Source organism: Microcaecilia unicolor, chromosome 1 (assembly GCF_901765095.1).
Source record: "Microcaecilia unicolor chromosome 1, aMicUni1.1, whole genome shotgun sequence".
NCBI lineage: Eukaryota > Metazoa > Chordata > Amphibia > Gymnophiona > Siphonopidae > Microcaecilia > Microcaecilia unicolor.
In genome coordinates this window covers 181,058,819-181,202,997 of record NC_044031.1, presented here as the reverse complement: position 1 = coordinate 181,202,997, position 144,179 = coordinate 181,058,819, and the positions used below count along the sequence as shown (strand labels likewise).

The 144,179-nt window shown below is 43.1% G+C and overlaps 1 protein-coding gene across 1 annotated transcript; it reads left to right on the top strand.

The window, feature by feature from the left end:
* Positions 1–32,567: 32,567 nt before the first annotated feature.
* SHISA8 (shisa family member 8) lies at positions 32,568–112,607 on the top strand. The gene is made up of 4 exons (XM_030206279.1): positions 32,568–33,124; positions 81,936–82,063; positions 89,282–89,431; positions 112,246–112,607. The coding sequence occupies exons 1-4, from the start codon at positions 32,568–32,570 to the stop codon at positions 112,605–112,607; spliced, it is 1,197 nt and encodes a 398-aa protein (XP_030062139.1).
* Positions 112,608–144,179: the final 31,572 nt, after the last annotated feature.

The following is a 144,179-nucleotide window of genomic DNA, read 5'->3' as shown; positions in this document are numbered from 1 at the left end:
ATACCTACCTCAGCTACTTTTGAGTGGGTATAGATTCGGTTGGGTTGTTTGGAACAAAATGTCATAGATCCCTCTTAGTTGATAAAATGGGGATTTATTAGATATGCTGCATTATAGCACCCAGGCTATGCCAGAACCAACAGTAAGTAAGTGCTAAAAAAAAATGGATACACAACTCCAATCTTCAACAATTCATATGAAATGCATACAAATGCATCTCATGAAAAAAAAAAAAAAAATATATATATATATATATAAAGAACCAGACCTGCCTGCAGTACTGACTGGTAAACCTTTGTGCTATAGTAGGAAATGGTGTGGAAGAGCCAGATGTGTGGGAGCTCACAGCTCCTCTGGTGTCAGACTCTCTCAACAGGAAACTCTCGCAGGGTACATTTATTTTGGTATGTCAGCATTGAAGAGAAATATTAAGATTCACAGCTACTGTGCTTCAGCTTAACTGGGTCAAGTAAAAGCAGATAAATAAACAGCAGGAGGGCACCAAGCTTTGGGGATGCCAAAAGCTGCCAGGACTGCTCATACCTTCTGCACTGGCCTTTTGCTGAGGGAGTAGTAGAAGGGCAATCTGATCACAGGGCCTGGGCTGAAACCTTTTCTCTTCTGCTGCTGTGCCTCCAGGCCCATCTTAGTGATCAACAAAGCTCCAACCCTAAGGCCACTGAGCCTTCAAGTCTCTGTGCTTGCGAGGACCCACTGGTCCCGCCCCCTCTGATGTGCCATGTCAGAAGCTGAGGCGTAGCATGTTTTGAAATCAGGGAGAGCAGACTTTTGTAAATTAGGCACTGGTTGGTGTCGGAGAGGCGGTAGTGCCGGTATTGTCGCTCAGGTGCGTGACTGTGGCTTGACTCTGTTGCGTTCCACCTACAAGGAAACTGGAAGTTACATCAGGGGGTGGGAGATAGCAGAGGTCCCGGGACCAGCCAGAGCAGGCAGCCTGTCTTCTAACCTGCAAGAAATCCAGACTCTATAAGCTAGAACAAAATGTGCATTTTATAAAGCAGGCACATCTCAGTCCTTAAATTAAAAAAAAAAAATAGTATCTTCTACCTTTGTTGTCTGGGAATTTTATTTTTCTAATTAGAATGGTCCCAATCTCTTTTCCACTGTCCATGTGTAAGACTTCTCTCAAATGCTTTTCCAGGTTGGCCTTCGATTTCTTCTCTCTCATTTTTGTCTTCTTCCTTTCCTTCTCTACATCTGTCTGGCACTGTTCTCTCTTTTTTTTTCATTTTTAAAATTTTGTATTTGTTTCTCTTTCTTTTCTTTGTTTTGGAACCACTTTAGGGCAAAATTATGCTCCAAACAGATGAAACAAGCCACAAACTCTAACCAGAGTAATTATTAGCTTATTAGCTAATCACCTTATTAGCCCTACAGAGCAGTATATCAAAATCTAATAAACGTGGAAACTTGGAACTCAGATCGGTGGTGAGATCCTCTTGAGGGAAATTAACACCGTATGAAGCAAGATTTAATATGAGCAGCTCTACATATAATGGAAGCCTCTTTGGCTTCAAGTATTGATATAGTTTTGACCCAGTCAGGTCAGGTGTCCCAACATGTTAAAGCTGTTGAACCAAAATGTGCAGAATTGGAATCCAACGTGACTATATTGGAGAATCAGTCTGCTAAACTTAAGAATACTACTAATGCTATTATAAAAGATGTCTCTTAACTCCAAAGGAAACAAGAAACTTTTGAAAATTTTACTAAATGACTTAATTTGAGATTTCTAAATTTCCCTGAGTGATCTTGTGTCCTCTTTGGATATGTTGAGACGTTATTACAGAAAAGTCCTTAAGATTCCCTGAGAAACTATTCCACCAATAATTAGAGCTTTTACATACCATCTATAACTTTGGAGAAAAATAAAAGGGAACAGAGTTTAGAAATTGTATCTGAAGATAGCATAAATGTTACAGCTATGCTAGAAGATTCTCACATAGAAGCTTTATCTCATGGGACACTGTTGGTAACTTTTGCTTTAGAACCTAACAGGATTTGGACTCAAAAGTTTTTCTTTACATATAGGACTGTTTCTTTTTTTGATGCAACAATTTTTGTGTTTCCATATATTTCTAAAACCTCTCAAGAAAGACATAATGCCTTTCTTTCTATGAAGGAATTGGTGATTTCTATGGGCGCTACTTTCTTGTTGCACTTTCCTTGTTTTTGTGTAGTCATATATCAAAATCATAAATATTTAATTTATGACCCAATTCAATTGAAAGTTTTGGATAATAGAGCAGCCCAGATTGCTTCTTTACCTTGTTCCTTACCAAATACATCTTCTTAGTTGCTACAATAGAAGATGTATATAATTGTCAGCTGAAAAATGGACGCTTAAGAGTATATTCCAGTTTTTATCTGGCAGATATTACTTGTTTTTTGTTTGAAGTTTTCTAAAGTGTCCTTTTCTGTATTGGATCTCCTCCCCCACCCCCTTGGTGGCCTTATTAAGCCTTCTGTTGTTTTATTTCCTTAATATTTTTCTTTATATATATTATTTTTAATAGACTGATTTGGCTGTATTACTTAAAGCAAGTTTATTCTTGTATATGTAACTTTAAAATCCTATAAATAATTTTTTAAACCTACCCCTGCAACTACCACACCACCACCAACTGCCCCCTCCTAAAACTACCACCTGAAAATTGCCACACTCTACAAAACTATGTCCTCATTCCACAAATTGCCCCTACCATCCAAAACTCACCCCTCAACAACTGCCCCATCATCCTGTATGCTACCACACTCTCAATAAATATTCTTCTTACAACTGACACAACATACCACAGACTGTTCCCATCCCCAAAACCTACCCTTCTGCAATTGCCCTGGCTCACCACAAATTACCCCATATCCAAAACTAGTCCCCCACAACTATCCTTACATGCCATTTGCAGTGTTGCCAGATGGAAAAAAATTGTTCACGCCCCAAACCAGCCCCAAACCGCACAAAGTCAATTTGCATATGAATGACATCATTAATAAATATTAATGAATCAATTTGCATATGAATGACATCTTAATAAATATTAATGAGTCCATTTGCATACAAATGACATCATTAAGCCCGCCTCCACTGGCTGCGGCCGCGGGAAAACTGAGCCAACCCATGGCCGATGGCCGTGTGAAAAAACCGTGGCGAGCGAAAAAACCACCGGCGGGACAAGAAAAAGCCGCCCCAAATCCCACAACCCGCATGCGGTGTGAGAAAGCCACAGCGGGTTGAGGAAAGGAGCCCAATTGGGCGGGAAACCCGCAGCCCTGGCAACACTGGCCATTTGGCCTGATTAAGCCATTGGCAAACATTGCACATACATTTATGACCACTTGTTTAGGGGAGCCCTGTAAGATGTGCTCAGGGCTTAGGAGGTTACAGTTTCCAATTGTCTGGCTTTTTTCAGAAGTCAGCAGAATTTTATAATGGCCAGAACGTAGAAGGTTGACTAATATGTTTGGAAAGTTTCCTGAGTTTAAAACCTCTGTCTACAGTTCTATATTTCCTTTCTCCCCCTGTCAAGAGTGAGACTGCCCTGCCAGTTTCCATTGTTACTAGAAGTAGACTGTAGGCAGGATCCAGGCAATGGGAAGGCTGCTCTAGTCACAAGAAAGGAGGAGGTGATCTGGAGAAAGTTTATTATAGAAGTGAAGTTGTTGCATGTGTGTGTGTCTGTGTGTGTGGGGGGGGGGGGGGGGGGAGAGGGATGAAGAGAAATGAACTCCTTCCAAAAAATGCCCTGGGTGCAGGCACCAAAGGGGTGCGCTGAGCAGTCTCGCAGTTGTCAGCTTTGCTGGTTCCTTGCCCCCTCTGACATTAACTTCCCAAGTTGGTGCAGGGGACTGGCAGAGCCAACAGCTGCGTGACTGCTCAATGCACCCTCTTGCTTGGAGGAGGGGGAGGTGCTTCACCTCGGGTGGCAACCAAGGTAGGTACGCTACTGGTTAAAAGTACCTAAGCATCCACACCAGAGCATAATAAATCATACTTTCAGTAAATTAACAAACAATACGTTTGGCAAGAACCAGAAGATAAGTGTTGGCTTAGGTCTTTTTGCTTTTAGTCACACTGCTTCCAATTGCGTGAAAGGCAAATACCTGAACACAAGTGAATACTTAGGTTTATTCGCCTTCAACCATATTGCTTCCAATAGCACTTAAAATTAAAATATACATAAAAAAGTAAAAATAGAGATGAAATTGAGATATTAAGAAAATGTGAGTTTTTTTGCCTATGAAGAGTCAGTTCAGCGAGACTGCGAAGTGAAAATTATTCAGACCGCTGACGTACAGAGGAATTTTCTTGCACCTAGAAATCTCATCTCTTTGTAATCTCTCTTTTCTAGATGATGTCTGTATGAAGTGAAGATTCGCAAGACACAAGCTTTATCACATCTAGAAAGTGTTAGACAAGTAAGTTACATAGTACTTATATTACCACCTTGGATTTGGATGAAGTTTGAATATGAGCCAAATTGAATTGGGGGTTTCAGAAAAATAAGCCCTCCCCCCCAGTAAATGACCCCATGCATTTCTATGTGAGAAGGAGTTCCAAACTCACAGTATCATAAAAACCTATATACAGTGAAATATAGCAGTTAGGGAACTCCTCGTTTCAAACTGCATTAGCATCTTCCTGTTTTCTACTCTCCCAAACCTGGCCCAAACTTCCCCATCCACAAACACTATTCTCTGTCCAAAAACAGCCTCACTATCCTGCAAACTGACCTTGCCCCAAAAACTACCCCTCCTGGAGCTGCCTCACCACCCTGTAAACCACACCCACCACAACAATTACCCCCAGAGCTTCCCAGAGGTGAAAACTGTCCTCATAAAATTGTCCTACCACCCCACAAACTGTCTCACTTACAAAAACTATCCATCCCTCTTTACAGGGCACCTATGCAGGCAGCCCTAACACACGTGGATTTCAGATCATGTGGCCCCTGTTGAAAAAATCTTCAGTAACTCTGTGTTCAGTGTTACATTTTCCTGTAACTGGCCAGAACAGTGTGTATTTGATGCATGCATAAGTGTCTTGTATAAGTACTTGGGGATATGGAAGGATGCCCCTAGTGGTAGTCCCGCATGACTACCACTAAGGGTCACTGGCACTATTTTGGATGACGGCACAACTCAGGTGGCAGCAGAGGAGGATCGCTGCTGCCAGGGACTCACTGGACCAGCAATGCAGATCCCAGGAGGGTTGGAGGGTGGGGTTTTGGGGGAGGGTTTCTGTCAGGGCGGTGGGGTTTGACTCTCAGGGGCGTGATTTGACTATCAAGGGAGTGATGTACCTGGGGGGGGATTGGATTGGAGGGGTCTTTGAGGAGCTCTGAACTGCCATGGAGGGAATGCGAGAGGGAAATTAGACCTTGGGTGGGTTGGGAGAGGAGATCAAATATCGGGGGGGGGGGGGGGGGGAGATTTGATAGGGAAATTTGTTCAGTGGGTGGGGTATGTTGCTGCAGCTTTCAACTATTTATTTTTTAAATCATGGACTGGGCTCCCACTGCATTACCTGCAGTGGCAGATAATACGGGTGCTCTTGCACTTTCTGCCACTGCAGGTAACATGGTGCCTGGGCAGTAAGTGTCTGCCCTGTGTGGTAAATGCAGGGCAGATGCTGGCCATGCCCCCTGCATTTCCCGCACAGCCTTTGCACTTACCGCATGTATATTTTTGCTGTAGAGCCCTTAAGTTTCACATAATAACTCTTCCCATGGATTGTAAATATCAAGCCATGAATCTGACTCTATTTTGCTTGCATGCCAGGGCAAGTATCACTTGCATACCCATACTGTATCTAATGGTATAGCCATAGCTCTTGTACATGAAGTCTTTTGAGTGGCAGAAAGCCCCCTTTGTTTTTATGATTGTGAAGGAAAAAAACAGTAATCTTCAGCTGTCAAAAACAAAAGTCAATTAAGGATGAATAAACCCTGGGGTCCCCAAAAAGAAGGAAAGAAAATAGAGAGAAACGGAGGGCTGGAGGAGTTAGTTATCCATGGGAATCAGATAGGCAAAGGCTTTTGGGATGCAAAGCACTACTGACTAAGCAGAAGCTGGTGAGAGGCCAAGAAGCACTGAGGGAGATGCAGCGTGGTCCCGAAGTCTGTCACATTTAGCTGTGTAGCAAGGCAGAAAATGATAGAAAGGACTGAATGCACTAGTAAAAACACTGATCTGCGTGATAAGCTTAGAACTTTGTGGTTATAGCAGTATACAAATACCATTCTTAAGTTATATCTGTAACTTTCCTGGTGGGCCTGTTTCCCTATCTCATAGCTAGTGGTGCATATGTTGCCAGCAGTCCTGTAGGGTCAGCCAGATGGAGCTGCAAAGATTCTCTTAGCCCTTTCCTATGAGAAGCATCTCATGTGTTGTGAAAACAGTGCAAACAAAAGCCAAGTATAAAATGTAAAAAACAAAATTATTAGTGCTGGCACATCAAGGCAAATGCATCTTAATTCTTTTTCTAAGAACTTGCTAGAAGAAATAAACCGCATTACAATAACACAAAGGGGCCAATGAATTACAAGTGAGACATTAACGTTATCCCAATTCGATTATTGTAATGCTATATATGCTGGCTATAAGGAGTACCTGTTGAAAAAACTCCAAACAGCTCAAAACACTGCAGCCAGGTTTATATACAAAATCTCTCTTTTTGAAAGTGTCTCCCCTTTATTAATCAAATTACACTGGCTTCCCATCAAAAAGGCAGAATCACCTTCAAATTATGTACCTGTATCTTTCAAATCCTAAATGGCACAGCTCTAGACTATACGGTACCATTAATAAACTCACTTCAAAGAAACACTAAAAATGAGGCAAGAAACTATCTCAGACTACACCTCCCAAATTGCAAAAAAGTGATCTACAAAACTGTCCACTCAGAAGACTTCACTTACCTAGGAACCAAATGGTAGAACTCCTTACCACCCAAAATAAGAAATATACAGGAATTTACTAGATTCCGCAAAATCCTCAAATCGTTCCTATTCAAACAAACCCTCACAAAGAACAACCATATCTCAAACAATTAATTATTACCTGAATTAGTTATTACTACTACTACTTATCATTTCTATAGCGCTACTAGACGTACTCTATTTATCATTAACTTTCTCTTTGCTTCATGAACAATTTTTCATTCATAATAGATTGGGCTATGGGGAGGGGCATAATTGAACGGGGCGCCCAAGTTTTCCTGAGGACGTCCTCGCAGGATGTCCCTGCGAAGGGGCGTGGAAACCCGTATTATTGAAACAAGATGGGTGGCCATCTTTCGTTTCGATAATATGGTCGGGGACGCCCAAATCTCAACATTTAGGTCGACCTTAGAGATGGTTGTCCCTAGAGATGGCCGTCCCCAATTTTCGGCGATAATGGAAACCGAGGACGCCTATCTCAGAAATGACCAAATCCAAGCCATTTGGTCGTGGGAGGAGCCAGAATTCGTAGTGCACTGGTCCCCCTCACATGCCAGGACACCAACTGGGCACCCTAGGGGACACTGCAGTGGACTTCAGAAAAAGCTCCCAGGTACATAGCTCCCTTACCTTGTGTGCTGAGCCCCCCAAACCCCACTGCTCACAACTGTACACCACTACCATAGCCCTTAGGGATGAAGGGGGGCACCTAGATGTGGGTACAGTGGGTTTGTGGTGGGTTTTGGAGGGCTCACATTTACCACCACATGTATAATAGGTAGGGAGGATGGGCCTTGGTCCGCCTGCCTGAAGTGCACTGCAGTACCCACTAAAACTGCTCCAGGGACCTTCATATTGCTATCACGATACCCTTCTTTTTTCCATTATCGGCCGAGGACGCCCTTGTGTTAAGCACACCCCAGTCCCGCCTTTGCTATGCTTCCGACACGCCCTCGCGAACTTTGGTCGTCCCCGGGATGGAAAGCAGTTGAGGACGCCCTGGGAGAAGGACGCCCATCTCCTGATTTGTGTCAAAAGATGGGCGCCCTCCTCTTTCGAAAATAAGCCTGATAGACATCACAACAGACCAGTGAGGTACCCTAGGGGGTGCTGCAGTGGACTTCACATAAAAGGTCCCAGGTACGCATCTCACTGTTTCCCCCTTATTTTGTAAGGTGAGCCCTCCAAAACACACCAAAAACCTACTACAACCAACAGTACACCACTATAATAGCCCTTATGTCTGCAGGTGTCACTTATATGTAAGTATAGTAGGTTTTTGGTGAGTTTTGTAGAGCTCACACTTTCCACCACAAGTTGTACCAATTAGAATGGGATATGGGCTTGGGTCCCCTTCTCTACCCTGCATCAACCACTAGGATACTTCAGAGATCTGTTTGCTGTTTTAATAAGACTGACGCTGTCATAGAGACTGGCATCTTTAGGGGGTGGAAAGGGGTCAGTGATCAATGGAGGAGGAAGGGGGTTTATTCCTTAATCCCTTCAGTTGTCATTTGTTCATTTAGGGCATCTTTTGGTCACTTAGTTGTTAATGAAACAAGTCTAGCCCAAAACTCTCAGTTCTGGCCCTAATCATTTTCATTTTGGTCCAATTATTGCAGAAAAATGTCAATCTTTTGATGCTATCCATGTCTCGCCTAAAACACACCCCCAACATGCCCCCTTGAAATCTGGACAAACTGTGGAGACAAACGTATAGAATCAGTGTATCAAAAATTGCAACTGGGACATTTTTGAAAAAAAAACATCCTTCTGCTACTTTATGACATTTTTTTTACGTTATTTTGTTTTGAAAATGAGCCCCTAACCCTCTAAATCTATAAACGTTGCCAAAAATTGCGAGTGCAAATTTGAATTTGCATGTGCAATTTAATTACATAGTAGCTAATTAGTGCTAATTGGCTTTGTAACAAGCAATTATTGGTACTAATTAGATTTAATTGGAATTTATATATGTAAATTTAAGCATGGGATCCATGTCTAAATTTTACATGAGTAAAAAAAGGAGGTGAGAATTGGGAGGATCGTGGGTGGAACAGGGTCCTGGTTAGGATGGAGGTTTCTAGGCGAAAGACGGAAGGGAGTGAATTCCAGAGGGAAGGGCCCAGGAAATTGAAAGATGATTTGCGTGAGATCGACAAGATGAATGCAGGGAGAGAAGGTATAACAAGAAGATTGGTTCCTGAGGAACGGAGGGAGCGAGCAGGATTGTAGGGAAGAAGAACTGAATGAAGGTAGGAAGGAGCAGAAGGGAGACGTGACTTGAAGACAGGACAAAGAATCTTAAACTTCATACGTGAAGAGACAGGGAGCCAGTGTTCAGAGCACAGGAGTGGGGTAATGTGGTACAAACGGTGAGCAGAGTGAAGGAATTTGATGGCAGTGGATTGAATAAGTTGAAGACGCTTTGTAGAGTATAGAGGGAGACCTGTATACAGCGAGTTACAATAATCAAGGCGAGAGATAAAGATAGAAAGAAGAAGGGCGCATAAAAATCAGTGTCAAGATAGGGGTGAAGTGACTTGATATTATAAAGGGCAAAGAATGAGGAATGAAGAACAGAATTTATCTGATTTTTAAAAGAAAGCTTAGAGTAAAAAATGACCCTAAGAATTTTGACAGTGTCTGAATACAGGCGAGGATAATCGCCAGTACAGGGGTGGGGTGGGGCTGTGATGCCTGGGTTAGGAAAGGTTATAGCTTCACATTTGGAGATATTGAGAAAAGCTGATTATTTTTGAACCAAGACGAGACAGTGCTAAAACAGGAGTAGGTAGGCAGAACAATATCTGACCCTTGGACATTCTGGTCTCTTTCAGAAAGAGAAAGAAGCTAGGAAGGAAGTGATATAATCAGTGGGAGGGATCTGAGTTCAGAAGAACACTACCTTAACTAAAACCTTGATTTACTTTCTGAAATATTGTCTTTGGCTTTCCCCTAGCCTAAGCATTAAGGAAGAGCCCTTCAAGCCTAAGACTTAGCCATATAGAACAAGAAAATATACAGATTGTAGCTGTGCTACCTAAGCTGGTGTACTGAAGTCAATGAGCATATAAAGGTGACAGTAGCCACTTACACAGACGTAATAGAGCAGGATACTGAGGAGAAAGGAGAGACTGGTATATATGTGCATCTCTTCCTGCAAGGCAACCTGGATTTCATCCCATCCACTGGTGGTCCAGGAACATTTACAAAACTGAAGGAGAAACTTTACTATCTGAATCTACAGAGTTCCTGAGGAGCCAGGGTCCTTGAACCCATGTATGCTCTGAAAGCCCAGCTGTATCTTGCCCCCAATGCAAATAGGATGTCTTCAACAGAGGGGGCAGTTGGACTTTCAGAGCACACATGGGTTCGTCTGTGTCATGTTTCCTTTCTGTTTTATTGCCATTGTTCCTTCCGCAGGTCCTAGGGAGATGTGGCAGTGGGGCGATAGTGGTAATGGCATGGAAGAAATGTTGAAGATTCCAGAAGGGGAGTGGGGGAGAGGAGATGATGGACTGAGTTCCTTCTCCAGCTATCCTGTCTAGAGTCAAAGTGAAGTGGAGGCTACTATTGCAGGGGCTCTTTTTTTTGAGGGGGGGGGGGGAAGGACACTTTCTGATGTCCCTCCCCAAAGTTTGGCATTCTAGATGCCTCATTCACATAATAGTAGAATTGACCCAAAGGAGAAGGCATGTATGTATGTGTGAGAGAAAACTATATATTATATTTTTTGCATAAATAAATAATATGGGTGGGGACGGGAGAGACAGAGACAGACAGACAGACAGACAGAGACAGACACAGAGAGAGAGAGAGAACAAGTGGATGGGACGAGAAAAGTTCAGACTCAGGAGCCAGGTGGTGAGAGGAAGCAGTCAGAGGTATTTAGAGCAGAGGAAAGTGAAGGTGGGATGGGAGCTGGGAAATACAGTAAGACCAAAGAGACAGCTTCTGATCCAGCGGGTCTTTGAACACCACATCATGCTCTTTGGGTCCAAGATATCAGCAGTGACCAAGAGGATAATTTGAGACACCACCTCAAATGATGTCAGCAGCCTGACAGTGGGGACCAGAACTATCTACAAGCTGAAGCACCAATGGCTTGACACCCATCAGGTCATGGAGGAAAATCCAGATAAGATCAAAAGGTCCAAGCTCCAGACAGAAGAGAGTCTTCCATGCACCCTTGAACTGACACCACCGAAGGGAGTGACTAGGGCAATGTTTAGAAGCTGTTGGAGGCCTCCTTATAGGCACTAACATGGCTGAGGTGCCTGAAGTGGCAGAAGCTAGTGAGTGTGCGGCAACTATTGTAAAAGGGTTAATAGCATCATGGTGGACTGTGTCTCTGTGGGGGAAGTTTGGGGTAGAGAAGGATGGCATATTTTAGGGCAGTGTTCATCAAAGTTTAATGTTTAAGTTAGGGAAAATGTCATGAATTTTGGTTGGGTTATTAATTGCACTGATTGATATGCAATTGTTGTCTCTTTTTGCAGATGAGCAGCCTGGAAATGAGAACGCTCAATCAACTACAACAGGCAAGGCCAAAGTGATGTAGGCAGCATCTTCCACTGAAGTGTAGTTACAATGGAACCTGCTGTCCACCACAGTGAAAGTCAAGGGCTTCCCAGCTTTCTGACTGAAGAGACAGAGGCAGAAGGTCAGGTGGTTGGCCTCTCCTTTTTCTGGACTAACTCTACCATGGCTGACAATCCATGATGTAGCACCAATATCAGGAGCTAGTGCAACCACCAATGGGCTAGAGCCCAATGTGTCCTCTGTCAATGCACCACCATGTCTCAACACTGAGCCCATGGAAGAACAGATAGAGCTCCTGCCTGGCCAGCATGCCATGTCAACAGTGTGACAAAGGGATGGTGGGCCTCACAGACAGAAATAATACAAAGGAGAAGAGGCATGAGGTGATTTTTTATAAGCCCATCCGTCTATACAGGTATGCACTGCTGTTCTATATGCAATGAGAGATGCAATAACAGCATCTTCAGATGACCTCACTGGTGTCCTACATAAGTATATAAGTATTGCCATGCTGGGACAGACCGAAGGTCCATCACGCCCAGCATCCTGTTTCCAACAGTGGCCAATCCAGGTCACAAGTACCTGGCAAGATCCCAAAACAGTATAATACATTTTATGCTGCTTATCCTCTGCGACACTGACTCTTTCTTCCAGAATCTGACCAGGACTCTGAGCAGAGCAATCCTCCGAGCAAGCCTCCTTTAGTTTCCTTATACAGCAAGCTTGTCTTTCTGTAGCTCAGAAATAACAGAGAATAGCAGCCATTCCAGATATTCCTCCTATTCAGATCTCCATAGCCTCCATTTTCTGCTCAGAAGGGAAATACCCCCTGTGCTGAGCTCAAATTTCTAGGCAAGAACTTGTCTAAAGCTGCATTCTGGTGCTCACTTAACTTTGGGCAAGTGTCCTCCATGCAATAACAATGATGGCTTAAGCTGAACTGCCATCATGCAAGCGTAACCACCTAAACAGCAAATGCCATCATTACAATCTTCTCCTGGGGGAACAGTGTGTCTGAGAAGATGACAGGACAACAGAGAAGAACCCAATCCCTCTGTACTATTGGAATCACCTCTGTCATAGATCACCTGCTGTGATCATGGCAGACTCGAATAGAACTGGTACCTAAGGTGTATGGTTATAGATGAATGTAGTCTTCATATAGATACTCACCAACTGCACTGTCATTATACCACTGTTCTCCAGTCACTCCCTGCGACAGGGTATCCTGTGTCCCATGTTGCTTCAGGTAATAACAACACTGTGGGTTTTTTTGTTTTTGTTTTCTTAATTCTTTCAGGTTCTTCTATGGCTCCTGTTTCTGCAGAAGGAAATGGTCATTCTGCTCCTGCACATGCTGATGCTAATCTTGGGTAAGTAATTCTTTATCTAAATTTGTTTCCATGAATACCTTCTTGCAGGTTCCTGTGGAGGGGCATTTTCAAAAGGTCGTCCAAGTATGAATGAGGACGCCCTCGCGAAGTCGGCCAAAATCAGGTAGGTATAATCAAAAAAATAGTATGGACGTCCTTAGACATTCCATTATCGTAGTGCAAAACGCCCAAATCAGGGACAAAGGATGCCCATCTTCCAGAACCGCAAAAGGACGTCCCTAAAACATTCACTCAATGCCCTTCGCTGGTTCTACGAGAAAGATGTCCTTTTTACTATACTTTGGACTTCTCTGATGTACCTGGTTGTTCTGCAAGTACAGTGCATGTAGTTGCGGACATCCAGGTACGGGAAATATAAGGAAAATTCATAGTGATAAATACAGTAACAAGGACATGTTTGTCACAGAACTGCCAAAGGTTGTCCATCTTACTAGGTCCACCGAAGGACGGTGGGCCTGTAAGAGGGACGTCCTTCGGCAGTTCTGTGACAAACATGTTCTTGTTACTGTATTTATCATTATGAATTTTCCTTATATTTCCTGTACCAGGATGTCCGCAACTACATGCATTGTACTTGCAGAACATGGAGCTATGGGAAATATAAGGAACATACATATTTTATTGTGTATATATGAAGAGATTCCCACACTTGATAATGATCCATATAATGAAGGCTTCGCATGTGTGAACACATACTCATCCAAATAAGGTCCCACACATTGGACGATAGTCCATGCACATCATGGACATCCACATGCAGACCTGTCCATATATGGATCTGTGCATTGTAAACCCCCACAGGTCCTCTTGTGTGCAGGGAGCCTTCTGGTGGCTCCTGTCCAGCCTCACACACCCTCAACTGGTACTCACTAACACTGGGTGTCTGTGAAAGGCTCAAAGACCAGTCTCATCTAAGGCTGCTTACACATTCGGTCTCAATGTTTGGGGCTCCTCCTTCACTCAGGGTGACTGTTCCCTATTTATCACCGTCGTTGGGGGACCCCTCCCCTGTTATAGCATCTGGTACCTGGGCACCCTTCTGGGTCTCTGGTGGTGCCCCTTGATCCCTTCCTTGAGACTATCACTTGGGTTCCCCAGCTTCTGCAAATTAGACACAGCCAGTAGATGCAAATTCACTTCATTAGCACTCTGCTGCAGTCTTGTGGGAACAACTTCTTTCCAGTTATTATTCACTTACAAGTTCATTCACTGAGCCCATTTACTTTGGGAGACCTGGGTCTCAGTGTCAACAGCCTCCTCCCCTGGACAGGATGTTCTTCACTCTCTTTAACTATATGGTCCTGTCCTCCACCCCACGGCTGTCAGTTACTTTCAAACAATACCCAGTTCTATCAATTCCCTGTCCCCAGTCCAGTAAGTACCTTCTTTGCTTCTAGAGGGATCCTTCTCTCTCCGTTTCCAGGGCATCTTCTCCATTAGGCTTCTGGCTTCTTTGGATTTCAGGTAGCTGGTTTCAGGTCCCCAACTCATCTTCCTCTCTTTCTCTTCTCAGAGGGGCTCTTTATAGGGTGGCTAATAATCCTCTCCACCTCTTTAGGCCTCTCCCCCTGATTCCAGACAGGTCCATACCCATAACTATCTCCACCTGTCCCTCACCTACTCTGAGGGCTTCCCCTGGTGGGCTCTTCAGGGAAGGGCTGGTCCTATGCTATGAGCATCCCCTAGCTGTCCCTCCAGGTCATTATGGGAACGTACCCATCTTGGCTCCCTCTAGTGACCAGAGCGGGCATTTTTCCGACTTTCTGTAGGAGAGCGTCCTCTGGCGGCCTCCTTAGGGTAGGGCAGTCCTGTGATTATCACAGCATGTAAGGACATCCATCACACATGGTTGTCTATATAAGGTGCTGCACGTTTTCCAACTGTTATTCACTGAGAAATATGTCTCTGCACAGAGAGCCAAATTTCAGCCTTGCTGAAAACCTGATGCTCATCCAGCTGTGCCTCAGGCACCGTGGCTCCCTGTTTATGCACCACCACCACCTGCCCCTCAGGACTGCCTCTATTGAAGCCTGGACTGAAATAAGAGACAGATTGGAAAGGTAACTGTTGGTCCCCCCCCCCCCCCCCCCTCACACTGGTCCTGGGCTATCAGGTCCCTCTCATCTAGAAATCCCTCAGCAATGTTCTAGAAGAAAGACGTCCTTATTACTATACTTTGGACTTCTGTGATGTACTGTGCAAAGTACAGTAACAAGGATGTGTTTCTTGAAACACTATCGAAGGACGTGCATCTTAGAGGCCCGGCGGTCCTGTTAGATGGATGTTCTTCACTATGAATTTTCAGTTATAGGATATTTTATTGTGTATATGAAGAGATTCACACTATAAGGCCCCAAGCATGTGAAGATGGTCATGCACATGATGGACGTCCATGCAACATGTGCACGTGCTGGCGTCAGCATGTGGACATGTTGCATGAACGTCCATATAAGGAGATGCACGTTTTCCAACAGTTATTGACTGAGAAATAGGTCTCTGTGCCATGAGCCAAATTTCAGTATCACTGAAAACCTAGAGCCTGGACTCATATAGATCAGGTCCTCTTCCTGTAGCTACACATATAAGAGCTCCCTCAGCAATGTAAGCACTAACTGTAGTCTGCATTCAAGGGTAATCAGTATGTGCACACGCACATTCATTAATAGAATCAATGTACTAGAAAGGAAAACCATTCCCACATCCTTACAATTTAGCTGCCAAAGGAATGTGTGTTGTGAAGGCAAGAAGGACCATTCCCTGACCCCTGGTGTACAAAATTGTATCTTGCAGACGTTTTGGCATACACAGGGACCTTGAGTCCCTGTGAAGAAGGTACCGTCGGATACGGAGGGACATCTCTTGGCTCATCAGGAGCATGCGACGGCACCTCAGGGCTCAACGTAAGTATTATAAAATGGCACCTGCAAATTTCATGTTCAATTTCCATGTGGCTAATAGGCAAAAAGTAAATCATAACACCTCTGTCCAAGATCAAGGCCTGAGGTTGCAGCTACCCTCCCATGAGTGTGGCTGCAACTTCCAACTAACCTCCTCTGAGATGAATGAGATGACATGCCTCACTTCTGTATCCCCCTTTCTGGGGTGGATACTGTTTCATGATATTCATGCCTGAGGTCCTACTCTTAGTGGATGTCATTGCCTCATACTAAAGTTATGAGTTCCCCCCCCCCCCCCCCAAAAAAAAAAAAAAAAACTGGTCAGCCAACCATAGTCACAAATCATAATGCAAACATGTTGCTGACCAATGAGTGTGGTCTGCCAACATATCCTGTGTACTCTGTGTCAGACCAGCTTCCAGGGTTCCCTGTCATGTCATCTCATGCATCTCACACCTCATGGGTATAGCCCAGGGCTCACCACACCTTTCCCCATCCCCGCCTCAGACCAGCCAGCTCCTGCACTATGCAAACCATGTTGGATGTGCTGATCTCAAAGACAATCCTTTTACATACACAGGGCAGCAGCAGCAAGAGGAGGAGGTGGAGGAGGAGGCCACAGCACTAGTGGCACAGGAGGAGGAGGCCAAGGAGGAGGAAGAGGAGGAGGAGGAGGCAGAGGTGGACCAATGGGTAGATATGCCTCATCTGGAGGGGGAGGAGGAGGAACACCCACCAGCCCTACCAACACCACCGGCTCCACCAACACCACCAGCTCCATCAGCTCCACCAGCTCTAGACAACAGTGCCGCAGTACTGCAACTCCTGCAGTTAACCAGTTGCTGCAGGAGGTGGCAGCAGCACTGTGGCACTCTGTCGAGGACTGCTAGCAGACTCATAGCTGGCTCATGCTGCTGGTGATAGAGCTGCTGCCATGGCAAATGGAGGCATAGGAGAGGGGAGAATGATTTGGGGTGGGGGGGAATTGTAAATAGTTTGTTTTGTATATAGTTTAAATACAATTTTACACTTTTGGCACTGACCAGGGTCTGTGTGTGTACTTTGTGCACTTCATATGTGGTATTATCAAATGCTGGGGTTGATGTGAAAGGAGTCAGCAATCTGGGTTGCATGACAGGTGAACTGTGACAGAGAAACTTTGGTGCATATGTGTGATAAGTGTGGCCATACAGAAGGCCACCTGTTCCTTCAAAACTGCATGGCTGTATGGTAAGGGGCGAGAGGCTGGGTGGGCATTTCTGTTGAAGAACAGAAATGCCCATCCAGCCTCTCCCCCCCTTACCATAGAGCCCCACAGCACAGAGTTGTGTAAATAATAGGTATGTTGTCTAGCACTAGTGATCTGCCAAGTAGAAACTTGCAGATAACCATAGGTAGTGTTTATAGTGGAGTCAGTGGTTATATGCTCCCCTCTGATAACCTAGTCTCAGAGGAGGCTGTAATATGTGGGAATTCTTTCTCTGACCCTTCTACTTACCATAAGAAATATACCCATTGGACAAGTGGGGCAATAGGGTTTCTGCCTCCTTACACCCACCCCAAACTACAGTGGACCAGCCACCCCCAAGATATGGGGTGGCAGAGAAGACAGAAGCTATGTTTCTTCCAAGGAGAAAGTCTTTATTCCTTACCAATCCAGATAATAACAAAGCAATCAGGCAATAACAAATAGCAATTTGTTATGAGAGGGAGAGAGAGACCACCGCTGTAAAGATTTACTCACTGATAATCATCTCAGCCTCTGCCTAAATACAATAGAACAGTGACTTATATACTTTTCTGTACAATGGATTGGGCATCAATTCCCTCCCAAATCATACAGCCTTGCAACTTCAGCTAATTTCTGTCTTACTGCATTGTTTACATAGAATGGAACACACTGTCTGAATGTTATGGAACACAGCATCTTATAACGAGTCCAAGGTTTCTTTTACAGGAGATTGTAGCCGTCATTTTGTTACAGGAATTTCTCCAAGACTCAGGTCTTATCATTGTTTTGTCTAGAGTCAGTGGCACCAATTCTGTCAGGGAGGGGAAGAGCGCTCCTTGCTGGGTCAGCATGACCTCGAATTCACAGCTTTCAGCAGAAAATACAGAAAGATGCAGCTCAGGCATTTTAAGTTTTGAGCCTGTAGCTATGCAGTTCATGTGTCATAACTGACCTGTTGTTACAAGAAATTATTTATTTTGGGGGAAAGAGCTCTAGAGCACTCGCTATTGTTTATAATTTAAGAGCAGGCGCTGTATTTATAAGTTTTAGGATATCAATTTCTCCACCAATCACCAAAGGTGATAATTGCAATAAATTAAATAAATTAAGTATATATTTCTGAAATGCAGTATTCTATACTGCAAGATTTGAAAGCAAGTACTCAGAGCACAAAGAGACTATACTTTTAGCTTCAGGAAAGGTTTATTTTAAAATACAATTTCACACGAGAGGTAGGTTTTTAAAAGGATCTTAGAACAGAAAATTTGTGCATAAAATAGAACAAAGTAGCAGGTAGGTTAACTTACAAGTCCTTGTTACAAGCATGCTGTGGTCCAGCTGATTGATGAGCACATGTTCAGGAGCAAGGCATCATCGGACCCCAAAGAGAGCAGCAGGTCCCAAGAGGAGGCAGGTTCCAAGAGGAGGCAGGTTCCAAGAGAGCGAGCTGGGCTGTTTCCAGGCCTTTTATAATGTTAGCAGAGAAGCATGGTGTGTGCATGTCCTGGATATTTTGCAAGGCATTATGGTTAATGTAGTCTGTTCACATGACCACATTATAAGTCCTTCTTTCTGCAGATGTCCTGGCGTCCATTTGTCTGATAGATGATGGGAGGGGCAGGTATACCTCTGATGACAGGCAAATGTTCTGTTTATGCTTTTCCTCTGAGTTCTTTGTTTTCAATGGGGTATTCAGGTACCCATCTTAGTCAAGCTTTTGTTAGGTGGGAGGGCAGAGGAAGCTATATATCTCTCTTTTGTCTTTGTTAAGTGTTTGTAATTGACTAGCCCTGCCACCAGAAATTCCCAAGGAAAAGGGGAAAGAAGGCATTGAAATGCAGCTTCAATACATCTCCTAAAAGCTGCATTCTTATATTGATAATTCTGACAATTGGCTTACACCATAACACTGTCAGTGGTCAGAAAAGTGCAAATCAATTCAGTAGCGCATAGACGATGTTTGCTCTCTGATCACCAGACACCCTTACCCACAACAAACCACATTGGTGAGGGCCAGCAATGGTATATAGTGCTGAGGAGAAAAGGGAAAACAATGGTAAAAGCATTAGATAGATGTTTACTTCATCACAATTGCAATATAATACATCAGGTACAGAAGGGCACAGGCTAGGGGAATTATATAGGCACTGGGCTGTAGCCACCTGCAGGTAATTTAGAATAGGAACTGTAACCAGAACCCTTCTCCCTCACCATCACTTAAGGGCTCAAGGCCATGGTAGGCACGCACTTGTGGCTGCCTTGAAAATAGTTTGCAGGATAGAATTTAGAAATGTTGTTGTTCCATAATTATGGAGGATTGTAAGACTGTGTTGAATAATGTGGAAAAGACATTCAGTGCATATATGCTTCCCCCCCTCCCCACCCCCAGCAACCTTGAGAATGGGTGGGCACTTCATAAAAGGGGACTGGGGTTCACCACATAAAGAATGATGGAACCTAGCGGGGAGACACATGAGGTGCAAAGCGGGAGAGAAACTACCAGCTGTGGATACTCGTGAACCTGGTGAAAATAGAGGTAAGATTTGAATGCAGAGAACATACAGAGAATGGGGAGCCCTTGACCATGAGGGATGCACACATCCATTCTCAGGGCCCCCTCCCCCACCCCATGGGCAGCCACAACTGAGTGTGTCCAATAGAGAACAAGACATCTGTACAATGAATTGGGTAGAAACAATCATGGCTCTAAGAGTGCAGTGTATTACAGTCCACTGCTGTCTCTTGCAATCCTCTTGACCAGCTGTCCTGCAAGATGCAAGAAGTGTTTGTTTAGCACCGACATAGCAGAAAGAGAAGAGGTGGCTGAGAGGTATGAGCTTACCTTGAACTTGTGGTGCAAGAATCTGTTGGCTCCAAGGGACCAGAGGCTGCCTGCTTCAACAAAGGAGAGAGAGAATGGGGGGCAGTGAGGGAGCATATCACACACAGCAAGCAGCTCCTGGATGGTAGAGAATGGAGAGTATATGCTAAGCTACCAGCTAACACCCAGTCTGAAACTTTTGGAAAGGAAAGGTACAAAGCCCACACACCAGTTATCTTTCAAGAATTGGCAATCCCCCCCCCCAAACAAACAGGTGTACAAAAGCATACAGTGGCAAAAACAAGGTTGACTATAACTGAAGGTAAAACACTTTGAAATACCACCCCATAATCTAAAGAAAAACCTCTAAAGTGCAAGCACAGAGAAAGCCGTTTTAAAGAGGCGCCAATAAAGGGAATGCAAGCTTCCAAACGAGAATAGCAGCTGGGGACGTTTATCATTATCAGTCATAATCAAAATGAGGACGCCCAAAACACAAGAGCAGCTGGGGACGCCCATAGTTCCCCAGCCATAATCGAAATGAGGACGCCCAAATGGCCAGAGCAGCTGGGGACGTTTAGGGATTTTGTCAATAATCGAAATTAGGATGCCCATCTCAGGGACGCCCATCGCGTTCTTACATGGGCATCCCTGGGAGAGTATATAAGCGCCCTTCTCTGTATTTTCGATTTTTTACATCGCATTGGTACAATGGCACCAAAGCAACCACCCACCCGCAAGGGTAATTTCAGTGACCCTGAAATTGAGCTGCTGGTTCAGGAAATCCAGAGGAGGCACACACATCCCTTTGCTCCCATGGGCCAGAGGCTGGCTGCTACAACGAAGCAGAGAGAATGGGAGGCAGTAAGGGACCGGCTCAATGCGGTCTTCTACTGTGGCAGGGATGTGGAAGACTGCAAATGGAAGTGGCGCCGGCTGAGTCGTGACATCAGGAGGAAGGCTGGTGCCAACCCCCCAGCAGATGACACTGCTAACTTGACCCCCCATCGAGCGCATCATTCATGGGCTTTTGCCCCAGGAGGGGATCCATGGCATTGGGTCCCTTGACACATCAGCACAGCCTGAGGGCTCAGATAGGTTCACCATTAGGAAGCTGGGGTATCTGTTGTGCTGCACTACACTCTGTTTTACACAAGTGGGGGATAGTGTGGTGCTCCTCAGTAGGGGAAGGGGTGAGAATACCACATGCAATACAAATCACTATTCATTACAGACCATGACACAGGGAGTAGCTGGGGGAGGGGGGAGGGTTTCCAGCATAGTGTGTGTAGGTTACCACTGTTTCACAGCTTTGGGGGCCTTCCCCACTCCCTCCTCTTTTCCCCATCACCAAACTCTGCATATCTCCTTCCCACACCTCTGTGCTACAGCCACTGTGTCCTCTGCACTCCTTCCACAGTTCTATGTCTACCCACCTGCCTGTGTGGCTCTCATCCACATCAGTCTCTGTAGTACACTGCGCTCCTCGTCTCCAGCTCTCTACCATGTACAATGACATCTGTGGCTTGCCTGCCAATCCCATTCCTCACCATCTCTTTGCTGGGTCTTGGCTTGTGAGGCTATGTATATGAATGCTGAAAAAGAAAAGTGGGTTATTTTGACCAACACACTTCCTCCCCTTTTGCTATGCAGGTGATGACAGCCAGTCAGAGGAAGAAGCTGACCCCAGTGGCCACCAGCCCCAGCACACATAGTAACATAGTAGATGACGGCAGAAAAAGACCTGCACGGTCCCTCCAGTCTGCCCAACAAGATAAATTCATATGTGCTACTTTTTATTTGTACCTGTCCTCTTCAGGGCACAGACTGTATAAGTCTGGCCAACACTATCCCCGCCTCCCAATTACCAGTCCCACCTCCCACCACCAGCTCAGGCACAGACCGTATAAGTCTGCCCAGCGCTATCTCTGCCTCCCAATCACCAGCCCCACCTCCCACCACCGGCTCTGGCACAGACCGTATAAGTCAACAAACCAGTGGGCCTGCACAAGAAACCACACAGGACCATGGGGTGGAACCACAGGACCCAGCAGCAGCAGCAGCGCCTGCTCTCCCTCCACCACCCGCAGCAGAGGCTCTCCCTTCACCATCCGCAGCAGAGGCTCTCCCTCCACCACCTGCAGCCTTTGCCGATTGTGGCACTGAAGAAGAAGAAGATGCAGATGGGGGGGCACCTCCTCAGCAGAGGCCATCCAGCCAGAGGAGGCAGCTACCGCGCCTCACCACACAATTTTCTGGGCCAGAATGTACACATGGAAGACTACCGGCGACAGAAATTGGAGCTGCAACGGGAAGCGCTCCAGGTGCAATGGGAAGCGGTACAGGCCCAACGTGAAGTGGTACAGCAGCTCCAACGGCTGGAGCACAGCATCGAGGGCCTACGCCGTGACCTGAAAGCACCTAGTACAGCCCTGATGCAACAACAACTGGCGTCTACTTCCACCAATGCACATCAACCACCCGCTAAGAAGAGGAGCTTGAGATCCTCAGCCTCCCCAGCCACTGGTCCAGCAGCCACCACACCAGCTCCCCTTCTGGGTCCTGTGCCCAGGTTTCAGGGCAAGCCACAGAGCACAAGGTGGCCAGACTTCCACAGGGCAGCCGAGGCAGCAGGCTGCCTTGTGGACACAGAGGAGGAGAATGGGAGCTCATCAGAGGACCCTCAACAGAGTTCCCCTGCAGCACCAGCTGCAAAGGAACACAGTGGGAGGGGTAGGAGGGGACGGGACAGGGCCAGGGGAGGGGGCTGGGAAAGTGATGGGACATGCAGGGGGGTGGAGGGTGAGGGTTGGAGGGAGGGGAATATGCACAGAGCAGGTGATGGTGGTGGGAGGGGGTGGTGGTGGTGGTAAATACTATGTCATAGAAATAAATGTCAACTTACTCTCACACAAAACTTGTCTCGATCAGTTTTTGCCTGGCTCTGACCCCCAGCTGGTGTGCATTCTACTCTGCTCTATGGGCGGGAGGTGGAGGGGGCTCCTCATCCTGTTCATCTGGGGCCTGCTGCTGTGGTGGCTGTGGTTCTTCTGGGAGGGCCTGTCCTCTGAGCATTGTCAAATTATGTAGCATGCAGCAAGCCAGGAATATCTTTGCCACCTTTTGGGGGCTGTACAGGAGCTCCCCTCCAGAACGGTCCAGACATCGGAACCTGTTCTTAAGTTGTCCAAAGGTGCGTTCGATGATGCCACGGGTGGTCCGATGTCTACTGTTGTAGTTCTCCTTTGACCCTGTTTGTGGGTGCACTATGGGGGTCATGAGCCAACTCCTCTGTGGGTAGCCTTTGTCACCTTTGGGGAGAAGCAGGATGAGAAAGATGAGTGTGTATTTTTTGGAGTGGGTACCTTGTGGAGGGGGGGCGGGGGAATAGTGGGTTGTGGAGTGAGCTGGAGGGAGACAGTGCTGAGGGTTGCCCGGTGGAGGAGGTATAGTTTGGGCAGATCCATGCTGCACTTACCTAGGAGCCATCCGCCGGTGATGTCCCCTCGCTCAAACCTGCGGAAGATTCCTGAGTGCTGCAATATATAGGCATCATGGGTGGAACCTGGGTATCGGGCACACACATCTAGAATCTCCCCCTGGGCGTCACACACAACTTGCATATTTATTTTTATTTATTTGTTACATTTGTACCCCACATTTTCCCACCTATTTGCAGGCTCAATGTGGCTTACATAATACTGTAAAGGCATTCACCAGTCGGTAGATAACAAATATAGGTAGTATAGTGGTCGAATGAGGTAGGTGTGTGTCAGGCACCTTGAAGGTCAAAAGGGGATGAAAATTGTATATTGTCCATTACGATCATTGGTTGTGCTGTGTTGCTGGGTGTTGGGAGTTATGTTGGATTGGTGGGGTAAGCCTTTTTGAAGAGATTGGTTTTCAGTGATTTTCTGAACTTTTTTGATGGTCGTGGATTGTTTTTACAGCTTTTGGGAGTCCATTCCATACTTGTGCACGTATGCAGGAGAAGCTGGATGCATGAGTTGTTTTGTATTTGAGTCCTTTACAATTTGGGTAATGTAAGTTTAGGTATAAACGTGATGATCCGCTTCTATTTCTGGTTGGTAGATCTATGAGGTCTATCATGTATCCTGGGTGAGGCGCTGCTGATTTGAATGCAGGGGGCCCGGTGGCGGAGAGAGGGGGACTGTCAATGGAGCCGAGGGCAGGCAGGTGAGACTGGAGACTGTGGCGCCAGCAGCTTGGGAGCAGGGGAAGGAGAGAGACACAGGCGCCGGGCCCCCCCTTGGAGGCCCGGGCCTGGGGAATTTTGTCCCCCCTGTCCCCCCTCTCGGTGGCCCTGCCTCTAGCCACTCACTCTCCAAGCAGCAAATGACAGTCTTCACAAACAAGCTGCAGCAGTACACAGGACAAAGAAACAAACAGAGACTACAAACAGGTAAGGGAATGAATTATGAACTTGGGGACAGTGAATGGAGAGGGATAGGGAGAGGATATGGGGGAGACAGAGGAAGGGGTGTCTGGGTTTGGGGGCTAGAAGGGGTAGGGAAAGCTGAAAAGGTAAAACACAAATGAGACAGGTGAGGGTGAAAACGTTCTGACTACGGCACACAGACAAAGGTAACAGGTACTCAACAAACTCTCAGCTTTCTCTCCCAACAACGCTCTCACCACTCTCCAACTGCACAAAATCGCTAATGGGTCTAAAGACAACTTCCCCCTTACCTTGGTCGCTTTTATTTCAGGTCTAACTAAGGACGCCCATGTTCCGACCCATGCAAAACCATTTCGCTAGCCATTATATGCTGGGAGCGCCCATCTCGTAACACCGCCCATAAGACGCCCCTAACACGCCCCCTGTGGGGACGACCATAGATGGGCATCCCTTACGGCCCTATTTCGATTATTGGATTTGGGCGTCCTTCTTTCATGGGGACGCCCATGTACCTTTTGTGTTGCTTTTTGGACACCCTTTTCTTTCGAAAATGAGCCTTATGTGATTGCTGTACCTACTGTTTCCAGTAATCACAATTCTGGACTGTTTTCTCTCTATCTTTGCAGGTTCCTGTGTAGTAGTTGTTTCTGCTAGTTACAAAGTAGATGACAGCAGATAAAGACCTGCATGGTCCATCTAATCTGCTCAACAAGATAAACTCCTAGTATATGATATGATAACATACAGTGTATGCATACTTAATCTTGAACTGTCATTGCCATTTTCAGGGCACAAACCATAGACGTCTACCCAGCACAGGCTTAATTTTCAACTAGCCTAGTGGTTAGTGCAGTGGACTTTGATCCTGGGGAACTGAGTTTGATTCCCACTGCAGCTTCTTGTGACTCTGGGCAAGTCACGTAACCCTCCATTGCCCCTGGTACAAAATAAGTACCTGACTATATGTAAACCGCTTTGAATGTAGTTGCAAAAACCTCAGAAAGGCGGTATATCAAGTCCCCTTTCCCCTTTCTCATTCCCAGTAGCTACTGGAATTGCCATCTAAGCCTGCTCCAGCCCAACAAGATCTATCTAGTCATAATCGGAACACAGACCGTAGAAGTCTGCCCTATACTATCCTAACTTTCTAACTACTGGATTTGTTGCTTAAGCACAGCTAAATTGCTTTGATTCCATTCTCTTTGCATATAGGAATCCTTTGTGCTTATCCCACTCATTCTTGAATTCCGTTACTGTTTTCATCTCCAATACCTCCCACAGGAGTGCATTCCAGGCATCCACCACCCTCTTTGTGAGAAAATCCTTCCTAATATTACACCTAAATCAACCCCTCTGTAATCTCAATGCATGCCCTCTTGTTCTACCGCTTACCCTTTTCTGGAAAAGGTTTGTTTGCATATAAATACCTTTCAAATATTTAAATGTCGGTATCAGATCACCCCTATCCCTCCTCTCCTCTAGTCTAGGAAATACATATTCAGGTCAAGTCTCTTCTTTTCTCTGAACTGCTTCATGTCTATTTATGTCTTTAGCAAAGAATTGACCTCCAAAACTAAACACAATGCTCCAAGAGGGGCCTCTCCAACAACTTGAAGAGAGGCATCAATACCTTTTTTCTGCTGATGATTAAATCTCGCTTTATACAGCCTAGAATCCTGGCTACAGCCACTGCCTTGTCACATTGTTCGCCAGACTACTATCACTCCAATGTCTCTCCTGAGCCTGTGCTTATCAGTCTCTCACTTCCAATCTTGTACATGTCTTTTGGATTTCTGCAGTCTCTGAGATGGTCATGATATGGCTACTGCAGTTCCTTCTGGTGAAAATACTCCTCTTGTTCCTACTGGTGCCCTTATTATTTCAATTCAAATAATTTCAGTAACAGGTACTTTCTGTTTCTCATTTCTTCAACTTGACTCCTGTTTAAAGAATTTTCCATGCATAAGAACATTCACTCTGCTTTTAATAACTTCATCTGCAAATATTTTCCACTTCTAATAATACCTATTGTAAGAACTTTACATTTCTAGAAACTCCTATTATTTGAGCTTTTTGCTTCTGAGAACTTCTGTTTTAAGGGCATTCTGCTTATAAGTATATCTTGTCAAAGTCCTTTGTTTCTTCTTTAGTATTACATTTACAAAGCCTAGAGCAAAGATGACAAACCAGCTTGAACAGATCTGCATTTTCACCTGTTGGCCTCTCACAGAATTAAGCTCAGTTTATTTCTGATGTTCCTGGATGCTACAGTGGAGGTCAGTCCAGTACTATGATAGATTTCCCCAGTGCGTTTTTACTAGCATAAAAGGTACCGGTTCTCAAAAACTAGGCCACCCTTCATGGGTGAGGTGATCACTGATGGACCCATCCCACAATAGCCAGGCCCTTTGCAACCAGTCACAGAATCTATGACAAGGCAGAATTGGTGTGTAGAGCCTGAGCTCTTTTATTAAAACTTGGGGTCCATGGGTCAATTTTAGCAGACAATGGAAAAAGTGCCAGTACTCAGTACCCCCAAGTACCCCCTCAAAAAAGCCCTGGATTTCCCTATCTTTCATTGTGTAGTGCATGTGGAGCGGGCTAAAAGTGAAATCTGTCCCATTGTTCCCCCATGGTCCTAGGTGATGGGGAGGGAATATAGACTTTTGGCTAACCTGGATACTAACAAACATTCTATTGGGTGTCCTGGGGTTGTGTTTTGAGTATTGGACAAGTATGGCATAGAATACAATGGCTGCTTAACAAATTAGAAACCCTTATTTTACTTTTTCAAGACTTTTTCAAATGCTTCTCACCACCATTCACCACATCACTAATAATAATACATTTTAAATATTACAGTGCTCAGTCATGCATATTAACAATCACTCCACATGATTGAATATAATATGGGTTCCTCAAACATCATTGCACTGTGCCCCTACCTACCTCCCTTTATTGGAGGCTTAAAGTTGTGCTCGGTGCAATATAACCTGAGTGTGATGTTAAACTCAAAGTACTTATCTGTAGATGTTATGGGATCATTTGCCCTTGTGGTAAATAGTACATCGGGTACACTACCAGGAAGATCAAACAACGTATAGCCGAACACATCAGTAACTTAAGAGTTCAGAAAAGGGAGGCGCCCTTGGTTGATCACTGGATAGCTATGAATCACACTTTGGAAGATTTACAATATACTGTGCTTGCACAAATTAAAACACCTTTTGGAGGGGACAGCGCTAAATTACTTAAAAATAAAGAACAGAGAGTGATTTACCAGTGGGATACTGTTATACCGCGGGGATTGAATCAGGAAATTGAATGGATACAGGGATAATGAATGGGTGGAGCCAACTAGTATTGGGTACAAGTAAGACAGCGCTGGGAGGAGTCCAGTTCATAAGAACACCAGACCTGACCAAAGGGTACTGACAGGTGCCCCTCATGTCAGCTGCCAAGGAGATGACAGCCTTTTTGACACCCCAGGGTCTGTTCCAGTTTACTTTAGTGCCTTTTGGCCTTTATGGGGCTCCAGCAACATTTTAATGCCTTGTTGACTGCCTGATGAAGCCACATGGTGATTACATGGCTGCCTACTTGGATGACATTGTCATTTACAGCAAAGACTGGAGGACCCACCTGGATTGACCACTGTTAGGATGCTGGGCTTGATGGACCTGCAGTCTGTCCCAGTATGGCAACACTTATGTTCTTAAGTGGTACTGAATAGTTTCAGGACAGCTGGGTTGACAGCAAATCCAAAGAAATGCTTCCTAGGACCCAGATCTGTAAGGTGGAAGCATAGGCACCCGGTATAAGAGGCTTGGAGAGGCTAAGCCTCCCCTGCTGTGCTCTGAGGGGTTTAAATTGTTGATTTACCTCCATCCTTACAGCAGGAGCTGCAGTGAAAGCCCTCTAGCCTTGTGTAACCAGTTGTAGAAATTGGTTTATGGTTTAATTTGTTTACCTTACTGCTGGGAGAGCAGGGGGGGGGGGGGGGGGTTTGCCTGCAGGTGTCCTTGGTTGCCAGGGAGATATTTAACTAGGATGACTTCCTGACCTGCACTGAGGACCGATAGCAGCAGAACTGGATACTGGGCCAGCATGATCAGAAAAAGTCACCAGACAACAAAGGTAGAAAAGATCATTTTATTTTCATTATAGTGTTTGGAATATGTCCACTTTGAGAATCAGGTGCTCAACATTAAAAGTTTATATTTATTTACTTATTTATGGCATTTTATCCCACATTAAACATGAATTAGGGTGTTTTGTGGCTCTACATGAGAATTGTGATGATATGATCCCTTGTTTCATATTGTTGACGGTCTGCATTTTCCGTATGGGTGGTATATTGGTGTATTAGGTTCTGCCCAGTGTAATATTTATGGTACAGTAAGGTTCTGAATGTGTTTTTGCACAAAGTTGTGCATAGTGTTTTGCAGTTGAGCGATTGTGCTTAGAATATGCTTTGAGCAACCACTTTATTCTTTGACATATGATACATATCTAATATCTAAATTTAATAAAAGGTATTAATTGTGACTTTTATTTTTATTTATTTTTTCTGTGTGTTATCAGACAATTATGGATTTAAGCTCCACCCCTGGCCCCACCCCTAACCCCGCCCCCTTTAGCCTCCCCAAACAGTTGGGCCACCGACCGCCTATGGGTGGAAACAATCACACAAGTAGCCGGTACCCCAGTTCAAGGGTAATCACTGATGCAACTATCACAAATCTGCCTTCTGGCACTCCAGGTCAGCATCCTCTGAGAATCTCACTGACCTGGAGTGCCAGAAGGCACAACATTTGTGGTTGTTGCATCAGTGATTACCCTTGAACTGGGTTTATTGTGTTTGGTATTTGTCTGATCAAATGAACCCTGCTGTAGGCACTGTGTGCCAAAACACGGCCCGTGTCAGGTCCATGAATTAAAGATTTGTCCCTATTTTGAAGGCTCTTGATGCTTTTTGTTTATTTTGTGTGGTTTGTACTTTGACCCTCTCTGTGTTGCTGTTATGAATGCTGCTACCCCAGTAGCCCCTGATTCTTCCCACTAAAATTAGTGTTACAGGTTCCATAATACATCATGATGAGGTTGTCAGAAATCCAGGAGTGGTTCAGAATCTTTCTCCTAGAACTGGGTAACTTGTCTGCTCTGCCATGGAGCAGAGCCTAGTGCTCTCATCTGAATCATTAATAGCATCATTTAGCTGTAGAAATTGCCTTCTCTTAGGAAATACACTGTCTGCATGGCTTCACTGAGACCTCATGCCCAGGCATTTTTGTTTTCCCTTTAACCTGCAGTGCCAAACTCAGGCAGCTATAGTTGATCCTGGAAGAAGCTGGATTGGTGCAGGTTGTGAAACATTTTATTGACCCAGCATAAGAATTAGCCAGATGTGATGCTGCATCTGAGCCTTTCCAGTTGTTTTTTGATTATTGTTACCCTGACGTGGAGGGACATAATCGAATGAAAATGTCTATCTTCATGGGCGTTTATCTCTGAGAACGGGTGCGTGAAGGGGCGGACCGAACCGTATTTTCGAAAAAAATAGACGTCCATGTTTTATTCGACAATTTGTGAGCTGGGCGTTTTTGTTTTTCAGCGATAATGGGAAATGAAAGCGCCCAGTTCAAAAACGAATAAATCCAAGGCATTTGTTCGTGGGAGGGGCAAGGATTCGTAGTGCACTGGTCCCCCTCACATGCCAGGACACCAACCGGGCAACCTAGGGGGCACTTTTACAAAAACAAAAAAAAAGGTAAAAGAGCTCCCAGGTGCATAGCACCCTTCCCTTGTGTGTTGAGCCCCCCAAATCCCCCTCAAAACCCACTGCCCACAAGTCTACACCATTACTATAGCCCTAAGGGGTGAAGGGGGGCACCTACATGTGGGTACAGTGGGTTTGGGGGGGTTGGATGTCTAAGCATTAAGCAGCACAATTGTAACAGGTAGGGGGGGATGGGCCTGGGTCCACCTGCCTGAAGTCCACTGCACCCCCTAACAACTGCTCCAGGGACCTGCATACAGCTGCCAGGAAGGTGGATATGACATTTGAGGGTGAAAATAAAAAGTTGTGAAACATCATTTTTTGTGGTGGGAGGGTCTTAGTGACCACTGGGGGAGTCAGGGGAGGTCATCCCCGATTCCCTCTGGTGGTAATCTGGTCATTTAGGGCACTTTTTGGGGCCTTATTCGTGAAAAAACAGGGTCCAGGAAAAGTGCCCTAAATTCTAGCTACAAATGCATACTTTTTTTCCATTATCGGCGAAAGGCGCCCATCTCTGTTCGGGTGATAACCATGCCCCAGTCCCGCCTTCACCATGCCTCCGACATGCCCCCGTCAACTTTGTACGCTTCTGCGATGGAGTGCAGTTGAAAACGTCCAAGTTCGGCTTTCGATTATACCGCGTTATTCGTTTTTGTGAGATAAACGTCCATCTCCCGATTTAGGTCGGAACTTGGGTATTTTTCTCGTTCGATTATAAACAGGATAGTGGTTCTGAATTCAGTCCTCGGGACATACCTAGGCAGTCAGATATTAGGATACCCACAATGAATATGGATGAGATAGATTTGAATGTAATGGAGGCAGTATTCCTCTTTACCTCGTATGCATGCACCTTAATGCAGCGACTTTTGTATTCTGTGACCCGGAAATGGCAATCGCTATTACAGCAAATGTAAGCCACATTGAGCCTGCGAATTGGTGGGAAAATGTGGGATACAAATGCTAATAATAATAATAGTGCATGCAGCTTTATCTCATGCATATTCAATGTGGATATCCTGAAAACCAGATTGCCTAGCTGTGTCCTGAGGACTGGGTTGAGAACCCCTGCCCTGACCCAAGCCAAGGCAGGACAACTCACAGTTCCTTTTAACCTGGGGGTTCTCAACCCAGTCCTCAGGACACATCTAGCCAGTCAGGTTTTTAGGATACCCACAATGAATATACATGAGCTAGATTTGCATACAATGGTGCAAGGAGTGGCCTAGTGGTTAGGGTGGTGGACTTTGGTCCTGGGGAACTGAGTTTGATTCCCACTTCAGGCACAGGCAGCTCTTTGTGACTCTGGGCAAGTCACTTAACCCTCCATTGCCCCATGTAAGCCGCATTGAGCCTGCCATGAGTGGGAAAGCGCAGGGTACAAATGTAACAAAAAAAAAAAAGCAAACTTATCTCATGCATATTCATTGTAGGTATCCTGAAAACCTGACTGGCTAGGTGTGTCCCAAGGATTGTGTCGAGAACCCCTGCTTTAATTCAATTAACATTCTCTTAGATCTGGCTCCAAATTCCCCTGCCATGGACATTATACTGTATGCTGTACTTGTAGAAAAATTAGTTTAAGTCTGAGAATAAAACCCATATTCTCATTTCATTACTTCTCTCAGCTTGATAAATATGTGTGTTGCTATGCTCTTGTCTTTCCTATATGTATATCTCTATTTTTTTGCTTCTCTCTTTACTCTGTGTGCATACACCATGCCCCACGGCCACTGGCTATATCCAATAATATGCTGTGCTACTGTCCCCTTCTCTCTCAGTCCATCTGCCCCCAGTGACAGACTCTGGTTGGTATGCAGGATTCTGCAGAGGTTTTGGAGAGAGGGGAAGGGACCAGTGTAATACAGGACTTTTGCAAAAAGCTACCAATTCTGACTCTCGATCTTCACAGGAAGGGAGAAATCTCTCTCTCTCTCTCTCTCTCACACACACACACACACACACACACACACACACACACAAAAGCTTGCTCCCTCTCCCCATAGTGTGAAGTCATATGAAAGCTTAGTCTCTGAAGGACCAGGAAGAGAGAGCGCAGCTGCTTCAAAAAAACTCCAGCCCAAGGAGGAGAAGGTGTTGAAGGGCGTGAAGAGAACACCTGCCTAAGATAATAGAGGGTTGGAGAGTGCTAAAGAGCAGCAGTTTTTCAATTCTCTGCCATCTCCTGTAGGTTTTCGGGCTTGTGAGGAGGATATGGGAATTCTCACATCTATTTTCTTTTCTTACCATCCTTCTGTCCTGTTTATACCAAGTTCTTAGTACCCCTTTTCTTTGGGAAGTGATTTTTGGAGAATAAGGCTATTTTAAAGAGGAGAAGAGAGTGTGAGATTTCTTTTTGTGCTTTATCTCATTATTATTATTTTTTGGAGAAGGAAAAAGAACTCTGTTAACAGTGACAGAGTCCTCGGGTGATAGCTGTGATCACAGACAGAAGCAGTGGAACAACACGCAAGACTGTCCCAGCATACGTACTTTGTCCCTGTGAAACAAGCAATTTCTCATGGCTGGCAGAACTGTCTTTCCAACTGTGAGGATCTGTATTGTTGGGCTCTGCTTGTTGATGCTGTGGCATCCAGGACAGGTTTTGACCAAGGCCCCCACCACTAAACACCCTGGGCTGGAGGGACCACTGGAACCTAACCAGGGAAGCCAAAGATCTACCAGTGATGATTCTGCAGGCAGTTCACCCACAGAGGTCACACTGGTTGAGGACCGTTGCCGGGGCTACTATGATGTCATGGGCCAGTGGGACCCACCATTCAACTGCAATGCGAGCAGTTACCTGTACTGCTGCGGTACCTGTGGCTACCGCTTCTGCTGCCAATTCAAACACAAACGCCTGGATCAAAGCACCTGCTCCAACTATGACACCCCAAACTGGGCAAGCACGGGCAAGCCACCAGCTCGGATGGATGAGTCCCCTGAGGACCCCACCAAGGACAAGACGAACATGATTGTTTACATCATCTGTGGTGTGGTAGCAGTGATGGTCGTGGTGGGAATATTCACCAAACTGGTGCTGGAGAAGACACAGAGACCCCATACTGAGATGACCAGGTAGGGTTTGCATTTTGGGCTTATTCTGATTCATTCCTTTTTTTAATTTTAAAATTCATTATTCTGTCTTTCCAAAGCAGCAAGAGAACTGTGTCTCTAGGGTGAGAGTTGAAGGAGAAGCCTCTACCTGTTGATCTCTTCATTAATGCTTTGATACCATCACTTCCCTCTCCCCCCCCCCCCCCAACCACCCAATTATCTCCCTGCAGTTTGAACTTTTCACTTCTTCAGTGCCTCCTGATCCCAGCCAGCAGAAGCATGGCAATGGGTCTATTGAACACCTGCCAACAGGACTGGTGTCTGGTCCAAATATCAGGCAGAACCAGGCAGTTGTCTAGGGCATCAACTTCTGGGGGAAGGATAAGGGAGGCATTAAAGAACTGCTACAGTCTAAGCAAAATAGTAAGTCCTAACAACCACACAAACTCAAGGAAACAAAATCAGGAAAGGCAGTTTTCAAACACCCCATTTACCCAGATTATTTTGGGAAGGGTGGTGTTGGGTGATCATGAATGTTGGAGGGAACCAAATAGTCTAAAAGTTAATGAGTGTGAAGGTTTGTCTGGAGCATCTAATATCCTTGCACCAACCCTGTCTGCAAAACCATAAGGCTGGTGTTTACTGTTGTACAGTGGGAAGTACCAGGCTCTGACAGCCTCTCTACAGTACTCTGGTTGGATCAGCAGGTGGCAGTGAAGGGTTGATGACAGTGACACTGGTTGGAGCTACATGATGGCATGAACTAGACTGAAGGGTTTCAGCACTAACTACTGAGACACAGTGAATGTAACAGGACAGTCAGGGATGTGTTTTCGTCCACGCCACATAATAATCATCACAATTCTGCAGCTGTTCAGCCTTGTATATATAATTACAATCTAGAAGCATGACGGCAGAAAAAGGTCATATGACCCATCCAGTCTGTCCATCCTCTGTAACCCCTAATTCGTCCTGTTCCTAAGCGATCCCACGTGCTTATCCCATGCCTTTTTAAATTCTGGAACAGTCCTCGACTGCACAACCTCCACCAGGACCGAAGGCCATTCCATGCCTCCACCACCCTTTCTGTGAAATAGTACAACAGGTACTATTAAATGAACGTTTAGTGTTATGACAGTGTTTTAGTACTGAAATAATACCATACCAGTTTATACACAGCGCAAGCAGCTAATGTTTATTAAAAGCAGCCGTGGCAGGACTGGGAAAATGGAAATTCAAAATTGCTAACCTTTTTTTATGGTTATTATGCATTACTGCAAAACGTGATGATAAATGTCGGGAAGTGGAAGGGGTTGGGTTTTGGATTGGGTGGGAACCTATATGCTTGTCTACCCAGGATACTATAGAATCAAAAACCTCTCTGAATAAGAAATGATATCCTAGGAGTGCACTGGTTTCTCTGCCTGGCAACTGGCCTAGGATATATACTCAGCAGTGTAGCCTGGAAAATCGGGACAGATTGAATGTTCCAATTGTTTTATCTGCCCTCATCTACCGTGATGCTAAGGAGCCTATTAATAAAGCTAATGCAATCCTTAATGCAGGGTTTGACCTATCCCGGGTGCCAGGTTGCCAGGTCATCTAGGAATATTAGAATCACAATAGAAACTGTGGAATGTAATCAATATCATAACACAAAACTTTCCACTTAATTAGAAATGATCAACAATAGGACTCAAAATATATTCTCAGCAATAACAGCTGTATTCATTTCAAACAACAAGAAGGAAGGAAAAGCCTGGGACCCTTTTGCAAGCAAACGTCCTCACAGACCAATTGAGCACCCTCACAGGTACAATATTATAACCTCCCTCCCGTTGTTCAAATAATTTTTTTTTGCAAATCTTTAAATAAAGAGAAGTTCCAGAAAAATGTTTTAATAGATATAAACTCCTAAAGATTTTGTGTAAAAAAAAAGATGTTATACTTGTAAATCCTTTAGAAATCAAAACAGGCACGTCACAAAAAAAAAAAAGCCCCATAGAATTCATCAAAATTGTTTCACAAAACATGCCAGAAAAAAAGCAGATGTTCAAGACTTGCAACACTTATCTGAAAGCCCCATAGAATTCATCAAAATTGTTTCACAAAACATGCCAGAAAAAAAGCAGATGTTCAAGACTTGCAACACTTATCTGAAGTAAGAGAAGGGTAGTAAAGGACCCGCCGACAGTGGTCAGTGTTTCACTTATCAAAGCTGCTTTTAGTGTTGTTGGTCCCAAAAATCCCCAAAGCAGCTAAGCGAAATGGGTGAAGGCATTACTATTCTTTTACTTCAGATAAGTGTTGTAATTACCGAAGAGAGAGGAATGGATTTGAGACAAGAGGATGAGTAGGGGATTAAGGGCAAGTGGGTGGGAGGAATAGAGGAAAAGGGGCATGGATTTAATATAATGCGTTTCTGTGGTACAATCAAAACAGTTTGCATATTATATGCAGGTATTTTCTCTGTCCCTAATGAGCTCACAATCTAAAGGGGTCTTTTACTAAGGTGCGCTGGCATTTTTAGTGCGCGCTAAAAATAAGTGCACGCTAAACACTAAAGACGCCTGTGTATTCCTATGGGCGTCTTTAGCGTTTAGCGTGTGCCTATTTTTAACGTGCTCTAAAAATGCCAGCGTGCCCAAGTAAAAGACCCCCTAAGTTTTTGCATCTGTGGCAACGGAGGGTTAAGTGACATGCACGGGGTCACAAGGAGCTGCAGTGGGACATTAGGCTACTCCTCTAAGTAAGGGAGAAAAGAAGAATGAGGAAGGATGGGAGGAGTGAACGAAAGACAGAGAGTTGAGGAAGGGCAGGATGGTGAGCATAAAGTGAAAGAGAGGGAGATTGGTGGAGACCCTGCACAGCAGCTGATACTGAACCAAAGAGGTAAATAAGCTCTGGCACGGCTATTAGGGGGTGCTAGCATGTTGCGGACAGCATGTTGGAAGAGGGGGGCTGCTGGCTTCTCTTGGTGCTGTGCAGTGACATATTAATAGCCTGATTTACTAAGCTTTCTTTTTCCATGCAAACAGAATGGAAAAACATTCTTCATAAACAGACCCCAATAGCAGACCTCTGAGAGATTGCCCCTCCCTTCCTCACTCAAACTTTAGTTGGAACAGTGGCCTTGGGAGTGAGAAGTCTCATCCGCTGGTTTCTAGACTGAAAGAAAATTTGTAAAGACCTATGTTAATATATATTGCTTTCCTAGATTAAACATTCCAAAGACTTCATCGCAGTTGCATTAATGGTAACACTGCTTTTGTAGCCATTAACTTTGATGGCTGTGCTAAATATTTAAATGAGCTGATAAAATGCAAAATTACACTACTTAAATATAGTATGGTTTGTATTAAGCTTGTATGCTTGTCTTGTATGAACGCTTAAGCATACAAGATGACCTCTACCTGCTGACGGCATCTTTCCAGTTTTCCTCAAGTTTTTCTTGTTAGTCTTGCCTTGCTCCAGACTGGTCTATCCTTGCCCTGTCTTTTGTCTGGCCTTCTGTCCTTGTCTCTTGCCTTGTTCCTGTTGGCTTTGCTTGGCCATCTTTGCCTTGCTTCTGGCCTTTGATCTGTCTTACCCAGTTCCCTGTCTGGCTCCCCTGCATTGCCTTATTTTCTGCCGGTCTGGCTTCTCTCTTGCTGTGTCACAGTTCTGGTGTTGTTCTCTGTTTTGCCTTGTGTCCTTCTTGGTCTTGTGCCCAGTTGGGGTGACTGGTCTGTTGCAGTCGGTATCCTGCTGCAGCCCAAGGGGCTCACTTCCCTGAGTTAGTGACAGATTGCAAAGGCCATGAGCTCTGATGAGTCGCCCCACCCGTCCGGTGGTAGTTCCTTTAGCAGAGGCCTTGGACACTGAATGTATGTTCTTCTGTGGTGTGAGCAGATTCCTGTGTAACAAGTGGAGTCATGTCCTCCTAGTCTGGAGAACAGGAGGCTGCGGATCTGCCGTTGAGAGGTAGGCTTCTTCGGAGTCAAGCTTGCTCATTCTCATCCATGGTTGGCTACATGGCTAGGGATCCTTTGAATGGACTGTCCAGACATTCTGCCTTGTTCATGTTGTGCCTGAAGAACCAGATCATGGGTGTGTGATCTAGGACCCCTCCGATGCCAGGAAGGTCTATGTTGCCAAGGACTGCTCATGGAAGTCTGTTAGTCTTGTTTCATTGTTCTCAGGAAGATTTTTCTTTTTCCCCTGTGGACTTGTGCCCTGGACCGAGGAGCGGGGGCATTTGAGAGGGGGTACTGTCACAGCTATCACCACGATCCTTGCCCCTACTCCCCGACATACCTTTCCTCCTGGCCAAGCCCCATGGAGTTTCTGCGGACTGCAACCTGCCTCCCTCCTACAGTGGCGCTGGCTGACGCCGGCCTCCTAGAACACATGTGCACCAAAGAGACTTCTCTCATTTCTTACTGCAGGGAGTGTCACTTCCTACCCTGCAGTACTTAAAGAAAGACCTGACATTCTCCTGAAGTCTTCACAAAAGGTCTTCCTGTTCCAGCCTAGCCTGTCTTGTCTGCTGTTCCTGCCTTGCCTTGCTGCCTCCTGTCTCCAGCTCTGAATCCTGCCTTGTCTCCAGCTTTGAGTCCTGCCTTGTCTCCAGTTCAGAGTCCTGCCTTGCCCGTCTGCCATGTCTCTTATCTAGCCTTGTTAGTCTTGCCTTGCTCCTGACCGGTCTATCCTTGCCCTGCTCTTTCTCTGGCATTGTGTCTTGCCTTGTTCCTGTTGGCTCTGCATTGCCATTTTGTCCTGTCTTGGTTATGGTTTATTCAAACTTTCTAGACTACTCAAGCTGCCTTGGCAGAACAAAACAGTGTACAGGCTAATAAAATAGAAAACAGAAAAAGAATGCCATTAATGATAGGAAAGGTAGACACTCTCACAAAGAAAGAGAGAGAAACACAGAAAGGAAGCCAAGGAGAAACAAAATAGGATAAAGGAAAAGTAGAGGACCTTCAGTTGGTGAACTCCACTTAATTGTACTCTTCAAATGCCTGCCTAAACAGCTAAGCCTTCAGATCAGCCCATGACACACTACTTATCAAATCTGCCCATACACTACCCAACACTCCACAGCATATCCCAACTAACCCCTGTTCCTGCTAGATCAATGCTAGATCTGTCAATGCTAACTCAGTGGGTATCAAGATGCTCATTATCAAAGACCTGCTTGAACCCTTGACTTGGGCTTTCTATTCATATCAGAAACCTGGCTACCATAAATGGATAGCCCACTTCTACCTCATCTACTACCTTCTGGATACAACATCCTTCACTCCTCAAGACAGATCAAAAAAGGTGGTGGACTTGCACTCAGTCCCCAAATCAGAAATCATTTAAATTTATTTGGGACAAGAAGGTAAATATGGTACTAGACACAATAGCTCCAATCAAGATTTTAAAAAGTCAAGTCACTCAAAACTTCCTCCCATGGTACTCCAAAGAACTTGCCAAACTAAAAATGGAATGCCGCCATCTCGAAAAACAATGGAGAATAAGTCAGGCCCAGGGCCACTGAGAGACAAAGCTAGGCCTGGGGCAAACACCCCCGGGTCCCCACCACTGCCCCCCCCTATGCGAGCCTGCCAACACCACCCCCCAGGCCTGTTTACTTGCTTGTCCTGTGTACTAAACATTATCTCTGCTCTGCCGCACAGGTATTTCTTCCTGCCATGTCCCCTCCCATGTTTGTAGAAACAGGAAGTATTTTACACAGGAGGTGGAATGAGGCAGGAAGAAGGACCTGTGGCCAGCAGAGCAGAGTTAACATGATAACCCAGAACTGCAGCACACAGGAGAAGCAGGACTCAGGAGACCAATCTCAGACATGCTGGCACTGGTGTGCTCCCTTTGGAGGCTGGGCCCTGGGGAATCATGTCTCCCCTGCCCCTCTCCTCTTGGCAGCCCTGGTCAGGCCACCGCTGACAAGGCAAATTGGAAACGAGCCTTTGTCTTAGTAGGTCATGATATCCTTGACAGCAAAAAGCTGTTCACTTTAGTAAGAAATTTTAACAACCACTATACTGGCCAACAATCTATAGTAAGCAACACCGTTGGCACAAGAGCTAGTGGATTATTTTGTAATATCCAGGCCGTTAAGGCTGACCAAAGCTGGTCATCTTTTCAATTGCTACCACAAAATGCAGTAAAATCACTTCTGCTGAAATGGTCCAGCTCCCACTGCGTTCTCGATTACTACCCTTGAACCCTGCTATCGCAACAGAGGTAATTCAATGGCTGACGTCAGGATCACTTCCTCAAGATATTGGCAAAATTGTCTTTACCCCATTGCTGAAAGGAGTGAAACTAGATGCCACCCTAACAACAAACTAACACCTGGTGGCCAGCATTCCTTTCTTCACAAAACTGCTGGAAACCTATGACAGCAGACAATTCTGTACATACTTGGCATACTTTTCCATTCTACACAGATCAAAAATTTGGATTCAGAAGAGCACAAAGTACAGAATCCCTACTTCTTACCCTCCAGTTCAACATCTCAGCTGCTTTCGATGCAGTTGATCATTTACTGCTAATTGAATGGCTTGATCAAAACGGCATCTCTGGATCGGTCATTAAATAGTTCAGCAAATTCTTGGCAAACAGAAGCTATTTGGTCAAACACAATCAACATCTCTACCAGTTCTGGTCCCAGGATGTGGGGTCCCTTAAGGTTCCTCACTCTCCCCAATCATATTCAACTTCTATATGTCCTCCCTAGGTAAACTCTAACTAGGGCTGGGCGAACTCCTTTTGTCCTATGCTGATGACATCCTACTCCTCCTACTAGTACCTTCCAACCACGATCTAACCTAGATAGTAACAGCAGGGATGGATGCTATCTCTTAAGCACAAGGTAGGCCTCAAAGAGGACAGAATTTTTCCCAAAGAGATAAGAATTTGAGCCTGGAAAGTGGACCAAACAGAACTACTTAACTGAGAAGAGAGATGAGATGGAGTACTAGGACTAGAAAGCAAGGGCTGAAGTAGAGAAACAATTTTATGAGTGAAGAATAATGCAAGGGTCTCTGCTGTGGGTGCCAAATTGCCCACAGATTTTGATTGTAAGTTAACCAGCTGTCGGTAAATTTAGTAAAGGTCACAAGAAGGATTAGGTAAAGGTCATAAGAAGGTCTTGTCTCTTGCCTTGTTCCTGTTGGCTCTACATTGCCATCTTGCTCTGCCTTGTCTCTTGCTTTGTTCCTATTGGCCTTGCTTGGCCATCCTTGCCTTGCTTCTGGCCTCTGGTCTGCCTTGCCCAGTTCCCTGTCTGGCTCCTTGCCTTGCCTTGTTTTCCACCAGTCTGGCTTCTCTTTTGCCATGTCATAGTTCTGGTGTTGTTCCCTGTCTTGCCCTTGTCTTGTCTTTTGTCCAGTTTCCTGCTTGGTCTTGTGCCCAGTTGGGATGATTGGTCTGCTGCAGCCAGGATTCAGTTAAGGCCCATGGGGCTTACTTCCCTGAGTTTGTGACACCAACAATTGATCCAGTGCAGTCCCTGCTAGAACCTGCCCAGGCAGATGGTGACCAGGAACATTCTTTGGGGTGGGATGTGATCTCACCAAGCCCGGATCCAAGATCACCTCCTACTCAGCCGACAGCTACATGCTCTCCTATTCATAGGATAAAGTAATGTGATAGTTGTGTTAGTAAAGGTTAATAAATGCAAATAAAACACAAAATAGAAAATAAGGTGATACCTTCACTGATGTTAAAACATTTTTGATTAGCCTTCAGAGACCAGCACTTCCTTCCTCAGGTCAGGAGAGGTTTTGGCCTCTGAAAGGTAATTGAAAAGGGTATTAGGCTATTAAATAAAATATTTTCTGAAATGGCTATGGGATTGAGGTGTACCAGGGGGCAGAGCCATGTAGAGTGGGTGGAGCCAATGCAAAGTGGGGCAGGGCTGGGGTGTGTGTACTAAAATCTCCCTCTCAAAAATTTAGACCCCTTGGCAGCTCTGTTGGTGAGACCCACAACCCAAACTTTTAAGCAAAACGTACAGTTACCTAGATATCTGTGCATTCCTCAGTGCTCAGTTCCCATATTCAGGATTATCAAGATTTCAGGATTCATTTCAAAAGTAACTAAAAAGATATCACATCCTAGTGATACTTCCCTGTGTGTCTGTACTTTTTTCCCTCCCTCAATTCCAATTAGCTTGGGCAGCAAACAGACAAACATAAGAAGACTCATGACTCTAGTATGTAGGTTCTCAGACTGAGAGAGAGGGGAAGGATTGATTATTGTGGCTTATTTTAAAAGCTTTATTACACTGCTATGTATGATTTTTTTTTATAGGCCTGGGCCTAGGGTTGCAAACTGGGTTCAGATTTGCCCTTCTGGGTTTATCCCCTTTGCATATGGGGACCTGTAGTTCTGATTTCTCCATCGAGTTCCCTAACAAAAGCAAGACTACAAGTCCCTGCATACAATGGGGTAAACCCAGGACTGAATCAAACCTGTAGGGTGAATCTGGACCCACTTGACTACCTTAACCGGGCCTCGGAGAACTTGAGAACTCTGTCAGAAACCTGGACTTTTGAGTTCAAAACCCAAAGATACCAGGTCAAACCTAGCTAATTTCTAGGTGTGGTGATGCAATGAATTGTGTTGTCAGTACAGGATGTATTGTAATTGGTGTACTGTGCTCCTGATAAAGGATTGGGAAGGCCCTGTGATGTGCCACTGAGGATTGCCAGTGTGGCAGTGAAACATATTGTACTGTTTGAAATGCTGATGTGGGGGAGACAGCACCCAATCCTTGGGATACACACAGCTAGTCTAGTTTTCAGTATATCCTCAATGACTATGCATGAGATAGATGTACATGCTCTGCTTCTATTGTATCTAAATCTTTTTCATTCATATTAACTCTAGACAACCTGAAAACCTAAGGGGCTGTCTGTGTCCCAAGGACTGGATTGAGAACCACTATTCCTTGTTCTCCTTATACCTTATTGTCCTCAGAGGACACTTCATTCCTTGCAACAACATCTTGTGATGGTGAGACCGTGGTCCCAGGGCTTGGAGCCCTCTGTCCTCCATTGGAAATGGTATATGGGAGCTTTAAGAAGCTCAGAAAAGAAGAAGGAAAACATGGTCTGGAATCCTGGGAATGGAGGGAATTGTAGTGTCTCAGCAACAGGAAAGGTATCTCAATAGGAGGAAGGCTCTAGTTACTCCAAACCCTCTAGCTGCCACTCACAGTGGGAGGGACCCGGGGAGGGATTAGAGAACCCTCACAGCTAAGAAGCCCAACCCAGAGAGAGAGAGAGATGAGAGAAGGGGGCTCCCACCTAGCCTTGATAGATGCCCTCTGAGCAATGGTTCCCAAACCTGATCATGGAGGCACCCCAGTCAGTCAGGTTTTCAGGATATCCATAATGAATATTAATGAGAGAGATTTTCATGCAATGGAAGCAGTACATGCAAATATCTCTCATGAATATTCATTGTGGATATCCTGAAAACCTGATTGGCTGGGGGTGCCTCCAGGATCAGGATTGGGAACCACTGCCTCAGAGCAAGCCCTTGTCCAGGAAATGGATTATCTAGCCCAGGGCATGGAGGAACCCAAAGTAGATGCCTAACCAGGCAATGGTGGACAGAAAAGGCTTGCAGAAGGGTAAGCAGGTTATCTGGTCCGGGGCAAGTAGAACCCTGAAATAGATGCTTAGTCAAGGAGCGGTGGAACCAGATGGTGTAAGCCCCTGAAGGGAAGGGCAACTTGAGACTGGAGGTGGTGAGGAATAGCCCTGGGGCTGAAGAGGAGAATCAGCAGAGGAGAGAAGTTTTATTTGAGACTTTGAAAGCTTCTGTTGGCTAACGGACTGTGTTTTATTAATGAAAGCAGTCTGTGGAAGGGCCAGTGTGACAGGACTCAGCAAGGGAGGAGGCTGTCCCAGCCCTTATGGCTGGGAAGTAAAAGCCAGGGCTGTGTGTTTTGAGGTGTTTGTTTTGGAGAACTGTCTGTTAATTGTGAAGAACACTGAAGGGAACAAATTTGCCTCAAAACTGTAAATGAAAAAGTGGAAAAACAGAGTAATAGGGTGTGGGAGTGAGAGCAACAGTTTCAAAAGCCCAGTGGACATGAGCCTGGCCGGGGGGGGGGGGGGGGGGGGGGGGGAGATTGTAAGTTGGACCTGCAACTGAGCAATGGGAAACTGACATTATTTCCCTTTTGTGTTTCTTTTTCCCTATATTTTCCTCTTGTATATGATTGTATTCTTGCCTAGCCCTTCACTCTTTGCGTTATGTGGTTGGTTGTCTTGCTGTTGTTTTGTAGTTTTCCCCTCCTTCCCATTGTTGAACTATTCAAACCACTTAGCCTTTTTTAAGATATAGGCAGAATTTCAATTAAATCTGAATCTTGAATCTTATTTTGGAGGAGAAAGAAGGGATCACAAAATTGTCCTGCACCAGGATCTCCCACGCTCATATTTTACCATGTGGCCATTCAGATCCTGCCTGCTAGGACTGATACAAGTCAGTGAACAAGTCCGCAGTGACAAGCTAGAAATGTATAAATGCAGAAGAGGGAGAGCTAGGGAGATGGAGACAGGGGACAAATACAACAAATGAGACATCACATCTCTAATTTCCACTTTTCCCACATTAATTCTACAGGATTGCACAGTTTCCATCATCAGACAAGACAGCATGGCACGGCAGCATGTTTGCCCAAGGGCAATTCAACATCTGTTCACAAGTGTTGCTCTGACACACAATGCACTGATTGGAGCACCAGTCTCGCCCAGCCTTTTTGTTCAGACCATGGTCCTCTCCAAATAGCTATTGTTAAATATATATAGGTCAATACTCAGCTGAAGCAGTCGGTGTGTTTTTAAATGCTGTCCACTGTGGCTGAATTAAATTGGGATTTTCAGTGTTGCAACCAAGATAGTGGCTGGCACTGAATATCCAGCTAGGGTGCAGGGGTGATATTCATATTGCTATCAAGATAACTGTCCTAACTTTATTTATCAGGTTAATGGACTGAATATTGCTGCTAGCCAAATGACTCTGAGAACTGGCCTTACTCCACCCACAGAGTGCTCAGCACTATCTGGAGAACACTGGACTGGTCTGTAATCATTTTCAGTGGCATTAACTGGATCATGCCACTGAAAATCACTGACTGACCCCGCTCATCATCCTTACCCCGGGAGCCAGTAGTGTAGCTATAGGTGGACCTGGGTGAGCACAGGCCCACCCATTCTTGGCTCAGGCCCTCCCAGCGGCAGTGCCACACTGCTCTCTTCCCCACTCTCCTCCGTGGCATCCCGGCATCTGTGCTTCTGTCTCTGAACCCCTTCCCTCTCTGGTAACAGTACAGATGTCCTCGGCGCCTGCAGCAATTAATTCTCACTGCTTGTGTTGGCCCCGCAGGCTTCCATCTGCTGCATTCTGTCAGACAGTGGTGTTAGACCTGCTTGGCCCCAGGTCAGAAAATAAAGGAGGGCCCCTCTCCCCAATTCCCTCTCCTCTCTGCCTCCCCTCCGATTTCCTACCTGCCATTACTATCACACCAACAGACCCTCACCAAATAGAGAACAAGGGGTCACAAATTAGAAATAAAAATAGACATAAATTGAATGGGAAACCCAAGAAGTTAAACTTAGCATTACTGCAACAGGAAACAGGCAATGACATCAGCGAGGGTGGGACGCGGCAGATGGAAGCCTGCGGGGCCGGCGCAAGCAGCGAGAATGAATCACTGCACTGCAGGTGCCAAGGATGGCTATACAGTACACCGGGGAGGGACGGGGTTCAGAGACAGGAGCGCAGATGCCAGGACGCTGTGGAAGAGAGGGAGGAGATGTGGGGTAGGTAAAAAAAAATCTTTGTTCTTAAAAAATATCTCTGGGAACATATTTGTTGTGTGGTGTAGTGTGGGGGTGGCACGTGCATGTGGAAGGGCCCATCCAAATTACCTCTGGGCCCATCCAAAATACCGAGTCTGACTATACTTCTGCTGGGAGCAGGTGCTGCTACATGCATAAGTGCTTCTGAACATCACTGGGTGAATCAGAACAGAGGGTTATCTATTATTTTCACAGGCACCTATAGGAAAAAAAAAATCAAACTGATTAAAAAAAAAAAGCAAGCACTGAGATTGTTCCTTTCTTCTTCTTGGCTTGATATTCTAGGTCTTCTCTTTGCCTTCTTCTCCAGCGTTCTTGAAATACTCTCTGTAGTTCTCTGTTCCTCAACAAGGGAGAGAGGGGCAATGTTGAAAGGGGAGGGATGAGAGAGGGAGGTGAATGGAGTAGGGAGAGAGGAGGAAGATACTGGACAAGGAAAGAAGAGATGTTAGACACATGGGATAGAGAGAGGAGAGAGTGGGGGAAAAACTGGGGATAGAGACTCTGGAAAGAGAGAAAGCTAGGGAATGAGATGGAAATCTGTAGGTAGATGCAGTAAAATAGGGTTTTATACTACCTTCCAAAGGCTTATGGTCAAATCCAATTGGATCAGACTCTCTAAAAAGACCACCTACTGTTACTCTTTGATTTTTAGTTTCAAAGATTTTTATTGAGAATTTCACATTAATTACAACCTCATATAACGCAATAATGAAATCCAGTATACAGCAGTCATAACTAAGTGCCCGTATACAACCATTCTCAACTTTTTGCTCCCCCCTACCATCCCTATGAACTCACCCCCCCACCCCTCTTCCCAATTCCCTTTATCCCTATTACCACTCCCCTACCCATTCCCCCCTATCCTCCCCAACCCATCCCCGGATGATTCCCCCAACCCCCATCCCTCAACCAACTCCCCCCCCCCCCACCCAAGGATAGCTCCTATCGCACCAACGGGCGAATCTACACCTCACTCCACCATAGTATCACAATACGTTAAGTACCAGACTTTTGCCTCTAGCAGATAGTACCTGTATAGACTCCCCATACTTTCAGAAAATAGTTTTTGCATTTTTGGGAACTCCTAGACTCTCTCGCCTCCCACATCATCAACTTGTGCACAAGATTACGCCAATGCCAGAATTCTGGTGCAGCATCTGATGTCCAGTACTGCAATATGCATTTCCTGGCTAGCAAGCATAACTTGCAAAATAGCAATGTGTCCTCTTCCGAATTCCCCCTAAAAGAGCCAGGCATGTCCAATAGCAACTGAACCGGGGTTCCTGCTACCTCCTGGGTCAAAAAAAAGGACAAATAATTCCCAACTCTACCCCAGAAACCCTGCACCACTTCACAATTCTAGAACGCGTGACAAAATGTATTGTCTGCTCGTTTACAACGTTGACAGGCGTTTGTATCCCTCCGAACTTTGCTAATTGGACTTGAGTGAAGTAAGCTCTATGAATTACGCGGAACGCACATTCCCGGTAGTGGGCGCCACTAACCAACTTTGGTATACCCTTCAAGTGTTGAAGAACATCCCACGAGGACAATCGACACCCAATTCGCTCTCCCAACGGGTCTTAAGCTGCCTAAAATCCTTTGTCATCCCGATATCCCATAACGCCTTATATATGCTATATACAGATGAGTCAGTGTCTGAAATCTCCTCAAAAAATTTTTTTAACTTGGCACTCGGCTTCCGACACAACAGCTCTTCATCTAATGACTTAATAAAATGTTTCAATTGACAATGAGCAAAAGTATCTCCCCATTGAGTGCTACCCACACCCAGCAGCTGCTCCAGGGATCTTATCTTCCCATCCGTCCCTATCACTGCATCCAAACAATCTAATCCTCGCTTTGATTGGAATTTTTTTTTTTCTGGAGCAGGGGCCCAGAATGTTCTCTATGTAATTACAATGACTGAGCATTTTGGCAGCCTGTTAAAAAACATACACATGAATCCCAGGACACTAAATCAGTGTCACTTTTCCATAGGACGGTGAAAAAAATAATTCCACTTCAGGATTTGGATTCACTAGCCAGGAGATGGACAACTTATTTGGGGATAAGGATGACCTTTAAAGATATTGCTGATGCATTAAAGCAGACCCCCAATGTGGTACAAAGTGCAGTACTTAGGGAGTATCATTAGTGTACTATACAGAGCAGAGGGCTTATTTTTCCCAACTACAAATTCACAGGGTGGCATGTGATCCTAACCCACTTTGCAGTGGTGTATTTATTCCAGGTGCATGTGTTGTGTACGCACCCCTTGTCAGACTGTCCCCACCTGTGCCTTAAAATCATCTCCAGTTTTCACCAGGGCGGCGGCCTGCACCGGGACTTTCTTTGTGAACCGTCCCGGCCCTTCTGATGCAATTTCCTGTTTTGTGAAGGGCCGGGACGGTTCACAGAGAAAGCCCCGGTGCAGGCAGCCTATGAGTGCCGCTGCCACTTCCCAGGCGAAGACTAGAGCAGAGTGTGCTGATTTTAAGGTACAGGGGACCCAGTAGGCCCAGCAAGGAGGCACGCCCCGTTAAAAAAAATTTCTGCCTATGCCACTGCCGCTTTGCCTCACGAGTGTAACAGTTGAAGACTCCATTTCTCACAATCTCTGAATCTGTTGAATGATTTGATAATTTTGGAGAAGCATACATCAATATCTAGAAGATTTACTGCAGAGGCCTGTAGTGTTTTTTCACCATTTTGTTTTGGAAGGTTAGTAGCTTTTGGCCCAGTGAGTAAAGGAGGACGTATTTTGTTGAATAAGGCAGGTAGAGTGTGAAAGAAATGCCTTCTGCAGTGTTGGACACAAAGCATAGCCCCCATCATTTTGGCATTGGAGAAACACCTTGTACATTATTATGATGTTAGAAGCCCGAGACACCCAGCTGACCATGCACCAGAAAAATGTTTTGGGCCATCTGGGAACTATTTATCCAGAGCTTATCTTTTAAAGCAAGAAGTAAAGTGCTTAATGATTTAGATATTTAAATATGTGTAGTAGCTAATCCTTGATTGAAACCCCCTTGGAGATATAAGGAAATGGGGGGGAGGGGGGGGTAAAGGAGGATTAAAGGGAGGGAAGGGGTAGTGGTTATGGGAAGATGGGTAGGAAGAGGATAGTGGGAGGTTATAACAACAAAAGCCTCTCTTGCACAAACTCTCCGGAGCACTGATGGTGTTGGGGAGGGGAGAGGGGAAGGGTATACACTAAAATTAATATACTGTTGTATACTGTTGATTCTGGATGTTGCTGTTTGATTCGTTCAATAAAGAGATTTGACATAAAACATAAACATGAAACCCTGGAACAATAATCCTACATACAATGACCAGTAACCATGTGAAGAGAGAACATTATGCGCTCATATACCAACCAGGGAGGGGGAGATAGGTCCTAAAATACTAGCTGGAGATTATTATACCTGTACATCAGAAAAAATCTCGTCAGCACTATTATATAATAAGCAACATGTAGCCATATGCCACATTAGCATCCAGCTAGCACATATACTCATTACAAAAATAAATGGATAATTGTACACTTGCTCAAAATTGACCAGAGATCACGTGACACAATCCTAGATGAAAAATTATATATATCTACACCAACATAGCTGTGCTTTGCCCACCATGGGTTACGTCAAGCTAAAACGTAGTGATGTTCAGGGTAACCTTCAAAAGATGAGACAAACATCAAAAATTGTTACTATAATTCATAACAAAATGAATATTAACAACATAATTCAATAGGCAGCTCAACAGAATCACATACCCTAATACTGAAAGCATCATTACAACACAGGACCGAAGCCAGTACTATTCTCGAAAAATGGACATCCTCCAAATCTGTGTATTCAAATTTAAGCAAAATCTTGTGAGAAAGCTGAAAAACAATTCTATAAAAGACGTTACCTTCTTGCTTCCCCGCACAGTGCTCAAATATAGCCAAGTCCCTCCTTCCTACCAACGTTCAATAATGTCATAGTGAACCCAATCAATGATGGTATTAACCAATCAGCAGTTTTAAAAAGATTTTGCATTGTATCCTAGTGATCTGCACAAAAAACCCCAAACTGCCAATCAACCTCATGGTTCAAACGATGAGGTTCGATAGTGTTCCATTTATAAACAAATGGCTCCTTGCACAAAAGATGCTAGGAAGTATCCCACCTCTGGGTGACCGCACGCTTAGTAAAGTGGCATCAGAAAGGTTTTGCTTATAGTACACTAATGACTCCCAATGAGCCACCAGAGCCCAGTCCCTGCCAGTTCCTATGTTTTTGCCCTTTTCAATATGGGCTTTGTCTGTTAAGAATGTTATTAAGAAATATTGGCACAGCCTTAAAGTGTTTCAAACAGTGCCACAGTTTGCTTTTTGAAGGGGAAAGAATTTGAAAGAGCTTTTGGCACCATCTTTGCTACCCAAGGTGCCACCTCTTTGTGTTGGTCAGAAAGGACAGTATAGATGCAATCAGTGTATTATATGCCCTTATGTGTTGCTATGTCAGAGTAGGCGTATAAATGTTTTCATCTTAGGTCGTGCCGTGCGTGTGATCTGTGGTCAATTTTGAGCAAGCTAAGTACACAATTATACGTTATTTTTGTAATGCGTACACACATTATTTAGATGGTAATGCAGCACATGGCTAAATGTTGCTTATAATACAATAGTGTTGAAGAGTTTTTTTTTCTGATGTACATTGGATCTCCATGTGGAATTGTAGGACCTATTCCTTTCCCATTATAATATTCTCTCCCCCCCCCCCCCCCCCCAGTATATGAACACATCTTTTTATCTTTTCACATGGTTGTTAGTCCTTGTAGGATTATTGTTTCAGGTTTCTGTATTACTGAGATGATAGAATCTGAATATTTTTTTTGTATGGTGAATTCTGTGAGGAAATGTTCTAGTTCTGTTCTCTACCTGCTGTTGGGGGAGGAACTGGGGGTCTCTATGGATGCAGAATTTATCTTTACATTTAATACCACGATGGTACAATTTTGGAGTCAGTATTTTTAATATAAGAGTCTAAGGCATTAAAAAAATTATTATTATTTATATGGATTTTGCTCACACCTTTATCAGTAGTAGCTCAAGGTGAGTTACATTCAGGTACAGTGGGTATTTCTCTGTCTTTGGAGGGTCCACAATCTAATTTTGCACCTGAGGCAATGGAGGGCTAAGTGATTTGCCCAAGATCACAAGCAGCAGCAGTGGGATTTGAACAGGCCACCCCTGGATATCAAGACCTATGCTCTAACCACTAGGCCACTCCTCCACAGTAAGGGTAGGCAACAAAAATTGTAATCAAAGTTAATTGTGGTATTAAAATTTTAATCACATGATTAATCGCACCTCTGAGCTGAATAGTTTTGTACTAGTAAATTTCCACTGCATAGACTGTGTGGAAAATTTTTAAACCTGCTGAATATAAAGAAAAGTTGTATGCACACACTTCCCTCATACAGGTATCTACCTTTCTCCTCTCCTGCTGCATCCTTCACCTGTACATACACCCAAGTGTCTCCCCTTCTGTTGCTAAACCTGTTACCCCTGTTACTCTCCTCACAAGCTACTGATTGCCCCCCCCCCCAGCACACAGGTCTGGCATCTCCCCCCACCCCAGTTATCTTAACATTTATCTGGATCTTCATAGGTTCTCTGACAGCAATTCCCACATGCTACTTGCAACTGACGTTGATGTCTTCCTTCTGCTGTGTTGTGCCAAGGTGAAATAGGATAGGCAGCGAAGAGAAAGCAATGCTGGACAATGGAGGGGAGTTAAGAATTTTGGTCAGGATTAAAAATTTTTATCCAAGTTAAAATTGTAAAATATTTATTGAATTAATAGTGCACATAAATGCCCACCCTTAATTATTATATAGTTTTGAAAATTATTATTATTAAATCAATTCCTGTATACCACTAATATCCCCTTTCCAGGGTTCAGTGCGGTTTACATTCTAGGTGAGACAAAAGCCGATAGTGTTAGTGTGAGGTATGAGAACAATTAGAGACCATTGCCGTAATGCATGAGACCAAAAACATTATAGGAAAGGATAATAGATGATACTAGGAGGAAGAAGTCAATGGATTGTTATGAAGCAGTGTTTGGGAAGAGATAGGATTTTAGCCTCTTCCTGAAGTTAAGGTAAGCTCTTTTCTGTTCTGATGGCAATAGGTAGAGAGTTCCATATTTTAACTCCAAGTACAGGGAATAGAGAGCTGAAAATCTTCTGATTTTGAAATGTCTTTTGAAACGGTGTTGCTAGCATCAGCTGTTCTTTCAATCTGTTAGACTGGACCAAACGTAGCGAAGTGGTCTTAGCTGTTCAGAGGTGAAACCCTGTAAGATTTGAAAAATTAAACAAGCAGCTTTGAACCTGAGTCTTTCTGCTATGGGAAGCAGTGCTGATTTGAAACACTAATATATCTGTATGTTAGTCTAACAGCTGTATTCTGTTTGATTTGCAGTTTTTTTTAATATTTATTTTATCTGTACCCCACACTTTCCCACTCATGGCAGGCTCAATGCAGCAATGGAGGGTTAAGTGACTTGCCCAGAGTTACAAGGAGCTGCCTGTGCCTGAAGTGGGAACCAAACTCAGTTCTTCAGTTTCCCAGGACCAAAGTCCACCACCCTAACCACTAGGCCAGTAATCCAAGTGAGGTAGGACTAACATTTGGACTAGTAGTGCAAAGGCTTTTTGGTCAAAGAATGATCTGTCTAATTTTGAATAGTGTTTTAATCCATAGCTGGTTGATATGGGAAGAGAAGGTGAGTGAAGAATCAAGCAAGACCCCCTAGTATTCTGGTTTCAGACTCGACTGCAAAGCTTTGACCATTGGACAAAGATATTAATGATGGGACCTCAACTCCCTGATTTTGGAACCACAGGACCTTGTTTTTTTGTGCATTCAATTTCAATTTATTGGTCAGAGCCCAGGTGCTAACAGCAGTCATGACATTCACTACAGACTGAGTTGTATTGTTGTTTGATGCTGTCACTGGTAAGAGAAGTAGGATGTCATCCACATAGGATAATAGTAGTTCATTGACCCAGGTGTATTGAGGCAAGGGATGACATAAGAGATTGAATAGGATAGGTGAAAAGGGAGATCCCTGCGGTTAGGAAACCAGTAGTTGGAAAGTTGGTTGTTTTGCTTGACAGAATAACTTCGATTTGAAAGGAATTCACTTAACCATTTGATCACAGACTCTGTTATTCCTATCTGATCTAGGTGTTCAAGTAGCAATGTGTGGTCAACTGCATCAAATGCCACCGATATATCAAATTGGAGAAGAATTACTTGGTCGCCTTTTAAAGGGTGTTGTCAGACCTATGTGGTTAAAACTAGCAGCAATGATTCCGTACTATGTGATGATCTGAAGCCAAATTGTGACCAGTATAATACAGAACATTTTTCCAGATATGAAGAGTTGTTTATTGATGTAGGTTTCTAATACTTAAGTAAAAATGGGTATGCTTGCCACTGAATGGTAATTTTCAGGTGATGTTTACATCTAGCCCAGATCTCTTCAATAGCAGAGTGAGAACAATTTTGCCCATATCAGGAGGAAGAGAGCCAGTTTTATATAGCTGAGGAGTATAATTTACATTCTTCTTTCATGGAGCAATTGAGTGACTAGTGTTCTGAGTGAAGGGAAGCTCCTGCTCCCTGACTGAAGTTCTGAGATGCCCTCCCTCATCAGTTTGGCATTTCACAGTCTACCCTCCATAAGGCCTGAGACTCCTTAGGCTACATCTGGAAGGCAGAAAAGAAAAAAAAAGACAAATTTTCCTCTAAAACTTTGCACTTTATTAATTCAGTGGCATTATAGCTCCTCTGGAGGCATCTCCCAGATGGGACAGCTAACCAGAAAAGCCACTCCCCTTTAAATTGCATTTCCTATAGAAACAGAGGCAGTGGTCCCATTTACCCCCAGATTCTATATAGCGTGCCTATAGATCCACGCCAAAATCCAAGCGTATTCTATAATAACACACGTCATTTAATTGGCTTAACAAGCCAATCAGCACTTAACAAACAATAATGAGAACTAATTGGCAATAATTAGAATTTAGGAAAAGGGAAATGGGACTTGACATACTGCCTTTCTGCAACTACATTCAAAGCAGTTTACATACATTCAGGTACTTATTTTGTACCAGGGGGAATGGAGGGTTAAGTGACTTGCCAAGAGTCACAAGGAGCTGCAGTGGGAATCAAACTCAGTTCCTCAGGGTCAAAGCCCGCTGCACTAACAACTAGGCTACTCCTCCACATACACATACAACTCACTGAGCTTATTCTGTAATGCAGTGCACCTAACTTACTTCTAACACGCATGAGCAAAATGGGGCGTGATTATGGATGGGGAAATGGGTGTTTCATGGGAGTTCTAAAATGTACATGCTTAGTTATAGAATATGGCCCAGTGCACCTAAATCTACGTGCCAAGATCTATGCCATGTTTTCATTGGTGTAAATGGTCATGCGTAGTTTTAGGCACTGGGATATGAACTAAGCGTATTCTATATACCGTGCCTAAATCTAGGTGCTGCTTACAGAATACATTTAAGGTGGAAATGTTTTCCGCATGGATTTTTTTAGGCGCCATATATAAAATCCCCCCTTAATGGCCGGGCCACACTAATAATCCTTTAAGAAATCAAACAGATGTGAAGGCCCATTATACACAGATGTTAGGATTGGAACCGAGATGTATGGGTTGGGAAGTGCTCAATGCAGAGCCTTTTGTAAAATACTTATAAGGACACGCAGAAATGCGCTTGTGTTTGATAGCATGCATTACGAGAGCACCTATTTTACAAGTTTTCATGTAGAAACTGTGATTTCACAGCTTTCATGTATAAGTGGTACAATTTCCACCTGTAGCCGTTCCATTTTACAAAGTTATATGCATAAGTGCCACCCATTAAGTAGTGAGGACACAGTTTTTTTATTTATTTATTCATTTTTTCTGTTTAGTGGTGAACATAAACAATGGTGGGGGGGAAGGTTAAGGAGAATTAGGGGGGAAGTTCTGAAGCTACATTAGGGCTTTAAGACATGCTATTTGCCCTTTAACATGACTTGAAGGGCCCTAACGCAGCTTGATTTAATTTACCGCAGCAATATTTAAGTTGCCATGGGTTACATCGTAATGAGATGCAAAACAGCTCATTACTTTGTAAATACCAGAATATGACTTGCGGTTTGTGACAAGAGTGTTAGCCATTTATGAGGGGCAAAACTTTCTGCCAAGTCATTAGCTCAGAACCTTTGAACTTGCTTTTTTTTCCTCATTGCAGCTGGAATGGAAGCTGAAAGCCCTTCCTGGTTCTGATCCAGTAATTTTTCCTTCCAGATTACCTCTGTGAAAGCTTTGATAAAACTGTTATATAGCTCTCACGGGTCAACAGCACAATGGAATTAATATATAGCAGGCTTATTATAACACTGTGGGCTAAATTCATTAAGCTTATTCCCCAATGCCCCACCCACACCCTGCCATTTTTCCTGCCTCTCTCTCCCCTCCCAGCATCTTGCTCAAGTGCCTAGCTGTCCCCGATGCTCACTAATGAGCATGAAGGTAAATGAATACAATACCATCCACCATGACAGCTGTCCTCACCTACCTCGGGATATGATTTGTAATTTGTGTTTTGCACAATGCTCATCTCTTACTCTCCCTCTCTTTTAGCTCTCAGTTCTTCTTCTCCCTCACTCAGCCCATAATCCTTCTCTCTTCCCGTTGCCTCCTCTCTATCATCCTTCCCTGTCTTCTCCATTCTCTTCCTGTCTTCCCTCCCCATCTGCTCATCCCCATCCACCCTCTCCCCTTCCTCCACCTCCACTATCTTCTCTCCCTTCATCTCCCCTCTTGTCCTCTGCTCCCTCCATTTTGTTCTTTTTCCCTCCATCTCTCCCTCCTCCTTATGTTTATGGTTCCCTTACAGTTCCTTGTGTGTAGAGAGAGGCAAAGGCAGGCTAGGTTTTACTCCCGCTGCATTCAGGGACTTGTAGTACCTGTTCTTTATAAATAATAATAGTAATAAAAAATGCAATGACCACCAGCTTTAAAAATTGACCTGAAAATCAATTAGAAGAAGGAAGGAAGATCTAGAAAAAGACCAAAATGGGAAAAATTAGAGCCAATAAAAGAACATTTTTGTATTTTGAATAATCATAAGTACATATACATAAGTACACAAGTATTGCCATACTGGGAAAGACCAAAGGTACATCGAGCCCAGCATCCTGTTTCCAACAGGGCCAATCCAGATCACAAATACTTGGCAAGATCCCAAAAAAGTACAAAACATTTTATACTACTTATCCCAGAAATAGTGGATTTTCCCCAAGTCCACTTAATAACGGTCTATGGACTTTTCCTTTAGGAAGCCGTCCAAACCTTTTTTAAACTCCGCTAAGCTAACCGCCTTTACCACATTCTCTGGCAACAAATTCCAGAGTTTAATTACACGTTGAGTGAAGAAACATTTTCGCCGATTCATTTTAAATTTACTGCATTGTAGCTTCATCGCATGCCCCCTAGGCCTAGTATTTTTGGAAAGCACATATACCTGTTCAACTCCACTCATTATTTTATAGACCTCTATCATATCTCCCCTCAGCCGCCTTTTCTCCAAGCTGAAGAGCCCTAGCCGCTTTAGCCTTTCCTCATAGGGAAGTTGTCCCATCCCTTTTATCATTTTCGTCGCCCTTCTCTGCACCTTTTCTAATTCCACTATATCTTTTTTGAGATGCGGCGACCAGAATTGAACACAATATTTGAGGTGTGGTCACACCATGGAGCGATACAAAGGCATTATAACATCCTCTTTTTTTCCATTCCTTTCCTAATAATACCTAACATTCTATTTGCTTTCTTAGCCACAGCAGCACACTGAGCAGAAGGTTTCAACGTATCATCAGCGACGACACCTAGATCCCTTTCTTGGTCCGTGACTCCTAACGTGGAACCTTGCATGACGTAGCTATAATTCGGGTTCCTCTTTCCCACATGTATCACTTTGCACTTGCTCACATTAAATGTCATCTGCCATTTAGACGCCCAGTCTCCCAGTCTCGCAAGGTCATCTTGTCATTTTTCACAATCCTCCCGCGATTTAACGACTTTGAATAACTTTGTGTCATCAACAAATTTAATTACCTCACTAGTTACTCCCATCTCTAGGTCATTTATAAATATGTTAAAAAGCAGCGGTCCCAGCACAGACCCCTGGGGAACCCCACTAACTACCCTTCTCCATTGAGAAAACTGACCATTTAACCCTACTCTCTGTTTTCTATCTCTTAACCAGTTTTTAATCCACAATAGAACACTACCTCCTATCCGATGACTCTCCAATTTCTTCTGGCGTCTTTCATGAGGTACTTTGTCAAACGCCTTCTGAAAATCCAGATACACAATATCAACCGGCTCACCTTTATCCACATGATTGTTCACCCCTTCAAAGAAATGTAGTAGATTGGTGAGGCAAGATTTCCCTTCACTAAATCCATGTTGACTTTGTCTCATTAATCCATGCTTTTGAATATGCTCTGTAATTTTGTTCTTAATAATAGTCTCTACCATTTTGCCCGGCACTGACGTCAGACTCACCGGTCTATAATTTCCCGGATCTCCTCTGGAACCTTTTTTTAAAAATCAGCGTTACATTGGCCACCCTCCAATCTTCCAGTACCATGCTCGATTTTAAGGATAAATTACATATTTCTAACAATAGCTCCGCAAGCTCATTTTTCAGTTCTATCAGTACTCTGGGATGAATACCATCCGGTCCAGGAGATTTGCTACTCTTCAGTTTGTAGAACTGCCCCATTACATCCTCCAGGTTTACAGAGAATTCATTAAGTTTCTCTGACTCGTCAGCTTCGAATACCATTTCCGGCACCGGTATCCCACCCAAATCTTCCTCGGTGAAGACCGAAGTAAAGAATTCATTTAATCTCTCCGCTACAGCTTTGTCTTCCCTGACCACCCCTTTTACTCCTCAGTCATCTAGCGGTCCAACTGATTCTTTTGCCGGCTTCCTGCTTTTAATATACCTAAAAAAAATTTTTACTATGTGTTTTTGCCTCCAACGCAATCTTTTTTTTTTCGAAGTCCCTCTTAGCTTTCCTTATCCAAGTAGCATTGCTGCTATAAAGCAGTTCTTCTTTCTGCCATCCTGGCCTTCACCTTTCAAAGGGTAAGGGATGCCACAGTGAGGCATTTGTCATTCTCTATTTCGTTTTTCAAGATTTTTAACTGACTCACAATTAATGGCACTAGTTTTGTTTCTAATCTGTTGCTGGGGCTGAGGGGATCTGAGGTGTGACATATAATCACATCTGTGCATTATGGAAAATCTCATGCTAAGCTCCACTGCAAACTCCCCTATAGTGTTTATGAGGTGGTCACATTTCATGTATCAGTGCCCCAGCAGCAGATTGGAAGAAGCAAGCTGCCAGGAGATGTTGCCAGCTCTATAAGAACTTTTAAAATCAAACAACTCTTCAAACCAGAAAAAGACTAGTGCTCCCTTTACCCCTGCTTTGAAAAGAGAGGATTTCATGGAAGGGGAACAGGGTTCAGGGGTGGATTGAAGCAAAATTCTGCCCAGCCCATCACTTTCTCTTACCTCCCTTCCGGTGGCCCAAAGGATCCCTGTGGCCCAGCCTACATCATAAAGGTAAAAATTAAGCATGAGGCCTCTGAGCAGCTGCAGCTGCTGCATTCCCACCACCTTCTTTGTCATCTTTGACCAGTTACCTCTCAAACCACCTGATCTGATAGATCAGTAATACTTAGCTGGTTCTGGGAAAGCATCCTTCATGTGCCCTTTTGAAATGCTGCCGTCTTAAAAAACAACAGCACTTTGGATGACATCATTATCATCATCCCTATTGCTGCCATTTCCTAAGATGGTAGTGGTTTGCTGCTACAGTTGATTTCCTTAGAGACTTCACTCTAGATAATATCTCAAATTTGATCATGTTATGATCACTGTTTCCGAACGTTCCCAATACCGTTACTTCTTGTAGTAAGCCCTGCATTCCACTAAGAACTAGATAGCACCCCTCCCCCCCTTGTCGGTTCCTGGACGAGTTGCTCCAAGAAGAATCAGTCATATATTACATCTAAGAATTTTACCTCCCTAGCACTCCTTGATGTGACATTTATCCAGTCAATATTGGGATAATTGAAATCACCCATTATTATACTGTTGCTCAATTTGCCAGCTTTTCTAGTTTCTGTTAACATTTCTTCATCTGTCTGTTCATTCTGTCCTGGAGGACGGTAGTATAGCCCTACCAGTATATTCTTTCCATTCACACATGGAATTTCTATCCATAAGGATTCCACACTTCTATTTGTTTCACAGAGAATATTTACTTTGTTTGATTCAATTTCCTCTTTAACATATAGCACAACTCCCCCTCCAATTTGATCCACTCTATCATTGCGATATAAATTGTACCCTAATAGCACAGTGTCCCATTGATTGTCCTCCTTCCACTACGTCTCTGAGATGCCTATTATATCTATTTCTTCATTTAGTGCTATATACTCTCTAACTCTCTTATCTTATTTTTTAGGCTTCTAGCATTTGTATACAGACACTTCAAATTGGTTTTTTCCCCCTGCATCTACAAGTTGCTAAGAAGTTTATGGAGATAATGTGCATCCTTTACTCTTTTCTCCTTAAACACTCCTGGCTTTGTTTCACTATTGTTGAAACCTTTTTATTGGGATTCCCTAAATGTTCTGTTTTAATAGTATCCTTCAAAGATACCCCACTCCTGACCATATAGACAGGTCTATGTTCCAGAAATGCTAAAGAAAGACTAGGATCAAGTATTTTATACCACATTCATTGTTGGTTTAATCTTGAACTGATAATAAGTGTGACTGTTGAACAGACTGGATGGACCGATCAGGTCTTTATCTGCCGTCATTTACTATGTTATTTTGTTACTGTGAGAGAGGTGGGCTCCACCATTGATTTCTGGCAGAGATATTTGGGAAGCAGAAATGGTCTGCAGTTCATGCTTCTGTTTAATTATTTCCAAATGTCAATATGATTACCTTTAAATCTATTGGAAACATAGGTGATAACTCTATAAGCAGGGTGCCTCCTTTTAGGCGCCCCGATGCCACATGTTGAGAACTCATTGGTGCCCAGATTCTGTTAAAGAATATTAGTGTAACCTGGCATTGGTGCACCTAAAATATAAGCGTGTGTAAATGGCAACCCCAGCCATGTCCCTCCCATACTTCACTCACATGAGCGTCCCCCTTGAGTTGGTGTGATATACTACTTTCACACACCCTTAAGGAATAGCACTTAGACGAAGATGCACAAAGCCTAACGAGCCAGCAACATGGTTTTTATACCAGTTCTAGCCAGTTTACTGAGCAAGGAGTAAAACGAAACATTCATAATAGGGTTCTCCAAGCTCTTTTCCTATCACGGTAGCAGCTAACAAAAATGGAATGCAAAGCTATTATAATGAGCTAATTACTTTACAAATGTGCATGCAAAGCGATGCACAGCCATTTCAGACCCAATGCACAGAAGCAGTCCCTAGCCTTACCGAGGAAAACTTAACGGGTGGTCAGGAGCTGTCGGTACTGCATATGACAGTTAGCATGTGTTATATTCATGCAGATTTTTTTTCTCCTGGTAAAGAGCCGCTAAAACAGATATCACAGTGCACATGGTACATTTTAATCATCACTTTTTAAATGAATTGCCTACCTTCCTTTTCTTTTGAAATCAGCTGTTCTAGCACGAGCAAGAACCTGGGGGTGGGAAGCAGCTGAAAGTTTCAGGATCTGCCACTTCCGCCGCCGCCCCTACCCTCCAAGGAAATTGCAATGCATATTATTGCTCCGTTTTGTCTTGTGCCAGGTTCTGGTCTGCCCATAAGTTCAAAGTGGCTGTGCCTCCACAGTCCTCCATGCCACTACTCTTCTTCTGCCTTCACTGCTACATTCCCAAAATTGTCTGGCCGAGCACCACAATCAGCAAATGCAGGCTCCCGGCATCACAGTTTTTGAAAAGGAAAACAAGAAAAGCTACACCGGCATTCAAACATGCACCTTGTTTGCATGTATGAGAGCCGTCTGCAGCATGCGCAGAGCAGCCACGCTTAGTGATGGGCTGCTCTGCGCATGCTCAACTGGCTGACTGGCTTCCCCCATATTGCATGCAAATGAGCTGGGTTGCAAAAGCAATGAGCAGCTCATTTGCATGTGATTCTGTTTGGGAATCCATTTGTATTTCCAAATCGGTACTTTTCACCTATTTGAAAATACGGATGGATTCTTAACGGGGATTTTAGTACATCTGAGCTAAAGTCACTTTCCTGCCACTTACCTGCAGAAGTGCTGGCATTTGTACAATTACACACAAAAGTGGTGTGTAATGTGGGCACCTAGTTATAGAATTGCCCTTATACCCCTGGGTTCTTTATATGGCGACTAAAGTTACGCACACAAATTGGTCATGCAGTCAGTTTGCATGTGCAACTTGTTTAACAAGCCAATCAGCACCGATAAGTGGACACTAACAAGCAATTATCAGCACTAATTGGCACTGATTAGAATTTTACGTGCACAACTTTCTAAGCATATTCTATAAAATGTTGCATTTAAATTATAATATGCGGATCGCAGAAGGGGGCATGGCCATGAGAGGAAAATGGGTGGGTTGTGAGCGCTCCTAAAAATTATGCACCCTATTATATAATATGCCCAATTTGTGGGCATTTACGCCAGGTTATAGCTGGCATTAATGGTTGCGCCTAAATTGTAGTCTCGGTGACGGGTGCTATGCATATTTTAACTTTAGCTGAGCTTTATAGAATAGCGGTAAGCATGGTTTTTCAGCGTTGATTTTTTAGGCACCATATATTGAATCTGGTTCACAGTGTGCAAACATATTATGAAGGCTCCCCTTACTTTATAGCTCATTTTGCACAGAGAAATCAGTGAGTGGCACAACTGCAGAAACATTGAAGATTCCTGGATGCTCCAGAAACTGCTGAGTTCTCTCGGCTGCAGACACATACATAGAAACAGAAAAATGAAGGCAGATAAAGACCAAATAAAGATCCAGGTTCACTAACTGTAGCCCGCTGACTCTTGCCCCAGTACACAATCTCCCCCATCCTTTTCCTCAGACTTGCTGCTGGCTTATCTCCAGTTATTCTATTTAATATATGTACCACCAGCTCTCAGTGAGTTTGAGCTAAGTACTAGCCAGAATCCCACCTCAGAAGACTGAGAGAGCACCATGCAGTTCAAACCTACTATGAGCTTTATGGTGCTGGAAGAAAACAGAATAGGTGTTCAAAAGGTGGCTCCACAAGCAGCAAACCTCTAGAGAAAGCGTAGGGGGGACATTAAAAATTGGAGGGGGTGAAGCAGAGCCAGCTTGAAGGGGATGGGGGTAGAGACAGGATGGTGGAGGCTGACAGGTTGCCTGTCACTATGTCTAGTCATGGTCTTGGTGCTCACATTGCAAAATTTTTTTTTTTGACACACTGGCCTCCGCTTGAAAAATAGCAAAGATCTCTGCTTCATCCAGTGGAAAATGAATGCTCTCTTCCTGGAGGTGGAACTTTTTATTCCTGGATACTGTAGCTATTTTACTATGTGAAGAAATTCTTATTTCCAAGGCATCTAAAGGGGTATTGGAACAACACAGCACAGTGTGAATTATGCAGCGATGCCAATTCACACAATTTGGCCATGCAGTCACACATTTCCGTGTTAATGACGTGTTTGCATGAGGAGTCAGTCAGTCTTACCACCTAGCTTGCTTTCTTTCGGGGACCTAGCTTAAAGCAAGGCTTTGTAGTAATCCTTCTCAATCTACAGACTCCTATGTTAAAACAAAGGTCAAGGGACATCACAGAAAAGGGTTATAGAACAAAAACAGAGACTATGACATCAGATTAAGGTCTCCAGGCCTAGATAATTTGCTTGTCTGGTTTTTACCTCACTTTTTACCATTTTCAGTGCTTGCCTTATACTTTTTTTACTTCCAAAATTGGTTTTATATACACCAGTTCTGTGGGATGACACTTTCATGCATGTACCACTCATTCTGCGAAGAAATATTTCCTGTCCAACCTTTGGATAGGATCCCTTGTTCCAGAACGTATTTATTTATTGGGATTTATTAACTGCCCTTATGAAGAGATTTGTCCAATTTGGTGTACAGTAGGTACAGTTTAATATCAAACTTACAATTTTGTTAACAGCATAACAATAGTAAAAATGTACAAATATAGACAAATACAATGAAAGAGGAAAACTTGAAAAACAGCAAATTGAAACCTAATAATAAGACTACCATAAATCAGGATCAAAAATATACACATTTAACAGCACTGAAATTCAAATAACAGAGGTATAATACAATGTCAGCATAATACTAATGAAATATCTAATAAGTACACATTAGAACATTCAAATAACATTGCTATGATACTAATGCTTTTCTACAATACAGCTTACCATATAGCTGAGGGCCCACGTGCAGATATATAGATGGGGACAAGATGCATGGTACAGAGTCAGTTGGAATAAATAAATTGGTGGCTTCCTTTTCAATGAAAAATGTTTGCCCCTCGTGTATCTTTTCATATTTAAGCAAGTTGAAGATCACCTTCCCCTGGTCACTGAACAAAGAATATCTGTACTTGCATGCAATGCAATGACATTTCACATAAAACAGTTGACTCATGATATTTTCTGAGGTATTGCGTGAATTGTTTTCAAGGTGTATTGGACATGAGGGGGTGAGGTCATCGCTTGAACAGCCTGAGTACCAGAGTGGTGTATACGGCCCTGACAATTATCAGGCCAAGATTTAAATGGGATGTATGGGTTAGATTCAGTAAATGACACCGAATAGTGCTCAGCACATCTCAAAAGGGTGCTCTGGGCTGAATGCTTTTTATAGAATAGCACTTAGGTTCTGATGTTCAAAAGTAAATGTGGCCGCTAGAGACCATTAGTACTGTAATAGCGCCTGTATTTACTTGCTCAGAATGTTCAGAGGCCTGGAGTGGAAATATTTTTTCACTGAATGAATAGTTAAGCTCTGGAACTCTTTGCCAGTGGAGGTGGTAACAGCGGTTAGTGTATCTGGGTTTAAAAAAGGTTTGGACAAATTCCTGGAGGAAAAGTCCATAGTCTGCTATTGAGATAGACATGGGGAAGCAACTACTTGCCCTGGGATTTGTAGTATGGAGTGTTGCCACAATTTGGGTTTCTGCCAGGTACTTATGACCTGGCTTGGCCACTGTCTGGAAAATAGGATACTGGGCTAGATGGACCATTGGTCTGACCCAGTATGGCTACTCTTATGTTCGTTCTAACAAATGAGCACACAGATGAACAACGCAAGTAGCATGCTAATGTCATTTTGAATTCCTCCCCAATGCTCAGAAAAGAGCATCTGACACAAAATTGCTTTACCACTGCAAAACATAATGCCAGGTTGGAGCAGGAGTTAGGGTGTTGGATTTCTCATGATTCTCATGCTTCTCTCATGAATCTTTCTGCAAAATCTGCCAGTTTTGATTGCTTTTGGAAGCAGAAGGAAGCCCGTGCAAGCCCTTAAGTGCTGGTCGTGAGAACAACAAATCAAAGCCAAAGCACACATTGGCATTTGTTTCCTGCATCAAAATTTAAAGCGTGCATGCTAAAAGAAATTTAACATGCTTATACTTAGGCTACAGAAAACAGATGCCAATATGTGCTTCACATACAGGTTTTACCAGGTGTATGCACACAGGATCCGAGTTTACTGCAGAGTTTTTCTGCACATGCGCAAAGCACAATCCTCCTATCGAACTCCTTAATGCTCAATGCTATAAGCGTACCTATATTTGCATCTCATTAGCATCGAGCATTAGGGTGTTGTTCTTCTGTGGTGATCTGGTGGTATTTTTATGGCACTATTCGGAACAGCTCCGGAATTTTGAGCATTGGGGCAATGAATTTCAGAGTTTAGTTATAGGTTGAGTAAAGAAATATTTTTCTGATTTGTTTTAAATGTACTACTTTGTAGCTTCATTGAGTGCCCCCTAGTCCTAGTATTTTATAGACCTCTTATCATATCTACCCTCAGTCGTCTTTTCTCCAAGCTGAAGAAGACGCTTCAGCCTTTCCTCATAGGGAAGTCGTCCCATCCCCTTTATCTTTGTCATCACCCTTCTCTGTACCTTTTCTAATTCCACTATATCTTTTATGAGAAGCAGTGACCAGAATTGCACACAGTATTCAAGGTGCAGTCGCACCATGGAGCGATACAAAGGCATTATAATGTCTTCATTTTTGTTTTCTATTTCGTTCCTAATAATACCTAACATTCTATTTCTTTCTTCGCTGCCACTGCACACTGAGCAGAGGGTTTCAACGTATCATCAACGATGACACTTAGGTCCCTTTCCTGGTCAGTGACTCCTAATATGGAATCTTGCATCACATAACTATAGTTTGGGTTCCTCTTTCCCACATGCATCACTTTGCACTTGCTCACATTAAACGCCATCTGCAATTTGGATGCCTAGTCTCATAAGGCCCTCTTGTAATTTTTCACAATCCTCTTGCGATTTAACGACTTTGAATAACTTTGTGTTGTCAGCAAATTTAATTACCTTGCTAGTGACTCCTATCTCTAGATCATTTATAAATATGTTAAAAAGCAGCTGTCCCAGCACAGACCCCTGGGAAACCCCACTATCTACCCTTCTCCATTGAAAATACTGACCATTTAACCCTATTCTCTGTTTTCTATCTTTTAATCAGTTTTTAATCCATAATAGAACACTACTGTCAAAGATTCAGGGATGGTGAGTCCTTGGACTGCAGCCAGGGCTGCAGCAGACAAGTCCTCTGGGATGGCACAGACACAAAGTAGAAGCGAGCCAGATGCTGAATCCAGACAAGACAAGGCAGACCAAGAACTGGATCCAGACACCAAAGGAACAACCCAAGACAAGACATGGCAAATAAGCATTGCACACTCAAGGCAAGGTAGAAACAGAGCCTGGCTGTAGCAGGAACCAGGGATGGAACTTGACTATAGCAGCAACCAGGAACAAAAGGAAGGACACTCATACGGGCCGCAAGCCCGAACTGGAACCTACATGTAACAGTGTCCAAGCATACGGACCGCAAGGCCGAACTGGAACCCAAACAAACAGAAGGAAAGGAAAATAACAAAATTCCCTAAGCAAATGCTAACCAAGCAGTTCACACAAACTGCGCAAAACAGAGCCACAAACAAGAGGTCAAAAGACTCTGTACTCAGGCACAAAGTAATTGAAGGGGAAAAGACAACCCCACACAGGCACACATAGTAGAAGCAACAAGTAGAAGGTTAAAGGGAATCCACATAGGGAGGCAGCTCAGGGCTGTGGTTAGAACCACAGTTATATGGAAGAGCAGTCCTAACTAACTCAAACAGAAATCACACAGAGATGTAGCTCAGGGCTGTGCTAGTAATCCCAGCTAAATGGAAGAGCAGTCCACTCATGCCACACAGAGAGGCAGCTCAGGGCTGTGCTAGTCACCACATCTAAGCGGAAGAACCATCCACTCAAACTCAAATAGAAACCAAACAGAGAAGATGCTCAGGGCTGTGCTAGTAGCCACAGCTATATGGAAGAGCAGTCCTAAATAACTCAAACAGAAACTTCAAAGAGAGAACTCAAACAGAAAGCACACAAAGAAGGAACTCAAGACAGGGTCACTCGGCCACACTAAGGTAAAGGGAAAACACACAAAGGCAAGGCCACTTGGCCATACTAAAGTAAAGGGAAATCACACAAAGAAGCAACTTAAGGCAGGCCCACTGGGCCATTCTAAGGTAAAGGGAAATCACACAAAGAAGCAACTTGAGGCTAGGCAACATGGCCACTCAAAGGGTAAAGGGAAGCCACTCATAGAAACACTCAAGGCTGTGCCACATGTCACTCAAGGATAAAGGGAAGCCACTCATAGTAACACTCAGGACTGTTCCACACAAAACTCCACGATAAAGGGAAGCCACTCATAGGAACACACAAGGATGTGCCACACGGCACTCCAGGATAAAGGGAAGTCACTCATAGGAACACTCAAGGCTTTGCCATACAGCTACTCAGATTCAAACATAGAAAAGTAATTCACACAGGTACAAACAAGAACCACTCCCAAAAACAACACAGGGCTGTGCCAGACAGCACAGCTAACAGAAAGGTAACTCATTCAGGTTCAGAAGCAAGACTGTGCCACACAGCCACTCAGATTCAAACATAGAAAAGCAATTCACAAAGGTACAAACAAGAACCACACCCAGAAACAACACAGGGCTGGGCCAGGAAGCACAGCTAACAGAAAGGTAATTCATTCAAGTTCAGAAGCAAGGCTGTGCCACATAGCCACTCAAATTCAAACATAGAAAAGTAATTCACACAGGTACAAACAAGAACCACACCCAGAAACAGCACAGATCTGTTCCAGGAAGCACAGCTAACTGAAAGGTAATTCATTCAGGCTCAGACAAGAGCCATACACACAGCTCAGGACTATGCCCTTGTCACAACTGTCAGGAATAGTGAGCCCTTGGACCAAAGTCGGAGCTTTGGCAGACAAATCACCTGGGCTGGCACAGGCAGGGATCAGAACAGACTGGACTAGGATAAACTAACAGACTCAACCAGGCAGGACAGAGGTAACTAAACACAATGGACAACATAAGAACCGGATCCAGACGAGGCAAGGAAAAGAAGGCAAAGGGCCAGAACTGGAACCCAGAAAGGACAAGGCAAAACTCGGAACTGGATTAAAACTGGGACCCAGAAATGCAAGACAAGGCAAAACACGGAAGTAGATTAAAACTGGGTCCAGAAAAGGGCAAGAAAAGGACAAGGCAAGGACTGAATCCGGACAGGACTATACTGAAAGAGACAAACCAAAGCAAAACTAGACAGGCAAGACTGGGTAGGAGCTAGGCAACAAGAATAACAGAAGCAAGACAATAAACAAGGCAAGGACAGGATTCAGGATTCTTGAACAGGATTCAGGATTCTCGAACAGGCTTGGCTGGAACAGGATTCAGGATTCTCAAACAGGATTCAGGATTCTCAATTCTCAAACAGGATTCAGGATTCTCAAACAATCTTGGCTGGAACAGGATTCAAAATTCTCAAACAACAGGATTCTCAAACAGGCTTGACTGGAACAGGCTTCAGGATTCTCAAGCAGGCTTGGCTGGAACATAGTAACATAGTAGATGACGGCAGAAAAAGACCTGCATGGTCCATCCAGTCTGCCCAACAAGATAAACTCATATGTGTATACCTTACCTTGATTTGTACCTGCCTTTTTCAGGGCACAGACCATACAAGTCTGCCCAGCAGTATTTCCCGTCTCCCAACCACCAACCTCTCTTCCCCCACCTGCTCTGCCACCCAATTTTGGCTAAGCTTCTGAGGATCCATTCCTACTGCACAGGATTCCTTTATGCATATCCCACGCATGTTTGAATTCCGTTACCGTTTTCATCTCCACCACCTCCCGCGGGAGGGCATTCCAAGCATCCACCACCCTCTCCGTGAAAAAATACTTCCTGACATCTTTTTTGAGTCTGCCCCCCTTCAATCTCATTTCATGTCCTCTCGTTCTACCGCCTTCCCATCTCCGGAAAAGATTTTTTTGCAGATTAATACCTTTCAAGTATTTGAACGTCTGTATCATATCACCCCTGTTCCTCCTTTCCTCCAGGGTATACATGTTCAGGTCAGCAAGTCTCTGCTCATACGTCTTGTAACGCAAATCCCATACCATTCTCGTAGCTTTTCTCTGCACCGCTTCCATTTTTTTAACATCCTTTGCAAGGTACGGCCTCCAAAACTGAACACAATACTCCAGGTGGGGCCTCACCAACGACTTGTACAGGGGCATCAACACTTCCTTTCTTCTGCTGATCACACCTCTCTCTATACAGCCTAGCAACCTTCTCACTACGGCCACCGCCTTATCACACTGTTTCGTCACCTTCAGATCCTCGGATACTATCACCCCAAGATCCCTCTCCCCCTCAGTACCTATCAGACTCTCCCCACCTAACACATAAGTCTCCCGTGGGTTTCTACTCCCTAAATGCATCACTTTGCATTTCTTCACATTGAATTTTAATTGCCAAACCTTAGACCATTCTTCTAGCTTCCTCAGATCCCTTTTCATGCTTTCCACTCCATCCCGGGTGTCCACTCTGTTGCAAATCTTAGTATCATCCGCAAATAGGCAAACTTTACCTTCTAACCCTTCGGCAATGTCACTCACAAATATATTGAACAGAATCGGCCCCAGCACCGATCCCTGAGGCACTCCATTACTCACCTTTCCCTCCTCCGAGCGAATTCCATTTACCACCACCCTCTGTCGTCTGTCCGTCAACTAGTTCCTAATCCAGTTCACCACTTCAGGACCTATCTTCAGCCCATCTAGTTTATTTAAGAGCCTCCTGTGGGGAACCGTGTCAAAAGCTTTGCTAAAATCTAAGTAGATTTCGTCTATAGCATGTCGATGATTCAATTCTCCAGTTACCCAATCAAAGAATTCAATGAGATTCGTTTGGCACGATTTCCCTCTGGTAAAACCATGTTGTCTCGGATCTTGCAACTTATTGTCTTCTAGGAAATTCACTATCCTTTCCTTCAGTATGGCTTCCATTACTTTTCCAATATCGAAGTGAGGCTTACCGGCCTGTAGTTTCCAGCTTCTTCCCTATCACCACTTTTGTGAAGAGGGACCACCTCCGCCGTTCTCCAGTCCCTCGGAACCTCTCCCGTCTCCAAGGATTTATTAAACAAATCTTTAAGAGGACCCGCCAGAACCTCTTTGAGCTCCCTCAATATTCTGGGGTGGATCCCGTCCGGTCCCATGGCTTTGTCCACCTTTAGCTTTCCAAGTTGTTGATACACACTCTCTTCCATGAACGGTGCTATATCCATTCCATTCTCAGGTGTACTTTTGCCAGTCCCTCGCGGTCCTTCTCCAGGATTTTCTTCAGTGAAAACCGAACAAAAGTATCTATTTAGCAAATTGGCTTTTTCTTCATCATTATCTACATAGCAGTTTGCTGTATCTTTTAGTCTCACAATTCCCTTTTTAGTCCTTCTTCTTTCACTAATATATCTGAAGAAATTTTTGTCGCCCCTCCTTACATTTCTAGCCTTCGCCAGACGTACCTCTCTCTTGGCTTCTTTCAGTTTCATCCAGTATTCCTCCCCTGGAACGGGCTTGGCTTTGCAGGAACAGGATTCTGGAATGGGCTTGGCTTGACTGGAACAGGATTCTGGAACTGGATTCTGGAACAGGCTTGGCTTGACTAGAACAATATTCTGGAATAGGCTCGGCTTGGCTTGACTGGAACAGGATTCTGGAATGGGCTTGGCTTGGCTTGGCTGGAGCAGGATACTGAAAGGGACTTGGCTTGACAGGGAACTGGGACAGAACTAGCTCAAACATAGAGCAGGAGCAGAACCTGACTCAAACACACACAGGAACAGAACTTGGCAGAAAAAGAGCTCAAGAGCCAGGAAGCAAATATAGTAGGCAAAGGATTAAGCAGACTAAGTGAAGACAAACAAACAAAGAAGCAATGTGCTTACCAGCATCCACAGCTGGATAGCAGTGAAGTAATCAGGTATGATGCTGGCTTCTACAGACTCAGAATAAACAGACAAGAACCACACACAAAGGAAACAGAACAGGGAATACAGAAACAGAACTTGGCTAAACACAGAGATTGGCTTAAACACAGCTTAACTATAGCAAGAGTCAAAAGCAGGGCTAGACTAAAAGGAGCCAAGGGTAGAATCAAATGGATACAGACACCAAGGGCAGGGTGTGGCTCTACAGCCAGGGTTTCAGGAAACAAGATTCAAAAGCAAACTCACAGTGGGATACAAATGCAACAAATAAATAAACAAAGAAAAGCACTGAAACACAAGACTCAGAGAAACACAGCACAGACCTTTAGGAGCAAAACACTCAGGAAACAAAGCCAAGCATGGATATGATCTAAACAGGTAACACAAGATTAAGAGACCTCTTGCAAAGGCAATGTAGGAAAGGAGTAGGCTGATGATGTCACAAGTAGGAAGTGAAGCAGAAGCAGGGAGACCAAAGCGAGGCTTGGCTTCAGGGACACCAAAGCGAGGCATGGCTAACAGGAAGAACAACAACAGGAAATGAAGCAGAAGCAGGGAGACCAAAGTGAGGCTTGGCTTACAGGAAGAACAACAATAGGGAAAAAGGCAGACTGGAGAGGTCACAGAGAAACAGTAGGTCTGAACATAAGGGCACGGCCACAACCGTGACAGCCCTGAGGCACAGCTAAAAAGAAGACCAGTTCACTCCGAATCAAACAACAACACTACAACAAAAAAGGGAAAATAGACCTGTTGCAAAGGCAAGGCATGACAGTTCCAAAGTCCTTTATAAAGGAGTTGGCTGATGATGTCACAACTAGGAATGAGACTTGGCTGCAGGGACACCAAACGAGGCTTGGATAGCAGGTCCACCAGAGTGAGGCTTGGCTGCAGAACACCAACAGCAGAAGCCACCACGCAAGTAAAAGGCATTCTGGAGATGTCACAGATTCAGATTACTGAGAAACAATAGGTCTGGACATGTGGGCACAGCCACAGTCGTGACAACTACCTCCTATCCCATGACTCGCCAATTTCCTCTGGAGTCCTCTCATGAGGTACTTTGTCAAATGTCTTTTGAAAATCCAGATATACAATTGGGCTCATTTTCAAAAGAGAAAAACGTCCAAAAAGTGGCATAAATCTGCATTTGGACGTTTTTCTCACAAAAACGTCCAAATTGGTATTTTCAAAACCAATTTTTAGACATTTTTCTATGAAGTTTATCAGAAGTGCGTTCAAATGACAAGGGGGTGTATCAGGGGTGTGTTAAGGGTGGGATTTGGATGTTCCTAACACTTAGACGTTTTTCAGCCATAATGGAACAGAACAAAACTGTCCAAGACTAACACTAAGACGCTTTGAGCTAGACCTGTTTTTCTAACTAACAAGGCACAAGAAGGTGCCCTAAATGACCAGATGACCACTGAAAGGAATCAGGGGTGACTTTCCCTTACTCCCCCAGTGGTCACTAACCAAAATCAAAACGTCCAAATCACAAAACCTTGTTCAAAACAGTATTTTCAAAAATAAAAGACAGAAGTTTTTCTTTTTGAAAATTACCTTCTTTCCTATTCAGATTTTGGATGTTTTTTGCAAAACGTCCAAAGTCGGACTTAGACATCATATCGAAAATGCCCTCAGTATCAACCAGCTCATCTTTATCCACATGTTTATTCACCCCTTCAAAGAAATGTAGTAGATTGGTGAGGCAAGCTTTCCCTTCACTAAATCCATGTTGGCTATCAGGCTTATTTTCGAAAGAGAAGGGCGCCCATCTTTCAACACAAATCGGGAGATGGGCGTCCTTCTCCTAGGGTCGCCCAAATCGGCATAATCAAAAGCCGATTTTGGGTGTCCTCAACTGCTTTCCATCACGGGGATGACCAAAGTTCCCGGGGGCGTGTCAGAAGCATAGCGAAGGCGGGACTGGGGTGTGCTTAACACATGGGCGTCCTCGGCCGATAATGGACAAAAGAAGTACTCTGGGATGAATACCATCCGATCCAGGCAATTTGCTACTCTTTAATATGTCAAATTGCACCATTACATCTTCCAGGTTTATCGAGATTTCATCAGTTTCTCTGACTCGTCAGCTTTGAATAGTATTTCTGACCCTAGTATCTCTCCCCAAATCTTCCTTAGTAAAGACTGAAGCAAAGAATTAATTTATCCGCTATGACTTTGTCTTCCTTGAGTGCCCCTTTTACCCTTTTACCAGCTACTGGTCCAACTGATTCTTTTGCTGGCTTCTTATTTTTAATATACCTAAAAAAGTTTTTACTATATGATTTTGCCTCCAACGCAATCTTTTTTTCAAAGTCCCTCTTTGCCTTCCTTATCATCACTTTGCATTTGACTTGACATTCCTTATGCAGTTTCAGTTGGATCCTTCTTCCATTTTCTGAAGGATTTTCTTTTAGTTCTAATAGCTTCCTTCACCTCACTTTGTAACCATGCCGGCTGTCGCTTGGCCTTCCTTCCTCCTGATGTAAATTTTTGACCTTTGCAGCTAAGTTTTTTTTTCACTGTTCTTCTCATTTTATCATACTTTCCTTTTTGAAAGTTAAACGCTAACGTATTGGATTTCCTGTGTGTACTTACTCCAGAGCCGATATCAAATCTGATCATATTATGATCACTGTTATCAAGCGGCCCCAACACCATTATCTCCTGCACCAGATCATGCACTCTACTAAGGACTAGGTCTAGAATTTTTCCTCCTCTTGTTGGCTCCTGTACCAGCTGCTCCATAAAGCAGTCCTTGATTTTGTCAAGGAATTTTACCTCCTTAGCATGCTTTGATTTTACATTTATCCAGTCAATATCAGGGTAATTGAAATCACCCACTATATTGTGTTCCCCAGCTTGTTATTCTCCCTATTTTCTACATCTGTTTGTTCATTCTGGCCAGGTGGACGGTAGTACACTCCTATCACTATCCTTTTCCCCTTTACACATGGAATTCAATCCATAGGGATTCCAACACATCTTGCCAAGATGTGTTTTGTGTTCTGAAGAATTTCAATCTATTGATTCAAGGCCCTCCTTAACATACAATGATACCCTCCACCAATTCGATCCACCTTGTCACTATTATATAATTTGTATCCTGGTATAAGAGTGTCCCACTGGTTATCCTCCTTCCACCAGGTCTCAGAGATGCCTATTATATATAATTTTTCATTTAGTGCAATATATTCTAACTCTTAGGCTTCTGGCATTCGCATATAGAGATTTCAAACTTTTTGTTCCTATTTACATCTTGCTCAGCAGTTGACAGTGATAATTTACTGTCTTGCCTGCCCTTTACAAAGCATAAGTGTCAACGCCCAAATGTGGACTTATACTCTATAACAGAAACTGGGGGTTCAAGTGCCATTATAGAATTTATGCTTAGTGATCTGCATTTTGGTGCCCAAATGTGGGCAATCTTTATAGAATTGCCCCTACACTAGGTGCCAGTAAAATACCCACAAACTTGTATGCCTAGATATAGAATATTGGAAACATAAAATAGTTATACTGGGTCAGACCAATGTTCCATCTAGCCCAGTATCCTGCTTCCAACAGTGGCCAATCCAGGTCATAAGTATCCGGCAGAAACCCAATTATTAGCAACATTCCATGCTACCAATCCGGGCAAACAGTGGCTTCCCCCATGTCCATCTCATATTAGACTATGGACCTTTTTCTCCAGGATCTTGTCCAAACCTTTTTTAAACCCAGATACACTAACCACCATTACTGCATCCTCCGGCAACAAGTTCCAGAGCGGGAGATACACCAGAGCCTTTGCAGGCGGACGGGAACGGGCAGCAACCAGTGACCCGTGCGGAGCTGTGTCCCTCTGGCTGAGCTAATGAGGCTAGACAGGCCATCAAAACAGAGGGGTAAGAAGAAGACTCACTTTCATTCCAATCCATCGGACCCATGCAGTAACCCATGGGTTTTGCATACTCAGTCTGATTGAACTGTGTGACGGCTGCTAAGGGAAGTAGAGATAGAGAATGAGCAAGTTGGCTTCATAGCCAACAAGGACCAGACAGACTCACTTCCACTCCTGACTACTAAACCCCTGCAGCAGTTCATAGGCTTGCATACTTTTTTTTAGTGCACTGGATGACGGCTGTGCAGGATAGGGAAACAAAGATTAAACCGACTGGCTTCCCAGCCTACAGTGAACTGGACAAGCTCACTTCCCACTCCAATCTATTATATCTCTTATGTACGTTTAACTGCCATATGCATACCTAGAATTGTATAATTATACAATACTGCAATTATAGATCTGTAATATTCACGCTTAGCTGTAAGCTACTCACCTCTCTTAGGAACTTTCTTTTATAGTCTCATAGTCTCATACTGCATCTTGAACTGTAATCTTCCAAACCCCTCCTAAACAACTAATACTGATATGAAACCCCAGCAAATCAATATACCTAACTACCTACTATCTTCCCTAACCACCACGCCACCCACGAACCCTAACATAGACAACACTAATCACACAACTCTCAAACATTCACACAACACATACACAACATGCCTATCCAAAAAATTAAACAATGGCACGAAAAAATCTATCAGCCATGGAGGCATATTTTCAAAGCACTTTGGGAGGCTAAGTTCCATAGGTTTCTATGGAACTTTGGGAGCTAAGTGCTTTGAAAATGAGCCTGATGGTCACTACCAACAGAAAAGAACGAAAGGACACAACAAACTCACACATCAAGAAGAGAGACAGCTGATAAAAATTAACACTACCTCAAACTTAACTGAACACCAACAACATATTCAAATAGGATACATCAATGCCAGATCGGCAGTCAATAAAACCACGATACTGACTGAATGATTACAACTGACTAGCTCGATCTACTACTTATTAGTGAAACCTGGATCCATGAACCTAAAGATCCAATAATTTAGAACTCTGTCCTCCAGGATACAAAATTATCCACTGGACAAGAGAAGGAAAAGAGGAGGAGGCATAGCAATAATCTATAATCTCAATTCACAGTCACAACAATAGGAGAATCTATTCTTCCCCAACTCGAAATAGCCTCAGTGGCTACTTACGTGATCACCTGAACCTAATTTTATTTTACAGACCCCCAGGCAATTGGCAAGATTCACAATCACACTTCCTGGATTCATACGAATACTTGTGTTTCCGCCCAGAACCTTCTCATAGCAGAAGACATCAACCTTCATCTTGAAGATACTACCTCAAGCAATGTATGCGAATGCAAAGACTTCCTCCAACTATGGAGCTCCATTGGCCAAAACACACATCTCACCCATAACAAAGGACATACACTAGACATCATCACCCACAAATTTTCATCAGAATCAACCCTCACACTAATAGACACAAAATGGACAGCCAAGCCATGGTCCGACCACTACAGTGCAAACCTCTCCCTTCACTGGGAGAACAGAAAGACACATCAAAAACAAAACAACAAACCTACACTACGAGAGGCAAAATAGACCCACTAATATTCTGGCAACAACTATTCCCCGACGAATGGACAACACCTACAGACTCCACCCCAAGAATGGGATAACAGATGCAGAACAATATTAGACAATATAGCACCACTTCAACCAGAACCTCACATAGAAAAACTCAATTCCATAGTTTTAACGAAGAATTGAAGGAATTAAAAACACAGGTCAGAAGATTAGAAAGAGCATGGAGCAAGAAAAAAGACGAAAACACACTCAAAGACTGGAAACAACTACAAGAAAATACAAATACAGTATCAGACAACTAAAAGGATGTATTACAAAACTCCAAAATAGGGCCAAACTACAAGGACACCACACAAACTCTTCACACTCGTAAACCACCTCCTAAATACTACTACGGTCACCCTCGAACAACACAGATACCCCATCAGCAACCAATCTTGCAAATTACTTCAAGGAAAAAATTATAAAACTCCGACTCATGATACCCACCAACAAACAAATTACACAAATATCCTTGAATGCCTAGACCCAAAACCTGGAGAATACCCAGCAGATGATCATGGACCAACTTCAACACACTTTCAACAAATGAAATCTCACATTGGCTCAGAAAATACGCCAAAATCGCAATGTAACTAGACATCTGCCCTAACAGTCTAATAAGATCAGCACCCAAACAATTCAAAATAGACATCACGAACCACGTAAATCACAGACTCAAAATGGGCTCTTTCCTACGGACAAAGGAAATATCCTACTTACTCCGCTACCGAAAGATGCTTAAAAAAGCACAATGGACCTAACCAACTATCGACCAGTAGCATCATTCATAACCAAACTCATGGAAGGCATAGTAACGAAACAACTTACTGAATACCTAAATAAACATTCAATTTTCCACGAGTCTCAATCAGGATTTCGGTCAAATCACAGTACCGAAACTGTTCTAGTGTCTGCAATGAACTCATTTAAACAAGCAATTGCAATGGGCAACAACATACTCCTCTTACAATTCGACATGTCCAGTGCCTTTGACATGGTTGACCATGAAATACTATTACATGTACTAGAATACTTTGGAATAGGAGGCACAGTTCTCAAATGGTTCAAGGATTCCTGACCACAAGATCATACCAAGTAACAACAAATGCGGACAGATCACCCCCATGGATACCTGAATGTGGAGTACTCCAAGGATCTCCCCTCTCACCAACCTTATTCAACCTGATGATGATACCTTTGGCTAAACTTCTAGCCAATCAAAACCTCAATCCCTACATATATGCAGATGACGTCACTATCTACATCCCGTTCAGACACGATCTAAATGAATCACAACGAGATCAACCAAAGCCTCCAAATAATGCACACTGGGCAGATGCATTCCAGCTGAAACTTAATGCAGAAAAAACACAATGTCTTGTTCTCACCTCACAACATACACAAAAAACTTCTCCACCAATAACCACACCATACTTTTCTCTGCTATTTCGCAAAACTTGAAAATTCTAGGAGTCACATTGATCGAAACCTTACTCTTGATACCCACGTGAAAAACACGACGAAAAAGATATTCTACTCCATGTGGAAACTCAAAAGAATAAAACCTTTCTTCCCGAGATAATATTCCGTACCCTGGTACAGTCAATGGTAATAAGTCATTCTTGATTACTGCAATGCACTGTACACAGGCTGCAAAGAGCAGAACATCAAGAAACTCCAAACTGCCCAAAATACTGCTGCCAGACTCATATTTGGAAAAACTAAATATGAAAGTGCAAAACCCTTAAGAGAGAAAACTTCACTGGCTCCCACTAAGGAACATATTGCATTCAAGACTTGCATGATGGTACACAAAATCATTCACGCAGACGCCCCAATCTACATGCTAAACCTCGTGGACCTACCTCCCAGAAACGATACACAATCATCTCGCAAATTTCTTCAACCTACACTTCCCCAGCTGCAAAGGACTAAAATACAAGCTGATGCATGGAACGCACTACCTAGAGACCTGAAAACAATCAATGAATTAACTATCTTTCGCAAATCCCTCAAGACATATTTCTTCACAAAGCCTACAATGAAAACCCAGAACCTCACTAATCCACTCTGAAAGTCCTTCTTCTACTATACCCTAATAAATTCCTTCCCTCTTCTCTCTATTCTGTTCCCTAATTAATCTCGGCACAATAATAATTGTACCTGACATCCAGGATTAACTGTTTTACAACACTATTAAGCCACATTGAGCCTGCAAATAGGTGGGAAAATGTGGGATACAAATGCAATAAAATAAATAAAACTATTCATTGAGTGAAAAAATATTTCCTCTTATTTGTTTTTAAAGTATTTCCATGTAATTTCATTGAGTGTCTCCATGGTCTTTGTATCTTTGAAGAGTAAAAAATTGATTCACTTCTACCTGTTCTACACCCCTCAGGATTTTGTAGACCTAAATCATATCCACCCTCAGCCATCTCTTTTCCAAGCTGAAGAGCCTTAAACCTCTTTAGCTTTTCCTCATAGGAGTTTCATCCCCTTTATCATTTTTGTCGCTCTTCTTTGAACCCTTTCCAATTCCGCTTTATCATTTGAGATACAGCAACCAGAACTGAATGCAATACTCAAGGTTGAGGTCGCACCATGGAGCGATACAGATACATTATAGTATTCTTGGTCTTACTTAGCATCAGTGCCTATACTTAAACTTGTACATTTGGCCTGGATCTTCTAGGTTATACCAGGCCAAATGCTTAAACTAGATGTATAGACACCAAGTATTGGCATTTATGCATATAGAGTATGTGCATAGTGGGCACCACGCCTTGAATACCCCTTCTCTGCCAATTTCTCTCAGTGTATAATACTATTAATATACGACTGAATTCAGTAAATGGTGGTGGGAAAAATTTGTGCTCCTCTCTTTGTAGAATAGTGCTTAGTGCATGTTCTAGTGCCTAACCTTGGCCACAAGGAGTTACACCATCTGAAACCTGGTGTAAATCGTGGTGCACAACTTTGTGCACAGCTCCATATTCTGTAACACCGCACATAATTCTTTGGAATGCCACTGACCTGCCCATGCCCCTCCCATAGCCACGCCCCCTTGTGGGATACATGTGTGAGGATTTGGGCGCAGATCTTTATAGTTTCTCATGAAGCCATATCTGCATGCAAATCCGAATTAGAGCCAATTCATGCCAATTATTGATTGTTAACAGCTCATTAACCAATTTATTTGCATGTGGATTTCAGTATTGCATGTAATTGTGGGCGCTCAAATTTGGGCAGCATTTATAGAATCTGGAGGATGGAGGGCAATTCTTTAACTGGATGCCAGCATGCATGTACAGTGAGTGCTAAGACAGTCAGCACACATGCGTTTAATTGCAGTACTTCCAATTCTGTAAGGTAATGTGTAACTGCAAGGGGGTGTGCATGTGGGCGGAGCTTGGGGGCATGGGCATGGCTCCAGCTTACTGGCGAACTTCTAGAATGCTATGAGTTCCAAGCATTACATGGCACACTTAGGCATAAATGGTCATACCTAATGTAGACGTGCTAATTGGGGTTTATGTTAGTATTCTGTAACAGCATCTTGGCACACAGATGCCATTATAGAATTAGTAAGCAAAAACTGTGGTCTCAAAATACTCTAAGTTAGAGGGACTCAAAAATTTCTCATATTCCCATCACAAAATTTCAGCTGATCCAAATGACCCCATTTGACAGCGCTATGTTTCGCTAGTCGAGTTGCATCAGGGATTCAGAGTTTTGTTAAACACTTCTTCTGGCATAGACTCCTTTCTTGTATTAACTTATTTCTGCAAAGAGATTTGGACTCTGTCCACCTTCTGATGGTCCTTTAATATCAAAAAATATATTGTTTAATGATTACAAAGGATACTCTTTTTTTTCTGGAGCTATTATAGAATTAGCACTCAGCACGAAGCATTGGTGTGTCTAAGTGGAAACGCCAAGTTATAGAATTGCCCCCACAGTGGACTCTGCATCTAGTATTATAATATAATAGCACTGAAATTTTTTTAAAAACACATACATATGTTCAACACAGTGCCGAATGTGTAAGTGCGTTTTGAATATTGACCTCTAAATTTCGTGATGTAATTCATTGTACCTGAAAAGCAGAAATTCACTCTTTCCATTTATTTAGTGACATTACAATTATAATCTCTTCTACATTTATCACTAAATTGTCAAATTTAAACAAGATCACAGGCTACAGGAGAAAAACCCTATAACAAATAAAATAAATTAATCGCTGATCCTGCAGTGAATTTTAGTAATGAGTTGCCTTAATTGTAACAAAATCTTCTCATGCCTCCCGCCCACACCAAGCATCTTGGTCTCTGTATAAACAACTCGTGTAAGCTTTTGCTTCTAAATAAACCTGTGTTATTTATACCTTCTTCTTCTTCTCACTCACTCCAGGTGACAATATAACAATTTTCCCAACTCTCTTTTCACCCTTTGCCCTCCATATGCCTCTTTGCTTTTTCTCTTTTCCCTGTGTCTTTGACTTACTCTTTCTGTAACAGGTCTCTCTTTTCTCATACATTGTCATCTTGCTTTTTTATATTTATATTTATTCACAATCTTGCTTTATGGCCTTAATGGAGGTAACAACAAGGCAGTTTTACAATTAGATTAAAATAAAAAAAACTAATTTACTTTAAAACATTTTAACACTGGTCAAGGACAAACAAAGTCATAACACTACGTTAGAGAAAGGAGTTGTAGAGCATAGTAGTTGGTTTGGGTAGGCAAACTGGATACATAGAATGGTCTTTATATGCTGTAATGTTCTCCGTATCTATTTTAAAAAACAGAAACATGCAACAGACCAGAAAGAGTCATATAAAATCTACATCCCAAAATCAGGAATCCAACAGTCCATAAGAAGCTTATGCAAATGAATAAATAAATAAATAAAAAGTTTCAGTCATATCTTGAATTTAATGACAATTATTCCAACCTAAGATCAAATAGAACAGAATTCCAAAGGCAGGACTATAAAAAAAAATGGTTTGCTGAGTAATTTCAAGTCACATATGAGTCGGGGGAAGGTATAATCAAAAAATTTACAGATTGTGACCACATGTGGGATGCAGAAAAACAGGAATTAAGAAATCTGATAAATACTTTGGAGCCCCAGTATAAAAGCTTTATGGCTCAATAAGAGAATTTTAAATTTTATCTGAAGGGAGACTGGCAACCAGTGCTGGTCTGCCACTAGTGGTATAACATTATGTGAACTTTGGCCTATTGTAGAGAGAATATGACAGAGCATTGTAAGCAAGTGAGAGAAAACTCAGCAGGTAACAAGAAAAGCCTTTGAGATAGCCATCTACATGCATGTTGTACGTGCAGGACATCAGAAACAGAAGGAATAGGAAGCCTTTTGCAAGGAGGACCTCAGCTGGTGGGGGGGTTGGGGTCCCCCGCCAGCAAAGGTAGGTGGGTTGGCGGCGGGAGAGGGAGTCGAGCGGGTCGTCAGCATGGGGGTCCAGGGCCCAATCTATGGGGGCCCAGGCCCCACATAGCTACGCCACTGCACTACAGTAAAGGCTAGATTTACTAAATCATGGTAGTGCACTTCAGGACATTGAGTCCTGAGCCTTGCATGCAGCAGAACACACCCAGGCCAAGATTCAAAACAAGTTATACATTCACAGGTAGCCACTGAACATATAACTTGCCTATTAGAGTTCTGGATATGGATAGTAATGGGCTGAAAATCCATTGAAATGAAAGACCGGGTCTGTGGCACAGCAAAGGTGAGCTGTCAAATTATCCTGATAACAGTGATTATCAGCAGCCATACAGATAAGCTGTATGTTTAGTTTAAGACTGCTAAATAGGTTATTGGATTTTACATATCCATATCTATCTATATCTATAGACAGGGTTGAAAACTGACCCACAGATTATAGATGGAAAATATGTGGAAACTTTACTATTCTTTTACCTGTCTCAAGAAAATATACTTGGGCTTTTGAGCTCCAGATTGCAAATATCTCTAGATCAGTGGTTCTCAACCTTTCTTCTGTTGTGACACACCTGAAAGACAAAGTTCATGTGTGTGACACATTACCCACTTACATTCACAGCCAAACTAAAAACAAATTCCTAAATATTTCACTGTTGTTAAAACTAATGCAAGTGAGATCAAAATATTCTTAAAACAGAAGTTACTTTATTTTAACTGTTGTTAAAATTAAAGGTATTACCTTTTGCTGTTTTTTTTCTCAAAGAAGTTTTAATCTATATTTACATTATCAATGGGGGTAGTGGGAAAGCAGAAATAGGGACCAGTTATAGGGATTTCAGATACTTGACTCTCTGGATCTCTGGTCTTCCGATCTTGCTGTCACAGATGGTTAATAAGGAAAGCACAGGCTTGTGGTCTATGCCAAATTTTTGGTGACACACCTCTCATCTCTTATGACCGCACTGTTTGAGAACACTGCTCTAGATTAAGTTGTGTTAAATAGAAAGTGACATGAAAAGGGGTAATCTGGATGATCAAAAATGTATTCAGAATGTCTCAATATATAGGAAAATCAAAAGGAATCCCACCATTAACACTCTCTGTTCTGCCCACAAATCAGGGTTGCCATCTCATGAAAACATTTTCTTTGCTGACGGCCTAGAAAGTGGAGTGACAGACATATATGGACTTTCTGGTATATTTCAGGACTCTCACTGAGCTACTGAAGCAGCCAAGCCATGGGCCCACTGACCACGTCATGGATGGGCGTGGAGGCGGCGTTCAGGTCCAGATCACTGACATGATTGCGAGGGTCTCCCCCCACAACAGCATTGGTAAGTGATATACTGTCATTGCACTCATACATCTACTATTACATACCATGGAGAAGTAGCCTAATGATTAGAGAGCAGCGAGCTGAGAACCCATTGCAGCAACTTGTGAGCAGTCACTTCACCCTCTACTGCCTTAGGTACAAGCTTAGTTTGGAAGCCCTTGTACTTGAATGTAACTTATCTTGAGCTACAACTGAAAGAGGCATTAGCTGAATCAGTGGCATAGCCAGACCTGACATTTTGGGTGGGCCCAGAGCTAATATGGGTGGGCACTAGGTGTGAGTAGTGTTTCTTTAATAATGCCTTAGAGTGCACTTGATGATGGATTTCTAAGTAAGCAGTCTGTGCAACAGCTCTCCTGCATTAACACAAACCACATAACTGGTTCATGGAACACCGACATTTTTAAATCGAGTGATTTTATCCCATATCTTAAACTTGACCAAATATGACTGCTATAAGGCAAACATGTCAATGGCACATATCCTTCAAACTTTGCTTTGTAAGAAATGCAAATGCCTGATTAAGCTGTATTCATAAAACAGGTAAATGCCTGACATCTAGAACACTACTTTATCCTAAAGCAAAAAAATAAAAATATATATTTTATTTACAGTTTGTTGTCTCTGGTTTCTGCTTTCCTCATCTTCTTTTCACCGTCTTCCTTCCGTCCAGCATCTGTCTTCTCTCTCTCTCTGCCATCCAGTGTCTGCCCTCTCTGTCGTTCCTTCCATCTACTGTCTGCCCTTTCTCTCTGCCCTTTCAATCCACCATTTGCCCTCCCTCTCCCATCCATCCAGGGTCTGCCCTCCCTCTCGCTGCCCCTTTTTTTCGGCCCCAAGTTCCAGCCTCATTATCCCACCGGCCCCTAGTTCCAGCCCCAGCCCACATCTCCTACCTGCCCCTCCTTTTCAGCCCCCAGTTTCAGCCCCACTATCCCACCAGTACCCAGTTTCAGCCCCTGCCCTTTTCTCCCACCAGTCTGGAGCTTCAGCTCCCAGCCACTTCTCCCTGTCCCCTTTTCAGTCCCCAGTTTCAACCCCAGCACTTTTCTCCCACAAGTCCCGAGCTTCAGCCCCAGCCACTTCTCCCTGTCCCCTTTTCAGCCCCCAGTTCCAGTACTAGCCCCCTTATCCCACCTACCCTCCTTTTCAGCCCCCAGTTCCCTTCATCCACATGCCTTGCATTAGGGCCCCCATTTTCAGCCCCAGACCCATTCTCCCACCTGCCCCAGGCATGGCCCCATTCTCCCTCCTGCCCCATTCTCCCATCTGAGCCCACCCCACCCAGACCCCTTCTCCCATCTGAGTCCCCCTCCCTGACCCAGTCCCCACCTGCCTACCGGCTCCATCAACGGACATGTGACCCTCTTCTTCACCTGGCAGCTGACCCAGCCTTAAAAAAAAAAGTCGGTGAAGTGCCTCACGTCTGCTCTGCTGTAAAGCAAGCAAATCGCCTCATCACATCGGCCCTTCCTTCACTGTGTCCCGCCCTCGCAGAAATAGGAAGTTACATCAGAGGGCGGGACACAGTGATGGAAGGGCCGACGCGATGAGGCGATTTGCTTGCTTTACAGCAGAGCAGAGAGAGACGCGAGGCGCTTCACTGACTTTTTTTTTAAGGCTGGGTCAGGTGCCGGGTGGCAGGGGAAGAAGAGGGTTGCATGTCCGTCGGAGGAGCTGGTGGGCAGGTGGGGACTGCGGCGCCAGCGTAGCACCCCCCCCACCTGCTGACACCCAGGGCGGGGCAGACCGCCCCGCCTTTGGTACGAGGATGTTGGCTGGTCGGGGCTGGAAGGAAAGTGGCTGGGCCTGGGCTCATCCAAGCCCGCCCATGGCTACGCCCCTGAGCTAAATCCAAATAAATAAATAGACCTCCCATTCCAGGTAGGAATTTTAAGTACAATCAGCAGAATTAAAACAAGGACTAGAGAAACTCATATTCTAAAAGTAGCAGCAATGCCAAATGAACTAAAAAGCAGCCTATCCTTGACAGTTAGTAAAGCCTGTGTTACTCATCTCAGCTGTGCTTCTGACCTCTGGCCACTAAAGGTCATTATGGCAAACTCACTGTATGCAGATATCTATTATAGCTATCAATCTGTGAGGGGGGTTTCATGAAAAAAAAAAGAGATTACTATCCCCTTGAGCATATATGGAATTGAGTACTAATCTTACCAGATTCCTGAAGTTTCCTATACCTGAAAGCAAAATCTGAAATAGAGATAGCGATGTGTGTCTGGAGACCTAAATACAACCAGTAAGTAATGAAGCCTACTGTGCAGGGCCAACCCTGGAGTGGATTCTCCTGATCCCGGTCAGTGAAACCCATGGAGAGATTGCAGGACTGATCAGATTTTCTCCCAGCAATGACACTAGTCACCCCCATTTAGAGGATGACTGAAACCATTTTGGGTTTTTTTGACTAAAATCAAACTAGCGACTGAATTTTGTTGCTCAGTTTTGACTGAAACCAAAACAAGCCACCCCTCCTTCCCCTGAACAAGAGCAACTCCCCTCCCAGCCCCCCCCCCCCACCACCCATAGGCCTTTTCCCTGGGGCTTACTTTATCATTGTTGGTGGTCCAGTGGTGCAGTTGGGTAAGAGCGATTCCTACTCACTCCTGCCCCTGCTAGCTCTGTTGTCAAAACGGCTGCCACAACTTCAAGCTCCTTCCCTGACCTGCACCACTGGACCACAAATACTTGTATGGTAGGCCCCAGGGGGGTCCTATGGGTGGTAGTGGGGATCTGGCTGCTTTTGTTTGAGAGGGGCCCAGAGGTAAGCTGCTCCTGTTCAGGGTGGGGAGGAAGGGAGGGAGCAGGGTCTACATCAGTTTCAGGGACACCACACATTTTCAATTTCAGCTGAAAACACACTTGCATTTTTTTTTGTTACATTTGTGCCCTGCGCCTTCCCACTCATGGCAGACTCAATGCGGCTTACATGGGGCAATGGAGGGTTAAGTGACTTGCCCAGAGTCACAAGGAGCTGCCTGTGCCTGAAGTGGGAATCGAACTCAGTTCCTCAGGACCAAAGTCCACCACCCTAACCACTAGGCCACTCCTCCACTCCAAATTTGCACCAAATTTGGATTTCAGGTCCGTTTCAGCATCAAACACAAAACCGAAATTTGGTCTGCCTCTTCCCCCATTTATGGGGATTTCTGATGCATCAGGAAACAAATTGGCTTCAGAAAGGGAATCAAAGTGAACCTAAAAAAAAAAGTTGGGTTGCAGAGGCCCACAAGACTGTTAGCTTCTGAGTTCCAGGGGTACCAAAACTCAGACTTGAGCTATCACAGTTCTAATAAAAAGAGGGGATTTTTACCTGCAGCAGAACAGAGCCCTTCCCCTCAGTCTGAAGCCAGAAGGAATCACAGAAGAACTTTCCTACAACCTCCTCATCAATAACTTGAGATAAAAGAGGTAAATCCCTGAACTGGGAAGAAGACAATTAGAGCCATTCAGCCCATGAGGGATTTCTGTCTGATGCAGGACTGTGCAAAAAGGTAGTTTCAACCTTTCTGAAACAAAGCCTTAATTAATATTAGATCTCTCCAGAAACTGCCTATCACAAATGTAACACCTCTTCCATATTACTTTGGGCCCCATGTGAACTGTGAGCAAAAAGCTTTTACTCATTTTTATACCTTTGGTAGCCAGCGTTGCAAAACTGTTGTATCTACATTGGAAGCTGACCTTAAAGCTCTCTGTCATATGTCTTTAATTATCTGACTGTTTATATTCTTGCCAATACACTGTTTTATCTTAGTGTGTACAGTGAAGTTCATGAGTACATTATAGTAAATCATTTGCTGTTGAATTCAGCCTGGAGTCTTCTACGATATGGGGTGCAAGGGTTTTGTCTACAGAGCTCAGGAAGCTGCTATATGTTATGATATCAGTTGACACCTATTAGCCAGTACAGGTCTCAGAATCCTGAATCCAGGTACAGGAGAACGTATTCCCACAATCCAAAATGTTTCATACCTGAAGGTGTACCAGAGCCTACCTCCTCCAGGGCATCATCAGTCACAGGGTTAAAGAAGAGGGCTGAGAGGCTACCCAACCTTCTCCTACAACTTTCTTGAATATAAAGGTGATGTATCTGGATGAATTTGTATCTAACATATGCACTACATTTGATAATGTCCTACTAATAGGGGACATCAATTTACACCTAGATAATCAGAATGACAGTAATACAAAATATTTACTTTTTTTTTTAACTACTGGCAACTCACACAACCATTCAGTCATACCTCTCACAATAAAGGTCACATACTTGACCTATTAGCCTATAAATTTACAAACAACAACTTTCATCTAAGTAACCATACTTGGACTCAAACTCCCTGGTCAGGTCATAGTAAACTCGAGTTCTCCTTCTATTGGAGGGAAAATACAAAATCAATGAAAAATAAAAGTACTATGACTCCTCACAAAACTAGAGGAAAAATAAATACCACAACCTTCTGGTCTAACGTCTTGAACAATCCTGCTCTTCCTCCAGCAAACAATAATAACTTCATGATTAAATGGGATGACCTATGCGATAATGTCTTAAATAAATGTTTCAAATCTACATCCAAACCAACCCAGAAACTTTCACCTTGGTTTAATCAATCTATCCTTCTTTTGAAAAGGAAATGTAGAAAACTGGAAGGAAAATGGGCTAAAGACAAATCAAATGAAAACAAATTAACTTGGAAAATTGCCATTAAAACATATAAAAATAAGATCAAACTTGCAAAACCTCAAAACTATAACAAAATACTCAGTGGTAATTTTCCTTAATACCAGTAAATTTTTCAATGTGATAAAAAGCCTATTATCCACAAAAGAAATAATCACAATCACTGAGTCCCCACCAACAGCAGAGCAACTGGCTACTTTTTTCAAACAAAAAATAGTCAAAATCAGAGAAGGAGTACTCAAATTAAAAATCAACCATCAGAATATTTACGAAAAACAGTCAGACACACATACAGGAATAGCCACCAACAGAATCTGGTCTTCCTTCCAACTACCAATTCATGACACAGTAAAACATTACCTCCTAAAATACTCAACCTCACAATGCATACTAGACCCTTGTCCTAGTTACCTTATGAAGGAAGCTCCTAATATATTTGTTAATCTGCTTTAGCAGCATATCTCCTTCCTACTATTCCACGGCACCTTCCCTGATAATAAAGGCTCTATTATCCTAACACCAATACCAAAAAACAATCACCATAACTGATGTATCAAACTACAGACCAGTAGCCTCCATTCCTCTGATGATAAAGGCGATGGAAGGAATAAGAGCAGCACAAACTATGGACTACCTTTCACATTTCTCCCTACTACACAAATTGCAATCAGGTTTCAGTCCATGCTATAGCACCAAGACTGTCCTTACTACCCTAGTATCAAATTTCAGAAAAGAAATTAGCATAGAGTCTAAGATCTTAATAATGCAGTTCGATATGTCTAGCGCATTTGATGTAGTAGATCATAATATCCTACTAAACATACTATACAACTTTGGCATAAGTGGCAGTCCACAAATGGTTTCAAGGATTCCTGAAATCAAGATCTTACAAAATGAAAATGACAGAAACTTTATCCTCTTCTTGGTCACCGAACTGTGACATTCCTCAGGGCTCTCCACTATCGCCCATACTGTTTAATGTAATGATGTCACCACTAGGTAACAGACTAGAAACAACAGGATTCAAAACATTCATATATGCTGAGGATGTTACCATATACATAACCTTCAAAAAGAACATTCTAGACATCTTATAAAAGGCAAAACTTGGCTTAAATTTGATGGAAACCTGGGCCTCAGAATCCAAACTAAAGCTAAATAAAGAAAAAACTAAATTCATGGTCATTACCAAACTATTTTACCAAAACCACTACAACAGTTTCACAGTTGACAACACTTCATTCCCCATTGACAATAATCTGAAAATTCTAGATATAACTATAGACAAACATTTAACATTTGATACTCAAGTTTCCTCAGAAATCACAAAATCTTTCAGGCCTCTTTGGAAACTAAAAAGGATCAGACCCTATTTCTCATCAGAAACATTCAGACTATTGGTATAATCATTAACATTACCCCAATTTGATTATTGTAATGCCATATATGCTGGCTATAAGGAGTACCTGTTGAAAAAACTCCGAACAGCTCAAAACACTGCAGCCAGGTTCATATAAAAAATCTCTCATTTTGAAAGTGCCTCTCCTATATTAATCAAACTACACTGGCTTTCCACCAAAGTGAGAATCACCTTCAAATTATGTACCTTTATCTTTCAAATCCTAGACTGTATGGTACCATTAATAAACTTACCTCAAAGAAACGCTAAATATGAGGCAAGAAACTATCTCAGACTATACCTTCCAAATTGCAAAAAAGTGATCTACAAAACTGTCCACTCTACAGACTTCACTTACCTAGGAACCAAATAGTGGAACTCTTTACCACCCAAAAATAAGAAATATACAAGAATATACTAGATTCCGGAAAATCCTCAAATCGTTTCTATTCAAACAAACCCTCACAAAGAACAACCATATCTCAAACAATTATTACTCTACCATTAACTTTCTCTTTGCTTCATGTACAATTTCTCATTCATAATAGATTTTCTAAATGTTAAACATCCATAGCTATCCCAGTATGTTTATGATACTGTATTGTAAAATTGAATTCTTACAACAAATTACTTTCTTATGCATTATTATTTGTTATGTATCCTAGACTGTTTATTGTAAGCCACATTGAACTCAAACTTGTTTGGGATAATGTGGGATATAAATGTCACAAATAAATAAATAAAATGTGATTGAGCAGGTTTTGAAACTGCCTGAAATATTTCTGAAAGAAACAATCTGAGATTTCTACCCCCTAATATCTGCCTATGTATCCAGTTTCTTAAAGATCAAGAGGCTACACTAAATGCCAGCATTTCTGCTTAACTAGACCTGGGTGCAGCCTATGGGAATTTGAATTGATTTTCTGCTGCTCCCTAAAATGATCTCAGAGTTTAGTCTCTCACTTCTACTTGCTATTCTAAAAAATCCTGGCTATGCCTTGCCTTCACACATCAGTTTACCTTACACGGAGTCAAGCATTGTAAAGGAAGTCAGAAAACAATTGTTAAAAATGCTTCTATGTTTACCATTAATGTAGTGAATATTTTGTTACACCCTCCAGATCACACAAACCTGAATAATGCAGGGATGACCACTCCTGTCCTCCCTCAATTTGGATTGTCACACCCACACAACAACAGGACACAGTTTGCGGCCAACCTTTCCCTCCAGGGTCAAGATTACAGCAAGTATGCCACCCTCAAGGCTGTAGGTAAGTAAATAGATAGGTTTGCCCAGAATGAGGATGGTCACTAGAGATCAGGCATAGGCAACAGGACAGCTTAACTGCCATGAGGGAGCAGATTTTAAGAGGAAGATTTTCAGTCACAGTGCATCCTACATACCTGAACAATCCAGAAAAATACAAACACACTCCTACAGGAAATGAGATTTCCACCCCCACCAGCTCACCCCCCCCCCCCCCCCCCCATCCTGGAACAATTTACAGCTCATAACTTCCCCACTGCAATCTACAAACATATACACACACATCATATCACATCATCCCTTTTGTTTCTCTCGCATACATCTGGGGCCGGGTGCATGGGTGTTAGATGTCTTAAGCAAACTTCCAGCTTCACTTCCCACCTCAATTAACTTTCAGGTTCCTAGAACCCCTCCCCAATCCCCAGATTTTGATAATTAAGCTCAACAGTCATGATCACCCCAACACCACTTCTCCCAAAACGATCTTGTGAAAATGCGTAATAAGATGCCATACATATACAGAAAGTCAATTTTTTATAAAGACATTTAGGCATGCCCTGCTGTTCGGATAGCCATGCAAAGATATTCAGCAGCGCTGTGTGTGGAGACAGATTTTATACAGTACATGGGAGAGAAATTCACACGTGTAGTACTAGATTCAGTAAATAATGCCCAAATTTGGGTGCTGAAAAAAATGAGTGCTAAGCGCTATTCTATATACTGTGCTCCAAGTTGGGCGCCATCTATAGAATAGCTTGTAGTGCTAGGTTCCACGCCCATCTTTAGGCATAAGGATTTACACCAACGGAAACTTAGTGTGAATCCTCACGTGTAAATTAGGTGTGAATCCCTCAAATTCTATAATAGTGCGTGCATCTTTAGTGAGCACTCCTAAACCTTTCATGCCCCTCCCATGGCCATGCCCCATTTTCAGTTGCACACTAAAACATTTATATGCACATCTATATAGAATAGTGCTTAGCAAGATGTGCACGTAAATCCAAATTATTGCCAATTAGTATCAATAATTGATTGTCACCCATTTATTAGCACTAATTGGCTCATAACTTAATTAAATTGTGCACGCAAATTGGGCTCACGCCCAAATTTGTTCACACAACTTTGAGCACCCTATATAGAATCTGGGGGATAGCATCTGAGTAGTGCGTGGAGAATTCCCATAGGATTTTACAAGAGGCACTGCCAATGATCAGCTTCTTGTAAAACAGGTACAGGACTGCACATTTGTTCACATACAGTGGGAGCAGTGATTTCAAACAACTGTACATGGGGAAAATATATGCAGCACTACCCCACTTAGATGTAGGAGCCAGCCATGTACTCATTCCCCTGCCACTCATCCCCAAGGCACCAACCCACCATCTGATCCCCCTGCATCCATACTGCCCCGCTCTCCAATCCCTCCAACTCCCTCGCCCTCCACCTCCTTGATCCCACTCCCTACTCTTACCGGAGGTACCTGGTGTCAGTGGCGTTCCTAGGCTGCCTGACACCGGGGCGGATCGCCGATGCACCCCCCCCCCCCCCCCCCAGTGAAATTACACCCTCCTCCCACCGGCGAAATTACACCCTCCCCCCAGGTGCATTTTTACCTGCTGGGAGGGTGCCGCACGCCTGTTGGCCGAGTCCGCTCGTTCCCTCCCTGCTGCTTCCTCTGCTCCGGAACAGGAAGTAACCTGTTCCACGCAGAGGGAGCAGCAGGGAGGGAACGAGCGGACTCGGCCAACAGGTGCGCGGCACACCCCCCAGCGGCGTGCACCCGGGGCGGACCACCCCTTGGTACGCCACTGCCTGGTGTTGTTCCTAGTCTATTAGTACCAATCTCAAAACTGCACCCGTGATCCCTTACGGTAGTCTCATGGTACTACCACTAGGGATTAGGCTGCTATATAAGGGAATAGATGCAGGGGGTGGGGGTGGGTATCAGAGCAGTATGCATATGAGGTGATTGGTGATCGGAGTGATATGAATGTGGGGGGTGGGATCAGAGATTGAAGCAGTATGGATGCAACAGGATGGATCGAAGGGGTTGCCTTTGGCCTTTACACCTGCCCCTCCAGCAGGCACTTATTCATACTTTGCGGTAGGTGTAAATACCAAAGTGGATCTTTTCTCATATCCATGCATATTCCCCTTGGAAAATGGAGAATACATATTGCTATGTTTGACCTATCTTAACCCCCTCTTCTCCACAAGCAATGCACTAACCATGCCCCCCTTGGTATTCAGACATGGTGAGTTTACCCACATGTAAATAGCACCCTTTCTGAAAATGGCTTTTATATGTGCATATCAATCTACATACGTTAACCTACTATTTACATGTGGGGATGCTTCTAAAATAATGGCCATTGTGTGCACTGCTGAATATCTGTATGCAGCTGTATGTATCACCTATACATATAGCCACTGAATATTGCTGTTTCTGCATGTAAGATATACATAGAAGCAGTGAGTATCAGTGCTGTACATGTGCAGTGCCTTTTTAGATAAGTCGTGGAAGTGGGAACATAGACGTTTCAAGGAAAATGTGTTTAGCCTGTGACAGATTATACAATAACACAGAAAAAAGCACTAAAGAGCCTTCAAGAGCGGAACAAACAAGAGTCCTTTATTTGATAGACTCGACACAGGCCGTGTTTGCACTTTTGTCAGGGGTCAATGCTGAGAAGAACCCTTGCTGAACATGAATAAATATTAAAAATTCAGCACTTTGCAATCCATATATGTGAAGGTGCTTCAACGTGCAGCTAAAGGTACAGTGAGAGCGCAGTAATTAAACCCAACAGAAATAAGAACTGCAAAAGCACAGTGTGACTGCAATCGATTTTTACCATGGTCAATGATCCAACCGCCAAAAGAAAAAAAATACCAGGGTGTACAGGTAAGCAAATTGCAAAATTGATTTACCTCTGCCCCCCCCCCCCCCCCCCCCCCCCCCCCCCCCCCCCCCCCCCCCCACCACCACCAAGACATCTAAAAGTCATCAAAAACGTATAGGAAATAAATGGTGACTTTTCCGAAGAATAGCATGGTAAACGTTAAAATCCAGAACTTTCAAAAAGGGTGCCTATTAAGCCAAAAGCAACCCATACAGGCAAACATGTGCTCCTACACAACTTGTAATTTACATCCACGAGGTCCCCTGTGCATAGAAGCTGGCCATTTAGCACCTTCATGTAAAAAGGTCTAGCGGGAGCCTCTGGTGGCGGCAGTACTACATGTGTAGCGTTACACATAGGGGTGCAAAACATGAATGCTGTATGTTGAGTGACGTATGTATAGCACTATCCATAGCATTTGCTTTGGAAAACATATAGCTTCACGTGGTACGTAGGTGATCCCTTCTGGCAATGACCTGGCCAGCCATGCACCCATGCTGACCTCTCACATGCATGAGGAAGATGCAAGCCAGGAGCAAGAGGAGTTTCTCCAACAAGGAGAGTGACGACCTGGCCCTCCTGATCATCCAAAATTAATACTGGCTGTTCCTGGAGGGCAGGCACAGGGCATCTTAGGACACTGCAGGAAGGGTTTGGGAGAAGATCTGGCAAACACTGGGAAGGTGAGCAAACATGCTCAAAACCCCCACACCCATTTGAGAACTGGAAAAGTTACACAGGTACTGTGCTGGAGAATACACATATATTCTGCTGCTGACAGCTGAGGTCACAGCACAGTGGCAGGGTAGACAGTACAGCATCCCAGTGCACACATGTTGCCTAGGGCAGCTCTCATGTGCAAGAAGGCATTCCCTGCCCCCCTACCTAAGACACCTGTCCAGTGCATATACCTGCACCACCCAGCCCTGCCAGTACTGACCAAAACAGATCGCCCTGTCACACCCCCATCCTCCTCCTCCTAAATCCACTGTGATATGACTCCAAATGACACCTCACTCTGGGTAAGGTATGACAGATGGCCCCCATAGCAATAGCCACCCCCAGCAGGCTGCCCCCAATGTGTCACTCAGAGGAAGCATGTCCAAGGGAGCATCATCCCAAATGCACACAGCTCTGGGCCAATAGATGTGTAAGTATCGCATTCCTCTGGTGGCTACCCCAGCAGCACCTCTGGCCCAGTGGCGTAGCCAATTGTGGGCTCGGGTGGGCCCAGGCCCATCCACTTTGGGTTCAGGCCCACTCAGTAGCAACACATCTATAATGTGACTGGCAGGGATTCCCAAGCCCCACCAGCTGAAAACTCCCAACTGTCCCTCCTGCATACCTTTTAACCCTAGAACGCATATTGGGGGCCTTTTAGGCCCCCATGCTTACATTTTTGCTATTATCTGCAAAATTACTTTAGTTAGAATTTTGAAACTCAAGGTATTACTCAAGTATGTCATTGTTGATAATATCCAGTTGTTCATATAATTTTTTTTCATAGGCATTATGGTGTAACAATGCTTGTTTGGTGAAAACTACATCTGTACGAATTGGGGCCTTTTAGGCCCCCGCTGTTTTTATCATGTTCTCAGAAGTGTTTGTGTCTCAAGTTACTTTATTTGTACTCAGTAATGCTGGTGGAGGGGCCAGGGTGTGGATAATAACATGTGAGGATGTCATGTGATTTTTGGAGGGAGTGATAAGGCCATGACATCACCTCAGGTCCTCTGAACACTGAGGACAGTATACACTGTGAGCTAATTGCTGAAGGACCTGTGATAAGATAAGCTGTTGAGAGGAAATCTGTTTCATTTTCTAACATCTAGTCAGCAATGGCACAGTCTTCCTCCAAGTGTCTGACTGACCAAGAGATTGAAGCGATTATGTTTCAAAGCGATGATGAAAGTGAACTATCTTTGTCTGATGAAGAATATCTGCCACCAGCTAATCAAACATCCTCATCCAGTGATTCTTCTGATGATGAAGAAGTGAATCTAGTGGATCCTCAAGAAGTGATAAGTAGAACATCCAAAACGAATGTTTTTGGGACAGTAATCCTACATTAGTCGGACGTACTCCAATACACAATATTGTGAGACAGGCTCAAGGAGCTGTGGGAAGTCCCAGTTACTTTACCCCTAAAGATGTATTCTGTACTTATTTTTCTGACAATATTGCAGAAGAGGTCCTATTATGTTCAAACCTAGAAGGAAGACGTATCGCTTCAGCAAAAAATAAGTCCTGGAAAAATATCTCAAAAGAGGAACTTTATGCATATATTGGACTTTTCCTGCTGGCAGGGAGTCAAAAATCGTATGATGTCCCAATACGAGAATTATTTCTGGACCCACTTTCTGATCCACACTATAAGGCGACAATGTCAGTGGGCAGATATGAGGAAATTAGAAGGATCATTCGCTTTGATGATAAGCGAACTCGTGCAGCGAGGTTTGAAACAGACAAATTAGCCCCTATCAGTTATATCTGGAACATATTTATCAAAAATTGCACAAAACTTTACAATCCTAGTACTAATGTTACTGTAGATGAGCAACTTGTACCGTTCAGAGGACGCTTGCAAATTCATACAATACATGCCCAGCAAGCCAGCCAAGTACGGTATAAAATCTTCTGGATGTGTGATTCTGCAAATTATTATGGCATAAATGGCGTAATCTACTGTGGCAAAGAGGTTGGTGCACCAGTACAGAAGGATCTGGGGTCTGAAATAGTCAAAACTCTTGCTGTTCCAATATTCAATTCAGGTAGAAACATCACCATGGACAATTATTTCACCAATGTTGAACTAGGCAATTTTCTGCTTGCAAAGCTATTACACTTGTTGGTACTATAAAGCAAACAGACGAGAAATTCCAGCAGCACTCAAACACAATCGTCAGCGAGCACTTTATGAGAGTGTCTTTGGATTCAATAACAAAGCGACTTTGGTATCTTACAAGGCAAAGAAGGAGAAATCTGTAATTTTACTCAGTACCATGCATCACGATTGCAGTGTTGACAGCAATAACCAAAATTGAAACCAGAAATCATCCTGCATTACAATGCAACAAAAGGAGGTGTAGATAAAATGGATGAGATGGTGGGAGAATATTCGTGTAAGAGGCAAACAAAACGATGGCCTGTAGTACTATTTTCAAATATGCTTGATGTAGCAGCCCTAATTCATTCATTATTTATACAGAAACTCATCCTGAATTTCATGCACAGAGGAAGGACAGGAGACGCTTATTCTTGAAGGACCTTTGTCATGAACTTGTAATACCTCACATGATAGAGCGAAGCGACTTGAAATGCTTGCCAAAGAAAACTAAAGAAGCAATGAAACGGTGTGGCGTACAGTTTCAGATTACTCCAGAGCCAGGAGAAAGAAAACGAAAGCGTTGTTTCATGTGTCCAAGAAACATAGAGAGGAAAACTGAGCGATATTGTTCCACTTGTAAGGAAACTGTTTGCAAAGAACACTCTTCTGAAAAAATAACATGTCAGAATTGTTTGGAAGACTAATATAATAGAAAAGAAAGTTAGAATAAAAATGTAGCTGCAGCTAGTTTGCTATAGATTTCTATGCATTTTTGTGTGTTTTCATGTCTTTGCGTGAAATTTGGGAAAAAAAAGATTTTTTGGTGTTTTCTGTGAAAAATTATAATTAAAATGTTGTCCACTATTCATATTTTATTGAGCAATTTTGAAATAAACTTGTGAAAGTTATTTAAGTGTGTTTTTCTACATTATGTGCATGGGGGCCTAAAAGGCCCCCATGACGTTAATATGTATATTTTTAACGTCATGCGTTCTAGGGTTAAATAGCAGATCTTTGCCTGCAGCAAGCAGCAACTGATACATGTGTCACCCATGCGCCCCTCCCCATCTACCATGCGCCCCCCCCCCCCCCCCCCCCCCATCTGGTACCTTAAAATCATCTCTGCTTCAGTTTTTGCAGTACTCATTGACTGCTTGTGGCCTGCACCGGGACTTCCTCTCTGAATATGGCTTTGTGCTCCCTGAGTGGTCCTTTTACTCCTTGATGATTTAACGGTTCCACGGATTGCCTCACATGCTTTCTGCTTCTGATATATCTGAAAAATTTATTACTATGAGCCAGTGTGTAGCCAGACCTCAATTTTGTGGGGGCCTGGGCCCAAAGTGGGGGTAGGGACATTTTACCATGCTTCCCCACTGCTTTCCACCCCACCACAATCCCATATACCTGGGCTGCGGGGGTGCCCTAGCCCCACCAGTAGAAACTTTTCTCCAACACTGTTTGCTGCCACTCCACCTACCCTTCTTCCCCTCACAGTGCCCATGCTCAGTTTTAATGAAATCATGGGGGTTGGGGAAGCAGGGTAGGCAGGGCTGGAAAAAAGGCTTTTGCTAGCGGGGCTTGGGAACTCCCACCAGTCAAACCAGCAGACCTTGTGTGGCCCAGGCCATGAAGGGCCCCCCCCCCCCCCCCCCTCCTCATGGCTATGCCACTGCTAGGAGCTTTTGCTTCCGAGGCAAGTTTCTCTTAATATTCTCTTTTGGCCTTCTTTATCAATGCTTTGCATCTAACTTGCCAGTGCTTTTACTGCTTCTTGTTTTCTTCATTTGGATCTTTTTTCCATATTCTGTAAGATGTTCTTTTGGCTCAAATAGCCTCTTTCACTTCTCCCTTTAACCATGCTGGCTGTTGTTTGTTCTTCTTTTCACCTTTATTAATATGTGGAATACATCTGGTTTGGGCTTCCAAAATGGTATTTTTAAACAACATCCATGTCTGATTTAAAGTTCAAACCTTTGCAGCTGAGCCGTTGAGTTATTTTTTAACCATTTTTCTCATGTTATCATAGTTACCTTTTTGAAAATTAAATGCTGCTACAGTAGATTTCCTTAGTGGCTACAGTCCAGTTATTAATGGGCTCATCTTTCGACACAAATCGGGAGATGGGTGTCCTTCTCCCAGGGTCCCCCAAATCAGCATAATCGAAAGCCGATTTTGGGCGCCCTCAACTGCTTTCCATCGCAGGGACGACCAAAGCTCCCGGGGCGCATCGGAAGCATAGAAAAGACGGGATGGGGCGTGCTTAACACATGGGCGTCCTCGGCCGATAATGGAAAAAAGAAGGGCATCCCTGACGAGCACTTGGCCGACTTTAATTGGTCCATTTTTTTCTTGTGACCAAGCCTCAAAAAGGTGCCCGAACTGACTAGAAGACCACCGGAGGAAATCGGGGATGACCTCCCCTTACCCCCCCCCCCCAGTGGTCACTAACCACCTCCCACCCTAAAAAAAACTTCAAAAATATTTTTTGCCAGCCTCTATGCCAGCCTCAAATGTCATACCCAGCTCCCTGACAGCAGTATGCAGGTCCCTGGAGATGTTTTAGTGGGTGCAGTGCACGTCAGACAGGCGGACCCAGGCCCACCTCCCCCCCCCCCCCCCACCTGTTACACTTGTGGTGGTAAATGTAAGCCCTTCAAAACCCACCACAAACTACTTACTACTACTACTACTACTACTTATCATTTCTATAGCGCTACTAGACGTACGCAGCGTTGTACACTTGAACATGAAGAGACAGTCCCTGCTCAACAGAGCTTACAATCTAATTAGGACAGACAAACAGGACAAACAAGAGATAAGGGAATATTAAAGTGAGGATGATAAAATAAGGGTTCTGAACAAGTGAATAAGGGTTAGGAGTTAAAAGCAGCATCAAAAAGGTGTGACGTGGTCATCAGTCCACAAACCCACTGTACCCACACGTAGGTGACTCCCTTCACCCGTTAGGGCTATGGTAATGTTGTACAGTTGTGGGGAGTGAGGTTTGGGGGGGGTTGGGGGGCTCTGCACCCATGGTAAGGGAGCTATGCACCTGGGAGTAATTTCTGAAGTCCACTGCACAGGGGCGTAGCCACGGGTGGGCCTAGGCCCAGCCAGTTTTCCTCCAGGCCCGCCCAGCCCCGGGTGTCAGCAGGTGGGGAGGGGGGTGCTCTGCTGGCGCTGCAGTCCCCACCTGCCTACCAGCTCCACGATCGACGAGCAGACGACCCTCGTCTTCCATCCGGCATCGAGTCTTAAAAAAAAAAAAAAAAGCCCGGAGAAACGCCTCGCGTCTGCTGTGCACTGCTGTAAAGCAAGCAGCAAATCGTCTCGTCGGTCCTTCCTTCACTGTGCCCGCCCTTGCGGAAATAGGAAGTTACATCAGAGGGCGGGACACAGTGAAGGAAGGACCGACGAGACGATTTGCTGCTTGCTTTACAGCAGTGCACAGCAGACGCGAGGCGTTTCTCCGGGCTTTTTTTTTTTTTTTTTTAAGACTCGATGCCGGATGGAAGACGAGGGTCGTCTGCTCGTCGATCGTGGAGCTGGTAGGCAGGTGGGGACTGAGTCGTGCAGGGGGGCTCAGATGGGATGTCGGGGTGGGGTGGGGTTCAAATTTATAGTATTTAACTTTTAAAGTTCATGGGGGGGGGGGGGGTAGAGAAGGGAAGAAGAAATGCATGCCCACCCAACCTACCCACTGGCCCACCCAAAAATTACATTCTGGCTACGCCACTGCCACTGCAGTGCCCCCTAGGGTGCCCGGTTGGTGTCCTGGCATGTGAGGGGGACCAGTGCACTACGAATGCTGGCTGCTCCCATGACCAAAGGGCTTGGATTTGGTCGTTTCTGAGATGGGCATCCTCAGTTTCCATTATCGCCGAAAACCGGGAATGACCATCTCTAAGGACGGCCATCTCTAAGGTCGACCTAAATGTTGAGATTTGGGCGTTCCTGACTGGATTATCGAAATGAAAGATGGGCGCCCATCTTGTTTAGATAATGCGGGTTTCCCCGCCCCTTCGCCGGGATGTCCTGCGAGGACGTCTTCAGGAAAACCTGGGCGCCCCGTTCGATTATGCCCCTCTAAGTCAAATTTGATCATGTTATGATCACTGTTTCCCAGCGGACCCAATACCATTACGTACTGAATCCTGCATTCCACTAAGGACTAGATGTACAATAGCTCCCCCTCTTGTTGCTCCAAGAAGCAACCATTTATTATGTCTAAGAATTTTACCTCCCTAGCACTCTGTGATGTGGCACTTAACCAGTCATATTATGAGGACAGTATAGTAAAAAAGCATATTCCACTGGGACAAATATAAAAATAGAGAATGTGCAGCAGCAGTGAAAAGTTTAGTTCACTTCAAAAGAGGTTATTGATGTCACACTAGTTAAAAAAACGTAGTGAACAGCAACACATTCAGGGTTGTCAAGAGAAAAAAGCAAATCAGGAATGTGGGGAAAGCAGTTTTGTATGTTAGCATATAACTGTTCCCTTGCAGAACTACTGCTGCCTGAAGCTGCAGATCAAAGGGACTTAACTGTTTCCCCTTGGCCTGGTACCAGTGTAACCTGATACTAAACATTTACCTGGCAGTCAGATTGGTGTTGGCTAATATAAATTTTGTAGTTTAGATAGTTGCCATCAATCTATCGTAAAAAGTTTGAAAACAACAACAGTTCAAGTAATTCACTATGTTGTGACTAAATCACTTTCTGATGGGATAATGCCAACATCTTTGGAGAAAACCTTTGTAAGATGTTTGTTGAAGAATTCCTCTTTAGACGCAGGTCTAGTCAGTAATTATAGGCCTATTTCTAATCTTCTTTTTTGGCTAAGGTTATAGAGAAGTGTGATCATGATCAATTAATCGATTTTTTGAATGACAACCAAATTTTAGATAAGTATTAATTTGGTTTTTAAAGTGAGCATGATACAGAATTTGTATTGCTTTCTTTGTTGGATACTCTGTATACTGGGTATGATAAGGGCACTAGTTTTGTGCTTGTATCATTAGATATTTCTGCTGCTTTTGACAATATAAACCAGAGGTGTAGCCAGACCTCAGTTTGGGAGAGGGTGTGAGCTCAAAGTAGGGGGGCACATACTGCCCCAACTCCCCTGCTGCTCTCAACCCCCATCATAACCCCACATACCTGGACTGACAGGAGTTCCCACGCCCCACTAGCAGAATCTTTCCTGCGGCGATATTGATAATAGAAAATCATTATTGAGTAAGGACAGCAGCGCTGCGTAACCCTAGTAGCGCTCTAGAAATGTTAAGTAGTAGTAGTAGTAGTAAGGGACAAAATGCTATCATTATTCAGTTTGATCTTTCTTCAGCATTTGATTTGGTCAATCAATTATTTAGATTGAGTGAGCTAGGTTTGGGTGGGGTGGTGCTTTCTTGGTTTAAAGATTTTTTGGCTGAATGTAGCTATATGGTGAAAAGGCAAAATTGTTTTTCTAGCAGCTGGAGGCCAGGTTGTGGGGTGACCCGGGGGTTGGCATTGTCACCTAGTCTGTGTAATGTTCTGTTTCAGCCTCTGGGTCAGGAACTGGAGAAATTGAAGATACCATTTTATATTTATGCAGACGATATTACATTATTGTTACCTGTTGCTGGGAAGTGTGTGTTCAACTCATTGATAGCTGGATTACTAATAATTGTTTGATATTAAACAGTGAAAAAACTAAATTTTTATGACTTGGACCTGAAAACTTAAGTTTTCCTCAAAACTTTCATATAGGTTTGGACTCTTTTGTCTTTGAACAATCTACACGAATTTTGGGAGTCGAAGTAGATACCCTCTTGACTTTTTCTACTTATGTCAAATTAATAGTACAAAAATCAATACTATAAGAAAGTTAAGAACTATTCGCACATTTTTTGGTGTTGACGAATTTAGGCTGTTGGTTCAAGCATTTGTATTGAGTAAACCAGACTATTGTAATATTGTATTTGTCTGCTGTTCACAGAAGTTGGTAAAAAGAGTGCAGTTATTGTAGAATACTGCTGCACGTTTGATATTTATGGTCTCCAGGTTTGAATCAGTCACTCCCCTTTTAAGAAAGTTACATTGGCTTCCAATTGAGGCAAGGGCTCAATTTAAGTTTTGTAGTTTTGTATTTAAGATACTGAATGGGTTAGCCCCTTTTTATTTGGTTAATGGGGCAAATTTACTTCATTCAACCTGTTCTTATAAATTGTGTAACTTAATGTTGCTTCAGTTTCCTTCAATTAAGCAACTCAGATATAAATCTATCTTTAATACTTCATTATATTATCAGATTGTTGTATTATGGAATAATGTTACCTAAGGATATTTGTGTTAAATCAAACTATCTGATTTTTTGCAAAATCTTGAAAACTTGGTTGTTTGAGAAATTTTATGGAATTTAATTTGGTTATTTTTATTTAGAAAGGGTATATTTCCCTTTTTTGTAATCTGCTACAAACTGTCAAGGTGTTTGTGAACTAGAAGTATTGTATTGTATTACTACTACTACTACTATTTAGCATTTCTATAGCGCTACAAGGCATACGCAGCGCTGCACAAACATAGAAGAAAGACAGTCCCTGCTCAAAGAGCTTACAATCTAATAGACAAAAAATAAATAAAGTAAGCAAATCAAGTCAATTAATGTGAACGGGAAGGAAGAGAGGAGGGTAGGTGGAGGCGAGTTGTTACAAGTGGTTACGAGTCAAAAGCAATGTTAAAGAGGTGGACTTTCAGTCTAGATTTAAAGGTGGCCAAGGATGGGGCAAGACGTAGGGGCTCAGGAAGTTTATTCCAGGCGTAGGGTGCAGCGAGACAGAAGGCGCGAAGTCTGGAGTTGGCAGTAGTGGAGAAGGGAACAGATAAGAAGTATTTATCCATGGAGCGGAGTGCACGGGAAGGGGTGTAGGGAAGGACGAGTGTGGAGAGATACTGGGGAGCAGCAGAGTGAATACATTTATAGGTTAGTAGAAGAAGTTTGAACAGGATGCGAAAACGGATAGGGAGCCAGTGAAGGGTCTTGAGGAGAGGGGTAGTATGAGTAAAGCGACCCTGGCGGAAGATGAGACGGGCAGCAGAGTTTGAACCGACTGGAGAGGGGAGAGGTGACTAAGTGGGAGGCCAGCAAGAAGCAGATTGCAGTAGTCTAAACGAGAGGTGACAAGGGTGTGGATGAGGGTTTTGGTAGAGTGCTCGGAAAGAAAGGGGCGGATTTTATGGATGTTGTAAAGAAAGAAACGACAGGTCTTGGCGGTCTGCTGGATATGAGCAGAGAAGGAGAGAGAAGAGTCAAAGATGACCCCAAGTTTTCGAGCTGAGGAGACAGGGAGAATGAGAGAGCCATCAACAGAAATAGAAAACGGGGGGAGCGGGGAGGTGGGTTTGGGGGGGAAAATGAGAAGCTCGGTTTTGGTCATATTTAATTTCAGGTGGCGTTGAGACATCCAGGCAGCAATGTCAGACAAGCACGCTGAAACTTTGGTTTGGATGCAAGGTGAGATATCAGGGGTAGAAAGGTAGATTTGGGAGTCATCAGCATAGAGATGGTAGGAAAAGCCATGGGATGAGATTAATGAACCAAGGGAAGAAGTGTAGATAGAAAAGAGGAGGGGACCAAGAACAGAACCCTGAGGTACGCCGACAGGCAGAGGGATAGAAGTAGAAGAGGATCCACCAGAGTGAACACTAAAGGTGCGGAGGGAGAGGTAGGAAGAGAACCAGGAAAGGACAGAGCCCTGGAATCCAAGTGAGGACAGGGTATCGAGAAGTATGCTGTGATCGACAGTGTCAAAAGCAGCGGAAAGATCAAGAAGAATGAGGATGGAATATTGACCTCTGGATTTAGCCAGTAATAGGTCATTGGAGACTTTAGTAAGCGCAGTTTCGGTTGAGTGGAGAGGGCGAAAACCAGATTGTAATGGGTCAAGAATAGCATGTGAGGAGAGAAAATCAAGGCAGCGGCGGTGAACAGCACGCTCAAGTAATTTGGAGAGAAAAGGAAGGAGGGAGATGGGTCGGTAATTAGAGGGTCAAGTGAAGGCTATTGTATATTCACCATCGCGCTGCCTGCCCTACTTTCCCGCCCTGGCGAGTATGCTCATTTTTAGTGAACTTGAGCATGTGTGAGCTCACTCATGCTCAGTTTCACTAAAAATGAGCATGTGCAGGGGGAGGGGAAAATCAGGGCAGGCAACACAGTGGCAAATATTGCCGCAGGAAACTTTCTGTTGGCGGGGCTTGGGGACCCTGCCAAACCAGCAGAATTTGGGGGAGGGGAGCTCAAATCCAAATTGGGGGGTCCAGGCCCCCCCGTGCCTACACCATTGTTATAAACCACAAGATTCTTCTACAGTGTCTAAAAGCAGTTGGGATCGATGGTACTGTTTATAAATGGTTTGAGTCTTTTTGATCTGTTAGACAATTTAGAGTTTTAAACGGGAATGATTGTTCCAAATTTATGGATATTTCCTCTGGAGTACCACAAGGATCTGCACTTTCTGCAACTCTGTTCAATATATTTTTGAAACCATTGTGTGTGTTGTTAGGAACCCTTGGAATGGAATACAGGATTTACGCTGATGCTATCCAATATATTTTAAAAGTTGAACAACCTTTTTTGAAGTCAATAGACTTTTTAAGAGTTTCTGTTCAAATGATAAAACATTGGCTGCAAACTAATCAGTTGAAACGCTATTCTGCTCTTTGTCCTTCTACAACTGAACCTATTGTAGCAGGTTGAAATTTAACCCGAACAAGACCCAGATAATGCTTTTGAGCAGTTTTCCAATTACATCATTTCCCAAATCTTGCAAGACTGAAGAAGTAGAGATACAGTTTGTTCAAAAAGTAAAATCTTTAGGAGTTATATTAGATCAATTGCTTACAATACAAGAACAGATACGGAAGATCATAGCAACAATTTTTGCAAAACTAAGAGTACTTAGACGTTTGAAAGAATTCTTGACTTTGGAAAACGTTTGAATGGTAGTCCAGATTACTATCATTTCTTATTTTGATTACTGTAATAGTTTATTGATGGGAGTTCCAAAAATGATTTTAAAATCTCATCAGAATGCCGTTGCAAGAGTAATCAAAGGTTTATCTAAATTTGAGCAGATGGCACCATCTCTAGTGGCTCTTCATTGGTTACCTACTGAATTGCGTATTCGTTATACAATATTAATGTTAGTTTTGAAAGTTTTAAGTAGCAAGCTTTCTCTGGTAATTGCATCTACCAGTGAAAGCTTGCCACTTTACACTTTCACCAACCTCTTTGTTCCTCGCTATCATCAACTTCGAATATATTAGATGTACCCTCATTTCACTTAGTTTATTTGGAGGAATATAGGAATTCCATTTTTTATATAAAAGGTCCACAGATGTGGAATGCACTTCCAGACAAAATGTGTTCCCTTCGTGATTTAAAAGCAGTTTAAATCTATATTAAAGACCCTGTTATTTGAAGAAGCCTATAACATTAATGTGCCATGATTAAACTGGTGTCTTTCTAAGGCACAATAGACTGAGTTCCAAACTGAGCTGTTCAATGGCATAAGAGGTCTGAATGTCATATTTTGCTGAAGGTTTTATAATTGAAAACTTTGTGTTGTTTTATGTTTTTGTTGTTTTATCATGTTATTTTAATGATGTACTCTGCCTAGAATTGGTTGATACTGCGGAATGTTGAAATAAAGAAATAAATAAAAATTCCATTTAAAAATGGAAAGTCTTAATCTAGTAGAAAGCAACCTGATTGAAGAATGTGAAATTCTCAAACCCAGCATAGAAAGCACCAGAAAGCATCCAGTCTAAGCGAAAAAAATTCTCTAACTGTAGTGCAAGAACTAGTACTAGTGCATGAGGCCTCAGATAAGATTCAGAAATTGGGAGAATGCATTAGGTCCAAAAGAAATGTCAAATTGATATTAAAATCTTGGGGACTGTATAAAGCAGATAGGGAGAGGCACTTTGCTGGACTAGACAGGGTATGGCAGAAAGCAGAGCATGGCATGACTAATGTTTTAAAAGTAGATATAAACATTTGGTTATCATATAGACAACTGCAATCAAGCTACAAGTGATACCAATTCCTGTTAGAAAAATATCTCAACTTCCAACCTATAAAACAGAGGAAAGTTTTGAGGAAAAGGACTTTCAGAACACAAAGGCCTAGTAGCAGAGACTAGAGTAGCATCAAATCTTCCAGATCAGCAAAGTCACCGCACATAAACTGGTCCACAACAAGTACAGCTGCTTGTACAGTGCATACTGAATCAAAAGCATCAAAAGCATGTGCCCATTATAGTAAACAAGAGGCTGTCTTAAAGGTAGAAAAAAAATCTGAATGGATAATATGGCTTTTGGCATCTGCATATAAAAAGCCAAACTAGATGTTAATCTGAAAGTGTTGCATCAGGAAAATGAGGCGGCCACTGGTGAGGCCCAGGCCAAGGTCCTTGAAGAAGCTGCAGGATAGGAAGGTGAGAAGAGTCAGATTAGCCAGATAGCCTCTGAGGATCCTGCCCAGCATACTAAAGCCTATGTTCTAACTCGTGTTCCAGAGCAAGCCAATGTACACTTGCAACCTGACCCAGAAGTGGTAACTGATTCAGAGGAAATGCAGCCCTCTCTTCCATAGGCACCATGCTCGAGAGAAGTCATTCTAACGTGTACTACAGCATGGACATCAATTACCATTACAGTGGTCCACACACTGACAAACATACATATGCACTACATCCGGCTTATGATCCAGTATGTGTGTAAAGAGAAACACTTCACCTCAGCCTCACATTCCAGTGCTCTGTCTGGACTGGTTGAAGGACAGAACAGAGACACCCCTCACTCAAACCAAGTACACTTGAACAATGTCACCCAATGACATTCCTCACAGCATCCCAAGATTTGCATCCAAACATTCAGACCAAGGCATTGGTCACATCAGATCTTATCAAGTACATGATTTGCCACATTTAAGGAGTATCCTGAGAACTACAGATCATGGAAGTCTAATTTCTAAGGCGTCATTGAAGATCTGAACCTTACCGAAAAAGGAAGAAATTAGTTGGATGATGAAATGGCGGGGGATCGGATTTGATCTTTAGAGTGCATGATGACTAAAAGCAGTGTACATAATCTGTCCTTCCATGGGACTAGATTAAATGTGAAAAAGGCTTGAAAGATGTTATGTTAGCCCAGAACCTATTGTAGCAGGCTGCCAAAATGTTTTTTTTTCATATGCAGAACATTCTGGACTCCTGCTCAAGAAAGTGGCCAATCAAATTCAAATAGGGGTTGGCCTAGTCTGAGAAAGTGTTCCAATAGCATTGAAGGTTAAGTTTTTGGAGGTAAGTATAAAACTGAGTTAATCGAGGAGCCTTCTTCCTCACCAAGAGGGGGATCCAGAAAGGAGCATGTAGAAATACAGGAGGTAGGGCCCAGAGGAGCTTCATGTCCCTGCTCAAGGAGCTAAAGAAGGAGAAGAGCACCGGGGTTACCAGTCTGGTCCACAGCTATGCCCTGGTGCATATTTATTTATTTATTTGTTGCATTTGTACCCCACATTTTCCCACCTATTTGTAGGCTCATTGAGAGGAGGATATTGAGAGGAGAGAGCCCTGTTTCTAAAAGACTGAACAAATCAGGGGTTGCCAGGCAACTGCTAGACGAGACCATATGCTCGATCATTGAACGTTACTTTTTCCATCATTCAAGGGTACTCATTATAAAAAAGTCTTTAGAAACCTCTTTTCTGTACCAATCTGTGTTGGTGTGGAATAATCTTCCTCCTGCTTTGAAATAAATCTCTTCCTATATTTATTTTTATTTATTTTAGTTACATTTGTAGGGAAGACGTTGAAGACCTATTTGTTCCAGAAATATTTGTGTGATACCAATTGTCAAAAGTGACTTCCTTTTTCTGTAAACCATGATAATTTCTAATTTGTGATCTGTATTTGATATTATGTAAACCATTTTATTATTATTAGCATTAGCATTTGCATAGCGCTACCAGACGCACGCAGCGCTGAACACCTGATACAAAGAGACAGTCCCTGCTCAAAAGAGCTTACAATCTAAATAATACAGACAGACAAGACAATTACGGGTGAGGGAAGTAATGGGTGAGAAGGGAGGAAGGGACAAGGGGAGGGCAATTGTGGCTAGGAGATTAGATCAACAGATGTTCTCTGAGGCACAGAGGAGGGGTGGGTCATCAGGGAGACCTGAACCTGATCCTGATCCTCCAAATGTGAGAATAACAGAGTGACGCTGCTGCTACAAGACAGTCCTTGTCGGGGAAAGTACCTGAATGCCGGAAGCAGTGGAGCTGGTGAGTGCTGACACATGTAACAGGATATACAGCCCATCAGGGTCTTATCAACTTTCCTGTCCTAAAGAGAGAATAAGCATTGGGAGACATTTTTCAATTTCTATGTTGAGTTAAAGAAGAGATATAAGTGTAAGTGGAACAAAAAGGAACTGTTTGCTGCCAAGAAAGAGAATGAATGGATTAAAATTTTGGGTTAACGCTGCAGAATAGATCATTGTGATTGGTAGAGGAAAGAGCTACTGAATAGCATTAAGGTATTCTCTGAGGACAGCAGGATATATATTCTCACATATAGGTAGTGTCTGTGCCGGGGCACCACCAGATGACATCACCCATATGTGAGAATATATATCCTGCTGTCCTCAGAGAATACCTTAATGCTATTCAGTAGCTCTTTCCTCTACCAATCACAATGGTCTATTCTGCAGCTTAACCCAAATTTTTAGACATTTTTCTATGAAGTCCATCAGAAGCGCGTTCAAATCACAAGGGAGCATGTCAGCGGTGTGTTAAGGGCAGGATCTGGGCGTTCCTAACACTTAGACATTTTTCTGCCACAATGGAACAAAACAAAAACATCCAGGACTTTAAGTGGAGGAGTGGCCTAGTGGTTAGAGTGGTGGACTTCAGTCCTGGGGAACTGGGTTCGATTTCCACTGCAGGCAGCTCCTTGTGACTCTGGGCAAGTCACTTAACCCTCCATTGCCACAGGTACAAATAAGTACCTGTATATAATATGTAAGCCGCATTGAGCCTGCCATGAGTGGGAAAGCGCAGGGTACAAATGTAATTTTAAAAAAGTTGGATGTTTTGGTGTAGACCTGTTTTATTAACAAATAAGCCACAAAAAAATGTCCTGTGGTTACCCACACCCCCCAAAAAATGTGATTAAAAACATTAGTTACCAGCCTATATGCCAAACTCAGATGTTATATTCAGGTCCATTAGAGCAGCATGCAGGTCCATAGAAGCCAACTTTTCAAAATTATTGGGGGTGCTAAGCCCAATGGAAATAACTCCTCCCTGGACACATACAAGGAATTTTTTCAATATTGGGGGTGCTCAAGCACCCACAGCACCCACAGAGTCGGCTCCAATGTGCAGGTCCATGGAGAAGTCTAGTGGTGGGTGCAGTGTACTGCAGACAGATGGACCCTGGCCCATACCTCTCACTACATGTTACACTTGTGGTGCAAACTGTGAGCCCTCCAAAACTCACCCACAGCACCCACAGAGTCGGCTCCAATGTGCAGGTCCATGGAGAAGTCTAGTGGTGAGTGCAGTGTACTGCAGACAGATGGACCCTGGCCCATACCTTTCACTACATGTTACACTTGTGGTGCAAACTGTGAGCCCTCCAAAACTCACCAGAAACCCACTGTACCCACATATAGGTGCCCCTTTCACCCATAAGGGTTATTGTAGTGGTATACAGTTGGGGGTAGTGGGTTTTGGATGGGTCTTGGGGGGCTTAGCAGACAAGATAAGGGAGAAACAGTGAGATATGTACCTGGGAGCATTTATTTGAAGCCCACTACAGTGCCCCTAGGGTGCCCCATTGCTCTCCTGGGATGTCTGTGTGGCCAGTCTACACAGAATGCTGGCTCCTCCTGCATCTCAATAGCTTGATTGCATTTTTCACTTGGACTTTTTTTTTCATAAATGGATCAAAAAGATAAATGTACAGAGCACAAAAACATCTAGCAAATAGACACTTTCAAAAAAATTTAGACATTTTTCTGTTTTGAAAATGACTATTCCCCACTTATTTTGGACGTTTTTAGCAAAATGCTTGATAACAGTGATCATAATATGATCAGATTTGATATTGGCTTTGAAGTAAGTACACACAGGAACTCTAATACGTTAGCATTTAATTTTCAAAAAGGAGACTATGATAAAATGAGAAGAACGGTGAAAAAAAAACTTAGAGCAGCAGATGCGAAGTTCAAAAATTTACATCAGGTGTGGATGTTGTTCAAAAATACCATCCTGGAAGCCCAGGTCAAATATATTCCATGTATTAAAAAAGAAGGAATGAAGACCAAATGACAGCCTGCATGGTTAAAAAGTAAGGTGAAGGAAGCTATTAGAGCTAAAACAAAATACTTCAGAAAATGGAAGAAGGATCCAACTAAAAATAATAAGAAACAGCATAAGGAATGGTAAGTCAAATGCAAAGCGCTGATAAGGAAGGCAAAGAGGGACTTTGAAAAAAAGATTGCGTTCCAGGCAAAAGCACATAATAAAATTTTTTTTAGGTATATTAAAATCAAGAAGCCAGCAAAAGAATCAGCTGAACCGCTAGATGACCAAGAGGTAAAAGGGACACTCAGGGAAGACAAAGCCATAGCAGCGAGATTAAATGAATTCTTTGCTTCAGTCTTCACAGAGGAAGATTTGGGAGAGATACTGGTGCCAGAAATGGTATTCAAAGCTGACAAGTCAGCTTTGAATACCATTGAAACTGAATGAAATCTCTATAAACCTTGAAGATGTAATGGCACAATTTGACAAATTGAAAAGTAGCAAATCACCTGGACCAGAAGGCATTCCTCCCAGAGTACGGATAGAATTAAAAAATGAACTTTCAGAACTATTATTAGTATTATTAGTAATATGTAATTTGTCTTACTTGATTTTAAAGACAAATTACATATTACTAATAATACTAATAATAGTTCTGATAGTTTAAAATCAAGTATGGTACCGGAAGCCTGGAGGGTGGCCAATGTAACGCCAATTTTAAAAAAGGTTCCAGAGGTGATCTGGGAAATTATAGACTGGTGAGCCTGACGTCGATGCCGGGCAAAATGGTAGAGACTATTCTAAAGAACAAAATTACAGAGCATATGCAAAAGCATGGATTAATGATACGTGGAGGAGCATAATTGAACGGGGTGCCCAAGTTTTCATGAGGGCGTCCTCGCAGGATGGCCCCGCAAGGGGCAAGGAAACCCGTATTATCGAAACAAGATGGGCGTCCATCTTTCATTTAAATAATACAGTCAGGGATGCCCAAATCTCAACATTTATGTTGACCTCAGAGATGGTCGACCTAAATGTTGAGATGGACAACCTTAGAAATGGTCGTTCCCGGTTTTCAGCCATAATGAAAACCGAGGACGGCCATCTCAAAAATGACCATATCCAAGCTCTTTGGTCATTGGAGGAGCCAGAATTCATAGTGCACTGGTCCCCCTCACATGCCAGGACACCAACCGGGCAACCTAGGGGGCACTGCAGTGGACTTCAGAAATTGCTCCCAGGTGCATAGCTCCCTTACCATGGGTGCTGAGCCCCCCAACCCCCCCCCCCCAAAACCCACTCCCACAACTATACACCACTACCATAGCCCTAAGGGGTGAAGGGGGGCACCTACATGTGGGTACAGTGGGTTTCAGGTGAGTTTTGGAAGGCTCACATTTACCACTACAAGTTTAGCAGGTAGGGGGGATGGGCCTGGATCCACCTGCCTGAAGTGCACTGCACCCACTAAATCTGCTCCAGGGACCTGTATACTGCTGTCATGGAGCTGGGTATAACATTTGAGGCTGGCATAGAGGCAGGCAAAAAAAAATTGTAACTTTTTTTTTTAGGGTGGGAGGGGGTTAGTGACCACTGGGGGAGTAAGTGGAAGTCATCCCTGATACCCTTCAGTGGTCATCTGGTCAGTTCAGGCACCTTTTCACGTTTGGTCGCAAGAAAAAATGGACCAAGTAAAGTCAGCCAAGGCTCGTCAGGGACGCCCTTCTTTTTTCCATTATCGGCCGAGAACGCCCATCTCTTAATCATGCCCCAGTCCCACCTTCGCTACGGTGCCCGTGAACTTTGGATGTCCCCACGACGGGAAGCAGTTGAGGACGCCCAAAATTGGCTTTCGATTATGCCAATTTGGGCAACCCTGAGAGAAGGATGCCCATCTCCCGATTTGTGTTGGAAGATGGGCGCCCTTCTCTTTCACAAATAAGCCTGAAAGCCAACATTGATTTAGTGAAGAAGTGTGAAAGATGCTTGAGTTTGAAGTGGAGAATACTGTTCAAAAGAGACCAAGAGTTATCAGTCCATTGGAACTATTTGATTCTTTTTGTAAATATTTCACTTTGTTTTTATGGACTATTTGCCTTATTGTTTTCCTATCCCCTGGGGAGAGGGTAAGCAGTGCTCATTGCATGGAGTAATGCCTAATCAGAATTTAGACCCCCTTGGCTTTAAGGATCCAAAGGGAGCCAGGACACCTAGCCCCTGCTCTGGATGCTCACTGCAAAATCAGAGGAGGGACAGGACTATAAAATAATCCCCAGCTAGTGTGACTGAAAACTTATGGTGCCAGATCCTAACCTGGTTCTGAGTGTGCTGGAGAGAGAAAAGGAGCAGAGAGAACAGCTGAGTCAAAGAAAAGAGTCAGTCAATTCAAAACAGGTGGTTAGCTTCTTTAAAACAATTTGCACATCACTGTTGATGCTAGTCTGCTCTTGTCCTGATGTACTATTAGTAAAATGCTAGTTTTCAATTGTGCAATATTTTTGGTTACCCTTAAAGTACAACTTTTGTGGGAATAGCAACCAGAATTAAGAACTATCACTGTAGTAACAAAAACCTGTTTCACAATGATATTGGAGGGAGGGATAGTGTTAACTGTGTGACTAAATACATCTTCTGATTAACAGATGTGTGACTTCAAGGAGTTGAGGAAATGTATCTTCTGTTTGGGTTTCACTCATTCTGTGTTTTTGGTTCCACAGGAAGTACCACAGAAGAATTCTACACACATTTTCCTGCAATGGATGCGTCGGGACCTGGGACCCCTTCCTTCCAATCACCTGCTCTGCACCCAAAAGATGTCTCTGCCCTGCCAGATGGCTGCTCCCTGGGCCTCACAACACCAGTGCAGAAAACAAAGGTGGCAAAGGCCAGTACACACCCCTTAGTTAGCTCTGTCTGCCAAGGTTGGGAGTCCAGTAATGCTGACATCCGAAGACAAGTTTATGATGAAAAGCGCCAGTTCAGCACTGAAAAGCTCCCAGAGCTTTTTAGCCAACCATCCAACTATGCCCCGCCCCAGCGTCATATTTTCACCAATAGTAAAACAGAGGTCACAGTGTAAGAGCTCTCTCCACCATACTTTGGGACTGACCAGACCAGATCATACAAAATTTCCTTTCACATCGTTGGTTCTACTCCAGGGATGTTGTTATACCTGCTAAGAATGCCAACCTTGTGACTTGGGGCAGGCTTGAAGGCAGCAGTTGTTTTTTTCATTATATGGTAACATAGACTTCAAAGAACCCATTTTTTTTAAATGAGAGTGACAGAACCATTGACTGCACAAACCTGAACATCAATTCAACTTGAGAAGAAAAACATATTGGCAAGTGACAGCAAGATCGCTTGTTAGCAAGTTCTCTTTGTAAATGATTTTCGCCAACATATAGACAAACAGCTGCTCACCCCTTTCCAAACCAAACTTCTTTGCCTCTCTTGCTACTAGTAACCTGTTAAATCTCTTCAGAATCGAACGCTGATGAACTTTGTCCCTTGAAGTCTTGAAGTCCAGAAAAATCTCTAAAATGAGCTTCAAACCTGGCTGGCTTAACCATTCATCAAACTAGGTCAATGGTTCCCTAACCTGGTCCTGGAGGCACCCCAGCCAGTCAGGTTTTCAGAATATCCACAATGAATATTAATGAGAGATATTTGCATGCACTGCCTCCACCTCATGCAAATCTACCTCATGAATATTAATGTGGATATCCTGAAAACTGACTGGCTGGTGTGCCTCCAGGACCAGGTTTGGAAACCAATGGACTAGGTGATTGCCTAGGGTGGAAGTTTGTGGGGGCAGCAAAAGCAGCTGCCATCAGTGCAGAACAACAGGCCCAGGGAGGGTGGGAAATTTGGAAACAGCTATTTACCCAGCTAAATTTGTTTTGGAAATTGCCTGCATTATGTATTTATATCTATGTGTATATATACAAAACAGTTTAATATTTAAAAGTATGATGTCAAATTATACATTTTTCTGGGACAATAGTGTTGGGGTGATCATGATTGTTGAGTTTAATTATCAAAATCTTGGGGGGAGTGAGTAGACTTAGAAGCCTGAAAGATAATTGAAGGGAAATACAAGGCCCAAGGTTCACTAAGGGGAAGGAAATGATTAGTGTGGGCTGCAATTAAGACAGGTTATTTTACTGTTAACCCCAATAATTAGGAACTAGGTTTCATTGTTTAAAATGGGACCTGTGCTAAAATAGCACAAGTTGGGGTAAAATAACACATCCTAACAGTAGCCTATGTTGATAACTTCTCCCCCATAGGGTTCCTAATGCTTTTGCACTGGGAGCAGCGCTGGGATATCTTTGCTCCGACCTGTTGTAAAGCAGTAGCTATTTAATTGTCTCTTTACGTATATATTCGGTTATTGGTGCAACCATCTTTAGTGAAGGTTCGATATGTTGATACTCACCAGGCCTATGGAACAAACTCCATGGAAGTATTCAGACGTTAATGTTACTGAATTTAAGAGGAAGATGAAAACCCATTTGTTTGTTCAAGCCTTTAATAGAGTAAGAAGGCTTGGAACTGGTTCTACAATGCTGCTATATTAAATTCTGTAAAAAGGATTTGTTATTTTGATGTCTGTTTTTAGTTTTAGATGTACATATGATTTGTAATTTGTTGTTTGCTATGTTTTATGTATTTTACTATTATGTGTGGGGGTTTTTTTGTTCCTCGTCTAGTTAATAGACGGGTTATAAATGATACAAATAATAATAATATTCAAGCATTTTATAGTGTCATAATAATTCTCACTTTGCTGATACTAAAGATACAATTTGGACCTTAATAATGATTCTGACCTAAACACTTCCTGTTGCAGAAACAAGCTTGTAACCCTTTGACAGTGCTTCAGGCATGGGTAGCATAGACAAAAGCAAGTTGGACCCACAGAAAAGCTGGGTCATGTCAATTTGATGCAAAGATTATTTTGTGTCTGAGGACATTATAGCTGCTTGAAAGAAAACAGATGGGATGGGAATAAAACAGGATATATTAAATTAAACGCTCTTCGACATGTCTATTCGGCATGAGTACTGGGCCTGAACCAATACAATACATTCAGGTCACAAGAGTCTGCTTTTCCTTGGAAGCAGCACCTTGAGCAGGGAAGAAACTTTTTCTTCATGCCACGACAGAATTGACTATAGATGCACTGTGTTTAATATCTTCTCCTGAATTACCACATAGAAATGACTCTTAGATACAAGTAGGTAGAAGTAAGTTGGATTTGATGTCCCTCTGGTCTTCTTTCAGCCTAAACCAATTATGTACCCTTCCTTCACCATCTCTCCACAAAAGCAGAGATTTAATAAAGATCCACTGAAATTCAATCATCTTATCTGTAAATAGATATGAAGCTGTAATAACATGATTTTCAATTATCTAATGATTAAAGACATTTTCCTTCAGTATTCAGTTTTCTTCTCTAGATAGTGTGATGTGGGTAGACACAATACAGAGCTTTAAAATCTTAGTGGAAAAATTCAGCGTGTCTTGCTGCACAATGGCTGCTGCCTAGGCTGAAGAAAGATTGCTGGGCACTTTGACATAGCACTCTGAGATCTGAACACTTCCATATCACAAAAGTATAGAGCTCTTAAGTGGCTGAATCAGAGACTTTGATGGGCTGTGGCAAATACCTTGCAGTGTGAAAATACAACTTTATTTATTTATTGAGATATATTAACTGCCTTTAAGAAGAGATTCACCCAAGGCGGTGTACAGCAGGTACAGTTTAACATGAAACTTACAATTTTGTTAACAGCACAACAATAGTACAAATGGACAAATATAAACATCAATAAATGAGGTAACTTGAAAACAGTAAATTGAAACCTAATAATAGGACTATTATAAAACAGGATAAGTAGAGAGGTGTGGTAGCCGTGTTAGTCCACACTTAAAGGTTATCAATAGAAATCAAACAAAATAAAACATGGAAAAGAAAATAAGATGATACCTTTTTTATTGGACATAACTTAATACATTTCTTGATTAGCTTTCGAAGGTTGCCCTTCTTCGTCAGATCGGAAATAAGCAAATGTGTTAGCAAATAGTATATATAAGAGAAACATCAAAGCATTACTTTGACAGTCTGACAGAGTGGGAGGGTGGGGGTGTGCATGGGGACATCAAAGCATTTCATTGAAATTCCAATGATTGAATTCTAATGATTGAATATTTTGACACTCAACAAACAGGAATGATTGAATATTTTGATACCCAACAAACAGGACTTAATAAGGATCTGGGTTTTCTAACCCATTATAAACCATAAAGCTGTATTTCTCTGTTTATTTCTGTTTATTACCCTCCTCTCACCTACTAACACCCATCCTGTTAGAATATCAATGAAATGCTTTGATGTCCCCATGCATACCCCCACCCTCCCACTCTGTCAGACTGTCAAAGTAATGCTTTGATGTTTCTCTTATATATACTATCTGCTAACACATTTGCTTATTTCCGATCTGACGAAGAAGGGCAACCTTCGAAAGCTAATCAAGAAATGTATTAAGTTATGTCCAATAAAAAAGGTATCATCTTATTTTCTTTTCCATGTTTTATTTTGTTTGATTTCTATTGATAACCTTTAAGAGTGGACTAACACAGCTACCACACCTCTCTACTTAAGATGGAAGATACCGCATACAGCCGCATGAAAAAGCAAATGAACAAACTTTTGGAAAAAGAAACAAAATTGAACAGCCATCTTTACTTTCTGACAATATGCAAGAAGAATGACATCATTCCCAAAGGACTGAGGATCAAAAATCCTTTGGCTACCACTTACAATTCTGACTATGCAGAGAAAATCTGCAAACGCACTAGTCAGAAACTAAGAAATGAACTCATACATCAACTCTACAAGAAAAAGAGAATAATACAAACCCAAAGGGATGAAACCATGAGGAACATGGAGGAACTCCATCCACACCGTAGGAACCAACTTAAAGAGGACCTACATAACATCCAAAGGGAAAAACAACAAATGGCTATCCGCAAGAAAGAAATAAAGCTATCTTTTCTCCTACAGAATCACAGAGAGAAAAACAGCCTATATTTGGATAACCACAGCTCTGCAGAAACAACATCCCCAGACACCTTGGAGACACTTGGATATACATCTGAGGCATGTGAAAATCAGAGCCCAAACAAACCAAGGAATACTGATCACACCATCAGAGATGCAGATCAGATGGGTATAATAAACCTCTCGAACCATCAATTAACACAGCATGAAGTCTCTGTACTCTCCAAAGGACTTTCTTTTTGCCCATCTAGAAAACTTGATGAAATCCAACTATATTCAGACCTAGAAGAATTCTTCAGAAAAATGCGTCTTAGAGCACATTTCCACAATAGAGGGACACTAAACAGACTGGAATACAGTCTTAAACAAAAGAACACTTATTTCACCCCACAGGAGGGACAAAACTACAAGCTGGATAATTACATAGAAAGTTTTATACATAGGGTTAAATCACAACTCTCCAACAAACAAAAAAAGAATTCTGTACAATCTTACCCCACCAGAAAGAGCGGCCATAAGAACTCTACAAACTAACGAACGCATTATCATCAAACCCGCAGACAAAGGAGACGCAGTGGTAATTATGGACACACAAAAATACATTGAAGAGGGACACAGACAGCTCTCAGACAACAAATACTACAGGAAACTAATTGAGGACCCCACACAGGATTATACAAAGCAGCTAAAAGATCTTATCAGAACATTTCCTACACAAGCACAGCCACATCTGAAGAAACTCATACCAAACCAGCCTTCTGTGGGCACATTCTACATGTTACCCAAAATCCACAAACCTGGAAACCCGGGCAAACCAATCATATCAGGTATTGGCACGCTCACGGAGGAAATATCTGGACTCATAGAGGGAATTCTGAAACCTCTCATGCACAAAACTAACAGCTTCATACAAGACACCACAGACTTTCTGAATAAATTGAAAAATATCAAGCAATTACCACCAAACACCCTTCTGGTCACGATGGATGTAGAATCACTATACAGCAACATTCCACATGCAGATGGCATAGCTGCATGTGGAAGACTCCTAAAAAAATCCACACTGGACCATCAATACTCACCAGAAACTATTACAAAATTAATCAAATTCATTTTAACTCACAACTACTTCCACTTTAACAATGATATCTATCTACAAATAATGGGCACTGCAATGGGCACCAGGACAGCAACCCAATATGCCAACCTTTTTATGGCTGAGCTGGAAGAGACATTTCTGAATACATACCAGACCAAACCTCTAAAATACTACCGGTACATCGATGACATTTTTATGATTTGGACGGAGGGGGAAGAAACTCTGAAACAATTTTACTATTCCTTCAATACATACCATCCTACAATCAGATTCAAAATTGACTACTCCCCAGAAAAAGTCAATTTTTTGGACACCACAGTCTCAATCAGTGATGGCTGTATACAAACATCTATATACAAGAAACCCACAGACAGATGCAGCTACCTCCACAACTCCAGCTTCCACCCTTCACATACAAAAAGATCCATTATTTACAGCCAAGCCACAAGATACTACCGTATCTGCTCGGACCCAGAGGATAGAGACAGTCACCTTGAAACCCTGACTGCATTCTTCAAACAGAAAGGCTACAACCCCAAAATAATCTCCAAGAATATTGCCTCCTCCCTCAAAACACCCAGGGAAAATCTGCTACAGTACAAAGAAAAAAAAAGCCACAGACAGAATTCCCCTTGTACTGACATACAACCCAGAGCTGGAGAAACTGAGGAAAATCATAAGAGACCTACAGCTGCTACTCCAGGAAGATGAATTACTGAAAGAGATATTCCCATCCCCACCAGTGCTGGCCTTCCGACAGCCACCAAACTTAAAACACAAGCTGATCAGAAGTAAACTCCCATCACAGACGGAAAAAGAAAAGGGCACGTTTCCCTGTAACACAGCCAGCTGCAAACTATGCCAAAACATTTCACAAGACCCCACAGTCATTCACAAAGGAAAAATATTCAACATAAAAGACTATTTTACATGCTCATCTTCCAATGTGGTATATATCATTCAGTGTAAAAAATGTAACGAAGGATGCCATATTGGAGAAACAGGCCAGATGCTTAAGACAAGATTCAACCTGCATAGACATCACATGAAAATAGCCGGTGCCAGTCAAGCCCCCACCCCTGTGGGTCAACACTTTACAACACCAGAACACTGCACCAGTGATTTCACAGTAAGAATACTGAAAGGTAATTTTAAAACAATACAGGAACGTAAGACCTTTGAAACAGGACTTAATAAGGATCTGGGTTTTCTAACCCATTATAAACCATAAAGCTGTATTTCTCTGTTTATTTCTCTGTTTATTACCTTCCTCTCACCTACCAACACCCATCCTGTTAGAATTTCAATGAAATGCTTTAATGTCCCCATGCATACCCCCACCCTCCCACTCTGTCAGACTGTCAAAGTAATGCTTTGATGTTTCTCTTATATATACTATCTGCTAACACATTTGCTTATTTCCGATCTGACGAAGGAGGGCAACCTTCGAAAGCTAATCAAGAAATGTATTAAGTTATGTCCAATAAAAAAGGTATCATCTTATTTTCTTTTCCATGTTTTATTTTGTTTGATTTCTATTGATAAAACAGGATAAAAAATATGCATATTTAACAGCATTAGAATTCAAATAAAAGAAATATATTATGATCAGCATAATACTGATGAAATATCTAATAAGCACACATTAGAACATTCAAATAACATAGCTACTGTGAGGAGTCCCTGGGAGGGGAACAGGTGGAGAAGAAGAAGTAAACCGGCAGTAGCCTGCGTTTCCCTGGTGCTTACAACTACAAATCCCAGGATGCCTCAGACCGACCAGTTAGGATCTAGGAGAAACTTAGTGTGTGTGGTTAGCACTAAGGAGGAAAGGAGGGGTGTAAGGGATCTCTGGGGCACAGCAGAGGGAAAAGCTTTTGCTTGAGCCCTATTGCTTCCTTCCTGTGGACCGGGGGAGGGGAACACAGGTTCCTTTCTTTTTCTTTTTTTTTTGGACAGGAGGAAAAAGGGCAAGGATTGACTGAACCAGAGCTTAAAAAAAAGGGGGGGGGAAAGGGGCAGGAAAGCATGGTGTGTACTGCCCTTCCAGGAAGAGGCCCGATAGGATGTAAACTGGCCACACACTGTTATGTTTTTGTTTTGTTTGGTGAGAAATAAATCGTGAACTTTGCCAGAGTTAGGGTTACCATATGTCCGGATTTCTCCAGACATATCCTCTTTTTGAGGACATGTCCGGGGCATCCGGCGGGTTTTGCCCGCCCGCCTGTTTGTCCGGATTTCTGGACAAACGGGCAGGCAGGCGAGCGGCGCTGTGGGTCTCCCCTCCCCTTACTTACTTACTATCTGCCCTGGTGGTCTAGTGACCTCTTTGGGGCAGGAATGAGCCTCCTCTTTCCTGCCCAGAGCGCTGTCTGCCCTTGCCCTGCATCCTTCTCAGTCTCAGCTCGGGATTTAAAATGGTCACCAAGAGTTGAAGCGGCCTTGCGAGATTTTAACTCTCGGCGGCCATTTTGAATCCCGAGCCGAGATCGAGAAGGATGCAGGGCAAGGCAGCGCTCCGGGCAGAAAAGAGGGGACTCTTTCCTGCCCCAAAGAGGTCACTAGACCACCAGGGCAGTAGAGAGTAAGTAAGGGGAGGGGAATGTGTGACAAGGGGGAGGGGAGGTGAGGGGAGGTGATGGGGGGGGCAGGGGAGGAGAATATGTGACCCAGGGGAGGGGAGGTGATGGGGGAGGGGAGGGGAATATGTGACGGGGGGCAATGATGCGAAAGGGGCGGGACAGGGGCAGGACATGTGTCCTCTTTTTAAGAGGACAAGATATGGTAACCCTAGCCAGAGTTGGGCTGTGACTTTCTTCTGCTTTGGGAAAGGGCATGCCGGAAGGGACTGCAAGAGCCAGCACAAGGAAAGGGGGGGGGAGGTGGCCCAGGGTAGCCTAGTAGAAACCCCTTTTGAGGCGCCTAAACAGCCCCACCGGAGTGAGTGAGGTGTGGGCTTGTCAGCGAGTCAGAGAAAGTGGAGGCCCGGGTCGGAGGCCCCAGAGGAGCACCACAGGAGGCGAGAGAGGGGGGCGGCCCCTCGAAAGGTGACACTACATTACTAATGCTTTTCTACAATACATCTTCCATGTAGATAAGGGGTCAAGTGCAGATACATAGATGGGGATAAGATGGGTGGTAAGAGTCAGCTGAGATACATAGATGGGTGGCTAAGCTCACGGCAAGTTCTTTATACAGTTAAACAAGATATAAGGAACTGAGCTAAGTTACAGTGTGTTGCAAGCTAGTCCAGGTGCAGAAATGCACAATCTCAGAAACTTAGAAATACGAATCCCTGACTGTGAAGAGACAGGGTCTAAATGGCAAACCAAATATGCCATTAGGTAGTATGTTAGCAGATGGCAACACACCAGGGGTCCCAGCATATACAAGAGCCATTAGCACATGCCAACGGACTAGCTAAGCAGGAGTAACAAGGAATAGATATTATTACATCCTTAGTCTTTTCTCACAATATTTGCATTTCTATGAAATCAAGGTTTCAAATTTTCCTTTCCTTAACAAGGGGGATATATCTTGCTGTAAAAATGAAAGGAAAAGTAAGGGAGAGTTTAAGTTGTAGTTTTTGGAGGGTCAATAATGCCGGGACCAGCTTTAGGGAACTGCAAGCTGGATAACTGTCCAGGGAGCCAGGCAGCAGCACACAGGCTCCCTTGACAAATTCAAGTGATGTCACTGAGAGGCAGAGCCTCAGGATATGAGGTGCTGGCTGGGCCCCAGTGTTTCTCACACTGGCACTGCACAGTGTTCTCCCTCCACAGTTTCTTTGAAAGAGGAGTGAGACAAGGGTGAATGCTAGCACTGCTGCATTTTGAAAGGTGAGCAAAAGATATTTTTCCAGGCCTGGTAACAACGCAAGAAGATTACAACCAGGTCTTCAAAAGAAGGGCAAACTGCTTAAAGACATCAATAAATCAAACCAGACAAAAGATACAATATCTTAGACAAGGAAAAATGAGCCAGCCTCATTCTGGAGTGCCGTGTGCTGCACTCTGGCAGGTCACTGAAGGCAGCAGAATAGGGTGAGGCATGAACTAACTAAACATTTGCTTAGGGTCTGAGCAGCTAACAAGATCCCTAGCCTAGGTAACACTTTTGCTTGTACCTTGTGTAACTGTACACTTACACCTAGATCTGCTCTTCCAAATCTTCCTCCTGCAGGCCTCTGCTCTTTCTAGCACAGACCCTGTATTTAGTGGTGTGCTGGAGCAGGCTCTCATGGGCTCGTGAAAGCTGTGTGATAAGTTTTAAAGAATTTTGGGAGCCAGTTGTTAAAGTAGCCCCCCCCCCCCCCCCCCATGGCTACTTTAACAACTGGCTCCCAAAATGTGGGCTTGGGCCTCCTCCTGAATTCTCTTTTACTTTGCTGACAGGGATGCTGAGCCCGACCAGCCAAGTAAATAGGCTGATTGCTCCCTGCTCCTTGGTTCCAGCTCTGAACAGCAGGCTGGGACTTCTTGTGCATGCAAGAGAAGTCCAAAGCATGCTACTCCGAGCCAGAAGCAAGCAGTGGGAAGTGGTGTCAGTCCATTTATTGGCTGGTGGGGCTCAGAATCCCTGCCAGCAAAGGTATGCCTAGTATGCCTGCAGAAGGGGGGGGGGGGAGAGGCATGCGTTGCCCCCGCCGGTACACATCTGGCTCCCCCAAATTGCAGTACTGGCTACACCCGGAGAGAGAGCCCGTTGTTAAAAATTTACCAGCACACTTCTGCCTGTATTCAAGGAGCCTGTCACACATTTTCAGCCCCTGTGACTCCTCACTGTATGTTCTTTAAACAGGAAGCCTGGGAATGTGGTGGAAGTGTAGGATAGAGCTACAACTGCTGTTGGAAATGATGTATGGCAGGGTAAGGGTTAACAGGGCCGTGCTGACACGGTAAGCGAGGTAAGCAATGCAGGGGGGCGCCGACCTCTAGAGGGCGCCACTCACTTGCAAAATCTTTTACCTGAAGTTGTGATTCTCCTCTCTCCCCTGCCCACATCAGGAAGTGAAGGTAGCCCACCAGTGCTGAGACAGACATGCTGCTCTGCTAAAGCAGTTTCAAAGAGTACAACCAGCAGCTATTTATGGCTTTGGTGTGTGAACAACTTTCATTCAGGGTGAGCTGGAACAACATTCAAATTAAAGAGAACAGGTTTGGAGGCAGGTGTGCAAGTGAGACTGGGGAGAAATAAAAAATAAATAGTGTAATTGTTATCTGTAAGTGGTTCAAAGTTTTTGTTTTTTGAGCATGTACACTGAGAGGAGGGCATGACTGCAATGATGTGTACATAATTATCATAGCTACAGCTAAAATCCATTTAATTGGCTGAGGAAGTTTAGCTGACGTATAGTGTAGAATAGCTGGTAAGTAAAAATCTGATTGCTTTTTTTGTGTGTTTGTTTTTATATAAAACATTCTGCTTGGATAGGGAGAGTTTGTGATATTTGAAAATACATTTTGCTTTAATGAAATTGCTAAACTTTAGAGTCAGAGACTTATCAATGAGGGATACATACAGTGGAAAGGAAGCCCTGGAAACAGAGTTAAGAGGACAGATACCAGCAACAGAATCAGATACTGGGCCAGCATGATCAGAAAAAGAAAGTCACCAGCCAACAAAGGTAGAAAAAAATCGTTTTATTTTCATTTTAGTGTTTGGAATATGTCCACTTTGAGAATTTACATCTGCTATCTTATTTTGCAATGTATAGCAGTCTCCAAGAGACTGGGCTCCCAGTGAGCCAGGGGAGGTCAGACTGTGTAAATGAGATGAAGAGACCCCCCCCCCCCCCCCCCCCCCCCCCCCCACTGTAACAAAGACAGGAACATGCATCATCAAAGCTTAGGTCTCTGCAGTTACAAGGGCTGGCCATTCCTAATTATGCTAATAGTTTTTAATAGGCTAAGTCCCACTGAAAAGCCTCTTTATAAAGGCAGTACTTTCTCTGGAGAGCAGTGTTAAGAAACAGCAGGAATTGTGTTTATTTTTTTAAACTGCTTTCCTGTGTAAGCTAATTTACAGTTTTCTAGTATATGCTTGACATTGAAGGGTGTGGTAGACCCTTTTGTCAGGTCTGGCTGGGCCTGTAGTTTTCAGTCTAAAGGAAAGACAGGTAGCAATGGAGAAACATCTAATGAAGAAGCGAGACGGTGGGGGGGGGGGGGGGCACCAACTGATAGTCTGCAGGGGGGCACCAGAGACCCTTGGCACGGCCCTGAGGGTTAACATAAAATGTAAAAGGGAAGAGGAGGGATATGAGGAGAGATCAGGTTGGGGAATCAAAAGGATATATTGATCATCATATATTATTGTTTTTTATTATGTGTTATGTAAATTATTCTACAGACATATCTTCCTTATTTCTTACATAGTAATATGTTAATTTAGAACAAACCTCTTACTCTGTTCATAATTATATCTTTTGTAATATAATGTAAGCCACATTGAGCCTGCAAATAGGTGGGAAAATGTGGGGTACAAATGTAGCAAATAAATAAATAAAAGATTATGAATTTTTAAATTTTTTTTTTATTTAAAAACCATTTAAATTTTTACAAGCAATAAAACAACTTGCTGGAAATACAGAGAAAGTAATATGTAGGAATTATTTCAGTCAGGTAATTCTATTCTCATCCTTAGACCACTAAATAGGGAGAGTGAAACAAGATAAGGAGATCAGTTAAACAGTAAACAGAAAAAAAAACCTGTGGTATTAACCTGATTATCCCCAGATATAACTCATCTAATTCATTATTCCACATTGATCATCTGGTTGGCTCCTTCAAGGCCAATACGGTGTATAGTCAAATCATTTCATTGAAAAACATACTTATTGTCCAATATTAGTTAGGAAGATTAGGAATTTTGAGGAGAAATGGGGAGAAAAAAAGAAGAGAAAAGGAAAGAAAAATACTTCAGAGGTGAGACAAAATGGAGATAAGGCAGAAAACTGAACCGGTAAGAGAGAAAAAATACTACTAGAAGATGACCTGTGCCTACCTGCTGTGTTGTAACAGGTCTTAACTTTTGTTTTTTGGTTTAACTCAGGCCCTGTCAGTAACAGCTCACAGCAAGTTACATTCAGGTACAGTAGGTATTTCCCTGTCCCCAGAAGGTTCACAATCTAAGGCAGTGGAGGGCTAGAGAACAAGGGAAGCAAGAGTTCAGATCCCACTGTTTCTCCATGTGATCTTAGGCAAGTCACTTAAGTGATGGATATGTCTCACTTCCTCCTCTTGGTCTATGGTCCCTTCGCAGTGCTATTCAAATTACTAGGTCAAGGTACTTAAGTAAAGTAAAAATAAATGCATATTTTAATACTTAAGTAAAAGTAAAAAAGGTACTGCCTATTATAATACTTTTTGAGTAAAAAGTTATCAATAGAAATCAAACAAAATAAAACATGGAAAAGAAAATAAGATGATACTTTTTTATTGGACATAACTTAATACATTTCTTGATTAGCTTTCGAAGGTTGCCCTTCTTCCTCAGATCGGAAATAAGCAAATGTGGTAGCAGATAGTATATATGAGTGAGACATCCAAGCATTACTTTGACAGTCTGACAGAGTGGGAGGGTGGGGGTATGCATGAGGACATCAAAGCATTTCATTGATATTCTAACAGGATGGGTATGGGTAGGTGAGAGAAGGGTGGTAAACAGAGAAATACAATTTTATGGTTTATAATGGGCTAGAAAACCCAGATCCTTGTTAAGTCGATGGACCCTTGGTCTTTTCCCAGTGTGGCATTACTTACGTACTTATGTAACTATTGTTAACATTTTTATCCCAACAATTTTATTGCTCTACAATTCAATCTATTTCACTTTTAGTAAAACTAAATTTTAAAAATGAGTGTCACTCATGTGAGTGTGCTTCTGAGTTTTTAATCCACCAGCTAAAAAGGTGTTAAACAACTGCACTATCAGGAAGTGGATTGTTCAGTCTGATGAAAAAAAAAGTTCCTTCAAATTAGGCCAGGCTGCAATATTACTGATATCTTCTAACTGAGTCTGCAGGTATCGATCAAAAGAATCTCAGTCTGAAACACTTCCTTATTTCAAAGAATGCTTTATCATCATTGTTCGCAGGCGCAGAAGAGGCGTGAGAACAGAACCAGGCACTTCAAAAACAGACCAAAGACGTCCAATATTTGAGATTTAATTTATTGATGAAAGACTCTACAAGGTACCCTGTTTTGACAATAGTAGTGCCTTCTTCAGGAGTCTATGTATCAAAAGATTCGTGGACCAAGAGTCTCTTGTGATTAACGTTCTATGTTAAGCTAGTAGCATCTAGCAGTTATCGTTTCTACTATATCACAAAGGTCTTTCTCAAGACCAGAACGTTAATCACAAGAGACTCTATCTTGGATGCTTGGTCCATGAATCTTTTGATATGTATACTCAGACTCCTGAAGAAGGCACTACTAGTGCTGAAACAGGGTATCTTGTAGAGTCTTTCATCAATAAACTAAACCTTAAATATTGGATGTTTTTGGTCTGTTTTTTGAAGTGCCTGGTTCTGATCCCACTCTTCTTCTGCGCTTGAGATCATTCATGGGACATTGTTGTTCTTTTCCACCTCGGTGGTTTTCTTATCATCATTGTCATTATCATCTGCATTAGTAAAAGTACTAATTTATCACTTGCATCTTCATTTTCATCTTTGTCATGCTGTCCAATTACAGAGAAGGCTTTCACAAATTTGAAATCATTGTTGTTCTATTTTTTATCTGATGGCAAACTCTGAATATCTTCAAGAACTGATACAAGAATGTCATATGTATGGAAACACTTCAGTCTTAAGGCCAGACAAGCAGACTATCAATCCAGTGGACTAAAAGTTTCCATGGGATGCCCAGCCGTCTGTTGTTATAGAGACATATGTCTGTTTACCAAGAATTGCTAAAAGCTTCAGCTTCATCTCTGCTTTAAAGTGATCGAACTCATCACTGTTGGCTGGAGACTAGTAACCAGTTCAAAAAGCACAAGCAACTCTACTGTTCTCATAGACTGTATTCCCTGGACACCAAAATTTAAGATGAGATGATGCCCTGTTTGAGTGATGAGGTTTGCAATTGCAAAATCCAGTTTCAGGTTTTGCTGTTTCATTTGGTTTACTGAGGAATCATCATCTATGCCTTGCTTCTACTTTTACGTTTTACTTTTAACGGCAAGCATCAGAAATAACTAGGTAAAATATGTAAAAATTAGTAAAATTATTACTTCAGTAAAAGTAACAAATGTTATCCTGTACTTTGCAAGTAAAAGTAACAAAACTTTTATTTAAGTACAGTAACTAATTACATTTACTTAATTACTATACAGCACTGTCCCTTTGTGCCTAGTTCATTGATATTTGAGGTTATAGGACTCAAAAGAGTAGAAAAATTCAATTGGAAGACTGTTCCAGGTGACTACTATCCTCCCAGTGAAAATGAAGAGTTGAAATGAGCAGAGGTGGAATTGGAACAGTAGTTCAGGGAGGAGTGAGAAAGATTAGAGGTCCTGCTGGGAAAGTGCCTCCGCTTCTGAAACTACGCCAGAAACAACTTTCCCTGAACATGAGAATACAAGAGACTATTGCGCATTTAGTGCACTCTAGGTAACATGCTAACATCATGTAGTATGATAACCTCGCAAGGTTTCCACCAAAGAAAACTCTGTGCCCAAAAATAAGGAGGATGGCATACATGGGCACATAAGAATAGCTATACTGGGTCAGAGCAATGGTCCATCTAGCCCAGTATCCTGCTGCTAACAGTGGCCAATCCAGGGCACAAGTACTTGGCAAAAACCCAAAAAGTAGCCTTCCATTTTTATTGCAATTGAGATATATAGGACAGCCTGTAGTCTGGTCTCTCAGTATTCTCTAACTCCAGCAGGTTGAGGACAGCTTCACATCAATGTCTGGTCTCTGCTGTTGTGGGCTCCTGTTCCATTTGGTTCGGTTGAGCCTGGGGTGTTCGGCTTGGCTGGTGCCATTTGGGGTACAGCTGGTTGTGCCAGGTCCCTTCCCCGCCCTCTCCTCCCCTGTGGCCACACTATTATCCTTCCTCACTATTGTGCAAAAAAAAAAGAAAAGAAAAAAGGAGAAACAAAGCAATGTCCCAGGTTCATCTGGGTGCTTAGGCAGCAGTACTCCCTTCTGGGGACGGGGGGGTGGGGGGGTGGGGAAGCTTTTGCTGATTTCCAGAAGACTTCTGTTTGTGGCTGAATCTGGGAAGTGGGGGTCAAGTGGCACCGCAAAACTCCAGCCTGCCTGCACTGCATTTGAGGCTGTCGATAACTGGCAGCCTTTACTGTGCTACCATGGTGAGTACCACTTTAAATTTTTTATTGCTGTCAGCTCCCCATGGGCAGAGCCGTAGCGAGGGGAGCTGACACCCGGGGCGGGTCGCCGCTGCGCACCCCCCCCCCCCCCCGGGTGCAGCACGGCGCACCCTCCTCCTGCTGGAACGCACCCCCCCCCCCCCGGAGCACATACCTCCCCCCCCCCGGAGCGCATACCTGCGGCGAGGGACCGGCGGGAGGGCCGATCCGCCCCGACTGCACGTTGCTGGGGTGTGTCGGCTCCGCGCTGGTTCACTGCTTTCTGTCCCGGAACAGGAAGTAACCTGTTCCGGGGCAGAGAGGGCAGTGCACCAGCACGGAGCCGACACCCCCCAGCGGCATGCACCCGGGGCGGACCGCCCCACCCCGCCCCCCCTTCCTATGCCACTGCCCATGGGATCAAGGTTTTAGTTTCGTTTTCGGCGTGTCTGAGTTCCCTGCCTGAGGTTTGTGGTGGGGTGCCTTTTGGGCTGTGGGAACACTTCGGGGACCTTCTGGTCACAAACGAGGGAGGTGTCATGGCGGGTGCTTTGGATTCCCACACTCTTCCTCATGACTCTGCGGCGAGTCCAGTAGTGTCAGCCATTTTGGAGCCTCACAGTTCTTCTGCTCTAATGGAAGTCACTACTCCCTCTGCATGTGGGAAAGAGGAACCCAAACTATAGCTACATAATGCAAGGTTCCACATTAGGAGTCACCGACCACAGAAGGGATCTCAGCATTGTTGTTGATGATACGTTGAAACCCTCTGCTCAGTGTGCTGCGGCAGCTAAGAAAGCAAATAGAATGTTAGGTATTATTAGGAAAGGAATGGAAAACAAAAGTGAGAACGTTATAATGCCTTTGTATCGCTCCATGGTGCGACCACACCTCGAATATTGTGTTCAATTCTGGTCACCACATCTCAAAAAAGCTATAGTGGAATTAGAAAAGGTACAGAGAAGGGCGACGAAAATGATAAAGGAGATGGAACGACTTCCCTATGAGGAAAGGCTAAAGTGGCTAGGGCTCTTCAGCTTGGAGAAAAGGCGGCTGAGGGGAGATATGATAGAGGTCTATAAAATAATGAGAGGAGTGGAAAGGGTAGACGTGAATCATTTGTTTACACTTTCCAAAAATACTAGGGGGCATGCGATGAAGCTACAAAGTAGTAAATTTAATATGAATCTGAGAAACTTTTCTTCACTCAACGTGTAATTAAACTCTGGAATTTGTTGCCAGAGAATGTGGTAAAGGTGGTTAGCTTTGCGGGGTTTAAAAAAGGTCTAGACCGCTTCCTAAAGGAAAAGTCCATAGACCATTTTTAAATTGACTTGGTGAAAATCCACTGCTTATTTCTGGGATAAGCACCATAAAATGTATTGAACTTTTTCGGGATCTTGCCAGATATTTGTGACCTGGATTGGCCACTGTTGGAAACAGGATGCTGGGCTTGATGGACCTTTGGTCTGTCTCAGTATGGCAATACTTATGTACTTATGTAATGCCTCTGTATCGCTCCGTGGTGCGTCCGCACCTTGAGTATTGCATTCAGTTCTGGTCGCCAAATCTCAAGATATAGCAGAATTAGAAAAGGTTCAAAGGGATGAGAGGAGTGGTCAAGATGGCACCAACATGCTGAGAGGAGCAAGGCCGTTTGGTTTGGATTGCTGAAAGTTTCTTTGGTTTTTTTTTTCCGCTATGCCTCATACTAAGAGAAAGGGGACAGTAAGGGCTCTACCATTGCCAACCCTTACTTCTTCCCCGATACAGCAAACCTTGGATGGCTTCGTACTCCGGTGCCCACATAGTAGTACCGGAGTGAGTTCTGCTTTGAGCGTTGAGGGAGGAGTCTCAATGCTCCAGGAACATGAGACAACGCTCTCACCTCTGGATGCTGAAGCACCACCATGTCCCTCCGTGACGCGGGAAGAGAAGATGGGTCCAAACCTTGCGAAGTCGCTCAGATTGGGGCCAGTGGTGATGGCTCTTCTTCGGATCAAACTGCGGCAGTATTTGCAACCTCTGATAGGAAGGGAATGTTGAACCCTCCCGTGGTGGTCATGCTAGACACCCTCTGGCAGGCAATTGAGAGACTGAATTATTCGATTACAAAGTCAATACAGGAAACTGCGAATCTTTTTTCTACAGTGGAGCAGCTCTCCAGGTCGATGGATAAATTAAAGCAAGAGTTCATTGATCAGGTACAAAAATCTCAAACTCATGTTTCCAAGATTAAGGATAATGTAGTAGCAGTTATGAAAGATAATTTGATTATTCATTAGAAAATTGAATAAATTGAAAACTATAATAGACGTTTAAATCTGAGGATATTACATTTTCCAAGGCTTGTTGGAGTCCTTCCATTGGAATTGTTTAAGAAATGTCTTATTGAAAATTTAAAGATTCCTTCTCAAAATATCTCTCCTATAAATAAGATATACTTTTTGCCTATGAAGAAGAAGTTAGGAGGGTCTCCTGAAGATCTAGAACAGGCCCAGGAGGAAGAAAAATCTAATGATTTAAGAGACATTTCCTTGATTTTGGAAGATTCGCTATCAGAAGTTACCAACAGGGCAACATTACTGGTTTCATTTGTATTTGAGCAAAATTTTAATGCGATTTTGAAATTGTATTTTAAGAATGACTATCAAACGTTTTGTGGACAAAAGTTGTGGATATTTCCTGATGTTACCAGATCCACTCAAGATAGATGAAAGAGTTTTTTGGATATGAAAGAAGAAGTAAAGACTCTGGGGGCTACTTTTTTTTCTAGCGTACCCCTGTAAATGTATAGTGTGTTATTTGGGAGTGAAATATGTCTTCTTTGTACCGGATCAGCTTAGAGTTTTTATAGACCTGAAGAGGGTGACCGGGAATGTAACACCTGTTTAATTGGCTGCATATGAAAATGTAGCTGTGGGTAAAAAAAGTTTGGGCTTTACTTTTTAGTTTATATATACCTAATTGGATCTCCTTGTATTACTTTTCACTCCCCCGATTATTGGTGGTCTAAGGAAGGGATAAATACGTTATTATAAAGTTTCTTAATAATTTTTCCTTACTCTCTACAAGAGAAAAATATGCATTTCCCTAAGTTGCATGTAACAAGTTTATGATTGTGTATTATAAATAGAATAAAAAAAAAAAAAAGAAAAGGTTCAAAGAAGCGCAACCAAAATGATAAAGGGGATAGAACTCCTCTCGTATGAGGAAAGGCTAAAGAGGTTAGGGCTCTTCAGCTTGGAAAAGAGACGGATGTGGGTGGGGAGATATGATTGAGGTCTACAAAATCCTGAGTGGTATACAACGAGTAGAAGTAAATCGATTTTTTTACTCGTTCCAAAAGTACAAAGACTAGGGGACACTCAAGAAGTTATATGGAAATACTTTTAAAACAAATAGGAGTAAGTATTTTTTCACTCAATGAATAGTTAAACTCTGGAACTCTGCTGGAAGATGTGGTAACAGCGGTTAGCGTATCTGGGTTTAAAAAAGGTTTGGACAAATTCCTAGAGGAAAAGTCCATAGACTGCTATTGAGACAGTTATGGGAAGAAACTGCTTGCTCTGGAATTTGTAGTATGAAGTGTTGCCATGATTTGGGTTTCTGCCAGGTACTTGTGACCTGGCTCGGCCAAACAGGATACTGGGTTAGATGGACCATTGGTCTGACCCAGTGTGTCTACTCTTATGTTCTTATGTTTGCTCAGCAGTGTCTAGAAAGTCTCACAGCTGAGTTCTAGCTTTATCAACAGGAGGGGAGCACAGACCTGGAAATCCAGAAACAAAGGGCTCGATGTTCAGAAAATGCTGAGCTCCTAAGCTTGTGCCCTATTTTCAGCCAAATTTATGCTGCTAAATTTTCAGCTTTAACATTATGCTCATAAATTTAGGCCTGCTATTCATTTGCCTAGATTTATGAGCTTAGTGCTGAAAATCAGTGCTAAGCTCATAGCATCTTTTCCACACCTTAAATCCGCCCCTGTTGCCACCCTCTATGCTCCTAAATTTAAGAGTTCAGTGAAATTTTGAGGAAAAATTTATGCACTCAGCCCTAGTAAATTTTCAAAGAGGGCAGATTTATGAGCACAGCTCTCAAAGTTAGGAGCTTAAATCCTTTGAATATTGGGCCCAAACACATTGTTAGTCCAGCAAAAAGGTTATCACCTCCAACTTGTCTATTGATCTTGTATTTAAACATTAGCAAGGGTATAGAGCACTTGCAAGGCCACCACTAGCTGCTTCTAACTTTAACTGCCCACCTGCCCGACACCCCATGGTAATTTCCCCTTGATTTCAAAGAGACAGGCCCTAACTAGGAAAGTGTCCATTCCTCCTCTGTCACAGATCAGGGCTGGCAATGCCGGGGAGGGAGGGAGGTTAGTGCTGGAGCTGCATCGCTTACTGTTTACCAAAGCTGGCAACCATCTGACAGCCGCTGTTGCTGCCTAACTAATGACTAGGTTGGAGAACGCCTATTGTTCAGAGAAAGATGGATCCATAAAACTCTGCTGCCCCATGTAATTACAGCTCTGAGCTCTGAAAAGGTTACAACAGAATTCTTCCCCTCCCCAATAGACCATGCTTCCTCACTCCCTCCCCTCCTTCCATTCTCTTTTAGTTTGCTCTATGCCTTCAGCTCTAAGAGAATTACCAATGCATCTCTCTTCAGCAATAGCAATTTCTAATAATGCTGCTACCCCCTGTCCCCCCTCCCCCCATAAACACACACACACACACACACACACGATGCATTGGGTGATTCCAGGCTCCCACTAAGTTCTGCTTTTATTGGAGAAACAGGAACTAAAGTTTCTACTTGCAACAAAATAAAACCAGAACTGACCCAACCTACCCTTAAAGGCTGGCAGGCAACACCATTTATTTCTCTTTAATGTAAGGATCACAGGTTGTACCACAGCCAGCACTATCTGGGGCATGGAAGTGGATGCTGCAAAGATGTGTAAACTCTTCTCATCATTTTGCATGTCCATGGGGAATAAATGAGAAAGGGAATCAGTCCAAACCAAGGGTTAACCTGCACACAGTTCATATGACCAAGGGTGGGTGTATCTGAAAAGGGAACAATGGAGCAGGATAAAAATAAAGCAAATTCAGGACAGAAGGAATAAGTGAGTCACCTTAAAGTTTCAGCTGTAAAAGAAGAGCAGTGCCTGCTTCTCCCTCTACCCCATTAACTGTCACATCTACACCAGCTAAGGAGCAACAGCCAAGGGCTGATGCCAAATCCCCCGCAGGCAGATCAGAACACTAAACCAGTTATCAAAACCACCTTCTAGAGGTCCTCACTCTCCGGTGTCTGCCCTTTGGGGGCGGATCAGGAATATTAACCTTAGAGTCAACACTTGTGACAATGGAAGAAGGGTGGGATCTTCATTATCTATAAAGTGCAGGCATCATCCTTGCTAAGAGGAATGAAATAAGACATTTTTAGTATATACAAGAAATAGATCAGGAAATTTATACAGCAGAAATATAGGTACACATTATATAAATCCAGCCTTGGAGCACCCCCCGCTATTTCAGTACTAGACCCATACTCATATATCCCCCCCCCCCCCCCCCCTTCCTCTATGCCTGCATTAATGATGGGCTTATTATAGAGCTCCTGGGATCCTAGGTTTGTTCCAACGGGAAAGAAGAACTCTCTCTCTTTAAGGTCTCTAGGCTTGGGCCATAATAGAAATCTTGTATGATCATTCTCGCACAATGATTGGTTGGTATTCCAACAAACAAATATGGTTTTTAAATATTTTTTTGAAAAGTCTCCATTGTCAATTTTAAACTTCCTGGGTGATGTACTTTGTTAGGGAGATGAATCCTATGTTCAGTTACTGCACAGTGCAGCGATCATTCTTAACACTTGCAAAGTTCCTTCAAAGGGTTACTGGAAATTTCACATTTCACCTTTATTTGATATACTGTCAATACTTGCCAATATCTAAGCGGATTGCAATAAAATAATCATATAGAAGAGAGTTAGACAAGGAAGAAATAGTAGGAGGCCTATGTTACAATCAAATTGGTTATAAAGGAATGGGTAAGAAAAGGAAAATGTACACTGGAATATAAAAGGAGGGGAGGTAGTGAAAAGAACACATGATTATACAGAGAAAATCATGCTGTTCAAGGGAGATGCCAGGAACAGTGAAGGTGACAAATGATGCTAAATCCAACACCAAGATATAAAATAAGCATTATTTGATAGGCAGAATCAACACTGTATCTGAATTGTGTTTCCAGTTATATTGGATAAAAGCACTGCAGTGGTCAAGACACAAACATCAAGTACTAAAAATGCCGGCAAGTCAAGCTGTAGAAGTGAGAGGGGAACAAAGTGTACAAACTGGACCAGCGGTATCATATAGCTTAAACTCAACAAGGAAAAAACTCACTGTCTTATTCTCTCTTCTCACCACAAAACAAACCTCCCTTCAGCCATAAAAACCCCAGAACATTTTTCCTCTGAAATGATTCCTCTTAATATATTAATTCAAAAGGAGTGAAGCCTGTGAAACTGGGATTACCTTAATCAGTGGGAATTGGACTAGAGATTCAAGTGTTTGTATTGTTAAATAATTTCTGGTTTTAAAAGAGAAAAAAATGAAATCAGATGTATTATTTCCACTAATACTGGACAATAAATATGTTTCCAACGACATTAATTGACTATACACCAGGGGCGTATCTGCGTGGGGCCACAGGGGCCTGGGCCCCCGCAGATTTCGCCCTGGCCCCCCTCCCCGCCATCAACCCTCCCCCGCTGCTTACTTTTGCTGGCGCCGAGGTCCGACCCGCAATCTCCGTTTTTTGTCTTCCTCCGTGGCCATGCTTCCAGGAAGTAACGCTGCAGTGCTGATTCGTTGAATCCAGTTCGGCGTCTGACGTCAGACGTCGAACTGGATTCAACGAATCAGCACTGCAGCGTTACTTCCTGGAAGCATGGCCACGGAGGAAGACGAAAAACGGAGATTGCGGGTCGGACCTCGGCGCCAGCAAAAGTAAGCAGCGGGGGAGGGTTGACGGCGGGGAGGGGGTGGAGAGAGCCGGCGGCGGCGGCGGCGGCGGGGGGGGGGGAGGGAGGCAAAAATGTGCCCCCCCTCTCTGGCTGTGGCCCCCCCTACCGCCGGATTCCAGATACGCCCCTGCTATACACCGTCTTGGGTTTGAAGAAGCCAACCAGACGATCAATGTGGAATAATGATTCAGATAAATAACTGGGGATAATCAGGTTAATACCACGTTTTCTTTGTTTACTGTTGTTTAATTGATCTCCTTGTCTTGTTTCACTCTCCCTATTTATTTTGTGGTCAAAGAGGAAGATTGTATATAATTCATTTATCTAGTTGAGATTCTTTTCCTCCAATATTGTATTAATGTACAGTCATCTCTGTATTACTGTTTGCAAGTGACCCTTGTAAAATGAAAAATTATAAATAAATTATTTTTAAAAAAAACCCCGGAACATACTCTCCCAATATTGGGCAAACTGAAGATCCTTGGAATTACTATTGATACCAACCTAACCCTGGAGAGCCATGCTTCTGCCACCACAAAGAAAATGTTCCATGCAATGTGGAAACTCAAACGGATCAAACAATTCTTCCCAAGGGATACTTTCCGTAACATAATTCAAACAATGGTACTATCACATGTTGACTACTGTAACGCCGTATATGCGGGATGCAAAGAACAGATCTTAAGGAAACTCCAGACCGCGCAGAACACAGCAGCTAGACTCATTTTCGGAAAGACAAGATTCGAAAGTGCTAAACCTCTACACAAAATACTGCACTGGCTACCAATCAAGGAATGAATAGCCTTCAAAATTTGCACTCTGGTCCACAAAACAATCCATGGTCTGGCCCCAACCTACATGACCGAACTTATTGATTTACCAACTAGAAACATCACCGAATCATCGAGAACATTTCTAAACCTACATTACCCAAACTGTAAAGGACTAAAATACAAATCAACATATGCATCCAGCTTTTCCTACATTTGCACCCAGCTCTGGAACACATTACCTAGAAACATTAGAACTGTGAACACCCATCTAAAATTATGAAAAGATCTCACCTCTTCCGGAAAGCCTACCCAGCAGACCCGAACTAATTCATGAACAATGCATCACATCTATCAAACTAAGAAATGAACAATACCCCTTCCACATAATCCTATTACTTCAAACTGAACGAATTTTACCACTCCAGTTATAATTAAGTGTACTTCTACCCTTATCCTACTCTGTATTGCTCACTAGAAGCTGCAGTCCCATCCCCAGAGACTTACCAGCCTCATTGGGATTACTTTTCTCTATATGCTACTATATATTCATCCCAGATTTGTATTCTCTTTTCCAGAACCTTATCAGCTTCCTTGCACCTACTGTTACTCTATTTTCCACTCTGTATATAGTCCCGGAGTTGGTACTCTCCTCTCCAGAACCTGTAAGCCACATTGAGCCTACTGTTATGCAGGAAATTCTGGGATGCAAATGTAATAAATAAATAAAGTGCACCACTGAAATCAAGTACCAATATGTCTTACAAAGAGTAAAAAACAGAGACTTACCAATGCCACGTCAATCTAATATTTCAGTAGTGTCGCTGAAGCACTAAAAAACGAGAATACAGTGCAATCCGCTTAAGTGCAAGGGTCTGGGACCAAAGAAATACATGCAGTTAACTGGAGCGTGCACTTAACCGTTGTGACACAAAGAAGCTTGGCATCTGATAAACATATGTACAGTACTGTTTATTATACGTACAGTATACAGTCTCCGTTAACTGACGTTAGGCTTACTTGAAGTAATCAGTCATAGTCCTCTGTACACTCTTGTGTCTGTGAGTTCCATAGACTACGTCTGCCATATAGCAGTTCACAATGGTTGCCTGTGTAACATGATTCCAGGCCTCTTTCTGCATATGTAGGGAATCCAACAGTGATAGATTATGAGCCAGTTCAACAGCACATTTATCCTTGCCTGTCTGGTCATCCATAATGCTCATCAGACGACGTAGCACAAGAGCCCGATAATGTTGTTTGAAATTGGCTATTATGCCCTGATTCCTAGGTTGGATCAGAGAGTTAGTGTTTGGTGGCAGGAAGACCACCATCCTTGACGTTAGACAGACTGACTTCATCACTGTGTGCAGCACAATTATCAAAAATCTGACGCTCTTGTGCCCGCATTCTAGTGTCTAACTTCTTTAGCCACTGCTTCCAAATTTCCCCAGTCATCCATGAATTTGCGTTAGCCTTGTATGACACAGGAAGTCGATTAACATTCTTGAAGCAACGGGGCTGTTTGCTCTTTCCAATGACGAGTGGTTCCAACTTCTCACTCCCATCCATATTGCAGCAAAGGAGGATCGTCTGTTGGTCCTTTGACGTTTTACCTCCTGTAGTTTCAGCTTGTTTGAATGCATGTGTTCCATCAGGAATCGCTCACCAGTAGAGACCGTTTTTGTCAGCATTGAAAATGTCACGAGGTGCAAACTCGTTCAAGATGGTAGGAAGAACTGAAACAACTCAATTTTCAGCACCAAAGTCATCAGCGTCTTGTTTTTCACCATGCTGTTTCTTGAATTTTATGTTGTTCCTCTCCTTCCATCTTTCCAACCATCCAACAGTGGCTTTGAATTCAGTTAGTCTAAGACTTTCAGCTAGCTGATTAGCTTTCTCCATAAGCAGTGGACCACTGACAGGAAACTGTCTGCTCCTGACTTGAGAAAACCACCGAAGAAGAGCATCTTCTACCTCCTCAGCTTTTCCCGCCCGTTTTCGTTTCTGTTGTGGATTTGTATTGTTTTGCCAGTCTTCCAGAAGCTGGTCTTTCTGCTTCAAGATACGTGAAATTTGACTGAGATTGACACCATATTCTTTAGCAATAGATGCTTGACTTTGTTTGTTTTCTAATTTTTTAAGAACTTCTATTCGTTCAGCCAGTGTTAAAGTCTTACAGTTGCGTGATGACGACGACCCCAGTGTACACTCTAACAACATTCTTTCGCTTATTCTGCCTGTGGCAGTTAAAGGGGCAGTAAATTTGAAATCTCGTTGGTTGTCATGCACCAATCGGCTTCCATATTCCGTGCACGCGCTTATGCGGAGTCTTTCCTGCAGAGGAGTGGTCTTATAAGTGAATCTTGCACTTATCAGTGGTGCACTAAACCAAAGTTTGTCCCCATAGAAATTGATGGCGCCAAAAACGGGACCGAAGTATGGCATGCAGTTACAGAGCATGCACTTATCCAACGTGCACTTAAATGGAGTGCACTGTACATCCTAGCATGGATCGCAAAAGAAAATAATGGTGACGTGGAGATGACATCACTCGGTAGGAATCGGAGCTAAAAATAAAACTTTTCTAAAACAAAAAAATTGCATATCTATTTCTTTAAAAACAAAAATCTTACATGTAAAAAATAAAAACTAAGAGCCCTGTTTACTAAGCTGCGTTATAGGTGCATTAACATTTTTAACACACATTAACCATGTATGCATGTTAACCGCGTACGCACCTACAATATCCATATAGGGGCCTACACAGTTAGCACATGCAATAATTATAGGCACATTAAAAACGTTAATACGCCTTAGTAAACAGGGCTCTAGGATGATAAAAGAGTATAAAAAATTTTACTTGCCAAAAGAAGATAACATCAATATAACTAGGAAACAACTATTGTTCACATGGAGGGGCATAATCGAACGAAAACGTCTATCTCCATGGGCGTTTATCTCCGAGTTCGGGTCCGTGAAGGGGCGGACCGAACCGTATTTTCGCAAAAAAATAGACGTCCATGTTTTATTCGACAATGTGTGAGCTGGGCGTTTTTGTTTTTCAGCGATAATGGAAAATGAAAGCGCCCAGCTCAAAAATGAATAAATCCAAGGCATTTGTTCGTGGGAGGGGCCAGGATTCGTAGTGCACTGGTCCCCCTCACATGCCAGGACACCAACCGGGCACCCTAGGGGGCACTTTTACAAAAACAAAAAAAAAGGTAAAAGAGCTCCCAGGTGCATAGTACCCTTCCCTTGTGTGTTGAGCCCCCCAAATCCCCCTCAAAACCCACTGCCCACAAGTCTACACCATTACTATAGCCCTAAGGGGTGAAGGGGGGCACCTACATGTGGGTACAGTGGGTTTGGGGGGGTTGGATGACTAAGCATTAAGCAGCACAATTGTAACAGGTAGGGGGGGATGGGCCTGGGTCCACCTGCCTGACGTCCACTGCACCCCCTAACAACTGCTCCAGGGACCTGCATACTGCTGCCTGGGAGGAGGGTATGACATTTGAGGGTGAAAATAAAAAGTTGTGAAACATAATTTTTTTGTGGTGGGAGGGGGTTAGTGACCACTGGGGGAGTCAGGGGAGGTCATCCCCGACTCCCTCTGGTGGTAATCTGGTCATTTAGGGCACTTTTTGGGGCCTTATTCGTGAAAAAACAGGGTCCAGGAAAAGTGCCCTAAATTCTACCTACAAACGCATACTTATTTTCCATTATCGGCGAAAGGTGCCCATCTCTGTTCGGGTGATAACCACGCCCCAGTTCCGCCTTCACCACGCCTCCGACACGCCCCCGTCAACTTTGTCCGCATCCGCGACAGAGTGCAGTTGAAAACGTCCAAGTTCGGCTTTCGATTATACCGCTTTATTCGTTTTTGTGAGATAAACGTCCATCTCCCGATTTAGGTCGGAACTTGGGCGTTTTTCTCGTTCGATTATAAGCAGGATGGTCTAACCACCCACCACTATCGTTACTACAGGTACAAAGAAATATGTAAATGAATTTCTGAGTTAAAATCTAACACAATATGATATTCATGGACAGACCTAAATTACCGGGCAATAAAAAAGGAGAGACTGATTGTGAAGTGACTAAAAATCTGAAAAAATAATGATGATAAAAGGACTTTAAAGGTCAATAAACAAGCTGAACAACCACAGTAAAAATAAAAGTAAAAATAAAAGTGCACTCGTGTTTGGATGAAGCATGCAGGAAGAAATAAAACAAATCTGGTGAACAGAGACCAAAGAGGGCCAAGAGCACTGAGAAAGCATGATTTCATTAAAAAGAAAAGGGAGGGGGGTCCTACCCCAGTATTTGTGCTTAAGACATATAAAAAAGGATAAAATAATGGTCAGAAAACAAAGAAGTATATCATTCCTTCTTTTAGATGTTTCAGTTATTGGTATCATCAATTCTAATGCACATTTATTGAGAATTGCTCACCATTGGTTTAGGAAAGCTGCATCATCAAGGAACAAGCATGGTTCCTTAATGATGCCTATCAAATAAAGCTTATTGTATACCTTGGTGTTGGATTTAGCATCATTCATCTCCTTCACTGTGTCTGGTATTCTTCAGTTCTGTGGAGGATTTTTTCTTCTTTTTGTTTTCTTTGTGTAATGTAATGGAGATGAAACACAAGGCACTGCACCAGAGATTGCGAATCAATCTGAATGAACTGGAAAAAACCTGTGTGAAGTATTTGCATTTTAAGTAAAGTTTTCAATTTCTGGAAGGAGGGTACTCTGTGAATTTCTGAAAGAAGTGCTTTTCAAAGAATAGAGGTGGTTACACTGAAACAAGAATTCCTAGTAGATGTCAGACAATTCTGCAAATGAGTGGGAACCATCAGTAAAAGCTGTTGTGAACAGCAAAGAGCACATACATAAGAGGTCTAGAAAGAAAAACTGGGCAGCCTGAATAGATAATTGAATGTGTGAGGACTACAGTTTTACGTGAGACATGTAGAATATGAAGCAAAGCAATGTTGCTCTATTAAAAGTGGTGAAACCCTATAATTTCTCTTTGCTCTATGAATCAGTTTTATTGCTGTATTTTGTATTATCTGAAGACGCCTACATTGACATTGTGGTAGACCTTTGAGAAGTGAGTTACATAATCCAACTGGAAAATTACAAGAGAATGGATTGATAGTCAAAGAGAACTAGTATCTAAAAAACGAGCAAGCAGCTTGAATCTAAGTGAAAAAGAGGGTTTTTTTTTACCACCATAGAGATATAAGAACATAAGAATAGCCATACTGGGTAAGACCAATGGTCCGTCTATCCCAGCATAGGAGCCAACTTTTCAAAATTATTAGGGGTGCTAAGCCCAATGGAAATAACCCCTCCCTGGACACATACAAGGAATTTTCTCAATATTGGGGGTGCTCAAGCACCCACAGTACCCACAGAGTCGGCTCCAATGTATCCCAGTATCCTGTTTCCAACAGTAGCCAATCCAAGTCACAAGTACCTGGCAGGAACCCAAATAGCAGCAACATTCCATGGTACCAGTCCCAGGGCAAACAGTAGCTTCTCCATGTCTATCTCAATAGCAGACTATGAAATTTTCCTCTGGGAACTTGTCAATTTTTTTAAAACCCAGATACTAACCACTGTTACCACATCCTCTGGCAACAAGCTCCAGAGCTTAACTATTCATTGAGTGAAAAAAATATTTCCTCCTATTTGTTTTAAAAGTATTTCAATGTAACTTCATTGAGTGTCCCCTAGTCTTTGTATTTTTTGAAAGAGTTAAAAAATCAACTCGCTTCTACTCATTCTACACCACTCAGGATTTTGTAGACCTCAATCATATCCCCCTTCAGCCATCTTATTTCCAAACTGAAGAGTCCTAACCTCTTTAGCCTTATATGAGAGGAGTTTCATCCCCTTTATCATTTTGGTCGCTCTTCTTTGAACTTTTTCTAATTGTGCTATATCTTTTTTGAGATACGGCTACCAGAATTGAACGCAATACTCAAGGTGAGGTCATACCATGCAGCGATACAGAGGCATTATAGTATTCTTGGTCTTATGTTTAAATCATTTTTATTGACGGCAACACAAATTGTACAAAAGTGCAACTCGTAACACATACCAATACGCCATCATGTTAACTAATGTCACCATATCGTTTTTACAATTTTTCCCCTCCTCCCATCCCCCCTCCCCATCCTCATTCTTGGTCTTTTATGCCATCACTTTCCTAATAGTATCCTGTTTGCTTTTTTGGTCGCCGCCACTGCACACTGGGCAGATTTTAGTGTATTATTTACAATGACACCTAGATCTTTTTCTTGGGTGCTGACTTACATAAGTATATAAGTATTGCCATACTGGGAAAGACCAAAGGTCCATCAAGCCCAGCATCCTGTTTCCAACAATGGCCAATCCAGGTCACAAATACCTGGCAAGATCCCAAAAAAGTACAAAACATTCTATACTGTTTATCCCAGAAATAGTGGACTTTCCCCAAGTCCATTTAATAATGGTCTATGAACTTTTTTTAAACTCTGCTAAGCTAACCACCTTTACCACATTTTCTGGCAACTTAGTAAAAGGGCCCCTAAGCGACTTGCCCAAGGTCATAAGGAGCAGCTGTGGGAATTGAACCCAGGTTGCCAGGATCAACATCTGCTACACCAACCACTAGGCCACTCCACACTCCAAATGATAACATATTGGATTTCTGTGTGCAATTACTCCATTATTAAATTTGATCGTGTTATAATTACTGTTGTAAGGTAGCCCCAGCACTGTTACTTCTTTGTGGTCCACTGAGGACTAGATCTAGAATAGCTCCTCCTGTGTTGGTTCCTTAGCCAGATGCTCCATCAAGCAGTCCCAATATTGTTGGAATATTGTATGTTTACAAAAGAAGTGAATGGGTGTATCATTCACGTCCCCACACTTTTAATATTTCCCATTACTACCACCCTTCATGGGGATATATATATAGAGAGAGAATTGTTGTTCTTGTAACCTTAATTTAACTTATTTTGTATTTATTTATTTATTTATTTAATTTATTTGTGCAGTAACTCTGCACAAATATGGATTCCTAAATCTAATGTCCATTTCCTTACCTGAGCTGAATAATTCAGTGGGGGTCTATCTTGTGCTTATACAAGAGACAGCTATATGGGCACCCTTTTGACTTTCCAGTAATAAAGCATCCTCTAAGTTTTCCTTTGCCTTCACATGCAAATCCTTAACCTCCATGCCTTTTATATAATGCTGTATTTGGAGAAGGTTAGAGTGTTATAACTCTAGCGATCCATGATCAACAAACATTTGAAAGAAATGAAGCCTACCTTCCTTATCAATAAGACCCAGAATCTTGTTTAATTCCTTGAGGACCCACTGCTGAAATCTTTACTAGACATCCCAACTGGGAAATTGCATTCCCCTGAATAGGCAACCATGGGGTACCTTTTCTCTTACAGACCCAATGCCAGCAGAGGCATAGAGCAGTGGTTCTCAACTCAGCCCTCAGGGCACATCCAGCCAATTCAGTTTTCAGGATATCCACAATGAATATGCATGACAGAGATTTGCATGTACTGCCTCTTTGGTATGTAAATCTATCTCATGTATACAAAGAAAAGGTTTAATAAGGTATTTTATTTTATTGTAATACTGGCAAGTTACATTGTGATTTCATGTTTTGAAATATTTTGTACAGTTTAATAAAAACCTTTTGTTTAATAAAAAAAAAATTATATCATGCATATTCATTGTGGATATTCTGAAAACCTGACTGACCGAGTGTACCCTGAGGACTGGGTTGAGAATCATAGGCATAACCGCTTTGTACTGTTTAGTTTATGTGGTATATTAAAATTAATAAACATAAACATACAGGGCGGACGACAGTACTCTGTCTCAGCTACTTAGAAAGTCAAGACATCTATGCATGCCATTTCTAAAGGTTGGACAAACTCTCACTCCCAAGTGCTATTTAGCTAATCCCCAAATGTGTTAGTTGATATGCTTTATTACAATGGTTCTCAACTCTCTCCTGGAGGCACACCTAGCCAGTGGGTTTTCAGGATTATCACAATGAATATGCATGAGATAAATTTGCATATAATAGAGACCTATCATATGCAAATCTGTCTCATGCAAATTCAATGATGTAATCCAGAAAACCTGGCTGGCAAGGTGTACCTCCAGAAGCGAGTTTAGGAGCACTGCTTTATTATAAAGTTCAGTGTTGGACAAACCCCATCCTCTCTCCCTTCTCAATCTCATAAGGGTCTGAAGCAGGGCCAGCTCAAGGGATAGTGGTGCCCTGAACCAACTTGCTTTGGCAGTGCCCCCTCATTGCATT

Coding starts and splice junctions, on each gene's coding strand:
- SHISA8 (XM_030206279.1), top strand. CDS start 32,568: ATGGCTGGCAGAACTGTCTTTCCAACTGTGAGGATCTGTATTGTTGGG. Junction 82,064..89,281: donor CTCCCCCCACAACAGCATTG/GTAAGTGATATA, acceptor TACACCCTCCAG/ATCACACAAACCTGAATAAT. Junction 89,432..112,245: donor TGCCACCCTCAAGGCTGTAG/GTAAGTAAATAG, acceptor TTGGTTCCACAG/GAAGTACCACAGAAGAATTC.